Here is a 144,179-nt window from a genome sequence, read left to right as displayed (position 1 = left end):
AGACATCTATCTATATAATTATTGTGCATTATGTAGTCATTACGCCTATAGTAGAAAACTTTCCATTTACAGAAAAACTAGAGCCAATTGACAAATTTCATTGTTATATTTGAACTCAGAATGTGAAATTCATTAAGAAATGGATCCTTTTGTTTCCAAAACTGGCAAAAAATAAAAATTTGTTGAACAGTGTAATCGGGTGCAGCTCTTCATGGTAGCCAATTAACTTCTAACTTCAAAAAAGGGAAGGAAAGTGAGAAAGTGAGCGCTCTCACATCAGCAGCCAATGCACCCAAGGTAATCACAGCAAAACCTTCAAAGATAAATAAAAAATAAAAAAGTGCGGCGCTAATAAATATGTGATAAGATCTGTAGGCCCATATATGTCTCAGATAATCTAAAACACACTAATATATAGCATAAAACAGAAATAATGAACACTACTATCAAAAATTGTAAAAGATAATGTCCAGGCGAATAAACGCAGGGTCTTGCATAGAAGCTAATAAGCCCAGGATCAAACGGTAAAATTGCGCACTCACCGGACGTGCTAAATAAAAGCGCATATGTAGTATACTCTCTGGAGATCACTCATCAGCAGCTACAGTGGGTAACCATCCGGGAGCAGATGATCTTGATGAAATGGACAGCTTCCAGATCCAGAAATCCCCTGTAGACTAGGTAAGTAGTGGACGAGGAACTCCCTCCGGTGGCCAAAGTAGGTAAGATGTCCTAAAAATTATTAGCTCCAGGTAGGAGCCAAAAAACATCTCATAGTGTAGTAAGTAGACACCTCACAGTGTGGTAAGTAAAAAACAAGAACATTTATTCCCAAAAATTCATAATAATAATAATAATACTAAAACTGGGCAGAAACACTGAACCAGTGAATGATAAAAAAGTGTAGTGTGACTGACCAAAAGTAATATGGCCGCCGAGCCTCCTCGTGGCTCCGGGCGGCTAAGATGTCACGCTCTGCTGGCTCCTCCTAAGGCCTTTCGTGCTCCAGCACATCATCAGAGGGGAGGCCACCCCTATAGTAATATGACCACGAGGAGGCCCGGCGGCCATATTACTTTTGGTCAGTCACGCTACACTTTTTTATCATTCACTGGTTCAGTGTTTCTGCCCAGTTTTATTATTATTATGAATTTTTGGGAATAAATGTTCTTGTTTTTTACTTACCACACTGTGAGGTGTCTACTTACTACACTATGAGATGTTTTTTGGCTCCTACCTGGAGCTAATAATTTTTAGGACATCTTACCTACTTTGGCCACCGGAGGGAGTTCCTCGTCCACTACTTACCTAGTCTACAGGGGATTTCTGGATCTGGAAGCTGTCCATTTCATCAAGATCATCTGCTCCCGGATGGTTACCCACTGTAGCTGCTGATGAGTGATCTCCAGAGATTATACTACATATGCGCTTTTATTTAGCGCGTCCGGTGAGTGCGCAATTTTACCGTTTGATCCTGGGCTTATTAGCTTCTATGCAAGACCCTGCGTTTATTCGCCTGGACATTATCTTTTACAATTTTTGATAGTAGTGTTCATTATTTCTGTTTTATGCTATATATTAGTGTGTTTTAGATTATCTGAGACATATATGGGCCTACAGATCTTATCACATATTTATTAGCGCCGCACTTTTTTATTTTTTATTTAACTTCTAACTTCAATTTGTTCAATTAAGCTTTGACAATAAAACCTGGAAGATGATTGGTTTCTATGCAGAGCTGCCAGAACTAGATTTTGCACTCTACAGTTTTAGTAAGTTTCCCACTGTATCTGCATGTTCTAGTAGTGTGACACTAACTTGAACATTTGCTCTGGGCTATATTGTTAGAGGTAGACAGTTATTTACAACATTAGGAAAGCTAGGAAATATAGGTGCCAGAGCAGGCCTAGATTTATTCAGACTATCCATAGTTGCAAATGGATAGCCAATTTAATTGATGCAGTAATTAAGCCAGCAAGGGCAATATTGAGATGAAAGGATGAGATAGGAGCATAGTCATAAGTTGTATGTTGCCAAAATACACTGCTCAAAAAAATTAAAGGAATACTTTTTAATCAGAGTATAGCATCAAGTCAATTAAACTCCTAGGCTATTGATCTGGTTAGTTAATGAAATTAAAAAACAGGTGCACTAGATGGGCAACAATGAGACAACCCCCAAAACAGGAATGGTTTTACAGGTGGAGGCCACTGACAGTTTTTTCCTATTCATCTTTTCAGTTTTTTACTTGTTTTGCATTTGGCTAGGATCAGTGTCACTACTGGTAGCATGAGACAATACCTGGACCCTACAGAGGTTGCACAGGCAGTCCAGCTCCTCCCGGATGGCACATCAATATGTGCCATTGCCAGAAGGTTTGCTGTGTCTCCCAGCACAGTCTCAATAACATGGAGGAGATTCCAGGAGACAGGCAGTTACTCTAGGAGAGTGGACAGGGACATAGAAGGTCCTTAACTCATCAGCAGGACCAGTATCTGCTCTTTTGTGCAAGGAGGAACAGAATATGTACTGTCAGAGCCCTACAAAATTACCTCCATCAGGCCACTGGTGTGAATGTCTCTGACCAAACAATCAGAAACAGACTTCATGAGGGTGGCCTGAGGGTCCTACATCCTCTAGTGGGCCCTGTGCTCACTGCCCAGCACCATAGAGTTCGATTTGCATTTGCCACTGAGCACCAGAATTGGTGGGTCTGCCACTGGCACCCTGTGCTTTTCACAGAAGAGAGCAGGTTCACCCTGAGCACATGTAACAGACGTGAAAATGTCTGGAGAAGCCATGAAGAACGTTCTGCTGCCTGTAACATCGTTTAGAATGACCATTTTGGTGGTAGGCCAGCGATGGTCCTGGGAGGCATATCCATGGAGGGACACACAGACCTCTACAGGCTAGACAATGGCACCTTGACTGCCATTAGGTGGGATGATATCCTTGGACCCATTGTCAGACCCTACGCTGGTGCAGTGGGTCCTGGGTTCCTCCTGGTGCACGACAATGCCCGGCCTCATGTGGCGAGAGTATGCAGGCAGTTCCTGGAGGATGAAGGAATTGATACCTTTAAATGGCCCTCACGCTCAACTGATCTAAATCCAATAGAACACCTCTGGGATATCATGTTTCAGTCCATCTGACGCTGTCAGGTTGCACCTCAGACTGTCCAGGAGCTCAGTGATGCCCTGGTCCAGATCTGGGAGGAATTATCCCAGGACACCATCTGTCGTCTCCTTAGGAGCATGCCTCGACGTTGTCAAGCATGCATACAAGCACGTGGGGGCCATACAAACTACTGAGTACCATTTTTAGTTGCTGCAATGAAGTTCCAGTAAAATGGACTCGCCTGCTGCATAATTTTTTCACTTTGATTTTTGGGGTGTCTTTGAATTCAGTCCTCTGTAGGTTGATCATTTTCATTTCCATCAAACGATGGGGCATCCTTACATTTCTTACACATTGCCCATACCATATCAGTATAAATATCCATATATGATATTTTTCCCCATTGAGATCTGATGTGTTTTCAAAGTGTTCCTTTAATTTTGAGCAGTGTACAATGTGTATATTGAAGCTGAGCATTAAAGCCTAAGTATAGTCAAGGTCAGAAGTCACAGCAAGGCCAATGAAGGTGGATTGGTCCGTGATAAATTGAAGACCAAGCTTTTCTGGCACTTTTTGTTTACATGTAAATTCAGTATTTTTTGCTAGAAAATTATGTAACCCCCCCAAGCATTAAATCTTTTTTTTAAAGCAGAGGCGCTAGAGAATAAAAAAGGTGGGTATTACAACTTTTTATGGCATACAGTATTTGCGCAGTAGTTTTTCAAATGCTATTTTTCTTAAAATAATACACGTTAATAAATTGTAATGCACAAAAACACAATATAATACCCAAGTGATTGGTAAAATATAAAAGATGGTGTTACGCCGAGTAAATAGATACCAAACATGTCACATTTTAAAACTGAGCACCCCCATGCAACGGCAACAAGCTACGTAAATTTTATTATCCATGGGCAATGCTTTAAAAGCCTTTACAGGTTACCAAATTAGATTTACGCAGGAGGTCTGGTGCTAGAATTACTGCCCTTGATCTGATGTTTGTGGTGATACCTCACATGTGTGGTGCGATTGCTGTTTACATACTGATGTGGGACTGACACATGAGTTCGCTTTTGCAAGTGATCACTTGGGGGGAACGGGGGCACTTTTTTTTTTGTATTTGATCACTTTTATTGTTATCACAGGGAATGTAAATATCCCCTGTGATAGCAATATGCAGTGACAGGTCCTCTATTAGACCTCAGATACCTCCTCTGCCCTTCAAAGCTTCGGATCATACCAAGATCGTTATGATCCAATGATTTTGACAAACCACTAAGGGTTTGTTTACATCCAGCAAAACTGAAAGTGATGAAATGCTCATCACTTCCGTTTTCGTAGACCATAGAGATGATTGGAGCTGTTCTAGTCTGCAATCAGCTTTATGGTCACCTTGTGGAACTGCCGGCTGTATACTTTGGTCTCCCAGTGGGACGTGAGAGCCTGAGAAATCCGTGAAAGGTGGTGGTGGTGGGCGTATGTCCCCTCCCACTGCTTGTAAAAGCAATCCAGTGGATAATTAACTGCTAGGATTGATTTTACAAGAAAGCCGACCACTGGCTGAAAAAAACGAATTCGGGATATTGCCTGCAGCTGCAGGCATCATCCTGGTATAACCACTCATAGTCCAGAGGTGTACCAATACGTCGCTCGTCCCTAAGTGGTTAATACAGTATCTTATGTTCAAGTTCAATGACATTTTCTGCTATGGGTTGTTACACTAAAACTAAGGGCAAACCTTTCTTTTGTTTTAATTTTGGTTAGAGTGGAAATAGATTAGAACACCTGTGAGGTTTGTATTGCTGTCTGTGTTTACGTTAGGAAGATTCACCCTCTTTATTTGTCCTAGAAATCTTTTATCACCGAAAATGCCAATTTTTTGGGTTTTACCAGAACAGGAATATAGGAGAAATATTCCAATGGGAATACTAATTCTGGAGACCCTGGAGACATCCACAGGTTTCCCTCACTTTGCAGGGATTTCCCCCTCACTTCCTGTTGTGGCTATGGGACATTAACCCCAATTCATGATGAAGGCAGGGGCAGACTGACAACTCATGGGGCCCCCGGGCAATAGGGGATCATGAGGCCCCTGAGTCCATGCCCAAACTCAAAAAAGCCTATGAAAAAGGTACCGGGGCATCTCATGGGGCCCCTTAATGACCCGGGGCCCTCGGGCACTGCCCGAGTTTCCAAATGGTCAGTCCGCCCCTGGATGAAGGTAAAACAAATCTTAACACCTGAACACAGTTTTGCAACTTTGACATGCATACAAACTGTACATATCACAACAAATTAATATATCCAGGTGATTGATACCTTGTTTTCTTATACTAAATTAAAAGATGTTTTTTTTTAAACTTACCTAAAAAACACTGACTATGACCTTTCACCCTTTGACTCTATACATAACATTTGACCCTAACCTTGACCCTAGTCCTGACACTGACCTACAGTAGACCAAAACTTGATCTATCTTGAGCTGTATGGAGGACCCGGCTGATTTAGGTCATGTGTTTTGGTTATGCCCTCGGATCCAAATCTTCTGCTCAGAGGTTACCCAGTTTACACCTGTACTGACTACCACACCAATCCCTGCATGTATTGATATTTGTCTCTTGGTTTTGGTTTCTCCTCTGGAATTTAATCGGGCGATCAAGACCCTCCTTGGCTTATTGTTATTTTATTCTAGAAAGGCTATAGCATTGAAAAGGAGGTTTGTCAAGGCCGCAACCTAATTTTTTGGAAATCTCTGGTTAATGCCACCCTGACCTTCTATAAGGCTACCTACCGTTCCTGAGAGTGCCCTTGAAAGTTTCACAGCTTGTGGGATGTCTGGGTCGATTCTCCTTTCATTATTGAGAAGTACCGTAAGTGAAGTCTACATACCCATGTTTGAGCAGTTTTATTTTAACAATTATTGGGATGTTTCTGCTACTGGTGGAGTGATGGCTGGGATGGCTGTGTCTACCTTGACTTTTTCTCCCACACACACCCAGTGGGATAGCTGAAGACAATTTTTTTTGTTTTGTTTTGTTGTGTTGTTTTTCCTCTACTTTTATATTATGTGCCAAGCAATTACCACAGTCCTTTGTTTTCTAATGCATACTCTTGAGCCAGGGAATGCCCAACAGTTCTGTTTTGTATGTACTTTATTTTATATAATGCAAAAAACACTCCCTCAGGCAGGCCATAGATGATGTGATTTTCTTTCCTGCAACGCTCCCATGGAGCTATTGTGTTCTGCTGGAGGAAGAGAGGGACAGGGGAAAGAGCCATCCCTGTTGCTAATAATCACACGTAAACATCTAAACATCCGACAGGCTGACAGCAATTGAATTGGGTACAATCAGCCTGCCCATAGATGGTTCAAATCAAATCATCTAAGTCTGTCTTTATACAAAATGAAAAAAGATAGTGTTGCCTTTGGTTCTATTTTAACCACTTGCCGACCGCAGATAGCCGAATGATGGCTTCACTGCGGCCGGCCAGTTCTGGGAGGGTGTCATATGACGTTCTTCCAGAACGCGCCCTACCGCGTGCCCCCTGGGGACACAGCTGATTACGTGATGTGGTAAGCGGTCAATCACAGCCGCCTTTTACCACGTGATCACCCGTGTCCAATGACACAGCAGATCACCGGTAAATGCAGTTGCCGGTTATCGGCTGCACTTTCCTCACGCTGTCACAGCTTGAGGAAAGTACTGCTAATAACAGGCAATTGTCAGAAGAGGGATCGGCACCGATCATCAGGGCACTGATGATCAGTGCCCAGCAGTGCCACCCACCAGTGCAGCTCATCTGTGCCCAGCAGTGCCGCCCATCTGTGGCCAGCAGTGCTGCCCACCTGTGCCCAGCAGTGCCACCCATCAGTGCTGTCCATCAGTGCCCATCAGTGCCACCAGTAAGTGCCCAGCAGTGCTGCCAGTCAGTGCCTCCAATCAGTGCTGCCTATAAGTGCCCATCAGTGCTGCCTATCAGTGCCCATCATTGATGCATATCCGTGCTGCCTATCATTGCCCATCATTGTTGCATATCAGTGCCAGCTTATCAGTGCCGCCTATCAGTACCACCTCATCAGTGCCACCTATCAGTACCCATCAGTGCTGCCTATCAGTGCCCGTCAGTGCAATCTCATCAATGCACATCAGTGAAGGAGAAAAATTACCTGTTTGCAAAATTTTATAATAGAAACAAAGAAAAACTTTTTTTTTTCAAAATTTTTGCTCTTTTTTTGTTTATAGCGCAACAAATAAAACACCCAGCGGTGAGTAAATACCACCAAAAAGCTTTATTTGTGTGAAAAAAATTATAAAAATTTCATATGGGTGCAGTGTTGCATGACCGCGCAATTGTCAAAGTGCGACAGCACTGAAAGCTGAAAATTGGCCTGGGCAGGGAGGGGGTATAAGTGCCTGGTAAGCAAATGGTTAAACAAAAAACGAAAAGCGCTGCATCTGCAAGTGAATCAACATTTAAGGAATTCATGTTGGGCAAGGCATTTAACATTCAAGATGATCCAATTGTTGGCTCTGATCATTATTGCAGCCTTGTAATATTTTTTATCTATGAAAAACATGAGACATGTTTATGTCTTCTCTTATCTCAACATGATACAGCAAATACATTTATAAATTAAATTTTGTGTAATATTGCATACAGTATTTATTTGGTATAGAAATACATTATTTTGAGCCTACATGAAGCCCTCGTATGTTGAGAGTCATGCATACCTCATTTTGAGTTGTGAGAATCAGGAAAAAGAAATAAACAATATCAAAATTAGGTCTGTGCTTGGAAAAAAAAACATAATAGCAATAAAACCATAATAAGTAAAATGGAAGGGCTGCATTGGACAATTGTTCTTTTTTAGCCATCAGCATTGAAGGTTTAAAGTAAATCTGCCTAAATGGTCAGCAAGCCCAGCTGTAATGTAAATAGGTGATTTAAAATAACAGGGAAATTGTGTGAGATTGCACATGCTTTGACTGCTGAATAAATCATTATATCCAGCAGCGCCTGCACAGGAGGATAGTGGATTTTCTGAGAGCTTGTGGGTCGAAGAAAGGTGAACTCTTAGAACTTTGTTCAGTTTTTATGAATAACGCATCTTTCTCTGTGTTCTGATGATCTCTTTTAATGGTCCCCTGCAGAAAATAAAATGTATGACATTCAAGATTCACTAGTGGTTCAAAACTGAATTTGCAACCCAATGAACAATGAAATGTTGGGTTGTACAGAATTTTTCCTTGGACTTGATGTTATCTGGACCTCATAAGCGATAGAGCAAGCCTTCTCCTAGGCTTGGATATGTCTAAAATATGGTCATAGCAAGAAAAAGATCTCCAGATCACTTACACACTTAAAGTAGTTATAAAGCCTTAAAGTGTTCATAAACCCAGGACCCTGCATTCACTATATCTGGTCTCCCCGGACCCTGCATTCACTATATCTGGTCTCCCCGGACCCTGCATTCACTATATCTGGTCTCCCCGGACCCTGCATTCACTATATCTTGTCTCTCCGGACCCAGCATTCACTATATCTGGTCTCCCCAGACCCTGCATTCACTATATCTGGTCTCCCTGGGCCCTACATTCACTATATCTGGTCTCCCCGGGCCCTGCATTCACTATATCTTGTCTCTCCGGACCCAGCATTCACTATATCTGGTCTCCCCGGACCCTGCATTCACTATATCCGGTCTCCCCGAACCCTGCATTCACTATATCTGGTCTCCCCGGACCCTGCATTCACTATATCCGGTCTCCCTGGACCCTGCTTTCACTATATCTGGTCTCCCCGAACCCTGCATTCACTATATCTGGTCTCCCCGGACCCTGCATTCACTATATCTTGTCTAAACAGAAGAAATGCAGCGCTCTTAAAAATGATATTAGAAATAATAATAGACACAGTCCAGTAAAACAACAGTGTTCCTTGTTTCCCAGTGTAAATGGTAGAATTTTGCACTAACCAGAACGCGCATGGGTAATGCGCATATGTGTATATATCCTGAAGATCCTTTCTCCACTGAAGGCTGGTCAGGTATATGGCTTGGAAGAATGAAGATCCTGCGCCCTCATGTGGTGGGAAATGATCCAGCAGGTCAGAGCAATGACGATCCAGATGAGCCTCCACAAGGAACTGGCACAGGAATCCCAAGGGCTGCAAGGATGGAAAAGCTCCTCACAGGAGACACAGGGGAGCACTCATAGTGTAGTAATTTAAAACTTTATTTGAAAGCAGCATAGGTGCAGAATACAGGAGAATAGCCAAGTATGGGCAAACACACTGACCCTATTGGATGTCAAAATGGCCGCCGGGCCTCCTCGTGGCACCGGCGGCTTGATGTCAACGGCGTCCTAGGGTCCCACCTGACGCGTTTCGTGCGCACGCACTTCCTCAGAGGTGGAACATAGGGCTGCCGTGACCGTTCGATCGTACTTAAATATCGTATTCCGCGCATGCGCACTGATGCGGCGCCATCTTGCCGAAGTCCGTGCGTCCGCAAAACCCAAGTGCGCATGCGCGGGTGCCATTTCACCGTGGGCCAGGAGAGAACGGGAATCACTGAAGAGTGGCTCCATATAAGCGGAGCTCGGCTGTCCGAGATAGGCTCACAGCGCATGCGCGAATGCCATCATCCCGTGTATACACAGTGCAATCCCACTGGCGCAGGGAAAAGTGAATCTCTGATAGTAAATGGCTACAGAACCCGGTGTTGAAACACAGAGAAGTAATGAATGAAAAACCCCACCCAAGGGCATCCCATACAAAATGATACATGTAAAGAAAGAATAATATAAAAACCAGATCAAAATAAACAGAGAGCTGGTGACAGTGCTGCTATGATAAAAGGCCATTAACTCCATATGCCCCAAACAAATGAAGCGGGGTTAATGGTTAATGTTAAACCGATTGTGAATCAATCGTAATGTCATGCCCCCACCGTAGGGAAAATTACCTATAAATAAAATTAAGGACACCACGGTGGAATGGCAAAATAGTACTAAAATAACGCATGGGAATTGGTCAACAGAGATGCGAAAAAATTTGGTATGTCCATTTATTACAACATTCTCTGCCCAATATAGATCCATTAAACATATAATTACTAAGAACTGGGGGATTTTGAAGGCTGATACCACCCTTGCTAAGATACTTCCGGAGAAACCCGAGGTCATCTTCCGTAAATCGTCCACCTTGCGGGATAAAATAGCCCCTAATGTTGTTACCATGCCTAAATCACCTCCCACTCTGTTTAACTATACGGGCTTCTACCCATGCAACAATTGCATCGCCTGTAAATGTAATGGTATGAGGAAAAGAAAGATAGACACCTATACCTCCAACCAAACTAAGAGATCGTATAACATCGATAAATTTATTTGCTGTAATAGCAGATTTGTTGTGTATTTACTGGAATGCCCCTGTCTCAAGCAATACATTGGTAGGACAACCAGGCGCCTTAGGGACCGCCTTCGAGAACATGTTAACAACATCAAGAAGGGATTTAAGGAACACTCATTGTCCCTTCACTATAGGAAACATCATCACAGAGACCCTACCAGCTTGAGATTTGTGGGCATTGACATTGTGACTCCACATTGGAGAGGAACTTGTAAAACTAGGGCCGTCTCACAATTAGAGACTAAACACATTTTTGAATTAGATACTTTATATCCTGCAGGTTTGAATATCGAACTGGATGTCAATTGTTTCATTGACAACAGTTAATTCTGCGGTGCTGGACTAACAGTTTGTGGATTTGTCCATTACCTTTCGATATTAGACACATTGCTATCCATTTTCTATTGCCAATTCACACATTCAGGCCAAGTAAGCGGACCAGTTTACATCATGCCTTAGGCCCCTTTTGCGCATTGACATAGGATTACTCATTAATCCCGTCATCCTTTACATGCGCTGGTACAATTTGCATTCTGACCCTCAATAGTTCTTTTTATTGTGCTGGTGCCAACTGCACTTCGTTTTTTATTTAATTTTATCTACTTTTTACTTATCATTTGTCATTCCATAATTTTGGGATTCTATCTTGCACGTTTTATGTATGTTATTATGTCATATATGGGTCTTGATCGCATCTCTGTTGACCAATTCCCATGCGTTATTTTAGTACTATTTTGCCATTCCACCGTGGTGTCCTTAATTTTATTTATAGGTAATTTTCCCTACGGTGGGGGCATGACATTACGATTGATTCACAATCGGTTTAACATTAACCATTAACCCCGCTTCATTTGTTTGGGGCATATGGAGTTAATGGCCTTTTATCATAGCAGCACTGTCACCAGCTCTCTGTTTATTTTGATCTGGTTTTTATATTATTCTTTCTTTACATGTATCATTTTGTATGGGATGCCCTTGGGTGGGGTTTTTCATTCATTACTTCTCTGTGTTTCAACACCGGGTTCTGTAGCCATTTACTATCAGAGATTCACTTTTCCCTGCGCCAGTGGGATTGCACTGTGTATACACGGGATGATGGCATTCGCGCATGCGCTGTGAGCCTATCTCGGACAGCCGAGCTCCGCTTATATGGAGCCGCTCTTCAGTGATTCCCGTTCTCTCCTGGCCCACGGTGAAATGGCACCCGCGCATGCGCACTTGGGTTTTGCGGACGCACGGACTTCGGCAAGATGGCGCCGCATCAGTGCGCATGCGCGGAATACGATATTTAAGTACGATCGAACGGTCACGGCAGCCCTATGTTCCACCTCTGAGGAAGTGCGTGCGCACGAAACGCGTCAGGTGGGACCCTAGGACGCCGTTGACATCAAGCCGCCGGTGCCACGAGGAGGCCCGGCGGCCATTTTGACATTCAATAGGGTCAGTGTGTTTGCCCATACTTGGCTATTCTCCTGTATTCTGCACCTATGCTGCTTTCAAATAAAGTTTTAAATTACTACACTATGAGTGCTCCCCTGTGTCTCCTGTGAGGAGCTTTTCCATCCTTGCAGCCCTTGGGATTCCTGTGCCAGTTCCTTGTGGAGGCTCATCTGGATCGTCATTGCTCTGACCTGCTGGATCATTTCCCACCACATGAGGGCGCAGGATCTTCATTCTTCCAAGCCATATACCTGACCAGCCTTCAGTGGAGAAAGGATCTTCAGGATATATACACATATGCGCATTACCCATGCGCGTTCTGGTTAGTGCAAAATTCTACCATTTACACTGGGAAACAAGGAACACTGTTGTTTTACTGGACTGTGTCTATTATTATTTCTAATATCATTTTTAAGAGCGCTGCATTTCTTCTGTTTATGTATTTTGGGACTTTTTATGTTTTTTCCTATATGTTCAGCTGCTTGCATTATTTATGAGCGCTTACTGTTTATCACCATTATTTCCACTATATCTTGTCTGTCCGGACCCTGCATTCACTATATCTTGTCTCTCTGGACCCAGCATTCACTATATCTGGTCTCCCCAGACCCTGCATTCACTATATCTGGTCTCCCTGGGCCCTGCATTCACTATATCTGGTCTCCCCAGGCCCTGCATTCACTATATCTTGTCTCTCCGGGCCCAGCATTCACTATATCTGGTCTCCCCGGACCCTGCATTCACTATATCCGGTCTCCCCGAACCCTGCATTCACTATATCTGGTCTCCCCGGACCCTGCATTCACTATATCCGGTCTCCCTGGACCCTGCTTTCACTATATCTGGTCTCCCCGGACCCTGCATTCACTATATCTGGTCTCCCCGGACCCTGCATTCACTATATCTGGTCTCCCAGGACCCTGCATTCACTATATCTGATCTCCCCGGACCCTGCATTCACTATATCTGGTCTCCCCGGACCCTGCAGTCACTATATCCGGTCTCCCAGGACCCTGCATTCACTATATCTGGTCTCCCCAGACCCTGCAGTCACTATATCCGGTCTCCTCAGACCCTGCATTCGCTATATCCGGTCTCCCCGGACCCTGCATTCACTATATTTGGTCTCCCAGGACCCTGCGTTCACTATATCTGGTCTCCCCAGACCCTGCGTTCACTATATCTGGTTTCCCCGGGCCCTGCATTCACTATATCTGGTTTCCCCGGACCCTGCGTTCCCTATATCTGGCCTCCCCGAACCCTGCATTCACTATGTTTGGTCTCCCAGGACTCTGCATTCACTATATCTGGTCTCCCCGCACCCTGCATTCACTATATTTGGTCTCCCACAGTACACACAACATGGAAATGCAATTATTTTAGTAAATATTAACTGCTACATACCTTTTCTCATCAGCAGTTAGAGCAGTCTTGTGTCTTTTATCAGTGTTCAGCAGAGCACTGGTTGAAGTTTGTATGAGGAGCTTTCATTCTCCCCCGATTGTCCTATGAGGCTGCAGGACCCCTGACCTTCTGTCTGGACAAAAGCAAAAGGAAACTGTACATGTGTGGGACTTTCAATATATCTTTGGTGGTCATTCAATGCACAATTGAATACAATTTATAAAAATATACATTTTATTCCAATACATTAAAAATATGGAGGCATCAGTGAAAACCATTGGCTCCTGCTGCTGTTAATCAAATTTTTGTGAGGAGGGTGAAGGGGGTGGTGCCAAGCCACACTGTGTGTATCAAAAGACGCACACAGCCCAGCTTGGGATCGAGCCTGACTGTCTGCACCCCTAGCAGGTGGCTTGCTAGAATGCTAGGAGGGAAGATGCAGAATAGGAGGAGGGGACAGTGCTAGCGGGGACCCCAGTAGAGGAGGATTTGAGCTGCTCTGTGCAAATTGATTGCACAGAGCAGGTAAGTATAACATGTTTGATATAAAACAAAAAAATTCAATAACTTAATGATTATTTTTTTCTAAATTCTGTTCAGTCGTTTAAGACTTAAAACAGTATTCAACCCAAAAGCAAACATTCATTATATTGCAGCTTACCAATTCTTAGATGTGATGGCTGCATTAGTTTTCTTCTTAGACTTTCTTTCTCCTCCTTTTATCCGGTGATCCAGCCAGTAAGTCTGTTGTTTTTCAAAAGAACAAAAGACGTGCAGTCGCAGGGATGAGGCATGCCATTTAGCACTGCAGGGGTACTTACAATGATCAGCTTTTATTTATTTATGGAAAACCTTTATCCCAAAAGGAAAAAAAAACTGTTGCTGTAACTGATATTATAATGTTAGCTGGAGTTTGGCTTCAATATTTCAGTGTACTTAAATCTGCTAGTACATCAAACATTCCCCTCCCTCTAGACTGACAATGCCGCTGTCCAAAGGTGACCCTTGTGCTCCTTCATCCAGAGTGGGGGGGCACGCTAATACAGGAGGTGTGTTACTGGCCAGATCATCAGGTGAACACAGAAGGAAAAAAAAAAGACTTAAAACAGAAAAATAATGCAACCACCAAATCTAATGATTGGTTAGCTGCGATATATAACTTTTGTGGCTTTGGTTTTAATACTGCTTTATGGAAGAAGATCTGTTCATGGCTCTAGCCTTCTTCTGTTTCCAAGCATTTTGTGTACTACCTACTTTATTATTATTATACAGGATTTGTAGCTATTATTATTATACAGGATTTGTAGCTATTATTATTATTATTATACAGGATTTGTAGCTATTATTATTATTATTATTATACAGGATTTGTAGCTGTTATTATTATTATTATTATTATTATTATACAGGATTTGTAGCTATTATTATTATTATAATACAGGATTTGTAGCTATTATTATTATTATTATTATACAGGATTTGTAGCTATTATTATTATTATTATACAGGATTTGTAGCTATTATTATTATTATACAGGATTTGTAGCTATTATTATTATTATTATTATACAGGATTTGTAGCTGTTATTATTATTATTATTATTATTATTATACAGGATTTGTAGCTATTATTATTATTATTATAATACAGGATTTGTAGCTATTATTATTATTATACAGGATTTGTAGCTATTATTATTATTATACAGGATTTATATAGCGCCAACAGTTTGCTCAGCACTTTACAATATAACGGGAGACAATACAGCAACAATACAGTTCAATACAAGAGGGAAAGGAGGGCCTGATCCTTGGAGCTTACAGTCTTCTGTCTCTATGTGCTCACTTTAGTGTCCTGCAGCTGTGATCAGGTTCGCAGTACCAATATACCTGCAGGTCAAGGCAGAGGCATCCCTAGGATTGGTGTTACCCGGTGTGGTAACATGTGGTGTCACCCCTCCAGATAGGAAGGAGCGGTTTCGGTGTAGCGGTAAAATAAGTATGCTGACCCGTGAAGATATATATCCCCTGAAGCAACTGCGCATGTGCTGGTTTCAGGCCGAAGAAGCTGATCTCCGACTTTAGCACAGAGCTGCCACAGTTAACCCCTTATAGGCTGCAAACCACTGAAGCTGATCCCATGGATCACTATGGGTTGCAAGATCAGTTAACCCCGTATAGGTTCAACCTATACAGGGTTAACTGATCTTGCAAACCATAGTGATCCGCGGGATCAGCTTCAGCGGTTTGCAGCCTGTAAGGGGTTAACTGTGGCAGCTCTGTGTTAAAGTCAGAGATCGACGATCTGCTTCTTCGGCCTGAAACCGGCACATGCGCAGTTGCTTCAGGGGATACATATCTTCATGATCAGGGATACTCAATTTACCGCTACACCGGGGGGCAGCTGTCACTGTACCGGGAATCCAGGATCACCCCAATAACTGGCCAGGACCTTCACAGAGCCCAGAGGCTCTGCTGGCATCCTGCTCCTGCACCCCCTGCGATGATGTCACCCGGTGGGGCCCGCACCCCCCTAGAGACTCCACTGGGTCTAGGGCTTATGTAGATTGGCAAGTGCAACATTTTTTTTTTGGGCGCATTCAGTTCATCTTTGAAAGTTGAGTTCTAAACTGCTTATTGACTTGCTTCTGGCCTCCGGCTGCAATAGCATTTTTTCTGATTGGTCTGAAGGTTAAAGGGGATCTGATGCCACCTAATATCTATGTACATTGTTTCTAAGCCGGTATAGACATGACTAAGAATACCAGCAACATTAAAGTGTATCTAAGTTAGGATTAGCAGATTTCAAAAATTAAAGTGGTTGTAAAGCTTAGACATGAAATATGAACAAAGCATTTCCCTCTATAGTGTGTACTTGTCTCAATCCAGAGCACTAAGTGTCATTTCTGTCCACTGTCTAGTTCCTCTGCTAAAAGCACTTCTGATGAGTTTTCATGACACCAAGAGAAAAATGGTAATGGATGGGGGACAGCCTGTGATTGACAGCCTCGGCTCTGTTCCTGTGTGCTGTGTGAAGGGGGTGTGTCCCTTCCCTCCAATCAGCTCTCAAAGCTCTCCTCACTGATGTAACTTCAGCTCCCCGCCCCCTGCTTTTTAGAACTAATGGATGCTGTGTAAATTTTGCACTTTGAATGGATGTAGAGGAAAGCTGGCTGCAGATAAACAGGTACCTGGTGGGTGTGGAGGTTGATGCCATACCCTGGTGTGATTTGTACTTGGTGTATCCTGTGTTAGTGATCTTTTATAATCTGGAGATCCTTGTTATCCGGTATGGGGATTCATATATCTATGTCCGAGGTGGTTTGGTACTAAAATATATGGAACCGTGGCATTTCATTTTCACATAAGATTCTACACTTGCCCCTTAGTGGAACCCTGAAATATTCTTTTGGAGGTGGACTTTCATTTTCACACAATGTGATTTATATTAGCCCTTTACTTTTTGGGTGCGGACTTTCATTTCTATTATATTATAGTCTGATTTAACGGATATGTTTTTTTTTCCACTATTGGTGGTTTTATTTATAGATGTTGATATTATTTACATCACTTTATTGTTTGTTTTCACTGTGATTTTTATGGTCAGAGGTTTTGCACTTTCTTTTTGTTTATTATTTTGTTTTTAACTGTATCCAGAACATAGTGTGCAGCATTATCCTCTAAATAGAGAGAAAACAGGTGGCGCACACACCTAGTGCATTATCCAAGGTTTATTGTAGGAGTGAAAGACTAATAAAAACATACTCACAGACGAAGCATGTATCTAAAAAGCATAGAAAAATGACAATGGCCACAACGGCAGGCAAGGTGTTCTCACTGTCAGTGCGATCAAATGGTTGACGCGTTTCAGGGACAAATCCCTTTCCTCAGAGCCATTTCCCCACAGGCATAAAGCACACTCCCACACCATCCCACTCAGGCATCAACAGCATGGCTCTTACTTTCCATTCATCATACATCAGCATCAGAGGTTGGCCATCAGCTCTGAGGAAAGGGATTCGTCCCCGAAACGCGTCAGCCATTTGACCGCACTGACAGTGAGAACACCTTGCCTGCCGTTGTGGCCATTGTCATTTTTCTATGCTTTTTAGATACATGCCTCGTCTGTGAGTATGTTTTTATTATTCTTTCACTCCAACAATAAACCTTGGATAATGCACTAGGTGTGTGCGCCACCTGTTTTCTCTCTATCCAGTGGCTAATTTCCCCATCTGAGGAGGGCTGCACCCCTGAAGCATTTCCTTTGGTTGTCACTGTCCTGGTACCCTTGGCTTCCATTTTGGCTGTGCATATCCTGAGGCGCTGGAGAGTACATACAATATCCGGTTTGAGCATTATCCTCTAGCATCGAACGCATAATTATTTAGTGGTTTATTTATTTTTCTTGCAGTAAAAAAACTGACAGGAGTTCCAAATTCTCCTTACACTTTATCCATAATGAAAAATATGTTTTGACGCGTAATACATTTTTAGAGACTATGTGTGCATTTTAACCACTTGCCCTCCAGAGGATTTACCCCCCCCCCTTCCTGACCAGGCCATTTTATGCAATACAGCACTCCGTTACTGTAACTGACAATTGCACAGTCATGCAATGCTGTACATAAATTCAATTTATTACGTTTTTTTCCCACAGATAGAGCTTTCTTTCAGTGGTATTTGATCACCTCTGCATTTTGTATTTTTTGCACTTTAAACAAAAAAAGACTGACAGTTTTGAAAAAAAAAAACCTATATTTTTTGACTATTTTCTATAAAACATATCCAGTATAAAAAATTAAAAAAATCAAATCTCTTCATAAATTTAGGCCAAAATGTATTCTGCTATGTGTCTTTGCTACAAAAAAAAATCCCAATACATGTACATTAATTGTTTTATGTGAAAGTCATAGCATCTACAAATGGCGATATAGATAATGTTTTTTTTTATATACTAATAATAGTGACGATCAGCGATTTATAACGGGACTGCAGGACTACGGCAGACATTCTGACACTGGGTGGGAACTGACATCCCCAGTGACACTAATACAGTGATCAGTGCTAATAAACCGCACTGACACTGTACTAATGGCACTGGGCAGGAAGTTGTTAACATCTGGGGCAATCAAAGGGTTAACTGTGTGCTGAGTGTGTTTTACATAATGTGCTGTGTGTGTTGCTACCAGGGGCAGACTGACAATTCATGGGGCCCCTGTGTCCTTGCCCACACTCAAAAAAGCCTATAAAAAAAGGTACCAGGGGCATTTCATGGGGCCCCCTACTGACCCCAGGCCCTCGGGCAGTGCCCGAGTGCTCGAATGGTCAGTCCGCCCCTGGTTCCTACAGAGACATGACTCTTTGTATTTCTCTGTTGTGCAGAGAAATACAAAGCAGCATGTCCTTGCTGACAGGAGAGAGACCTGTGTTGTTTACACACAGGTCTCTCCCCTGTCAATTTTACCTGACGATCGCCAAGTGTTGGCCGGAAATCGCCAGCCAGGACACGGTGACTGACATCTCCAGCCGCCAGTAGCAGTGTGGGTAGGGTGGTGCGCGTGCATGAGCCCCCTACCCAGAAATGCAAATCACGTGTATATATGTGATTTTGAGCAGCCCTGCCGCCCTGTAGCAGTACTTCTACTATAGGGCGGAGGGCAAGCCATAGATGGCTTCTTGTACAATGTCTGAGAGTCATGGTCAAGTTGTGATAAATACAGCCAGAGTCTAGAAAAATAAAAATAGGTGTGAATCTTTATTTTTAGCTTTAGATGAACAGATGATGTTCAGGTAAATATGAAATGTATTTTCATAAAACATGACATTCTTTTATTTCTTCTGTAGCATCATCTTCTTCCTGTAGATTTATTTTTATTTTTTTTAAACATTGCTGGAGCAAATTTAAATTTCTGCGAGTTTTGACATTGTTCTATATAAGTCACTGCTTCTGAAAATAATGTTTTTAAATGAATTCTCTGAAGAATTAGTAGGCTCTGTTCAGAGTTAGGGAAGAGCGCCGTTCAATCAAACTCATTCTGCAAATTTTCACAGATAATAAGACTTAAGTGCCATATTGTTTGTGGGTCTACATTATGACAGTTTGTTCAACTGGTATTCTTGGCAGGATAGACCGATGCCCCCATGTCATCTGTTGCTGAGATATTGCATTTTCCTGGATGTATTTAAACCCACAGATTTCAACATTATGATTTAGGAAAAGAACATTTTTCATACAGAAGATTCAGATAAAATAATAGATATATTGTATTTTTCTACTGCATAATGCAATATAAGACAATGAAGCTTGCATTTTCTGCAAACTGGGACTAATCTGAATACATTTAATATCTATTAAAAGCAGGGAGGTTATTGTATGTATTGAGTAGGTCCTCTTTTGAAGCGCAACTCCAGCCAAAACATTTGTTTTATTCTTGGCTAGAGCAGGGAAAGGTTAGAACCTTTATTGGGTTTTAAGTGCTGTTTTGTCTGGTTCTAAAAGCTGTCCATCAATCACCTGTACAGAAAGTAAGGAGAATTCTCCCTAATGGGGACACAGACATTAAACAAATCCTGACAGAGGATCTAAATCTTCCTTTACTTCCCCAGAAAATGTTTTTGGCTGCCTGTGTCCTCCTTGGGGACATTTGCTCTGTGCTTGCATCGGTGGCATCAGATTCACCTAACAGTTGTACTACAAGAATCGGATGAACAGGAGCTATAGGGGACATAAGGCATCGATCAAAATGTGCAACTCGTCCCCAGTGTCAGAACCAGGGGCGGACTGACAACTCATGGGGTCCCTGGGCAATAGGAGATCATGCTGCCCCTGTGTCCTTGCCCAAATTCAAAAAAGCCTATGAAAAAGGTACCAGGGGCATCTCATGGGGCCCCCTACTGACCCCGGGCCCTCGGGCAGTGCCCGAGTTTCCAAATGGTCAGTCCGCCCCTGGTCAGAACTTCCCCTCATCACATAGCCTGCCCGTCACCCACTTCACCCCCCCTTCCCTTCAACCTACCTCCCCCCCAATTTAGCCACTCCTCATAAAGCCTCCATGCCACCCACTTCACACCACTTTACAGAAAATCCCCGCAATCCACCTCACCCACTCCTCATAGGGCCACCCTGACAACTGACTCACGTTCTCTTAAAGAACTCCCGCCATCTATCTCACCCCATCTTTACAAAGTCTCCCCTTCACTTACCTTACCCCCCCAACACTCACCTCATCCCCCCTTACAAAGTTACTGCCATCCACCTCTAATTCTACACAGACCCTTCCCACCAAATACCTTATCCCCTCTACAGAGGATCCCTCCACACACCTCACCCAACCCTCAAAGACTTTTCACCCACATCAACCAAAACTCACAAACCCTCCCTGCCTCTCTGAACAGAGCCTTCCTTCCACCCACCTCACCACCCTTTACACGGCCTCCTTGCCAGTAACCTCACCCCCCTTCAAAGACCCCTCCCACCACCCAATTATTTACTCACCATTTACCACCATGCACCTCATCCTCCTCCTCCTCCTCAAAAAACCTCAATACCACCTGCCTCCTAATCTCAGGGACTCCCTGTTTCTCACAGCATGTTCTGACCACCTTCTTTTTTGGCCAGTTTATACCCTTTCCTCTGTACCAACTTTTCTCTAAGTACAACATGCATTCTTCCCTATACACCTCACTACTTGGCCACAGCACATCACATCACATCACTGCCCCTTCATATCAATTGACCCACTTCTTACCCACCTCATCTCCCTAATTGCTTAGTAGCAGCTAATCCCTCACTCTGTAAAGATCCTTCCCATGGTCGCACACTGGTGTCTGGTTTTAGTTCACAATGACATGCGCTCCCCTACAAATCCCCCTACCTTCTTCTCTTGCCTTCTTCTTATCAGCCAATCACATGGCAGCAACTCAATGTATTTAGGCATCTAGACGTGGTGAAGACAACTTGCAGAAGTTCAAAACAAGCATCAGAATGGTGAAGAAAGGGGATATAAGTAATTTTGAACATGACATGGTTGCTGGTGCCAGATGGGCTGGTCTGATTATTTCAAAAACTGCTGATCTAATGGAAGTTTCTTGCACAACCATCTCTAGGGTTTACAGAGAATGGACTGAAAATAGAAAATATCCAGTGAGTGGCAGTTGTATGGATGAAAATGCCTTGCTGATGTCAGAGGTGAGAGGAGAATGCACAGAATGGTTTGAGATGATAGAAAGGCAACAGTAACTCATGTCAATACGGACCAAAATCTCTGAGGAATGTTTCCAACACCTTGTTGAATCTGTCCCACTAAGAACTAAGGCAGTTCTGAATGCAAAAGGGGTTCAACTTGGTACTAGCAAGGTGTACTTAGGGGCCGGTGAGTGTACAATGTGCCTGCAAGGAGGATTCCTCCATCCCCCTTGATTGTGTGGATAGAGGAATCTGTTCATTTTCTTTTTCGTTCAGCTCACCGGCTGAACAAAAAAAATTAATCATCTATGGCCAGTGTTATTTGACCTTTTCCAGAAAAAGGTCTATGCAGACAAAGGGCCCCAGCAGATATTAAAAACCAATGCAGATTTTTCAAATGTTCATTCATTTTATTGTAATACTTGTAGACCATTTGGCCTCCTTTTGCCGGAAACCTGACCAAAAAAACTCCCATTTAGCAATACCCATGTTCAGGGGTGGACTGGCAACTCTTGGGGCCCCCGGGCAATAGGGGATCATGGGGCCCCTGTGCCCTCGCCCACATTCAAACCACACCCAAAAAAGCCTATGAAAGGTACCAGGGGCATCTCATGAGGCCCCCTACTGACCCCGGGCCCTCAGGCAGTGCCCAAGTTCCCAAATGGTCAGTCCTCCCCTGCCATGTTCTGCCTTGTTGCTAGGATGCAAAACCTTTTAGTTTTCACTCCTTTCAATGCTGGGTTTTCTCCTACCAACAAGCCAGGGCATGGTGATGACTATCTGGAAGTTTTTTGGCCAGGCTTCTGGGGGGAAGCAGGGACCCAAAGGGTCCACAGCTATGACAGCAAAACTAATGAGCATTTTACAAAGCTGTACAGTTTTATAAAATCTGTTGGGGCCCCTTAACTGCAAAAGCTATTTTCTGGAAAAGGAGAATTTTTAAAGTGATCCTTTAAAGAGCAACATTAAGATCAAGAAAGAATGTATTTGGTTCCAATAAGTGATGCAGATGAGACATGTCCAGAAGATGTGGATCATATCTGTTGGGATAGAATAGCATTTGTGGCATTCAGGCAAATTTAGGATTCCCGTTTTATGGAGCCTGTATTGAGTGTAGTAAAGATAGCGGATAAAGTAGAATTGGGAAACCATATCTTGTGCAATTATTACAGTATAGTGCCTGGACATCGTCACATTCATCCCTGGTAATAGAATCTCCCTTGACCAATGCTACAATGAGTTTTTAAAGCAGCTTTGTGTCTGCTTTTGTATAAAATGTACAATGTGGACACGTGCTTTAATGTCATGGTCATCCTAAGTACCCTTTCAAGGGTATTGTGGATCTAGAAGCAATAACCTGAACTGTGTTCGAATTGTGTGCCTAGATTGGAGACATACTATATTTCTCTTGCCAATAGGGCAGGTAAACAAATGTAATATTTGACCAGCTCTACTTTATAATGGTAGTCAAAACCTTTGGTTTTCCATTTGCTAGGTGGAGAGTTAACCCACCCAACAGTACTTTTTCTTTCCATTATCTTAAAAATACTTAAGAACATCTATTATATGTTTAAAACTGCCTTATTATATTATACAGATGTATTAGAAAAAATCTGTAAATCTCTAGGGAATAATTCACTTTTGCTATGTCAGAACATCTTTATTTGTGCTGTATTTAATAGGTTCCTCACATGGAATGCGCATTGACAATAGATCACATGGGATGTATGTAGTTTCCATAGCAATGAATGATTCCTACAAGCCTAGAGCATTGCGGAAAGTTCAAAGGCGCTTTTAAAATGTTTACCATTATGAAGTGTTGTAGTGTAGGATTACTGTAACACATACATGGTCATTCTTTATCTTATTTGAGCTGCTTTGAATGGGAGCAGAAATACATTTGCAGTGGTTTGTATGGAGGCATCTGTTCTCATCAGGCTTCTATAGGCTTTCAATGGGCACAATGGATGCCATTACTGTTATAGAGAAGTCCAACACAGAGGCTGAAGTAGAGTGCAAAAAAGTAATTCAGCTGTCAATACTCCTTAACCAGGCTGTAACAATATTTGAAAATAATTCTGGATTACTTAGTTGTCTATGTGGCGGGGGCAAAGTCTAAAAAGTGTACATTTTGGCGACTCCTTGTAAGCTGCATTGATTCCCAAACTTTCACCAGTGCTGGAATTTTGTAGCAAATCCCTTCTCCCCATCTGCTAGATTACATTTCTGCACTTACTGTAGTACATACACTCACCAGCCACTTTATTAGGTGCACCTTGCTAGTACTGGGTTGGACCCCCTTTTGCCTTCAAAATTTTCTAATTTTTCGTGGCATAGATTAGGCAAGACTTCCATATGTGTCTTGCAAGCTGCAGATGTCTTGCAAGTCATACCTTAAGTCGGAATACCATCCGACTTTGAAATCGTGCCACTTCACTAGAAGTCACACGATTTCAAAGTCGGATCGGTGTGACTGGGGTGTAAAACAGAATTCTAGGTATGGCAATACCTAGAAATGACCAGCGCGGACCAGTGTAAGTATGTATAAACCATACCTGTGGGATTTCCTCCCCCCCCCCAGAGCTGGAAATCACCTTCACAGACACCGTTACTACTGTCAATAACTAAATAGCTTCCATCTCTTGTGCTGAGCGGCTACCCTTTGCCTTTTCTTTGCAGATAACCCTTTACATTTTCTCAATAAATGCAAAGGGGTTGATTTTTGCTAAAACTGGAGATTTCTAAATCTTTTGCAGCTGTGCACAGTCACCAATCATCTACTAACTACAGCAGATGATTAGTGATGATTGGTTTCTATACACAGCTGCACCAGATTTTGCACTTTCCAGTTTTAGGAAATCGACCTCAGCGGATTCTCTGATTGGACGAGGTGGAGAGGTGGGGCAGTGATGTTAAAATCATAGAATACTTTGAATTCACTAAGAAATTGCAAAATGTTTTCTGAATGGTGCCCATGTTGACTGGGCAACCTCCTGTATCCAGTAAGCTGCAGGTCAGCCACTCGGCCATGCATGGAACCTAGAAAGCAATGGAAATAGCTGTAGTAGCACTGCTTACTACAGTCAGGGGCGTATTTACCACAAGGCAAACAAGGCATTTGCCTAGGGTGGCATTTTTCAGGGGGGCAGCACCGTCCCTGGAAGAAGGGACAAAAGAAGGGACACATGAGGCTTGGGGACCAGATAGGATCTGAGAGAGGCTGCGGGCTGCTTGACTCTCATTCCTGGGGATGTCCAAAGCTGTGAAGGTGAGTGTCTTTCTCTCTCTCGCTGGGAAGAGAGTGGCCGGTGTATGGGGGCAATGGTAGTGGAAGGTTCTCTTGGGTGGGGGGGGGGCAGGGGTGTTGGTGGTCAATGTCAGGCTCTCTCTGGGGTGGGGGAGAATTTTGTGCTGCCTAGGGCAGCACAAAACCTAACTACACCATGACTACAGTGATTTCCAACTTTCAGGAGGATCCCACAAGAATCTCACATATGTACTTATCCACGCTGGACCAATGTAATTATGTAAAAACTGCCATACCTAAACTTCACCGTTAAGCTGGCAATACACAGTTTGATGACCATTTGCAAAGGTCATTCAGCTGAGCATTCGGTGTGCTCATTATTGACGATTTACATTTGACTGCAACATATTTTCCTTCCAAAAATTGTAGTATTTGATTTTTGATCCTTTACGGTAATAAACAAATAAACAGGACCAGATTTCCTAATAGACACTGTAGGCATGTGCCTACAGGTGCCCTTCCTAGAAGGGTGCCCATCTGCAGGGCCACCATCAGGGTGGGACAACCCATACACATGTTTGTGGTTCCGGCTGGGCATCCCAAGGAAACAAGCAGAGGGTTGCCAACGGTTCGTCCAGTGGGGGGTGGCCAGAGCGCACAACTAGTGTTGTCATGGTGCTGCTTGGTGCCTTTTACAAATAACAAGGGAGGACTGGAGGGGGTGTGATCAAGCACAGTATAAGAGCATCTACTTCACTTTCCCAGTGTACCAGTGTATGGGCAGCTTTAGATGCCACAGGAAGTGATACCTAGAAATGGACATTGTCAGTCATTATAGGGCATTTATAAGCAGATGCTAGTCATATCAGAAGTGGGCTTAAAGTAGTTGTAAACCTCTGAAATGAAAAATGTACAAAGCAGGGGCGGACTGACCATTTTGAAACTTGGGCACTGCCCGAGGGCCCGGGGGTCAGTAGAGGGCCCCATGAGATTCCCCTGGTACCTTTTTCATAGGCTTTTTTGAGTTTGGGGAAGGACACAGGGGCCCCATGATCCTCTATTGCCGGGGGGCCCCATGAGTTGTCAGTCCGCCCCTGGTACAAAGCATATCCAGACTCTGGATGAATTAGACATGCCCACAAAAAGTCATTATTGTACACAGGGCATGTGTAATATGTGCAGTCTTTCTGCCCTGCTGCCAGGACCTTCCCTGTCACAGTACTCAGCAATTCAGTTCTGATTAATTATCAAAGAGTACACAGAGAAAGTTCTGAGAGCTGGAATTGTCAAACTAAAAGCAGTCTGGCAATGATTATCAACAACATTGCTCAAAAGAAACAATTTTTCATTTTGTTTCTTTCTGTTTATTCATCTACAGATCAAAGGGATGAACTTTGATCTGCAGATGAAGTCAGTTAACCTGACAAGTAAAAAAAAAAGTTTTTTTTTATTTTTAAATTAAATGTTCCTCTGTTAAACCCCTTATTAACCCTTAGTTTACTCTCATCAGCCCTAATTAATTCTATATTCTCCTTATCCATTCAATTACTATTTTCCTTCTTTTTTTTGTTAGTTTCTATTGTATTAACTAATAATATTTAAACTTTTTTGTTGTTTTGTTCTTTAATATTTTTACACCTGTAACACATTTTTACAAATTTCACATTTAAAAAAAACACAAAATTGAACCCCCCCACAAAACCCACTTTATTTAATTTGTAAATAATTGTGCAATGCTTTGTACCTGAATCATAATTTTAGTGTCAGTTAAAAAAAAGGACAAATTAAAGAATAAAATCTGTGTTTTGTTACATTTAATTGCTTAAGGATTGCGGAAAAAAAATTTTTGCAAGACAATATTGACAAAAAGAAAGCCTTGTTTTTTTTATATTACCTACAGATAAGCTGATAATAAATCTGACCTGTAGGTAAAATTAATATCTTCTAAATGTGTGCCGTTTAGGAGATATTCTCTGTCCTAAAGCCAGTACATGTGCTCTGAAGGAATGGCATATTTGTGCCGTGGCCTGGGTCTCCAGCATGCATGCGCTGGAGTGATGTCATCACGTCCCGGCCTCCCAGATGGCTGGAGATCACGAACCCAGAAGAAGGATCTGGTGAAGATGGAAGCCTCTACAGTGGTGACAGCGTGCCGCTAGAGGGCTTTGTTTTAAGGTAACACATTATGATATTACCTTGCAGGGGACTTTATTTTTTTACTTTCTTGTGGTTTACTTACCGTTTTAAAAAAAACAATATATGTATTACAATTTTATCTTAAGTAATGACAAAGTTATCAACGAATAAACAGGCCCATACCAGAATTGTAAAAATCGCTCTGGTCCATAGGGGGTGAACAGGTGGGAGCAGGGGCGGACTGACAACTCATGGGGCCTCCGGGCAATAGGCGATCATGGGGCCCCTGTGTCCTTGCCCAAACTCAAAAAAGGCTATGAAAAAGGTACCAGGGGAATCTCATGGGGCTCCCTACTGACCACGGGCCCTCGGGCAGTGCCCGAGTTTGCAAATGGTCAGTCCGCCCCTGGGTGGGAGCCAAAGTGGACATCTTTCTATTGTGTTTTGTTTCCTCAATCCAAAGCACACAGTATGTTTCCTCTTGATCTCTCCGATATCTGTGTGACTCATTTCTGACAGTCTAACTCACAGGGGTCAAACTGGCGGCCCTCCAGCTGTTGCCAAACTACAAGTCCCATGAGGCATTGCAAGACTGACAGTTACAAGCATGACTTCCAAAGGCAGAGGCATGATGGAACTTGTAGTTTTGCAACAGCTGGAGGGCTACCAGTTTGACACCCCTGGTCTAACTCAACACCACAGAATCTTGGATGACAGCCCCCCCCAGCACACAGCAGGTGATTGACAGCTTGTGTTGTGCATGTTTCCCATTTATCCTGTGTAGAGGTGGGGTGAGGTGTGTCCATTCCCTCCACTCAGGTCTGAGGTTACACTGATCTCTACTCACTATCCTGGACAGTGTGTGATATCAGATCCCCACCCCCTGCCTGCTGTAGCTGAGAAAAATCCTTTGAATTGTATGTATTATCTGACTCTGTACCGCCCTATTGCAGAAATACTGCTATGTATATATATGTAATTTTGCAGTTCCAGTTTGGGAACTATTTGTGGCCTCAGCTGTCAATCACCAGGTGATTCCCCGCTGGCACCCAGCGATCACAGAGTATTACCGACGGGGGGAGAGATCTGTGTATAAACAACACAGATCTCTCCCCTCTCAGCTCCTGCACACTGCTTTGTAAGGCTCTGCATAGCAGAGCCATACAAAAAAGTGTGCTTACAGTGTAAAGCACACACACAGCACATAGTAAAACAGCACACAGTTAACCCTTTGATCGCCCCACATGTTAACCCTTTCCTGCCCAGTGCTATTAGTGCTTTTTATTAGCACTGATCACTGTGTTGGTGTCACTGGGGATGTCAGTTCCCCCCAGTGTCAGAATGCCCACTGCAGTCCCGCTATAAGTCGCTGATCGCTGCCATTACTAATAAAAGAATAAATAAATAAAATTCTAGTACATATACCACCATTTGTAAACACTATAACGTTCACGTAAACCAATTAATTTACACATATTGGGACTTGTCGCAGAATACATTTTGGCCTAAATTTATGATGAAATTTGATTTTTTTTAAAAAAAATTTCTGGACATGTTTAATAGCAAAAAGTCAAAATATTGTTTTTTTTGCTCAAAATTGTTGGTCTTTTTTTTGTTTAAAGCACAAAAACAAAAAAAATGCACAGGTGATCAAATACCAAAAGAAAGCTCTATTTGTTGGAAAAAAAGAATGTAAATTTAATTTGGGTGCAGCATTGCATGACTGAGAAATTGTCAGTTAAATTAGCGCATATTGCAAAAAATGGCCTGGTCAGGAAGGAGGGTAAATCCTCTGGAGGGCAACACTGTAGAGAAGAGAGGGCTGCAGATAAACAGCTACAACTTATATAGGAGGATTTATTTATTCTCTGTGTATCATTTGAGTCTAGTCAGTGGTTTTGTGTAAGGATTTACAACCACTTTAATTCTTCATGAAATGTGGGAATGTTGACTATTAATATACAGCATGGAAGGCATTCTGTGAGGAAAAATTTTTTTTTGCATGTCCTCTGGAGCAGGGTCAATATCAAAATGTATTCATTAAGACCTGTCCTGCCCTGCTGTATTAACTATATTTTTCTGCAGTCTATAAATACAGATCAATGAGCAAGGCCATGACTCATGAGCTGTTATTCTCGGTGTCGCTTTAATAAATGCCCTCCTCAGGGTTACATATGATAAATATAGTTTCCAGTACAGGAAAATGAAGGCATTTAATAGTTATGATTGCGGCTGTTATCTGAACATTACATACATTAATCTGACTGCCATGTTACATGATATCTCTGACGCTGCTGAAAACACAGGCTATTAAATGTAGGGACATCTGTCCACGTCCAGATTTGTGAGGCTGCGTCTCATTATAATAACATCTCCTTCAGCGATCCCGTCTAATTATGATAACTTAAGCAATTGCTGGCATTCACCGATAATGAATATGGGGTTTCAAATAAATTGCTGACTTTCAGGGAAAGTTTATCCCCAGTCATATCTGATGAACGGTTTTGTGCCTCTAGGAGCAGTAAGTACAGTATGGCAGCATTGTGTTTATACACTAACATGATAGGATCTGTATATGTCATTTCATCTGTCTGTGCTCCGGGAACCAGCAATTAGGCCACACAATTCACATTACTGTGGATTCACAAGGCTATATAGGTACTATTTACTACTCCATACCGCTACTAATGCAATAATATGAGTTAAAGTGATACTAAACCCAGGACCCTGCATTCACTGAATCTGGTCTCCCCGGACCCTGCATTCACTGAATCTGGTCTCCCCGGACCCTGCATTCACTGAATCTGGTCTCCCCGGACCCTGCATTCACTATATCTGGTCTCCCAGGATCCTGCATTCACTATATCTGGTCTCCCCGGACCCTGCATTCACTATATCTGGTCTCCCCGGACCCTGCATTCACTATATCTGGTCTCCCAGGACCCTGCATTCATTATATCTGATCTCCCCGGACCCTGCATTCACTATATCTGGTCTCCCCGGACCCTGTATTCACTATATCTGGTCTCCCCGGATCCTGCATTCACTATATCTGGTCTCCCAGGACCCTGCATTCATTATATCTGTCTCCCCGGACCCTGCATTCACTATATCTGGTCTCCCCAGACCTGCATTCACTATATCTGGTCTCTCCGGACCCTGCATTCATTATATCTGGTCTCCCCGGACCCTGCATTCACTATATCTGGTCTCCCAGGACCCTGCATTCACTATATCTGGTCTCCCCAGACCCTGCATTCCCTATATCTGGTCTCCCCGGACCCTGCATTCCCTATATCTGGTCTCCCCGGACCCTGCATTCACTGAATCTGGTCTCCCCGGATCCTGCATTCACTATATCTGGTCTCCCAGGACCCTGCATTCCCTATATCTGGTCTCCCCGGACCCTGCATTCCCTATATCTGGTCTCCCCGGACCCTGCATTCACTATATCTGGTCTCCCCGGACCCTGCATTCACTATATCTGGTCTCCCAGGACCCTGCAGTCCCTATATCTGGTCTCCCAGTACCCTGCATTCACTATATCTGGTCTCCCCGGATCCTGCATTCACTATATCTGGTCTCCCCGGACCCTGCATTCACTATATCTGGTCTTCCCGGACTCTGCATTCTCTATATCTGGTCTCCCCGGACCCTGCATTCACTATATCTGGTCTCCCCGGACCCTGCATTCACTATATCTGGTCTCCCCGGACGCTGCATTCACTATATCTGGTCTCCCCGGACCCTGCATTCACTATATCTGGTCTCCCCGGACCCTGCATTACTTGCTTACTTCTTTAATACCTTAAAGCAGGGGTGGGCAACTGTGGCCCTCCAGCTGTTGCAGAACTACAAGTCCCATGAGGCATTGCAAAACTGACAGTTACAAGCATGACTCCCAAAGGCAGAGGCATGATGGGACTTGTAGTTCACCAACAGCTGGAGGGCCACAGTTGCCCACCCCTGCCTTAAAGCGTTACCATACCGAGGAGCCTGCATTCACTATATCTGGTCTCCCACAGTACACAGAACATGGAAATGCAAATATTTTAATAAATATAAACTGGTAAATACTCTTTCTCATCAGCAGTATATAGCAGTCCTGTGACTTTATTAGTGTCTAGCAGAGCACTGGTTAAATTTTCATTCTCCCTTGATTGTCATATGAGGCTGCATGACCCCTGACCCTCTGTCTGGACAGTGCTGATTGGCCCTGTGCTGATTACATTCACTCTCCCAAGAAACAAACCTTTCTAGCAATACACACCAAACTGAGCATGTGCAGCTTGCCCCCAAGGCTCTGTTCTATCAGCAGATGGATTGCAGACAGAAGGAGGGGAGGATCAGAGAAGACAAGATTAAACAGTCTTTTTACACAATGCAGAGAATGAACTCCTTCGGCTCCACAGTGAGTATGAAAAGCATGTTTTACTGGATATACATTTTACTGCTGTGGGTTTAGAGACACTTTAAAGTAGTTGTAATCATCAGATATGAAATATGAACAAAGCATATCCCTCTATAGTGTGTACTTGTCTCATTTAAGAGTGCTAAGTGTCATTTCTGTCTGCTGCCTCATTTCTCTGCTATCAGCATGAATTACTTCTGATACGTTTTCCTGACACCAAGAGGAAAATGTTGACAGGGGAGGGACCTCCAGCAGATGGACAGCCTTAGCTCTGTTCCTGTGAGCTGTGTGGAGGGGGGGGTGTCTCTTCCCTCCAATCAGCTATAAGAGTTCTCCTCACTGAGCTCTGCAGATTTTTTTCCGCTCTCCGCCCTCTGTTTTCTGAATTCTCAGACAAGCTTTATAAATTCTGGTCTTTGAATGGGTGTAGAAAATAGAAGACTACAGACAGACAGGTGGAACTTATGTAGGAGGATATGTTTCATCTCTGTGTATCATCTGAGGTCAGTCACTTCACTGGGTATATGGAAGGGGTTTACAACCACTGTAAGCTAGGCAACTTAGGCTGGTTCACACCTATGCAGGTTGTGTTTGACCCATTTATGCATTGTGGTTTGCGTTGCATTTTGTGCCTGCTTTTTTGCCACGTTTTTTATGTGTTTTGCATTTTTTTTTTTTTTTACATTTTTCTTGTTGCTAGGCAGATTTAAAATGCAAAACACATAAATGCATCAAAAATGCATCAAAAATGTATCAAAGTTCCATACCGGGCCTCTTGGCTCACCAGCAGAAGTTGGCTTTCTATTTGTTTTTGTCGGCCACTAGAACAATTGCTCAGGCCTGGAAGAGCCCGTTTGTCCCTCTTCAGGGGGTGTGGGACCGTATGACCACTATGATGCTCAATGAACAGATGTTGAGTATTTGTAATGACTCCCAATGGAAATTCTTGAAAATATGGGTGCCGTGGTTGCAATATGCCTTTCCCACGCTCCTCCCAGCTAGTCTGGGGATGTGATGTTGCTCGGGTATTGGTGTTCTCGGACCCCTGCTCTTGGCCTTGTTATCTTTTTCCTTTTGTACTCCTGTTTCCTTTTCTTTTTCTGTTTGATTTTGGTGTGGCAGTGGATAGCTGCCTTTAGTTTGAGTTACTGTTGGTGTTATACCAATGTTTTTGTCATTTATGTGCCATTGATAGCCCGTGCGTGGGCGCACCTTTTGCTCTGTTGGTGTCAGAGCACTGTTTTTTAATTTTTTTTTATGTGCAATTGATAGCCCCTGCATGGGCGTGTTTTATTGCTCCTGTCTTAAACTGTTTATAAATTAATAAAAACATTGAAATATAAAAATGTATCAAAAATGTTGCAAAACGCACTGCATGCTTTTCTGCAGCATTTCCATTGAAGTCTATAGAACCAAAAACGCAACTTTTTGCATTCAAAAAAGTCCATGACCCTTTCCAAAAAATTGCAAACTATGTGATAACTATTGACCCTATTGAGATGTGAACCTGTCCAATAGGAAATCATGTGAACCTGACCCATAGGAAATCATGGTAAATGGACTGTACTGCATTTCTGCAAAATGCAAAATGCTGCGTAAAACGCTTAGGTGTGTAGCTAGGGTAAGGGTACCACTTAAACTCCAATCTTTCTTTATGAACCAAAAAAATTGCTAAACCAGTGTGTGTTGGCAGCAAACTGTTGGCTCCATGGTGTGGTAGGATATAGTATGATTAACTAGCTATTTACTTGATAATAAGCACCCTCTCTACGAACCCAATTTGATTTCATTAGGCATGCTCCGTTGGTAATAGTCCTCATTAGATTGATATATATTTAGTGGTAGGTAAAATATACCTGTCATCATAGAGCTTACTGTACGTACAATAAAATGGAGGTATTGCTTATGTTTTAATATATGCTTTTTTATTGCCCCTTGATGATACATTATCTAACACAGGGAAGGCCCATTTGTATTCACTTCATGCCTCATTTAAGGCTCTGGATGCCAATTAGTAGTTAATGGAAATGTAAGCCTGGAGAAAAAAAATTATTGAAAACAAAATCCATGTTAATTATAATGAGGTATGTGTCCTCCCTACATTCCAAAACAAAAAAGTTGTAAACACTTTAATCATACACTTGACATGGTTTTTCATATCCACAATTAAGCATTTTATTGTTACTGCCTGACTTTTAACCAGGACCTATGGAGGCCATCCTGTAACACCATTAGATATTTGGTTCCATTTATACGCAAGGCAAGGAATTACAGTTGTAAACTTCTGGGTGGTCAATAGCACAGCATGTGGGTTCAAATACAGTGGTTCTGGTAAATGCCAAAGGGCCCAACCTATATTTCTGGGTCATGGGTCAGTCGGTTTTTTAAGAATGTCCAATTGTTGTTGAATTAACTACTTGCCTATTGGGCCAATTTCGGACAAGTCTCACATCAATGTAAAAATCTGAATTTTTTTGCTGCAAAATTACTAAGAACCCCCAAACATTATACACTGCTCAAAAACATTAAAGGAACACTATGAAAACACATCAGATCACAATCGGGGAAAAATCTCCTGCTGGATCTTTATACTGATATGGACTGGGTAATGTGTTAGGAATGTAAGGATGCCCCATCGTTTGATGGAAATGAAAATTATCAACCTACAGAGGACTGAATTCAAAGACACCCCGAAAATCAAAGTGAAAAAATGATGCTGCAGGCTAGTCAATTGTGCTGAAATTTCATTGCAGCAACTCAAAATGGTACTCAGTAGTTTGTATGGCCCCCATGTGCTTGTAAGCATGCCTGACAATGTTGGGGCATGGTCCTAATGAGACAACGGATTGTGTCCTGGGGTATTTCCTCCCAGATCTGGACCAGGGCATCACTGAGCTCCTGGGCAGCCTGAGGTGCAACCTGGCTGCGTTGGATGGACCAAAACATGATATCCCAGAGGTGTTCTATTGGATTTAGGTCAGGCGAGCGTGGGGGCCATTCAATGGTATCAATTCCTTCATCCTATAGGAACTGTCTGCATACTCTCGTCACATGATGTCGGGCATTGTCGTGCACCCAGAGGAACCCAGGACCCACTGCACCAGCGTAGGGTCTGACAATGGGTCCAAGGATTTCATCCCAATACCTAATGGCAGTCAAGGTGCCATTATCTAGCCTGTAGAGGTCCTTCCATGGATATGCCTCCACAGACCATCACTGACCCACCACCAAAACAGTCATTCTGAACGATGTTACAGGCACTATAACATTCTCCACGGCTTCTCTAGACCCTTTCACATCTGTCACATGTGCTCAGGGTGAACCTGCTCTCATCTGTGTAAAGCACAGGGTGCCAGTGGCGGATCTGTCAATTCTGGTGTTCAATGGCAAATGCTAATCGAGCTCTATGGTGCCGGGCAGTGAGCACAGGGCCCACTAGAGGATGTTGGGCCCTCAGGTCACCCTCATAAAGCCTGTTTCTGATTGTTTGGTCAGAGACATTCACACCAGTGGCCTGCTGGAGGTCATTTCGGTAGGGCTCTGGCAGTGCTCATCCTGTTCCTCCTTGCACAAAGGAGCAGATACTGGTCCTGATGGGTTAAGGACTTTCTACGGCCGTGTCCAGCTCTCCTAGAGTAACTGCCTGTCTTCTGGAATCTCCTCCATGCTCTTCAGACTGTGCTGGGAGACACAGCAAACCTTTGGGCAATGGCACGTATTGATGTGCCATCCTGGAGGAGTTGGACTACCTGTGCCACCTCTGTAGGTTCCAGGTATCGCCTCATGCGACCAATAGTGACACTGACTCTAGCCAAATGCAAAACTAGTGAAAAACAGTCAGAAAAGATGAGTAGGGAAAAAATGGTCAGTGCCCTCCACCTGGAAAACCATTCCTATTTTTGGGGTCGTCTCAGTGTTGCCCATTTAGTGCACCTGTTGTTAATTTCATTAACACCAAAGAAGCTGAAACTGATTAACAACCCCCTCTGCTCCTTAACTGATCAGATCAATATCCCAGGAGTTTAACTGACTTGATGCTATATTCTGAATAAAAAGTGTTCCTCTAATTTTTTTGAGCAGTGTATATATAAATTTTAGCTGGAGCCCTAAAGAATAAAATGATGGGTGTTGCAATTTTTTAATCAGTTTTAATGTGCAAAAACAGAATATAATACCCAATTTTTTGTAAAAGATGATGTTACACATAGTAAATAGATATCCAATATGTTACGCTTTAACCATTTGACGCCCGGCCAATAGCCGTATGGCGTCCGGAAAAATGCACTAGCTTTCTGGGAGGCCGCCATATGGTGTACTCCCACACATGCGCAGTTCGCGCGCTTGAAGAGCCGCGCAGCGGTGCGATCTGTCACCGGCCGTGTACCTCGGACACGTCTGATGACAGGTCTGAGTATCGACCCCGTTGCCGGTACCATGTGACCTGCTGTGACCAATCACAGCAGGTCACATGACAGTTGTATACAATGGATGGCTTCATTCATGCCATACATTGTATACTAGTGTCTAGCTGTGAACGGTCACAGCTAATCACATGCACATGTCATGTGATTAGCTGTGGCCAAATCACAGCTAAGCACAAAAAAAAATAAAAATCCCTGAATGAATCGATGTCATTCAGGTAAATGCTTGTTTATAGCAAAGTAATTCTTTGCTATAAGCAAAATGTGTAAAAAAAAATATATATATTGATCACTTCCCCAAAGTAGTACAATGTTGCTATGGTAACATTGTACTACTTTGGACATATGAAAAAAAATCTTAAAAAAAATAATAATAAATTTAAAATAATTAAAAAAAAATATATATATATTTTTTTCACACTGTCACCAGTCAGTGTCCCTGATCACCGCCATGCCAGTTATATGATGACGCTGTACTGCCCTGGTGACAGTATGTAAAAAAAAAATTGTGAAACTAATTTTTTTTCATTTTATGAAAAATTATGACAAAAAAAATACAACTTCAAACAACTCGCCATTCCTCTTATGAAGTACGTCGGACTGTCTACTTTACAAAAAGGTCTCATTTGGGGGATATCTGTACTGTTCTGACATTTGGGGGATATCTGTACTATTCTGACATTCTTGGACCTCAAGAAATTAGATTGGCCGCCAGTACTTCAGGATTGATCAATATTCAGATCTATACCATAGTTTGTGAACTCTATAACTTTCCTACAAACTAAATAATACATCCTAATTTGGGTTATTTTCACCAAAGACATGTAGCAGAATACATCTCGGCCTAAATTTATGAAGAACAATTATTTATTTGTAAACTTTTATAACAGAAACAAAGAAAAACTTGGTTTTTTTTCAACATTTTTGGTCTTTTTTTGTTAATTTAGCAAAAAATAAAAACCCCGGCAGTGATTAAATACCACCAAAAGAAAGCTCTAGTTGTGTGAAGAAAATGATAAAATTTTAGTTTGGGTACAGTGTTGTATGACCGCGCAATTGTCATTCAAAGTGTGAGAGCGCTGAAACCTGAAAAATGGCCTGGGCAGGAAGGTGTAAAATTGCCTGGTATTGAATTGGTTAAAATTGTGTACACCCATGGGACGACACCAAACTACATTATTTGCAAACATCTTTGCTGGTTACCAGTTTAGAGTTACACCGGAGGTCTGTTAGAATTATTGCTCTTGCTCTGATGTTCATGACGATATCTCACAAGTGTGGTGCAATCACGGTTTAAGTATCTGTTCGCACTTGCACATAAGCGAAGGGACAGGGGCGCTTTAAATTAATTTTTTATTATTTATTTTATTTAAAAAAAATTTTACACTTTCTCTTTAATTACTTTTTATCAACTTTATTACTATCACAAGGAATGAACAACATCCCTTGTGACAGCATGGGCTGTGACAGGGTCCTCTTTATGGAGAGATCTGGGGTGTATTAGACCCCAGATCTCTCCTCTGGCCTCCAATCCAATTCAGCCATTCAGACACAGATCAGTCTGTTCAGTTGATTTCCTGGCCGCTAACGAAATCCTCCTCACTTCTGGTCACAGAGGCAGTAGTCACATCTCCTTAACCACTTGACCTCCAGAGGATTTACCCCCCTTAATGACCAGGCCTCTTTTTGCTACTCGGCGCTGCACTAATTCAACTGATAATTGCGCGGTCATGCAATGCTGCACCCAAACTAAATTTATGTCCTTTTTTTCACACAAATAGAGCTTTCTTTCAGTGGTATTTGATCACCTGTGAGCTTTTTATTTTTCACGCTATAAACAAAAAAAGGCCAAACATTTTGAAGAAAAACAATATTTTTTACTTTCAGCTATAAAAAATATATAGTAAACTCAAATATATTCTTCTACATGTTTTTGGTAAAAAAAATCCCAATAAGTGTATATTGATTGCTTTGTGTGGAAGTTATAGCGTCTACAAACTATGGTATAAATACTGCAATTTACGCCATTTTTCTGCTATACAGCGCTGCGCTAGTTTAACGGACAATTGCACGGTCATGCAATACGGTACATAAATGAAATTTACATCCTTTTTTTCCCCACAAATTGAGCTTTCTTTTGGTGGTATTTGATTGCCTGTGCGGTTTTTATTTTTTGCGCTATAAAAAAAAAGGCTGACAATTTTGAGGAAAAAAAACAATATTTTGGACTTTTTGCTATAAAACATGTCCAGTAAAAACAATGCAAAAATCAAATTTAGTCATAAATTTCTGCCAAAATGCATTCTGCGACATGTCTTTGCTAAAAAAAAAAACCCAATACGTGTAAATTAATTGGTTTACGTGAAAGTTATAGCGTTTACAAATGGCGGGAAAGATACTGGGATTTTTAGTTTTTTTTTATACTAATAATGGGGGCGATCAGCGACTTATGGCGGCGATCAGGGACTTATGGCAGCGACCAGCGACTTATGGCAGGACTGTGGTGGACATTCTGACATTAGGGGGTACTGACTTGGGGCTTATGGCGGGAAAGATACTGGGATTTTTAGTTTTTTTTTATACTAATAATGGGGGCATCAAAGATGCACTGCATCTTTACGGTACATAAATGAAATTTACATCCTTTTTTTCCCCACAAATTGAGCTTTCTTTTGGTGGTATTTGATTGCCTGTGCGGTTTTTATTTTTTGCGCTATAAAAAAAAAGGCTGACAATTTTGAGGAAAAAAAACAATATTTTGGACTTTTTGCTATAAAACATGTCCAGTAAAAACAATGCAAAAATCAAATTTAGTCATAAATTTCTGCCAAAATGCATTCTGCGACATGTCTTTGCTAAAAAAAAAAACCCAATACGTGTAAATTAATTGGTTTACGTGAAAGTTATAGCGTTTACAAATGGCGGGAAAGATACTGGGATTTTTAGTTTTTTTTTATACTAATAATGGGGGCGATCAGCGACTTATGGCGGCGATCAGGGACTTATGGCAGCGACCAGCGACTTATGGCAGGACTGTGGTGGACATTCTGACATTAGGGGGTACTGACTTGGGGTCACTGACGTCCCCAAAAACACTAATAGAGTGATCAGTGCAAAAAAAAAAAACACTGACACTGTACTAATGGCACTGGGGAGGAAGGGGTTAACTTTACTTTGCAGGGAAGGGTTATAGGAGTGAGGGGAGTGTTTTACTAGGGGGCGGGGTGGTGTACTGGGCGGGACAAGGCTGATCGAGAAAGAGAAACTGTTCTTTCTCGATCAGCTCATCCTCGAGCTGACAGGGAAGTGACAGACAGCACAGCTACTGCAGGTGTGCTGTCTGTCACTGTTTGTCGCCGATCGCCAGGAGATAGCCACTAAGGACCGGCTGTGACCCGGCGACTCCCATCTGTGGCGGTGATCGGCGGGACAGATAGGGCGGCGGCACGCCTCGCGTGCGCCCCCTAGCTGTTTACAAAACACACGTTTTAAAACGTGGTTTTGCCTGCCAGTGCCGCCCTGTCGCCGTATATCTACAGTGGCTGGGCGGCAAGTGGTTAAAAGCCCATTCCCAGCTGTAACATTTGAGATGCCGGCATCATCCCAGTATAACCATTCCCTCCCAGGACTTCATATGATGTTCAGCCGGGGGAAGAATTAAAGTATGACTAAAGCCAAAACTTTTTTATTTAGATATGGATAGAGTAGTGAGTGTATAGAACCACTGTCAGGTTTTTGTTGCTGTTTGTGTTCTTATTAGAAAGATTCATTCTCTCTAACTGTACTGATAACCAATGTCAGGGGGAATAAAAGTGAGGGCAGATCCAAAATGTTGAGTGGCCACCAAAACATAAAATCGGATATACTGTATCTTCCAATGGGGACACATGACAACTGTCTAAGGCACCATTTACATATATGCATTTTGCGTTTGATGCTGTTTCCAGTGCTTTTTGCAGTTTATTTTGCGTTTTTCTACACACATTTTTGCTACATTTGTTTTGTGTTGTGTTCAGCTTTTTTTTTGTTAAAGTAGATCTTTTTTTTTGGTGCTGAACAGAATAAAAATGCAAAGTGCAAAACGTGTCAAAAACGCGGCAAAAATACATTACTATGCATTTCAGCAGCTTCTCCATAGAACTCTATTGTAGCAAAAATGCTGCTGTTTGCTTTTAAAAAAGTCCCCGACCCTTTCCAAAAATGCAGCAGCTCAAAAAAGAATAAATATGTATGTGTTCCATAGGAAACCATGTTAAATGGACTGTAGTGTGTTTCTGCAAAAAGCACTAAACACGCATTGGTGTAAACGGAGCTTTAGGCTAGGTTCACACCTATGCAGTTTACACTTGATTCATTTCTGCAGTGCATTTTGCGTTTTTGCACGTGTTTGTGATGCTTTTTGTATTTTCTTTCTTGTTGCAAGGCAGATTAAAATTAAAAATGCATCAAAGATGCACTGCATGCTTTTCTGCAGCGTCTCCATTGAAGTCTATAGAACTAAAAATGCAACGTTTTGCATTTAAAAAAGTCCCTGTCTCTTTCCAAAAAAATACACCGGTAGGAAAACGTGGAGATGTGAACCTGTCCCATAGGAAATAATGTTAAATGGGCTACTGTGCATTTCCGCAAAACGCTGCGGAAAACACATAGGTGTGAACCTGGGGTAAAGGGGAAATGTTTAGTCTACAGGACATGAAGTGAAGGGAAGTCTCCTCAATGAGACACAGATGACACAAACCGGAAGACTAAATATTGCCGATGGCTTTATTCTTTCCCTACTGTATCTAAAAGTGAAAAAGAAGTTTTGGATTTGGAAATACTTTAGGATTGTATTGCAAAAAGACACGTGCAAATAGTTTTGAAATAAATTGAAATTCAGACAAAATTTTTGTTATTTGGATGTATCTAAATTCCTGAATCACAATAGTAATGAATTTCAACAAATTGGAAATAAATTACAATGAAACGAAATATCGGAATTCAATTTTGAAAATGAATTCAAATTTAAAAAGGAAACATATAGCAATAAATACAGTGAGGTATAAAAGTAAAATAAGATGATTCCTACTTAGGCTGCTTTATAGAATAGAATAAGGCTCCTTTCACACAGGCAGTTAGATTTCAGCTTCTAGCCTCAGTTAAAAGAACTTATTTACCGCAGCTAAATGCAGACAATGCATGCCTATGGCTCCGTTCACACACTGCGTTTAGCAACGTTTTCATAACATACAGTTTTAATGCGTTTAGGAAAAATAAAGTTGACAGCATCCAGGAGCAATGTATCGCAGCTATCTGTACATAAACACAGTTATTCGTAGTACAAAGAAAAAATAAGTTAACAGGCAAGAATTTACTACCGCAGCTAAACACAATCTCATGAAAACGCAAGGAATCGCAGATAAACACAATGTACAAACGCGAGTGATCTCTGTACTAGGAGTGCTGGAATTTCAGAAAAAACACGCGTTTACAAGTGGTAGAACAACCGTCCATATGAAAGAGGCCTAGAATAGAATAGAATAGAGTAATAAAGAATAGAACATAAAATAATAGAACAGAACAAAATAAAATAGAATATAAAAGAATAAAAAAAGAATAGAATAGAGTAGTATAGAAGAGAATAGGATATAATAAAATAGATCAAAAATAGCTGTCTCCTGAATTGAATTGCTGCTGTCAATCACAGCCAGTGAGCCAATGAGGAGAGAGTGGGGGCGGGGCCGAGCCACAATGTCACAGGAGTGTGGCTGCTCAAGTGCACCAATAGCAAGAGGCTTGCTATTGGGGGCACTCAGCAGGAGCCAGAACCGCCAGCAGGGGGGACCCAAAAAGAAGAGGATCGAGGCTGCTCTGTGCAAACCCATTATCTAGAGCAGGTAAGTATAACATTTTTTTTTTTTTTTTTTTTTATTACAGCCTTTGGAATCACTTTATCTTTTAAAATGAAAGATAGAAGCTGATTGGTTGTCATGCACAGTAGACATGTGAATGCCAGAAATTTTCATTTTGTTTCAGATGCATTCGTTAATGGAAGATTTTAGCTTTGTCATATTTGTTATGTTGAACGATTAATTTTCTGAATTCGTTGGTCCAGGTGCATACACAATTTTTTTCAGTTTTTCCAGAAGATTGCTATTTATTCGAATTGGATGGATTTGAATCAGAAGGATTCAATATTTTTGAATGTTACTCCAACCCATCAAGAGAAATGGCATGAACTGATTGGACAATATTGACTGGCCTCATGTACATCCACTTTTAAGCAGAACTTCACTCAAAAGGGTAAGTTCTGCTTGTTTGTATCCTCCCCCCCCTCCACTGCCACATTTGGCACTTTTTGGCGGGAGGGGGTACCTGGATTTGACTGATACCCACTCCTACTTCGGCTCAGATGCACAGTGGCGATCTGAGATGGAAGTTCGGCATTTCTTCCTTCTCCTGCAGTCTTCTGGGACACTTTACATTCCACAAAGTTGGGAGCATGAAATTGTCCAAAATGTCTTGGTATGCTGACGCTTTAAGAGTTCCCTTCACTGGAACTAAGAGGACAAGCCCAACCTCTGAAAAACAACCCACACCATAATCCCCCCTCCACCAAACTTTACACTTGGCACAATGCAGTCAGGCAAGCATCGTTCTCCTGGCAATGGCCAAACGCAGACACGTCCTTTGTATTGCCAGACAAAGAAGCATGATGGGTTTGGAGGTGTTTAGCTATTGACTCTGCAGACAGTTGGGGACTTCTGAGCACTGTGCGCTGCAGCATGCGCTGACCCCGCTCTGTCATGTGACGTGGCCTACCACTTGGTGGCTGAGTTGATGTTGTTCCCAGTTGCTTCCACTTTGTTATAATCTCACTAACAGTTGACAGTGGAATATTTAGTAGCAAGGAAATGTCACGGATGGACTTATTGCACAGGTGGCAACCTATCACGGTACCACGCTTAAATTCATTGAGCTCCTGAGAGCGACCCATTCTTTCACAAATGTTTGTAGAAGCAATCTGCATGCCTAGGTGCTTGCTTGTATACACCTGTGGCCATGGAGGAGATTGTAACACCTGAATCCAATGATTTGAAGGGCTGGCCCAATACTTTTGGCAGTATATAGTGTAGCTATGAGTATATCAACATACCAATGCATTTCTGTAGTCACATATGAGCATTACATTGAGTTCTCAAAGGGCTGCTTTGTCTCATTTTACTCTGTATCAATATATTATAGCAAAAAGCAAGCCAACCTCTACACATTCTTCACCTGGTCTACTTTACTCTACTACAGTTGGAAATTATTTAAATACCTAAACATAATTGCTTCACTGAGCTCCATCGCACAGATATGTGTGGGCTGTTGTGTTATGCCAGAGCAGTGTCTTCACGAAACTAATGCTGCCAGTTCATTCATTTACTTTTCCCACTTATGCAGTGTATAATGACGTGTTTGGATACTCTAAGAATATTAATGAGGACTTGCTAGATTTGTAGGTGTAAAATCTAACTGCGAAATTAAATCTGCGATCCCCAAGAGCTGGGAGAGGTCATGTTCCTTTACTAATTGAGACAAAACTGAATTTTCAATGGCTGTCAGCATTCACTGGCACAATTCTTAGTGTTTAACCGTGTGGATCATTTCAGAACATCAGGAGCCACTGTGTAGTCATCAAGATGAATGACAACTAGTCAGACTCATAGAGGTTTGTCTTCAGTTCATTTTAACCTGTTCCCTTCTAGGAGGACCGGCACTGCAGATATGAAAGTATAGAGAAACAATGGATTTTAATTGAAAGAAGAAGGTGCTGCAACATGCATAAAGAAAGGTTTGGCTTTTCACATGGGATTCAGTTTTAGGTTAGGCCAGGATATCTCAAGCAAGGTTCCGTGGAACCCTATGGTTCCTCCAAAGGTTGCTAGGGGTTCCTTGAGAAATTACAAATTTTTACTTCTCAGATAAGTTCCCATTTACACCAATTAGCTTTTTATCTGTAAGGGGTAATTCTTCCCAATGACCACAAGCGTACGCATCATTCTTCCCACTGACCATCACACTAACGTATCATGAGTTACAGATATAGTAATTTTTAGCAGGGCTTCCCTGAGACTGGAAAGTTATTTCAAGGGTTCCTCTGTTTTGAAAAGGTTGAGAAAGTCTGGATTAGGATATGAATCCATTTAACGTATGTTGTAAGGGTATCACTCCCTCTATGTTCCTTTCCTCATTGGGTGCCAAGTTTGAGTCACATGGAAGGTCTACCCCCAGAGTGGGCTCTTCTGCGCTACACTAGGCACCTAGGATGGATCACTTGCTTTGCACATGGGGTACCTTTACTTGTGCCGTATCCATCTGTCAGTGTAACTCAACCGTAAGGCAGACCTCTAACTTTAGAGATAGATACACTATGTACACTTGAACAATAAACTGTCCCCCAGTTAACTCTCTTGTCCCCGTGTCATTGTACACCTGCACTGTCACAGTTGCACTTTGAAGGGACACGCTGAGCCGATTCCCACTCCACCTGTCCAGCATATCTCCAATCACCTCCATGTGTGCTCTGCATTAACTCTTCCTCTTCTGTACCTGTGCACAGGCCAGGAACCCCTGTAGTGCTGATCTGCTCCTGTTGCTGTTGGAGATGGATTGCTCATAGTATGTACTGGTAACCACTCACTCTTTGCTAGAGGATTTACTACCTGTCACAGGTACATGTGTAGCCCTGTTTTGGGGGGGGGTTATGTGAAATGGCCCACACCAAACAAGCTATGGCGCTAACCTGTATATGAGTAGGCAATCCTGAGCCTTCGCTATATGGAAGAGGGGGTTGTGATAATACAAATGGCAGTGCCTCCACCTAGAATAGGGATCCTGCAATTGAGGAGACTCACCCCTTTCTAGGAATGTAACAGGTAGACAACTTAAAGTAACTATACATAGCAGTATTAATGCACCCAGCTTATATTTCTAACATGAAAAGCTTATATTTCTAACATGAAAACATGTCACCACACCTGTATGAGATTAATGCAAAGTTTATATAAAGCAGCCACATAAAACAGGATGCATAAGAATAACATTCAGGAATTACAATTTACCATAAATTGGGAGGTTGCAGTTATACCCGGGTATATGTGCATGTGGTATACAGAATACCTCCAACCATGGGTTATAGTGCAGTTCGGTTGCAGGGGCCCCTGGAGAGGTGAGAGTCAATAAGATGCACGCTTCCACTTCAGATGCTGCGATGGCGTCCAAGTAACACGTTCTATGCGGATGATTGCACTGCTTGTCTGACGATCAGTGATGCATCACCTAAAAGGATAAAATGCCCTATCTCTCCTTACTCTTAGTCCCTATCCCTAAACTGGGCTGTCACCGCAACCGGGCCTCTATCTGTCTAAGTGGCCGTCGGATGCCTAACCTACCTCTAGCCTAATCTATCCAACACTCCCTATGCTAATCCTAGCTAAAGGGAGATCCAGACCAATAAGGGTGCTATGGCTTTAAGCAAAGAGGCTGCAAAGATACACTGCAATTAACAGAAAGTTCACCTGACAGTCTTATGCAGGTGAAAACACTGATCTATATATATATATATAGACAACTACAAGGATTCTGCAGTGTGTAAATAGAATAATGATAATGAACCACAAATCTCTCTCTTACAGAGATATTAGGGTTCCAATACAGAAGTTGAAATATAACAGAGGCAGACCTAATCTGCTTCAGTAACAACTATATAGATAGCAGCCTTGTTAATCTGGATCATTACTCACAGAATCACCATACAGTTCTCCCCAGATACACAGCACATGGCAGGCTGGCACCCTCTGCCTGATACTTCCTGGAAAAACAAACTATATAACATCCTGGGGTTTCTTGACCTCCTTGTAGGGGCAGGAAGCACACCTAGGGACTTGTCTGTAATGAGACCTCTATGGTAGTGGCTGTATATGAATGTAAACAAACCACAACTAGTGTATAAAATAACAGTTCCCTACACATGCATCACAAAAGGTTGCTTGCAAGATCTCCATTACCATTGGTGATCATTTGCTGTCCCACTGTCTTCATACCCCTGTATGCTATCTGACCCAAGTTGTAGACTAAGTGCAGAATGTGCCGGTTACTATATTTACACCTATTTATTAACTTCAGACCAGGCAAAGGCAAAGTTTCAAAGCTTTACTGAAAGTTCAGAACATTACAACTTCAAACAAAGTGCACAGTCTTCTCCTTATGTCCCAAATCCCTAACTCAGGCTTGTGGGTGCCCCAGAGTACCTGCACAGGCAAGAGTCCATGTCTGGTTGAATCCATGTTGACGGAATCTATAGTTGGCATCTTCAGGGAAAACTACAGATTTCTGCAGTCCCCCTACATTGGAGAAGGTTCCTGAAGCCAGGCGATTATCTGCAGTCACTTTGAATTCGGCATGACGGACAGGAATTGGGCAAGAGCTGCGAGCAGGTCTAGATTTGAGACATGAGAGCCCTGTTCGTTTTTATATCTATAGTGGGTTGGGCCCAAAAAATCCTGCCCAAACAAAGACCTGGGAAACGGCAGCACAATGATAACTCAATACTTCCCTGTGGGGGCAGCATCTAAACTAACTAGTAGTAGGTAACTTGCCTACACACTGGTTTGTGTGGTCAGCACTAATAGGGCCTGTCTACATGCCACCATTGACGGTTGCAGGGCAGTTGCAGTATGGTACCATTCATTTGAGTAGGTTGTGTTTGGTGGCAGTACCACCTGTTGAACATGACAGGGGTTATAATTTTTGCCACAGCCATAAAGCATCACTGTCGTAGCATGTATAGAACCCCCCCCCAGCTGCTGTGTTAGGTTTAAGTGGTTTTAAACCTATATACAATATACATCATTAACATAACATATAAAATTGTATCTTTGTATCTACTCTCTTTCATTCATCTGCCGATCAAAAGGATAAACTTTAGTCTGCAGATGATGTCAGTTAAAGCAACCTGACAAGTAAATAGACATGTGCATTCCATCTTGTTACGATTTGTTTTTTTGGATGAAAATTTCATTTTCAGAGATTTGGATGTATACGAATTTCCAAATGGACATAGTAACGACTGTCAATTTATCCAAAATTATTTATAACAAAATTAACAAATGCGTTTGTCTCATTTGTTTTATTCGGATGACGTCACATAATGTGAAAATAGTTTGTGCCCATGGTGAAATTAATTCAGTGTTCAAGTTAGTTTGGTAATTTGGATTCAGATAACAAATCCAGTGCCAGCTTTGCCAAAACAAACTATTTAAAGGGACATTAAAAATGTAGTTAGGCAGGGCGTGGCCGAGATGTTATCGGGATCAGATGTGCACTGCTGGAACTCCGATCCTGTCTTTTCTTTACCTACTTCCAGCTTACTCATTTCACTCCTAGGCTTGGCGGACTTCTCCTGCATCACTACCCCCTGCCATGTCACCCGGGAAACCCCACTCCACCCATGATGGGCTGACTCTTTCCCACTCCTCTCCCTCAGCAGTGGCTATCTTGGCCACGAGTTCTGTTCCCTGCCAGCAAACAGACTCCATCGGTAGCTGCAGTTGAGACTTCTCTCCCCAGCGCTGAGATCCTGGTGGCGATTACCACCTGTAAAGAGATGCTGATGGACAAAATTGACTTCCTGGCATTGGAAATCAGTCTCATCCGTCATGATCTAGATGACTTTCGGTCGCGCGTCTCCGAGGTGGAGGGTCGGGTTGCTGTGGTGGAGGATATGCTTTGTTCCAATTCCCATGAGCTGCGGGCTCTGCAGATCCAGGTAAAAGCACTCCAAGAGCGGACTATGGACACCATACCTGGCTTAGGAGCAATCATATCTGCATCTTGGGCCTTCCTGAGAGGGCTGAGGGGGCAAAACCAGCTGATTTTGCAGAAAATCTATTGGCATCCCTGTTTGGCCTAACCAATATGCTGCCCACCTTCATGGTAGAATGGGCCCATAGGGTCCCACCACCACCCGGGTCCCCCCCATGCCCGTTTCTTCTACGCCTCCTGCATTATGGGGATCGAGATAGAATCCTTGCTGCAGTCCGCACTACACCAGACTTGCTATGTGAAAATGCTAAGCTTCTGTTTTTTCCAGATTATTCTCAAGAGATCCAGCAATGCCGCAAATCCTTTTCTGATTTCTGCCGGAGACTTCGAGAGAAAGGTATCCTTTTCAGTCTTCTTTATCCCAGCAGGCTGAGGATTTCTGATGGGGACCGGGCTCGCTTCTTCGAGACGCCTGAGGCACCATGGAATAGTTGGATGCTCACTAGGCCTGGGACCTTACCTGTTGATAATGATCCCTTTGAATCCACGGATGTCAGTTAAATGCCTCTTCTTCCCTTCCTCCCATTTTGTTTTCCTCCAGATGTGCCATGGGGTACTGGAACTTCCCCCTTCCTCTTCCTCCTGATGAAGATCTGCTCCTTTGGAGTCACCAAGTCCCCCTGTCTCTCATTTTTATTATGATCCACACGTGCATTATCCGGTTACATACTGGAGCTTCAGACCATGTCTAACCAAACTCTACATTTTTTTTTTACGGTTGCTGTCACCGCCCCTCTGCTTCCCCCCCCCTTCTTTTTTTCCACCTCTCTTATTCTTCTTTTTTTTTATCTTTCCCTAGATATTCTTTTTTGTTACACCCCCCACCAGCAGTTCCCCGCAGAGGGGAACCTTTTTTGTTTTGTTTTTTTAGTATTGGGACATTTGGACATAGTATTGCACTATTGTCTGCACTTTTTGTTCAGTGCCTTTGCTCAGTTTTAAGAGGGGATGCAGATAGAGGGCAGGGTATGCACTTCGGTGCTTGTTGGGTATTGTTTTGTTTGTCTGTTTTAATTGTTTTGGTTCGCTGTTGTCCCTGGCCGCGGTGGAAGTTGCTGCTTTTGAGTCGCCCTCTCTGGTTATCTGGTCTCCTGTCAGTTCTTTACATCTATTCTGTACATGTCAACCACTTCTAACGAGATTTCCTTTACGGTTCTCTAGTGGAATGTCCATGGTTTAAATTCCAAATTTAAGCGGGCTCTCCTCTTTCAATACCTCCAAACTCATACTCCCCATATTATACTTCTCAAGGAGACGCATCTCATAGGCAGCAAGCTCCTTGCTTTGAAAAAGCCATGGATTCTGAAAGCCTTCCATGCTACTTACTCCACGTATGCTAGAGGTGTATCAATCCTGGTTAGTAAATCCTTACCATGTGTGATAGAGTCCATTTATACTGACCCACAAGGGAAATACGTTTACCTGGTTTTCCCACTCTGGGGTCAGCGATATGTGGTTGCTTCAGTATATATTCCCCCACCTTTCTCTTCTATGATGTTATGCTCACTTCTGGAGAGGATTACCCCACATTGCCCAACCAAATTGTTAATTATGGGAGACTTCAATGCCATCTTAGCACCTGACATAGATCAACCTACTCCTCCAAAATTCTTCTGATTAGAATTGCTTAACTGGGCCCAGGTAGTGGGGGTGGTGGAGGTTTGTTGTTAGTTGCATCATACCACTCGTTCATTTTCTTGCTACTCTGTGTCTTACAAAATTTCCTCCCAAACTGACCTGGCTTTTGCTAATCCTGCATTATTGGCGGATGTTCTTTCTGCTTCTTACCTACCTAGCAGGCTGTCTGACCATTGTCTTCTGGCCCTGAGACTCCACTCCCCCCCTTCTAGTACCGCATCCCTTTGGCAACTGGGACCCCACTGGATCTCCCATCCATTGGTTACAACTGTTATTCTGCCATTACTGAATTAATTTTGTTATAATAATGTTGGGTCATCCTCTCCAGACGTCACTTGAGACTCCTTTAAGGCATACACCCGAGGACAATACATTTCCTCAGTTGCTGCGATCCATAAAGTTCATGCATCTGCCTACCGTACTCTTCAGGAGTCGGTGGAGGACTGCTCTGCCAAATATGCTGCAGATCCTACTACACCTAACTTTGATCTCCTGGCCATGGCCAAGAGAGCACTACACCTGCATATGGAGGAAGTTACCAGATTGCAGCTTCTTAATAGTAAGCAAAGAGTTTTTGAACAGGGTGACAGTAATGGACGGCTCCTTGTTAACGCATCATGATCAGCCACTTACAATAATTTCTCAGCTTCAGACCTCCTCGGGGGGGGGGAATGGTTTCCTCCTTATCAGACATTCTAGACACCTTTCGACAATTTTACAGTAGTCTTTATAAATTAAACTATAGGAATGCGGTAAAACATAAAAAATCCCCCAATAAAGTGTGCATAAATCAATATAAGATAAATCAGGACATTTCAAACTAAACCACAAAAATTAATTGTGAATAAACCATTAAGTGTCCAAAATTCAATATGTGAAAGTCCAAACACTTTTGAAAAAATCCCACAGGATAAATTGAAACCACCGTGTGCAATCCACCACCAAATAAAGTTGGGTAACTCACCAGAACTACATGCTGATCAATTCATGGACCAGCATAAGCGCTATTGCTCTGGGAGCGATGAATAATCCAATTCCAGGTATTGGGTGCAATATTCTGCAGTATTGAATCCCTTAAGATGTAAAAAAACCCCACTCTGTACTATGGATTGTTTCCAGGCAATAATGGAAAAGCTCTCCGCAACCATTCTCTCCTAGATGAATATGCGATTCTTCATAGGCATTGGGACCATGTTCAAAGGCAAAGAAAAGGCATAATAGTGCAGCGTGTTTAAAACCAAAGCATATTTTAATGTACTAACACACTTACAGACAAGGTGTCTAGACCGACACCAGCATCAAAGGCATAGGCATAAATCACTAGCACCGCTCACCGCGGATCCCCTCCGACAAACACAGGAGGAGTGTCACAACGTCAGCATCCAGTCGCCCTACGCGTTTCGTCACCACGACGTCCTCACAGGGCGGTCAGACCAACCCTAGATATACCGCACGCACTCTGCATCGTGGCATTGACTTAACCACTCACAGTGGTGTGGAATAACCTACACATCACTTGATACATGACATAATTAACAAAGTATCCAGTATATGTAACTGTGTACTCTGATAAGTCTAAATATTATCATACATGAGTAAGTCTTCCTTAAAAATACAATACAAAAAAGTAACAAATATATTTCTAAACAGCGCAAAGTCAATTTAAAGGGCCATACTCATATTAAAGAACTACTCTACTCCCAAAAAACATTTTATAATAAAATAGAAAAACAACACATTAAGTTATCAAAAATCAGCACAATGTCTATTTGGAAAGCCCCATCCATATCAAAGACACTCTACTTCAAAAAATATTAAAATAAATATAAATATGTCTAAAAACAAAAATCTGCATAAAGCTAAAATATAACATCGTCTGGTCTATATACCACCAACATCTTTATAATGGGGACAAGCTATTTATGCATCATAAATGCTACAAAGGAAGAGAGAAAAAACTTAGCAAAATACTCAATCCTTATTCCCCAAATATATCGAACCAAAAATCAAAAAATGTGTCTACATCTTTATATAAAAACAGGCTATTAATATACCATAAATGCTACAAAAACCAAGGAAATGAACCCTGCAATATACTCAACCTTTATTCCCCAAAGGGAGACCTACTGGATATAGGAATTAAATTCCCTAAAACCGAAAGGTTTGAATATAGACATCGACTTAACCTGTTTTTTGATGAATTTGTAGGTTTTGGTTCAATATATTTGGGGAATAAAGGTTGAGTATATTGCAGGGTTCATTTCCTTGGTTTTTTATTTATATTTATATTTTTTTTAATTTTTTTTTAGCTGGAAAAACGACAGGTAGATTTATAAGAGGTGTTCAACCCTACAGGGGGAAAAATGGGATGTATCTTGAAGAAAATTTTAAGTGTTTAAAACATTTATTAGAAAAACAGATTAGGATTTGGTGGGATGTTAACACATTGGAATTATATTTAAAAGAAAAAATCACACCAAGGAGACTTGGATTAATGATAAAGATGATGGATTAAATGATAAATAAATAATGAAGGAGTGGTTTGGATTTTTTAACCACCGTGAAAGTAAGCTGTTAGAACTAATTATTAAAAGGAGACAAGTAAAACTTAAAAAACTGGAAATTAAAATCAAAGATTTAAAGGAAGTAATGTTACCATTTAGAGACACTACGGAATACAATGAAGGATCAAAAACAGTTCAGGAGTATATTATGAAAATTGAAACAGATACTAAAAATAAGAAAGTTAAAAAATATAATAGAGATATGGATGACTATAAAAACAATAAGGTGTATAAATGGCAGGATAATTTGAACACTATGGATGAGGATTCCAGACAATCCACACCAGAAAAAACATTGTGCAATGATGTTGTATCCTCAGACAAAGTAAAAGTTCCCAATGCACCCGTAAAAAAACACACTGTTCAATTTAATCAGGAACATCTTAATACCCTTGAAACAAGGAATCCTACTCAGAGGCCTTATTATGAAGAACATGGAAGGTCTCACAGGGGGAATTTTAACCACAGGAGGTCTGGTGGATATAGGGGTAAGTGGTATAGAAGGAGAAACTACCAAGGGAATTTTTACAACAGAGAGGGGTTTCAGGACCCCAACAGGGGTTGGGACCCAGAGATGAGGAATTACAGTCCCAAATTCAGGGATTGGATAGATCAAGATATGTATGGGATGCAACAAAGAAATGGAAAAGATATAGAGGAAAGAGAGGGGGCAAACGAAAAGAAAAGGAAAAGAAGCCCATAGGCAATGGTATTTTTAATTTGAGTAATGTCTCTTTAACAGAGAGTGAATTAAAAGCATTGGATTTGGGGTTGAAATATATCCCAAGGACTAATGCTAACAAATTTGACATTTTTATTGACATACAAAAATTTGTGAGGAAGTTGAATATAAAAACTTTTTTTGAATTAAATAAAGATAAAAGTGAGGGACATAAAGGAACATCGTCTGGTAATTTTGAACATAGTAATTTAAGGAATTTGTCTACTTTTAATCCCAAAAACAAAGGAAATGAATTTTTGGAAGTTTTTTAAAAAAATGGTTGAGACTGACATTAAAAATATGGATTTAAAGAGTAAATATCAAACCTCTCATGATGTGATACGGGGCATTAAAGAATTGGAAAAAAGGAAGGACATTGTTATTAGAGGGGCTGACAAGGGAGGCAGTATTGTGATTTTAAATAAAAAAGATTATGAAATAGAGATGGATAGGTTACTGAACATTAAAGATCCATATAAACTCTTGACATCGAATCCTACTAGAAAATTAAAAAATCGTTTGAAATATTTGATCAATAAAGGCAAAGAATTAGGAGTTTTGAATGAAAAAGAGATGAGATATTTATATATTAAAAATCCAAAAATTCCTACCATATATTATTTGCCCAAATTACATAAAGACAAAAAGAAGCCCCCGGGGAGACCCATTGTGAGCGGGATTGATTCCATTTTTGCCCGTTTAGGGGAATATATAGATTCATTTTTACAACCAATAGTAAGAAATAATCGTTCCTTTTTAAGGGACAGTGGGGAATTAATTAATATCTTGAGATCTATAGATGGTATTAAGAATTGTTTTCTGGTCACAATAGATGTCGAATCCCTGTATACTAGTATTAATCAAGACGATGGAATTGGAGCAGTCAAATGGGCACTAAAACATAAATCTAAGATTAAAGCGACCCAAAGAAGATTTATCGTTGAATTATTAGAGTTCGCTATGTCGAATAATTTTTTCTGGTATGATAATACTTTCTTTCAGCAATGCAGGGGTGTTGCGATGGGAGCTAAATATGCCCCTAGTGTGATGGACAAATGGGAGGAAGAGTACATTTTTGACAAATGGCCAGCAATAGTCTTATACAGGTGCTACATAGATGATATCGTAATGATTTGGAGAGGTTCAATAGAAGATCTTAATAGATTTTCAAATAGTATTAATGAGAATCAATATGGTTTAAGATTTACGGTAATGAGTGGGTTTGAAAGTGTGAACTTTTTAGACTTGACAAACATGAGGCCATATTTTTACTAAGTCTTTTTTCAAAGACATTGATAAAAACAGTTACATCCCGACATCTAGTGGACACCATCCAAGATGGTTATTTAATACCCCTAGAAGTCAATTTACAAGAATTAAAAGAAATTGTAGTTTACAAAAAGATTTTTTTGATCAAACTGAATTATTGATAGACAGATTTGTTGACAAGGGTTATAAGAGATCTTTTTTGGTCGCTGAAAGAGAAGTTATTGATAAAAGAGATAGAGATAGTCTTTTATCTAACAGAAAGATGAAAAATGAAAGAACGGATGTGTCCTTTATTACTAACTTTAATAATCAGTATAAGAATATAAAGGGAATTGTTAAAAAATATTGGCCAATATTACTTAGAGATGAGAAATTAAAAATAATTATTCCCCATAAACCGAATTTCATCTATAGGAAAAATAGATCGTTGAGAACAAAAATAGTCCATAATGTATTAGACCCACCAAAGGAGATAAACTTTTTTTCTGATCTTCATGGCTTTTTCCATTGCAATAAATGCAAAGCATGTAAGACCACCAACAAATCTTCAGGTATAAAGAAAAGAAAGAAGTTTGTTTCTAATATAACCAATAAGGAATATAAAATTGACTCTTTTATTTCTTGTAATTCGTCATATGTGGTTTATATTTTGGAGTGCCCGTGCCACCTCCAGTATGAGGGAAGAACAGGGAGACAATTAAAAACTAGGATTGGTGAGCATTTGAATAATATCAAAAAAGGTTATGACAAACACGGTGTGTCTAGGCACTTCAAATTAAAACATAATAGTGACCCAAAATTAGCAACCTTTTATGGGATTGAAAAGGTAAAAAAACATTGGAGAGGTACAGATATGATTAAGGAGATATCCAAAAGGGAGACCTACTGCATATAGGGATTAAATTCCCTAAAACTGAAAGGTTTGAATATAGACATCGACTTAAACTGTTTTTTGACGAATGTTTAGGTTTTGGTTCAATATATTTGGGGAATAAAGGTTGAGTATATTGCAGGGTTCATTTCCTTGGTTTTTGTAGCATTTATGGTATATTAATAGCCTGTTTTTATATAAAGATGTAGACACATTTTTTGATTTTTGGTTCGATATATTTAGGGAATAAGGATTGAGTATTTTGCTAAGTTTTTTCTCTCTTCCTTTGTAGCATTTATGATGCATATATAGCTTGTCCTCATTATAAAGATGTTGGTGGTGTATAGACCAGACGATGTTATATTTTAGTTTTATGCAGATTTTTGTTTTTAGACATATTTATATTTATTTTTATATTTTTTGGAGTAGAGTGTCTTTGATATGGATGGGGCTTTCCAAATAGACATTGTGCTGCTTTTGATAATTTAATGTGTTGTTTTTTTAATTTTATTATAACATTTTTTTTGGGAGTAGAATAGTTTAATATAAATACTTTAATATGAGCATGGCCCTTTAAATTGACTTTGTGCTGTTTAGAAATATATTTGTTACTTTTTTGTATTGTATTTTTAAGGAAGACTTACTCATGTATGATATTTAGACTTATCAGAGTACACAGTTACATATACTGGATACTTTGTTAATTATGTCATGTATCAAGTGATATGTGGGTTATTCCACACCACTGTGAGTGGTTAAGTCAATGCCGCGATGCAGAGTGCGTGCGGTATATCTAGGGTTGGTCTGACGTCTGCATCCAGACCGCCCTGTGAGGACGTTGTGGTGACGAAACACGTAGGGCATGGCCAACTGGATGCTGACGTTGTGACACTCCTCCTGTGTTTGTCGGAGGGGATCCACAGTGAGCGGTGCTAGTGATTTATGCCTAGACACCTTGTCTGTAAGTATGTTACTACATTAAAATATGCTTTGGTTTTAAACACACTGCACTATTATGCCTTTTCTTTGCCTATGAACATGGCCCCAATGCCTATGGAGAATCGCATATCCATCTAGCAGAGAGTGGTTGCGGAGAGCTTTTCCATTATTGTCTGGAATCAATCCATAGTACAGAGTGGCATTTTTTTTACATCTTAAGGGATTCAATACTGCAGAATATTGCACCCAATACCTGGAATTGGACTATTCACCGCTCCCAAAGCAATAGCGCTTATGCTGGTCCATGAATTGATCAGCATGTAGTTCTGGTGAGTTACCCAACTTTATTTGGTGGTGGATTGCACACGGTGGTTTCAATTTATCCTGTGGGATTTGTTCAAAAGTGTTTGGACTTTCACATATTGAATTTTGGACACTTAATGGTTTATTCACAATTAATTTTTGTGGTTTAGTTTGAAATGTCCTGATTTAACTTATATTGATTTATGCACTCTTTATTGGGGGATTTTTTATGTTTTAACGCATTCCTATAGTTTAATTTATTTAGACCAAGATTATATATATATTTTTTGGGGGTTTGGAGTTGCTGCTATAATAATTAAAGGTGTGGCGCTTTTCTAAATTATATTCTACAGTACTCTTTATGCCTGCAAACTGCCCTCCGTTTTTCGGGCTTCTGAGCTGTCTATCTTGTTGCATCAATTGGCGTTGGGATGGCTCTCAGATGTGGAGCGCGAGACCTTGGTGAGGCCCATAACTCCTGAGGAGGTCTCTACTGCTATTCATTCATTTCCCTCTGAGATGGCCCCTGGCCCAGATGGTCTCCCCATTGAGTTCTATAAGACTCACAGTGATCTGCTTGCCTCTTTGTACACACATAGTTTGTCTATGGGAAAGTTGCCTTCCTCTATGGATCATGCTCATGTAGTGTTAATTCATAAGACCCCTAAGGATCCCACTTCCTGTGCCTCCTACAGGCCCATCGCTCTACTCAATACCGATTTTAAGATCCTAACCAAGCTTCTATCCTTAAGATTGCAATCGATATTACCTACCATTATTGTACCAGATCAGACCAGGTTTATGCCTCATAGAGCTACTGACATTAATATACGTAGATTGTTCACGAATATTCACGCAGTGCATGATATTATGGGCACTAGAGTTGGGCCTCTTTGGATTTTGAAAACGCCTTTGATACTATAGAATGGTCATTCTTGGGAGGTACTTCGTAGAATGGGGTTTCCTCTAATTTTCATTGCATGGCTTAAGACCCTCTATGCCCACCCCACTGCGGTGGCCCGTCTGAATTGTGGCCTGTTGGCCCCTTTTTCCCTAACTAGAGGCACCCAGCAGGGTTGCCCTCTCTCTCCGACTCTCTATGCTATTGCGGTGGAACCCATTGCGGAGGCTCTCTGTACCTTCCCCGATATTAGGGGCTTCCGTGTTCGCGGGTTGGAAGAGAAGGTGGCCTTATACGCTGATGACCTTCTACTGTTTTTGAATCACAAAGAGAAAAAGCATGCAGCGCTAGAATCTTGAGATTACCTCATAATACAATATGACAAACTCAATGGAGATAAACGCAGCTAGCATATAAGTACTGGTATTTACAACCCATACTGAAACACACTCTTAATCAAACTAAGGTGTACATGGTGACATGGGTGTCAAAGTCAATACATCAATGGAGTAACATAAGGAAATCTGTGACTTTTGTGGTAGGTAGTGTGGCTGTGGAATGCACTAACCAGATAGCGCATTTGATAGCGCATTGGAGTAAAATGACCTACTCCTGGTCACTGGATAGGGAACTCTGCCGGAGTGTTGGTAGTCTCTGCCACAATCACCAGAAACATCTGTATCGATAAACGTTCATCCGATATGTTGTGGAATCCTTTCTGACAGCAACCTCCAGGGGGTGCAGTGCACGCTCATAAGACAGGAGTCACCTTGAAGGCTCAGAAATAAACCCAAAAAGAGAGGCCTCCGATAGTGTAGTAACTTTTATTAAGGGGTGTAAAAACAAACGAAGCACTTACATGATATATTCACAATTCCAGGTAGGTACAAGAATGGCCGCCCGTATCAAGGTGTGGACCATGTGGACAGTGGTGGTAAGTCAAAGTGGTGGGCCATCGCTGGCTGGGGCTCTCCATGTTTTGAACACGTTTGCCCCTGTCTTGGGTCTCCGGGTCAATTGGGCAAAATCTTTGTTGTTTCCCATTGACCCTCAGACTCCTGGTGAGGCCCTTCCCACTACCCAACTGCAGTGGGTGAAGAGTTTCCGATATCTGGGGGTCGTAATCTCTCATCAGGCCTCGGACTTTCTTTCCTTAAACTTAGCTCCGGTAGTGCAAGATCTTAAATTGAAGCTGAAGGCATTGGCATCCTTACCTCTATCTCTCCTTGGGCATATCAACCTTATTAAAATGAAAATCCTGCCGAAATTCACTTACTTATTTCAACACTCTCTGCAAGGAATCCCCAAATCTTTTTTTTACCCATCTTAACCAACTATTTTCCTCCTTCCTCTGGGGTCCAAATACTCCCAGGTATAAGCTTTCTACCTTCATGTGGCCCCAGGCTCAAGGCGGTTTTGCATTTCTGGACTGTTACAAATATTTCTTGGCCACCCAACTGGTAATGACAGCCTGGTGGCTGACCCCTGACTCTTCTAATCCAATGGTGTTGGAGGCTGTGGTTCTGTGTTCGCTGGAGGCTCTGAGGTTTCTTTTACATCTTTTACATAGGGGACCCCAGGCCTCTTATCTGTTGACACCCTCCGTGATTACCACCCTACAGGCTTGGCGGGCGGGTTTGACCTGTGAACATTATCCCGAGCTAGCTGTCTCTCCGAATGCCCCATTATGGCTTAATCCTAACCTGCCCCATATATTCATTACCCGAGCCCCACGCCTGGACCAAATTTCGTATCAAATTAATCTCACACATTGTCACCGGATCCACTCTTTCTCCTCTGTCTACCCTTTCTACTACTTATAATGTTCCTGCCTCCTGTTTATTCTGATATTTACAGCTTTCTCATGACTTTCATGCTCAATTCCCTTATTCTACCCTTCGGCTAACTCAATCGGCCATGGAAGAGGTTTTGTTGTCTGATTGTTCAGTAAAACCTACTTCCCATCTGTACTCACACCTGTTATGGGTTTCCCTACCTGCTCTGGGCGGTCTGCGAGAGAGGTGGTTGCGGGATGTCCCGGAATTGGATGATGACGACTGGGATGATATTTGGGATTTGCCTTTTTGCTCTCTTGTCTTTGTGCCGGACCCTTTGATCAAGTTACCCCATATAGGCTTCATAAAATGAGTTCATCACACTCCCCTGAATGTTGGCATTGTGGGGGCTCACCAGGAGATTTTGCCCATGTGTTTTGGCATTGTGCAGAGTTGTCTGATTTCTGGAAGGAGGTAATGTCCTTGTGCAATAAGTTGACCTTTGTCCTCATACAACCTTCTATGGCGGTATGTTTGTTAGGCCTGGTTAGTGATCTCCTGCCCACTGTGGCTGAACATACTCTGCCTATTATTGTTCTACGCTAGAAAGTCCATCACTCTGAGCTGGAAGAAACCTGCTTTCCCATCTATTATATTATGGAAGTGGATAATTAATGCTAATTTACCACTTTATAAGGATACTTATATGCACAGAGGATGCTCCAAAAAATATGATATAGTATGGTCCAAATGGCTGGCCGAACCCTCCACTGCCTTTGACATGCCGTAACCTGAGTAATATTGTAGTTTCATGCTATCTCTTTCTTTTCTACTGATCCTTGGGACATGGTATTGGCTATAATATGCACTAGTATGGGACACTTAATATTTACACATTTATCTTTCAGTTGGTAATGACGACCAAGTGGCCATGTCTGAGTTTCTTTCAATGCAGCATTGTTGTAATTTTTGGATGTGTGATTGATCTTCTCCACCCCTGCGAGGGTAGGACACATGTGAACCAATGTTCTATGTTCTAAAATATATGGTTTTTTATGTGTTAAAAAATTAATAAAAAGATATTTAAAAAAAAAAAGTTAGGCTTTAGGTAATGACATAGTGATGGGGGAATAAAGAGGTCCAGAAATAAACAACATGCTCTGGTCCATAGGGGGTGTACAGGTTGGAGCAGGGAAGTGGTTAAAAAGTGTTTGCTGAACACTTTTGTAGGTATCTTACTCTTTATAACTAACTTACCACATGCTTGCTTTGTGCGCTTTAGTAAGGAAGAGCTAGACTTGGTACATGATAGGGCATTGCCTGTAAAGTATCATCACTAGCCTATAATTGTTGTAACCACTATCCCCTGCTGTACTCTGCCCCAATGTCCTTCAGACCCCTACCTTAACACCTTGTGGTTTCTCTGATTCCTGTCTGGTGGCTCCATCACATCTCCTCCAGTGGTGGTGGATCTTTCCTACTGTCTCCTCTCACATGGCATGGTGTCCGTTCCTTCTGGGACTTCTGTGCCCCATTTACTAGTCTTTTTGGAGTCCTGTGACTCCCCAGAGCTATTTTTGCTGTGGTAACTTGTTTTTTCATAGAAATCAGTTTCATGCAGTTCTGTTCCACTTATAATATAAAAGCCTTAATCCAGTGAAATATTTTACTATGGTTGTCTCTGATCTCCAGCTGTGCAGGATCTGTAGTACAATTTACATCCTTTCATTAGACGCCATTTTCTGTGCCGACTGGAAACTTGAATGTTTGTTTATCTGAGTAAAATCATTTGTACAAACAATTTCTCATGGACTAATGTCTCCAAAAGAATTGATCTGTAGAGCTAGTGTTTATTGTTCTCTGGCAATTTTTTCTTTTTTTTTTTGCATGCTTGTTCTTCCATTGTAGGATAAGCAAACAACTGTACATCATACACAATACATACTGTACACTCACTAGCCACTTTGTTAAGTATACCTGTTCAATTGCTTGTGTAGCACTACCCCCTTAGGAATTGCTGCAGTTTTGGGTCCCCCTATAGTCCTGTACAGCCAGGCAACACATATGTTCACACAAACTTGTATTCAGGAGTCAGTAACCAGACCTTGAGCTTGTTTTTTGGATTTTATTAGGGAGGGTTTCAACTTGGATAGGGTAAGGGGTGTATGGGATGCCCAATGGAACTGAGAAACCAAGGACAACTTCCTGAACTATGTGTAAGTGGTTATAGCAAACAGTCTCTTTCGGAGAGCTAGCCAAAATCTCCTGTAGTACCACCTCAGACGCCAGATGCTCCTCTATCTGGCTGCCTGGAGGAATCCCTGAGCAGGGGATCCAGTACCTGCCACTTTAAAAGAAGACCGTCTCGGGTAGTTGCTAAACTGGTTTCCCATCAGAGTGCTCCTTCCCCTATCTGGCCCAGGGGGTGCAGGGTTACTTGTTTGGTCCTCTTCCTATGCAGCAGGTGGGTCGGTGGCTGCTACCAGGCCTTCTAGCTGTGCCGCTCCTTCTCTGCTACACAGGTGGTCCTCTCTCAGGGGGCCAGTGAAAGTCAGTTTTCCTGCCTGGAGGTTATCCCCTTCCCATCTAGGCCCACTCCCATGCTCCTGCTCTACAGCCTTCACATCTTCTTCCACCTGAACTCTCCTCCTACTGAGCAGACTGTCAGAAGATCAACCTCAGAAGAATGGGAACATCTGCCAACACTCAGTATGGCCACGCTAACGTGCGCAAAAATGCACGCAGCTGTTGTGTGCGGGTGCTCGGGCACGCGCCGGTGCACTAGTTGCTGGATGATTGTCAGCCCCTGTTACCTTCTGCTTCTGTGTTGCTTGACTTCTGGATTCCTGTTGCTGAATCGGATTGCCTCTGGACTTGTCTTGGCTCTTCTCCTGGCTCTGACCCTGGCTTGTTACATGGACTCTTCTACTGCCTGCCTCCTGTGTATGACCCCTGGCTTGCTCTACCGACTCTGCTGCTGCTTGATTACCCGTGTATGATCTCGGCTTATCCCTCTGACCTCGTTCCTGCATGATCTCTGGTGTTTGACCCTCGGCCTGCTTTTGACCTTGCTTCAGGTTCCTGCTCCTGATTGATCACCTGTGCATGACCTCTAGCCTGGTTCCTACCTTGCTTCCAGCCTTCTCCTTAGTTCTACCTGCTACATCTGGAGAATATACACCTGCTGCCGAGTTCTGCCTGCTACGTCTGGAAAACATCTGCCCATTGCCAAGTTCTGCCTGCCACGTCTGGAGAACTTCAGCTCTGCAGCCACGTCTGTTGATCCTGCCATTCCCAGGTGATCATCATCCCAACCCACGCTTCTCTGGGCTGAGCACCTCATGTTCCTGCCTTCAGGGGTGTTCCGCACTTAGCTGCAAGGGGAGCCCTATCAGCACTCTGACCTCTGACCAGGTACGTGACAAAGGCTCTGTCACTTTTAAGGGTTGTCCTGGCCCCTTGCCAAGCCTCCTGTTGGGAATTTATTCATTTCAGGTACTTATATAGCGCCATCAGTTTACGCAGCGCTTTACATATAAATTACATTCACATCAGTCCCTAACCCTCAAGGGCTGTACAATCTAAGGAATTGGCCAGGATCCCTCAAAACTGCAGATCAGCCACTCCTCAGACCCACGCACTGCTTATAGATCTTTCTCCAAAGCCCTAGAACGGGGGGATTCCAGAGCGCTGGTCTGCAGAGCCTTTCAGCTCTGACCTGAATTTGACTCTCTGACTATTGTACAGGCTGCTACTCAGCCTCTGAGTAACAATTAGGACTCTAGCTCCCCCTAGCTGACTAGGAGGGTGCTACACTTAGTAACACAAAGTGCTAATCAGCCAATCACATGGCAGCAACTAAGTGCATTAAGCATGTAGATGTGATTAAAAGGACTTGCTGAAGTTCAAAGCAAGCATCAGAATGGGGAAGAAAGGAGATTTAAGTGACTTTGAACATGGCATGGATGTTGATGCCAGGTGCGCTGGTCTGAGTATTTAAACTTCTGATCTACTGGGATTTTCACACACAACCATCTCTAGGGTTTACAGAGAATGATCCGAAAAAGTGAAAATATCCAGTGAGAGGCAGTTGTGTGGATGAAAATGCCTTGTTGAGGTCAGAGGTTAGAGGAGAATGGGCAGACTGTTTCCTGTGGCATACAGATGGTAGAGCCAGAATTTGGCGGAAACAACATGAAAGCATGGATCCATCTTCCATGTGTGAAGGAATACATGGGCTCTGAGGAAGAGGTACAACCTCGAAACTCGTCAGCAGCCAGCTATCCAGGGGTTCACAGTCCTCCACTAGACCACCTTCAGGGGTCTCTGGACCACATTTCATCCTTTGCGACATGCTTTCCATTTGTTCTGATTTTATTTCTCTTGTGAGTATTTTACTATTTATAAATAAATCTCATTTTTAAAGGTAATGCACTAGACCTGTATGCCCTCTTTTTATTTCTTATATGAAGGAATACATGGGCATAGGGAGACCAATCAGCCATGACACAATGCCTTTAACCGCTTACCCGCCAGAGTATAGCAGATATACTGCTGCACGGCAGTACGGGTGCACAAAATCCTGCATATATATGTGATTTTGCATTTCCGGGTAGGGGCCACACACGAGCCACGCGCACTCCCTACCCGCGCCACCATTCGCGGCCTCGGATGTCAATCATTGGGTCCCGGCTGGTGATTACACGCCGGTGCCTGGTGATTGCCGACAATCACAGATGGGAAGGAAGACTGTTTTGTTTATAGTCTTCCTCCCTGTCAGCTTGGGCACACTGCTCTGGGTGGCTGTGCACAGTACAGCCATCCCGATCAGTGTTTTTACAGTGAAACACTCCCCCCCGCCCCCTAGTAAAACACTCCCTACACACAGTTAACCCTTTGATCGCCCTCACATTAACCCCTTCCTGACCCATGTCATTAGTACAGTGTCAGTGTTGTTTTTTTTAGCACTGATCACTGTATTGGTGTCACTGGGGATGTCAGTGATACCAAGTTAGTTCCCCCCCAGTGTCAGAATGCCTGCTGCAGTCCTGCAGTCCCACTAAAAGTTGCTGAACGCCCCCATTACTAGTGGGGGAAAAAAAAAATCCCAGTATCTATACCGCCATTTGTAAACACTATTACTTTCACGTAATCCAATTAATTTACACGTATTGGGATTTTTTTTTTAGCAAAGACATGGAGCAGAATACATTTTGGCCTAAATTTATGACGAAATTTGATTTTTAAATTTTTTTTACTGGACATGTTTAATAGGAAAAGTCCACAATATTGTTTTTTTCTCAAAATTGGCGGTATTTTTTTGATTATAGCGCAAAAAATAAAAAACGCACAGTTGATCAAATACCACCGAAAGAAAGCTCAATTTCTGGGGAAAAGGACGTAAAGTTCATCTGGGTGCGGCGTTGCATGACCGCGCAATTTGTCAGTTAAAGTAAAGCAGCGCTGTAATGCAAAAAATGGCCCAGTCAGGAAGGGGGTAAATCCTCTGCAGGGCAAGTGGCTAAAGGAGAAATATAGCGGAAGGTCTTTTGGCTACAATTCTATGATTCCTTGTGCAATACTTCCTGTCAGTCCTAGGAAAAACCACACAAGTTTCCACAGTAACAAGTATAAACATCATCCGGTATATAAACCTTGAACATGGCGCCATGACTCTTACTCCTTCACGTCACGTGACCTGTGACAAAACAGGAACTGCGGCTTTTGATACGGTTGACCATCCCCTCCTCCTCAAAAAACTGCACTCTCTTGGCCTCAGAGACTCTGCTCTCTCCTGGTTCTCCTCCTACCTATCGCAGTGCTCCTTCAGTGTTACCTATAATGCTGCCTCCTCCTCTTCACTCCCTCTTTCCCTCTGTTGGGGTCCCTCAAGGTTCTGTCCTTGGACCCCTTCTCTTCTCCATCTACACCTCCTCCCTTGGTCACTTGATAAACTCCCATGGCTTTAAGTACCATCTCTATCCTGATGACACACAAATCTATCTTTCTACCCCTCACCTCACCCCTTCAGTCTCCTCTCACATTACGAACCTACTAAGTGACATATCGGCATGGATGTCACTCCACTTCCTCAAACTCAATCTTTCCAAAACTGAGCTCCTAGTATTCCCCGCAGCCTGCGCCCCCTCCCCTGACTTCTCCATCAAGATCAATAACACAACCATCAGTCCCTCCCCTCATGCCAGGGTACTAGGTGTAATCCTAGACTCCCATCTGTCCTTTCAGCCCCAAATCCAATCACTGTCCAAGTCTTGTAGACTTCACCTCCGCAACATCTCCAAGATACGCCCGTTCCTAACCTGGTAATTCTATTCATTAATGTGCCTCCGATATTTTCTCAAGACAAATCACTGAATCCCAGCAGCCTTCCACTCCCCTCCCCTGAGGGGAAGGCTGCTGGGAATCAGCGATTTGTCTTGAGAAAATATTGGAGGCACATTAATGAATAGAATTACTAGGACATATGGAACATCCACAATCCAGCAATCCCGGGAAAACCGGTGTCCTTAAAATTGATTCGAAGGGAAGAACACCCAGTTCCTTAGAAGGAAGACAACTTAATTCCTGACCATATACGGATGACATCTGATATTTTGATATAAGGCGCATTTTATATGCGCGTCCGGTGAGTGTGCATTATCTACTAAGTCACCGCAGAGACACCGGCTGTATTTAACACAGGAGCACAAGAGTCACTTTATGAACTGTCTTTTATTTATTCATTTATGATTGTCATTTTATATTGATTTAGCAGATTTTATACCCATGTTTTTACTTAGTTTTTAGCGCTGCCCCCTTATTTACATTAAAAAATGAACCAGAATGCATCAAAAACGCACCGGAACGTGTCAAAAACACATCAAAAATACACATGCAGAAATGCATCCAAAAAGCATCTGGACTGTGTTTCTATAGTGTGAACTGGTCCTTAAGGCAGATTTAGTAACACTAAGGGGGTTATCTATAGAAGGGAGCAGATACCACCATTTGCTGGACACCACAATACCTTGAATTACCCCAAATGCGTTTGTGTCCTGCTGGGATAGAAACTCCATTGTCAGGTCAGCAGAACTTGCTATTTTTGGGCTCTGGAAGAATTTCTTTGAAAGAGCATCAACCTTGCATCGGAGTGAACATAAATTATTTGCAGACTGGGAAAACCTTACAGTTATGTTTGGGAGAGGTCTCAATAGATGAGAAAAGGAAATCTTTGCTGGAGCAGAGAATTCATGTTGGAGAACATTCAGACATAAAGGTCAGACAAAGGTAAAACAAATATGTCGTAAAAGGAACTGCTTTTCCTGAAAACTGTTTTTTTTAAAGCCGAACTCCAGGCAAACAGCTAAATATACAGAGGAAATATGGGGTCGGTCAAAAAAGTGGAAACACTACATGATCTGCAGGTGTGAAAGTGACAACATATTTGGTGGTGAAAGTGATGTAACATTCTTTTACTTCGGCTGTGTGATGAGACACCTAGCTAACAGGTGGGAAGCCTCACTTTCATCAATCACTGGGGGCGCTCAGGAATGTATTTAGAATTTTTGCTGGCCTAGGCAACATACAAAAATCTGTCGCCCACCAGCTCCCCCACCTGTGACCCCCGCCCCCCTCGCACTCCACTGCAAACCCCACCCCCACCTGGAGAGAAGAAGAAAGATTCACCATCACAGACACTCCTTTCCCGAAGTCTCACACCCACTCCCATGGCTCCCCTCACTCTGCTCTGCCACCCAGCTCCGGGGCCCAGGAGAACCAGCATCCCTTCTTCCAGGGGGAGGGGGTGGGGATGGCACCGCCCCCCTGAAAAATGCTGCCCAAGGCAACTGCCTTGTTTGTTTGCAGCAAATACATCCCTGTGTGCACTGCTAGTAATACAGAGTCATGTCAGAGATTACTGAGCTTCAAAGAAGGCAGATTGTTGGTGCCGGGAAAACAGCGTCTGATAAGCAAAAAGTGCAGTCGACATGGTGAACTGACCGAAAGAAACAAACAAAAGGACATTGCGCATGACTAGTGTAGAAGAGATGTGCTAGTTAAGACCCCTACACCTCGATATATCCTTAAATATACCAATAAAGAAGACCAAAATGCGGTTGGAGTAAAATGAACATCACGGCCTTTTATTAACAATTCAACTTCAGTAACACAAAAAACAATCCTTAAAACAGAAACATACCGGAGAAGTTGTTGGTCCTTGAAGGCATCAAACAAAAAACTGATATTCCCCTGCGGAACCTTAACCACATTATTAATACTAGGCATCCAGCCGCAACACACCATCTGCAGTGCAGAACCTCCACCTTCCGGTTAAACCTCTGTTAATCGGAATGCACCCGGCACACCATACCACCGATGGGTCCCAACCATTCACTTTAGCTTTATCGTATGTGCCGCCTCCAAAGACCAACAACCGCCCCCGGAACAAACTGAACTGAAAACACCCAAACAAACCTCAAGGGAGGGAGGGAGTTAAGCTTGCTCCACCGCTGCCACTCCTGCACTGGATTGTCCGACCCCCACCCCCCCAAGGTGTCGAAGACCCCACCTCTCACACTCATCACCAATCAGGTAAACTGCATATTTACTAATTCCCACCTTTACTTAACCCTTCGTTGTCTTTCCTACCCCCCCTTCACCTAGTCATGTCTGTCCTCCGCTATTTTCTCTTTCTTTTTTTGCTACGGGCACCTCTGGATTGTAATCCGGAACTGCTGCAAAAGTGACTGCAGAGCTCAATCTCAGTCTCGTGAAGACTGAGAACTCTTTGAAAACACAGAACTCTGCATGTGATTGAACACAGCCAATCAGCTGATTTCAAACAAAATCATTGGCTGAATTCAGTTGCCAAACTCGTACAGTGTCCAATCACAGTGCGGCTCGACAGGGGGCATACAAATGCACGTCCCACCGTGGCGCGGTTCCTGTGCGAATCACATGCGATGTTCCGCACCGCAGAAGTGTGAACCCAGGTTTAGTCCAGAGATTTTTACAGCAACACTACTGCCACATACAAATATAAACACCTCAGGGGCGCCTACACACTAAAATGTTGATTACGATACACATGTTATATATCGCCGTACACACCGAGCTGACACAGTCTGGGAGGTACACTGACACTGGCATCAATAGTGACACTAATATAGTGATCAGTGCTAATACTGTACACTGTCACTGTACTAATGACACTGGCAGGGAAGGGGTTAACATCTAGGCTGCTTTTACTTTCTTATATGGCTGCTTTTTCTCCCTGCTTTGCAGGGAGAAGAAACAGCCAAATCACTGTTCCCTGTACACAAACACAGAACTCTGAGTGTGATTGGTCTCAGCCAATCAACTTGACGTCAGCTAAAATCATTGGCTGAAATCAATTGCCAAACTTGCGCTGTGTCCAATCACAGCACGGGCCAAAGGGGGTGCAGATGCATGAGCCCCAAACCTGCCCAGAAGAAGGCCGGTCACATTTATATACATGGTTATGCCTGCTCCTTCTGCCCGCTTGCAGTATATATATTGTGAACAATCAGAAGATGGTTAATGTTTCACTTTAAAGAGGAGCTCCAGTCAAAATGCAAAAAAAAAATCAAAGTCAGCAGCTACAAAAACTGTAGCTGCTGACTTTTATAAAACAGCCACTTACCTGTTCCGTGATCCAGTGTTGTCCTCCCCGCAGCCGGCCGACCTCTCTCTTCGGCACCAGCATCTTAAGTGTGGGTACCACTGCAGCTTGTGAGTGGTTCCATTGTCTTCTGGGACCTGTCATGTGTCCCAGAAGACTACGGGGGTTGGACAACTTCTGATTCCGATCCCCTAGGTGATCACAATGGAGGTGGGTGCGGGTACCTGTCAAAATTGGGTACTTGCTCTCATCCTACCCAAAGGTGCCAATCCTTAACAGGGAGTGGGGGACGAGACCTTTAAAGTGGAACTTTCCCTTTTGGGTGGAGCTCTGCTTTATGAATAATAAAAGTTGCAGCTGACCAGTCCTTAAATGTGGTGGCTGCATGAATTCACTTTTTGTTAGAGGTACTTATATGGCATAGTCAATTTGCGCTTTTTCACATATGTATATTGTACATTCACATCAGTCCCTAACCCTCAAGGGGTGTACAATCTAAGGTCCATAACTCACATTCATACATACACATACTAGGGCCAATTAGAAAGGAGCCAATTAACCTACCATCATGTCTTTGGAGTGTGGAAGGAAACCGGAGTACCTGGAGGAAACCCACGCAGGCACAGGGAGAACATGCCAACTCCAGGCAGGTGGTTCTATGGTTGGGATTCAAACCAACGACCAGGGGCGGACTGACCATTTGGAAACTCGGGCACTGCCCGAGGGCCCGGGGTCAGTAGGGGGCCCCATGAGATGCCCCTGGTACCTTTTTCATAGGCTTTTTTGAGTTTGGGCAAGGACACAGGGGCCCCATGATCCCCTATTGCCCGGGGGCCCCCATGAGTTGTCAGTCCGCCCCTGCCGACCAGTGAAGTGGTGGAAGTGCTAACCATTTAGCCACTGTGCTAAGGCTTTAACTCTTTATTTCCCCTTATTTCCCCTTAAACTCTTTATTTCCCCTTTATTTTCACCTAACGATTCAGCCCCCTTTTTAGTCTTAGGCTTAGTTCACACTAGCTTTGAAAGCATGTTTTTAACGCTTGTAGAAAGCCCATACTAAAGCTCATTAACGCCTGTCTAACGCTATAGGGGTGTTTTTGAAGAGTTCGAAATTTAGTCGAGTGTGAACAAGCCCTTAGGGTAGGGGTGTCAAACTGGCGGCCCTCCAGCTCTTGCGAAACTACAAGTCCCATCATGCCTCTGCCTTTTGGGAGTCATGCTTGTAACTGTCAGCCTTGCAATGCCTCATGGGACTTGTAGTTTGGCAACAGCTGAAGGGCCACCAGTTTGACACCCGTGAGCAGGGGCGGACTGACAACTCATGGGGCCCCCGGGCAATAGGGGATCATGGGGCCCCTGTGTCCTTGCCCAAACTCAAAAAAGCCTATGAAAAAGGTACTAGGAGCATCTCATGGGGCCCCCTACTGACCCCGGGCCCTCGGGCACTGGCTGAGTTTCCAAATGCTCAGTCCGCCCCTGCCCATGAGTTAGGATGTCTACACTCTGGATGGAAGAGCAATAGACACACCCCTGGATAGTAACATTGTCAGTCTGGGGAGAGGGTAGTGTTAGATGGACTAGCACATTTAAAAGTACTTGACTAACAAATTAAAGCCGGATCCCAACTAACACTTTATAAGCAGTTATAGCAACAGATTTCCTTTCTGGATCCTGGGTTCACATACATGCGGTGCGGTACATCGCATGTGATTCGCACAGGAACTGCACCGCATTCTTGTACAAAGCACATGCAAATTGTGTGCGGTGCGATTGGAGCCATACATTTTGTATGGCTCTAATCGTACCGCATCCGCACCAAAAAGGTGAACGATTCTTTTTTTGGTCCACACTAGAATCGGATCGCATGGGTATTCACACCTATGCAATCCGATTCTGCACATCACACCGATTTCAGGGTGTCGTTAACTTAACATACACACTCGCGGCGGTTTGCATGAATGGGGTGCGATTCTGATGCAGTGCGGAATTTGCACAGAAAACAATTCTCCCCCCTTTTTTTATCTCCTTTTTTCTTTTTCTTTTTCCAGCTCACTTTTGACCCCTCCTCATGCCTCATACGGAACCCCCAAATGGTCATTGGGAACAGTGCTCCCTCTCAGTTGTACTTAGATCCTATCTTTCCTTGTACCACAGTGTCCCTTCATGTTTTTATATGGTTCCTCACAGGGGCGGACTGACAACTCATGGGGCCCCTGGGCAATAGGGGATCATGGGGCCCCTGTGTCCTTGCCCAAACTCAAAAAAGCCTATGAAAAAGGTACCAGGGGCATCTCATGGGGCCCCCTACTGACCCCAGGCCCTCGGGCAGTGCCCGAGTTTCCAAATGGTCAGTCCTCCCCTGGTTCCTCATAACAAGATTTTCATGCAATAATCCTTCTTCCCCGTAGGACAATATGTTTTTCTATATTCATTTATGCCTGTATATGTTCATGGACTGTCCTACGCTTGTTTCTTTTTCATGTTTCTGAAATTAATAACAAGTTTGAACAAGAAAAGCTGATCATTGTAAGCACTCCTGTCAGTGGTCAATGGTTTGTCTCAGCCCTCTAACTGCTATTTTTGCTGGACAGCTTGGTCTGTTAAGAAGGTTAAAAAAAGAACAAGCTTACTTTCCAGATCCCCATTTCATAATTAAAGGAAACAAGCCTAAAAAAGAAAACTAATGCATCCACCATACCTAAGGAGCTGCAATAAATTCCTTTTTTTTGAAATACCGCTTTAAATGCAAGCGTTGAAGAAAGAACTGTGAAATGTTCTCCCTTGTCTTCTCGATTGCTGTCTTAAACCATTAAACATAAATATGGAAATGTGGGATTTCATGGCAGTTAAGAAGCAATTGATACACCTAATCTGCTGGGTTTAACACATCAGGGGTTCTAATTCCTACTTCTTATGCAATATTGAACATATGGATCCCATAAAACCTGCTCTTCACTGCTGACACCACCTTGTTCTGCTGAGAAGAACATTCACATTTATGGGGCAACAACAAAACCTGAAAGCCGGTATTATTACTTCCTACAGTCGCCCGGTCTGACGTTGTGAATGGTAATACTTGCCGAGGCTCGGCTAATCCGAGTACTTGGTTACATGTATTTACCAGAGAAAAGCAGATTGTATTTCTTTGTGTCAAATAAACAGGCGGTGTGTTCTAATCTGGCTAAAGCAATGAGCTTAAGTGCGGTGTGGGGGCATCTGTTCTTTGCCATTTCATGTCCACTCTGCTTTTGCCTTTCCTTTGCTCACATATTCGTGTAAGAAGCTTTACTGGCAGATCGAGAAATCCAGGGGGAGCTGTGCTCCAACAAATGATCATTCGCTGGTCATGCCGCTGTGCCGCTGCGAGCTGTATGAAATAGCAACTAAAGATTAACCGTTCCTGCAACTGAAATGCCTCTGCTTGGGGGAAAAATTGTAAAAACATATTGATACACATAGATATTAAAGGATGCACTGACTTTACGTTGTGCTCTTTAACTGCGTCGCGTCCTGAGCGATTTTTTTACACACATGTAAAATCGGCATTTTTTTTGCTAGAAAATTACTTAACCTCCCTAGCGGTATGATTATTTCAGATTTTTTGTGCTGAAAGCAGTACCATTATTTTGCATGGAAATACCGTATTTTCCGGCGTATAAGATGACCCCCTACTTTTCCTGTTAAAATATAGGGTTTGAGCTATACTCGCTGTATAAGACTACCCCTCTTCCAACGCACACCAAATAAAAATGAAAAAACATCAGATTTGATTTTAATATGGTATGCTATTTCAGTATGGTATTCCAATGATGGGGTGCTATTCCTCCCACTGACACCAATGATGGGGCACGATTCCTCCCACTGACACCAATGATAGGGCACTATTTCATCCACTGACACCAATGATGGGGCACTATTCCTCCCACTGATACCAATGATGGTGCCCCATCATTAGTGTCAGTGTGTGAGGAATAGTGTCCCATCATTAGTGTCAGTGGGAGGAATAGTGCCCCATCATTAGTCAGTGGGAGGAATAGTGCCCCATCATTGGTGTCAGTGGGAACAATCGTGCCCCATCATTGGTGTCAGTCGGAGGAATAGTGTCCCATCATTAGTGTCAGTGGGAGGAATAGCACCCCATCATTGGTATCAGTGGGAGGAATAGTGCCCCATCATTGGTATCAGTGGGGAGAATAGTGCCCCATCGTTGGTATCAGTGGGAGGAATAGTGCCCCATTGTTGGTGTCAGTGGGGAGGAGGAATAGTGCCCCATCGTTGGTGTCAGTGGGGAGGAGGAATAGTGCCCCATCGTTGGTGTCAGTGGGGAGGAGGAATAGTGCCCCATCGTTGGTGTCAGTGGGGAGGAGGAATAGTGCCCCATCGTTGGTGTCAGTGGGGAGGAGGAATAGTGCCCCATCCTTGGTGTTAGTGGGGGAGGAATAGTCCCCATCATTGGTATCAGTGGGGAGAATAGTGCCCCATCATTGGTGTCAGTGGGGAGGAGGAATAGTGCCCCATCCTTGGTGTCAGTGGGGGAGGAATAGTGCCCCATCATTGGTATCAGGGGGAGGAATAGTGCCCCATCATTGGTATCAGTGGGGAGAATAGTGCCCCATCATTGGTGTCAGTGGGGAGGAGGAATAGTGCCCCATCCTTGGTGTCAGTGGGGGAGGAATAGTGCCCCATCATTGGTATCAGGGGGAGGAATAGTGCCCCATCATTGGTATCAGTGGGGAGAATAGTGCCCCATCATTGGTGTCAGTGGGGAAGAGGAATAGTGCCCCATCCTTGGTGTCAGTGGGGGAGGAATAGTGCCCCATCATTGTTGTCAGTGGGGAGGAGGAATAGTGCCCCATCGTTAGTGTCAGTGGGGGAGAGGAGCGGCTGCTCCTTCTTTCAGGTCGGCCGCTCGATTTTCGCAGGGCCGCTCGGCTCCGCCTCCTCGCCGGTGATTGGTCGCCTGTGTGCCTTTCCAGTGCTGGTGCCCAATCACCGGTGAGGAGGCGGAGCCGAGCGGCCGAACTGAAAGAAGAAGCAGCCGTGCTTCCTGGACCGGATCGTCGTGGGACCGGAGCCAGGTAAGGTACAGCAGCCCCTCTGCCCACCCCTGTACTTAGTGTCCGTTGGAGGAGGAGGGGGGGCGGCGCCGCGCAGCCCCTCGAAAAAGTGCTGCCCTGACACCGACTCGCTGTATACCGGCGTATAAGACGACCCCCGACTTTTCAGAAGATTTTAATGGGTTGAAAAGTCGTCTTATACGAGGAGGCAGTATCTGGACCCTACAGAGGTTGCACAGGCAATCCAACTCCTCCAGGATGGCACATCCATATGTGTCATTGCCAAAAGGTTTGCTGTGTCTCCCAGCACAGTCTCAAGAGCATGGAGGAGATTCCAGGAGACAGGCACCTACTCTAGGAGAGCTGGACAGGTCCTTAACCCATCAGCAGGACTGGTATCTGCTCCTTTGTGCAAGGAGGAACAGGATGAGTACTGCAAGAGCCCTACAATATGACTTCCAGCAGGCCACTGGTGTGAATGTCACTGACCAAACAATCAGAAACAGACTTCATGATTCCAGGAGACAGGCACCTACTCTAGGAGAGCTGGACAGGTCCTTAACCCATCAGCAGGACTGGTATCTGCTCCTTTGTGCAAGGAGGAACAGGATGAGTACTGCAAGAGCCCTACAATATGACTTCCAGCAGGCCACTGGTGTGAATGTCACTGACCAAACAATCAGAAACAGACTTCATGAGGGCGGCCCAATGTCCTCTAATGGGCTCTGTGCTCGCTGCCCGGCACCATAAAGCTTGATTGGCATTTCAAAAAAATGGCCGCTGCCCAAGTCTATAACTGGCCTTCACAGCAAGGAGCATATGGAAGGGCGACACATGTCAAACAACAAAAGAGAAAAATTCTCAGCTCAACTTGCCAAACATCCTGCAAACAAACCAAATTAATCTGTCTAACAGTATGCTTTAAAAACAGGGGTTTGGTTAGCACACATTTACAAATACATGCGTAAGCTACAGAGCCACGTCATGTCACCCTGATATTCTGTAGTTCCTAACTCTACAATTTTTGAGAGCCCCCATAGTAGAGGCACATGTACTTAATGGATAGACCAAGGGCAGGTGGACCTGAGGGAGCCCACCCTTCTTTAAAGGTACAGGAGTGCACTGGACACCCAGCATGTAGCACAATGGCAGCTAAGGTGTCCAGTGCACCCCCTCACCAACAATTCAACAGTACAAAAAATGGCCGCTGCCCCAGTCTATAACTGGCCTTCCATGTGCTCCTTGCTGTGAAGACCAGTTATAGACTGGGGCAGCAGCCATTGTTTGTACTGTTGAATTGTTGGTGAGGGGGTGCACTGGACACTCTGGCTGCCATTGTGCTGTATGCTGGGTGTCCAGTGCACTCCTGTACCTTTAAGAAAGGGTGGGCTCCCTCAGGTCCACCTGCCCTTGGTCTAGCCATTAAATACATGTGCCTCTACTATGGGGACTCTCAAAATTTGTAGAGTTAGGAACTATAGAATGTCAGGGTGCCGAGGCTCTGTAGCTTACGCATGTATTTGCAAATTTGTGCAAACTAAACCCCTGTTTTTAGGTTAATTTGGTTTGTTTGCAGGCTGGTTGGCAAGTTGAGCTGGGAACTTTTCTCTTTTCTTGATTGGCATTTGCCATTGGATACCAGAATTGGCAGGTCTGCCACTGGCACCCTGTGCTTTTCACAGATGAGAGCAGGTTCACCCTGAGCACATGTGACAGACGTGAAAGAGTCTGGAGAAGCCATGGACAATGTTATGCTGCCTGTAACATCGTTCAGCATGACTGTTTGGTGGTGGGTCAGTGATGGTCTGGGGAGGCATATCCATGGAGGGATGCACAGACCTCTACAGGCTAGACAATGGCCCCCTGACTGCCATTAGATATCGGGATGAAATCCTTGGACCCATTGTCAGACCCTACACTGATGCAGTGGGTCCTGGGTTCCTCCTGGTGCACAACAATGCCCGGCCTCATGTGGCGAGAGTATGCAGGCAGTTCCTGGAGGATGAAGAAATTAATACCATTGACTGGCCCCCACATTCTCCTGACCTATATCCAACAGAACACCTCTGGGATATCATGTTTTGGTCCATCTGATGCCGCCAGGTTGCACCTCAGACTACCCAGGAGCTCAGTGATGCCCTGGTCCAGATCTGGGAGGAAATACCCCAGGACACCATCCATCATCTCATCAGGAGCATGCCCCAACATTGTCAGTCATGCATACAAGCACGTGGGGGCCATACAAACTACTGAGGACCATTTTGAGTTGCTGCAATGATATTTCAGCAAAATGGACTCGCCTGCTGCATCATTTTTTCACTTTGATTTTCGGGGTGTCTTTGAATTCAGTCCTCTGTAGGTTGATAATTTTCATTTCCATCAAACGATGGGACATCCTTACGTTCCTAACACATTACCCCGTCCATGTCAGTATTGATATCCAGCATGAGATTTTTCCCTGATTGTGATCTGATGTGTTTTCAAAGTGTTCCTTTAATTTTTTTGAGCAGGGTATATTTGTTTTTCACACTCTGTTAAAATTGGCATTTTTTTGTTAGAAAATCACTTAAAGCGGAACTAAACTCACCATGGGCTCTGCTCCTCACCTGGCTGCTGACATCTTTGGGCAGCGGGCTTCTGGGTCTCGATCATCGGCTGCTGTCATTGGCTGGGCGGGGATGACATCACTGTAGAGGGGCGGATAGGCAGGTAAGTAACTTTAATGCAGAAGAGACAAAGCATATCTCTTCTGCATTGAAATTCCTGCATGTTCACCATTTTGTTTTCTTACCTAAGTTCCACTGTAGCCTCCCTAGCGGTCTGGTTATGTCAGTATTTCTGTGCTCAAAGCGGTACATTTTTTTGCATGGAAATATGTAGTTTTTTTTATTGTAGGCCTGTAATTTTTAGGAATAAGTCACTGAAATCTGTCCGAACAAGAGTCTAGTAAACATCCCGGGTAGGATAAAACTTGAAACACAAAATCATAAATTATAATTTAATAAATAATCATAAAAAATAATAATATAATAATAATACATTTAATTCAATAATATAATCAAACCAAAAACACTGAAATTTGAAATAGAGCGCCAAGTTCGCACATCACTAAGCAAAGTCGCAAAATCGTTTTCAGTGTCTGATGACAAATTTCTCCACGAATCATTATCACTCAATTCTGCAAGTGGTTCTGATTTACTATCGCTGTTCTCTAGCCAGTCTAAAACCAATTTTGACATAAAGGGACGCTTTTTGGACACCATGGACGTTTCTCAGTTTCCAGGCAGAAAGAACAGTAAAAATGCAGGCAGGGCGCAGGACAAAGCACTCGGGACAAAATGTATGTGAAATGGTTTGATACAGTAATGCTATACTATGTGATCTTAGTGTATTAGTGAATGTCACTTTTTGACATTTTTTAATTTCCTGCCGTTCCGTCCCCCCGTACGTCCTGATGTTGCAGGGAACGGAACCCGGAAGACAGATGCCGGAATCGGCCAGAGGACATTGCCAGGGACACTGCAGGGGGGACATCGCAGGAGCGCCGGACAAGGTAAGTGAAGAAGAGATCCCGGAGCAACGCTGCAAGGTAAGCCCGAATGTAGCTCGGGGTTACCGCTTGTGGTGCTGAAACTTTACCCCGAGCTACACTCGAGAATACGTCCAGGGAGGTTAAAGAGTATGTTACACCAACATTTCATTGCCCTGATATGTGCCTGCTGTACCATGTACTTGTATGATAAAGTCTCCTGTTCTCTTTGTATTGCTTACTTTGTGGAAATCCCTGGTGTTCCTGCCAGTCCTTCTGCTTTCGTACTAAAACTGACCAAACTAAGCAGGGAAGCACAGCGTGGTCAGTTCTATAGCTGTGGTGGGAACTAAGCCTTCTCCCCTCCAATGATCAGACCTGTCACCCTGACAACCCCCCCCCCCCCCGCACAGCCATTCCCTGGGAAGATCAGTGTACTGCTGTTTCTCCTCCCCCAGAGCTCTATGAATCTGAAAACAGAGGGAATGTGATCACTTATAAAAAAGGGAAAAAGGCATTTATAATTTTTTTTTTTACTTACATTTTTTGCCTTTCATTTCTATTTTAAACTAATTTGGTTGTTTTACAAGGTGAGGGTTTAGAATCACTTTTAAAGGATAAGTTCACCTTTCAGACAAAAATAATAAATGCATTTTTTTTGCAGGTAAAAAAATGTGCATCTATTATTTTTGTCTACAAGAGCCTGGGAAGCATTGCAGCAGTGATCAGTAGATCGCTGGTGCCATGTAGATCTCCTGCAGACCTGTCAGAATATTTGCTTGCTGTACGGGATGTACAGGATGTACGAGGTGTATGGCCAAGCAGATATTCTGACAGGAAGCTTCAATGAACTACCACGACACTCCACAGCACCATGGTAGTTCATTGAAAACTACAAGCCGACAGCTGCTAAGGCCACTAACTTGCAGCTCATTCATTCATGGAAGTCTGTGAATGAATGATGCCACCCGCGCCGCTGTTTTCAAATTTGACAGTACGGGGCATATTATCTGTCATAGGGAGGGGGTGCGGCGGGCTATGGCTATGGGAACATGTTACATGTTCCACCCTATAAACAGGTGGAACATGTAACATGTTCCCAAAGGTGGACTTATCCTTTAACCTTCCCCCCCAAAAAGTTTATGAAAGCGGAGGCTCTGCAGAATAAAATATTGGCATTTGTAATTTTTTTTAAGCTGCACAATATTTGTGCAAATGTTTATCAAATATGTATTTAATCCCTTCATGACCAAGATAAAAACAAACCATAAGGGCCCATTCACAATAGAAACTGCATCTAAATTGCGCTGGAACTATTTCAGCCCATTCATTTTTAAAAGGGTTGAAATCACACTGCACCAAAACTAATGCATGCACTAGTTTTGGAAACGCACTGCAGTCAGATTGCATGGCACTTTTATACTATGCAATCTGATGTTGGCAAACACACTGCATTTGCCACTTGTGTTTGCGTGTCGGTAACTTTGCAGTGACATCAGCTGCAGATTGCAGGGGCAGTGCGATTTGGATGTGGTGCGGGAAAGAACGCGGAACATGGGTTTCCTATACTGTGTTCTAGTATGAACTGGCCCTAATGCCCCAATTTTGCAACTTTGACGTGTGTTAGTAAAAATGTGCATATCATCACAACGACTTAGAGTTTCTTTGTGCATTATACCTTCTTTTTTTTAGGACACATTGGCTTGTCATTTGGTGGTAAATGGTAATGGATATCTACTGATTTTGTTTTATTATCAAAGGAAAACTGGCTTAACATAGTAAAAAAATGGTTCCATTATCATGTCTCACCACCAAAAAAAGCAAAAACATAAATTCTACTACTTCTGATGATTGTGGTAATACCACATATATAAGCTGTCACGGAGTGCCTGCTCCTCTTCTGCCACCCCCCCCCCAGCTTCCCCCCCCCCCCCCCCGGTGCCTGTGTCTCCCTTGTGTCCCCTCACCCTCTTCTCATCCTGTCGCAGCCTTTGAAGTTAGGCTGCACAGGATGAGAAGTGGCACCTCCCCCCCCCTTGCCTCTTGTCACCTCCTCACATCCTGACGCAGCCTTTGAAGAAAGGCTGCGCAGGATGGGGGAAAGTGACCCAACCTGTCTCCGCGCACCCCCCGGCAGGCGCAGCGCGGGCACGAGGCTTCCTGCTCTCTGCGCCTGCCAGAGACAAAGATCGCGCTCCCAAAAGCGCGGCCAGAGTCAGGGGGCGTGTCTCATTTCCCCAGCAACCTGATGCTGGGCCGTTGCCGGGGCAACCGGGAAGTGTCCTCTGCCGGCTTAAGAAGGCCGGCGCGGGACCCAGGTGGGTGTGTGTGCTCGTTCCCCGCTCGGGACAAGGTGCTGTGCGGGGTATGATCTGAGGTCAGACCCCACAGCCGAGACCCTGCCGAGTCCCTGCGAGCCTGTTGTGTCCCTGGCAAGCTGACCGCCCTGTTGGTCCCCTGCTCTTGAGAGAAGTGCTGTGTGGGGTCTGAGGTGAGGTCAGACCCCACAGCCAGGACCCCCGCTGAGTCCCTGTAGGCCTGCTGGTTGTCCCTGGAAAGCTGACTGCTGTGAGGGTCCCTGTCCGCTGACTGCTGCTGTCCCTGTAAAGCTGACCGCTGTGAGGGTCTCTGTCTGCTGATCGCTGTTGTCCCTGGAAAGCTGACTATTGTGAGGGTCCCTGTCTGCTGACTGCTGCTGTCCCTGGAAAGCTAACTGCTGTGAGGGTCCCTGTCCGCTGACCGCTGCTGTCCCTGGAAAGCTGACCGCTGTGAGGGTCCCTGTCTACTGACTGCTGCCGTCCCTGAAACCGTGAGTGTTCCTGCACATTGTCTGCTGGTTGCCCCTGGAAACTACCTGCCGTGAGTGCCCCTACAAGCCGCATGCAGAAGAGTGTGGAACTGTCTCTATTGTGCACCCTATTGCCCTTGCCCAGACAGCCTTAGTGTGTGCCCATATCACCCCTGCCTGGACTGTGAGCCTGCTGTTGTCCCTAGAGAGCTGTGTGGGGGCTGTGCTGAGGTCAGACCCCACAGCCAAGATCCCGCTGAATCCCCGTGAGCCTGCTGTTGTCCCTAGAGAGCTGTGTGAGGGCTGTTCTGAGGTCACACCCCACAGCCAGGGCCCCGCTGAGTCCCCGTGAGCCTGCTACTGGGAGTGTCCCTAGAAGCCGCCTACTGCTGAGTGTCTGCAAGCCGCTTACTGTGAGTGTCCCCAGAAGCCGCCTACTGCTGAGTTTCTGCAAGCCGCTTACCGCGAGTGTCCCTAGAAGCCACCTGCTGCTGAGTGTCTGTAAGCCGCTTACCGTGAGTGTCCCTAGAAGTCGCCTGCTGCAGAGTGTTCGCAAGCCGCTTACCGTGAGTGGTCCTAGAAGAGTGCCCTGGACTGCCCCTATTGTATGCCCAGATTACCCTTGCCTGAACTGTCCTTATTGTGTGCTCGGATTACCATTACCTGAACTGCCCCATTGCGTGCCCGGATTATAGCTACCTGGACTGCCCCCCTGAGTGCTTGGGCCATCGCTACCCGAAGCACCCTATCGTGGGCCGGATTACAATTATTTTGGGCTCCTCCCCTCTCTTCCCCTTTTTGGGTACCTGGACGCTACCTTCCTACCCTGATTGAGTGCCTTCCATAGTTCAATAAAGCTTTGTGTGTTTAGCATCTTGTTTGTGTGTTCTGTCCTGCCTACACTTCCATCACATGAGCGCTATTTGTTCTTTGTACCCATAGTAGAGGCGAGGGTTTTTTTTTACCTCCTCCTATCAAACTATTACAACTCCCACCTGAGGACCCCTCAGAGGATCCAGGATTGGGACCCCCATGGCGATGAGAAAGACAAACTTCATTCTGCAAGGAGATTGGGATTTTTTTTCCACCTGTGCTCTCAGAAGGTTGCGTGTTTCCGCCCGACTGGGCTACTGTAACCTGACAGATGTAAGTCATTTTTCCTCTTCTCTCCCTATCTAAATCATTAATGCTTTGCAGGTAATAACTATACTTGATACATACTACACTATAAGGGCTCAACAGCTTCTCCTCTTATTTGTCCAGTGGATACCTTGGGCCTTTCTATGGGTCTTCAATCTGCCTTTTTGGTCTGACCCCTTGGATCTCCGTGAACCACCACCATCAGAATCCCATCTACAACTCCAATTCCCAAAAAGTTGGGACACTGTGTAAAATCTACATTAAAACACAATGCAACAACATGTTTCTATTCACAATAGAAAATAAAAAATCTATCAAATGTTTAAATTGAGAAAATGTATCATTTTAAGAAAAAAATAAAGTCATTTTGAAATTGATGGCACCAACATGTCTCAAAAAAGTTGGGACATCGCAACAAAAAGCTCTAGATGTAAAAACTACAATAACTTTTTTTCTCATTTTGTTTTCCTCTTCCGTCTACCTTTGGAGTTTTGAGGCAGTATTCAACAAAAGAACTGTAGAGGAAGGGGGAACAGGAGAAGTTGAAGGGACTTTGTATAGTTCAGTATGTTCCTCACTGTAATTACTTGATTAGTCTAAATGTTGTAAAAACGGAAAAAACAGCATCCTCAGTAGATATGTACTGTACATATCACCTAATATTTGTTTCTACCTCAAGTTTATACAGATTTCTGGGAAAATTGTGAGCCAATTGTATGTGTATTAAGATACATTTTTGGGCATGCTGAGTTCACAAGTTGTGTACAGAATTCCCCTGGAAGTCTGTTGCCATTGGAGTTGGGAAAGGGAACATCTAAACCACTGGAGTCAATGGGAATGGCAAAATTAGGGTGGTGTTTGGTGATTTATAAGAGTGTAATGGGCTTTTAAAGGCTCCTGAGGGTTGTGGAAGCCCTCTTTTAATTATCCTGGATTTGTTTTTGTGCCCCTCATTAGCCTTGTTATTTTACTTAAAGTGATTCTAAAGGTTCATTTTTTAATAATAAGAATAATTATGTCATATTTAGCTTCTCTGTGTGGTTGCTTTGCACAGAGCATCCCCAATCCTTCACTTCTGTTGGCTCTTGCTGGGTCTCCTGACTCCTCCTTCTTGCTATGAGGGCACTGGTGCAGGCTCAATCCCAAGGCGGGATGTGTGCATCTATTCACACACACAGCAGGGCACACCCTGCCCCCACTCCTCACTGGATTGATTGACAGCAGCAGGAGTTGACTCCAGTGAGCAGAGAGAGAGCTTCTGCTCTTGGGCACATCGGGAGCTGGATTGAGATTGGGCTCAGGTCAGTATTTTAGGGCAGCTGGAGGAGGAGGAAGCTGATCACAGAACTTTTTTTTTTACCTTAATGCAGAGAATGCATTAAGGAAGGTTATCAAACTCAATTTTATCTAGGGCCGAATCGCCATTATGGTTGCTCTCAAAGGGCTGCTGTGTGTCTGTGAAATTAGATGTCCAGAGCACCCCACCCCCCCTTACATCAGATGTCAAGAGCCCCCCCCCACCATCGGAAGTCAAGAATTCCCCACCCTCCCTTACATCACAACGCACCCCCCCTTAGCTTGTGCTGCTGCCGGAAAAAAAGCTGAGGGCGGAGCTGGAAGGCAGAAAGTTCAGGGTCTGGGGGAGGACCAGAGAAGGGCTGGAGTCAGCTGTGGGAGTTTGCCGAATGCTGAGACCAGGGAAGTACAGAGGAGGGGATGCTGCAGTGGCACAGAGAAGCACAGGATCTGGCAGAGGAGTTCTGTCCTCCTCTCTGCTACCAAGGTGGAAGTAGAGAAGAGGGGAGTGCCGCAGCTGCAGGAGAGGTGCCACATGAAATGGCTTGGCAGACCGGATTCAGCTTTGTGTTTGACACGTGCATTAGGGTGAAAAAAACTTCTGCCTTCACAACTACTTTTTTCACAGGAAAAAAAATAACAGCCAGAAAAGGAAGTTAAACCAGGAGGAAGTTAAAGTGACAGTGCACAAATAATAATAAATACGCAAAAAGAGAAAAAAGCAAAAATACAAACGTCACAAAGGGGTTGATTGACTAAAACTGGACGGTGCAAATCTGGTGCAGTTGTGTGTAAAAACCAATCAGCTTCCAAGTTTTATTGTCAAAGCCTAATTAAACAAGTTGAAGTTGGAAGCTGATTGGCTAAAGGGGTGTATTTATGAAACAAATAGACAATATGCAATAAAGTGAGCGCTACTAATAAAATACTCAAGCAAGCAGCTAATAGCACTAAAGATGATCACAACCGCCTTCGGTATAAATAAAATATGCAAAGTGCAGCGCTTTATAACAAAATATGAAGTTCGACCTCAAAAGTTCGATCAGAAATCGATCTATACACACACATAAATGTTCATAGAATCGAGCGAACGATTAGTGAACACAGCTTATATCGGATCCGGGAAATGGCAAAAATGCGCACTCACCGACCGCACATAGGAAATGCGCGTTTTGTATGTCCAATCAAATGGATGTCGATATCCCACCGTGAGAGATGTCCTCAATCGATCTGCTGGTTTACGAGGCCTCCTTAGTTTGAAATTGGATCAGTCACGGCACACGTTCCTTCCAGGTGCAGAGATGTCCTCAATCGATCTGCTGGGCTTACGAGGCCTCCTTAGTTTGAAATTGGATCAGTCACGGCACACGTTCCTTCCAGGTGCAGGTATCCCTCCTCTGGATCCAGAGGATATTGCTTGCGCTGTACAGTAGCAAGGGGGAAAGAACATGAGACAAGACAGAAACAATACAATACACGAGGGGTTCGAGGGCCCTGCTCTTTCGAGCTGACACTCTAGGAGGCTATCATGCACTATTATCCCTATTCACACATTTTAACTGCAGTGAATAGAGCCAGAGAACATTCCATTTTGCCCCATTCGCATGGAACAGTATTACATACAGTTTCAATAGAACAGCTATGCACATTTTTTTATAAATATATTCCTAAATGAAATAGACTCAACTACCCAGAATAAATCCCCAAAAAATATGCCTCATCTAACTAAAGAAAAAAGTAGATTTATTAAAGCAAATTTCATTGAATAAGTGAACCTAGGAGTCCCCATTCAGGTGAAATGTTGCAAATGGCATAATGGAGCAATTTTACTTTTTCACAAAATCACTCCCTCGTCCCTAGTTACCTTCCTTCAAAAGGAGAGAAATGTAAAAATTTCAACTGCATTCCAAAAGAGAGGAATGCACATCCTAGCACCCTCACAAAGAGTATACTGTATACTTAAACAGTAGTTGAGTCCTAGGTGTGTGTGTATTTGCTATACAGTATTGTATTTTTTTTAACAAGAATCTCGATGCTAAGAACAAATTTCTCTGCAAATTAATGATAGGTACTTTTTTCTACAGCTACGTGGACAATTGCCAAAGCCCTGTTGACTCTTCCGCTGAGTTTTAACCAAGTTAAGACAGATTTAGATTGGAGTTTATTGATTAAAACACTGGATTTTTCGGCTTTCCTTGGCTCACTATGTATAGCCTAGGTAGAGTACAGCAATGAAGTAAATCTAATGTATACCTCTATGAAAATTTAATGAAAGCGGGGGATACTTACTAAAACTGGAGGAATCAGAATCTGGTGCAGCTGTGCATGGTAGCCATTCAGCTTCTAACTTCAGCTTGTTCAAATACGTTTTGAGAATAAAACCTGGAAGCTGACTGGTTTCTATGCAGAGCTGCACTAGATTTTGCAATCTCCAGTTTTAGGAAATAACCCCCATGGTCTCCTCTGTTGTGGGAGATTTTTCTGTTATAAACATGGATCGGGAGGCTTAAAAAGCACACACCTAATACTACATTTTCCAAGCTAGAACCAGGGGCGAACTGACCACTCATGGGGCCTGCAGGCAATAGGGGATCATGGGGCCCTATGTCATTGCTCAAACTCAAAAAAGCCTATAAAAAAGGTACCAGGGGCATCTCATGGGGCCCCCTACTGACCCCAGGCCCTCGGGCAGTGCCCGAGTTTCCAAATGGTCAGTCCACCCCGGATAGAACCCAACAGAAAGTAGCCACTTGTGGACCAGCAATGTACCGGTACATTGCTGGATTTTCAGTGGTTATACCAGGATGCTGCCTGCAGCTGCACACATCATCCCAGTACTGTTTTTTTTTATCCACCAATCGTCTTTCTTTTAAAAGCAATCCTAGTGGCTAATTAGCTGTTGGATTGCTTTTAGAAGCGCCAGGAGGGCGCTCACCACCTTTGGCAGCTCTCCTCGGCTCTCCCATCCCACTGGGAGATCCGAATCTACAGTCAGCAGTTAACCATAGATCTGAATGGGGACTGCAATGGCCCTGGTAATCTCTATGATCTATGAAGCCAGAAGCAACAAGCATTTAGTCCCTTCCAGTTTAAACAAAACATTAGTGGTATGATCTTAGTATGATCCAGAGCTTTTACAGACAGAAGAGAGATCTGGGGTCTAACAGACCTAGTGAGCTAGGAGTTTCAAAACGTGTTGAGGAAATCATGGAATAACCCAGCTAGTCATTGAGTTTTATAATACTGTTGTTGCAATTATGATTATTTCTTGCAAATGAGTATCTGATGGAAGTAATCCAACTGTTTGTATTAATTTACGTCCTGTGTTTGTATCACTCATGTTTTTTTTTTAAATTTTGGTAGACGTTTAATAAAATACTAATGTTTTTTCAAAAAACTTTTGACTTTATGACAAACCTTGTTAAAGTCCTTTGATCATCGTATATTTGTATTTGTATCGTATATCATTTGTATATTCTGTAATATAAGGGATGATGGTGTGCCATCCTATGCACCAGACCATATAATTTGTTTTGCAGGCAAGGGTAATCCCTCTTATATCCACATATCTACAAGACCCTTTTAGGTGGAGGCGCTGTAGCTTGAAGAACAGCAAGACACAAACTATAAAAATCCCACTTAGTTGAGGCTCAAGATCTCTTGTTAGCCCTGAGGAAGAAGGGATCTTTAGGCCCCTGAAGCACATTGGCTGTCCATTGTCATTTCCATGGTCACTTATGAACAATGTAACTAATAAATTTTGGACTATGGACTAATAGATCATTTTTGACTCTTGCATCGTTTGCACTTTTTCTGATGCAGCTGTGTATAAAATACTCAATTTGGGTGACCTGTATTGCTGAAAGGCCCCACCTTAGTGGAGAGCCACCAAACCCAAGATATTTAACTCCACTAAGGACTTCATTTTTACTGGTAGAGGATGGGCAGTCTCGCTCCCACCTTATCATGAAAGTACACGTGGCTTATTACCTGTTAGCCAAGTTCAACCAAAGTGAGGAGGGCAGGTTTTAAAATGGCAACTCAAATACTGTAGATGTGATCATCAAAGAAAATGCATATTTTTACTTTTGCGTGACTGTACCCCCATTGGGTATATGGCAGTTACATGCTTGCTTAGGCAATTTCATTCGTTTTTGTTCTGCTTCAGTTTTAAAAGGGTAAGTTCACCTTTTGACAAAAAATAGTAAATGCACTTTACTTTGCAGGTAAAAAAAAATTAATTTATTATTTTTTGTTTCAGAAGCCTGTAAAGCATTGCACCAACGATCAGCAGATTACTGGGCCATGCCGATCTCCTGCAGACCCGTCAGTGTATCTGCTTGCCCATATGGGATGTTCGACCAAGCAGATATACTGACAGAAAGAATCAATGAACTACCACAGCGCTCCACAGTGTCACAGTAGTTCACTGAAAACTACAAGCCGACAGCCACAAAGGCTGTTGGGACTTGTAGTTCATTCATTCACAAAACACCATAATTGAATGACATGGCCAATTGGACAGAGCCATGTCATTCAATGTCATTAATCACAGGCAGTTTTTCTTGGTGTCAGGAAAACTTATCAGAAGTGACTCATGCAGATAGCAGAGGAACAAGGCAGCAGATAGAAGTGACACTTAAAGCTCTGGACTGAGACCCGTACACACTATAGAGAGATATGCTTTGTTCATTTCATGTCTGAGGTTTACAACCATTTTTAATCAAGTGCTGTAAGAGTTTGGTCCTGGCGCCAACCAAATGAATCGTAGCTAACCCGTAAAACATTTATTTGTCAAGAAAAAGGGAAAAGCAAATAAATTTTTGTCATGATTCTGGAAAAATCGACAATCAGGCTCTTAGTTACAAACAGGGAAATCATTTATCTGTCAAGAAATATAGAAAAGTCAATACATTTTGTCATAATTCTGAGTGAATCGACAGGCAGACACTAGTATATCAGAGCTCACAGTTCTAGTAAGGTTCATTAAATGGTAGTTATATGACTTTTGAGTCTAACAGCATTGTTGAAATTCACCACCTTGAAATATTACTTGAATAAATGGGTATATTCTTACTATACCGAGAGGCTCAACTTTTTAATTAGGATAAATATAAAAATGTAGTCATGAATATGCAAATTGACTACCTGTGATTTTTGCACTTAATTTATTGGATGCACTGTTCTATTAATGTGGTCCTATAGCAGGAAATGACGTTTTTCTGTGCGCGCCTGGAAAACAAACATGCCTTTACACACAATGCAATCCCATCATGCAGTAACCCATTCCCTATCAAAAAGTAGAGACTTGCCCTCAGTGGTGGGAAGCCAATTTGTAAATTGTTATCCCCACTGAACGAATGAAGCTTTTGCTCATGGGAAAAAAGAGAACCCTTATCTGTGGTTGGTCATGTAAACTTAATAAAAATGGTATGGCTGCCACAATTCCTTCATTTGTCCCCAATATGGATATAACCAAAACTTTTTATAAAAATGAATGCTATTTTTAGAGATCTGATTTGGAAAAAGAATGAATCCAGCATTAAACTCGAGTTATCATAATACTCTAAAAGTGCAGGTGGCTTAACTGTTCCCAATCCTTGGGTATATTTTATTGTTGCTCAGCTACAGCATTTAGCTGGATGGGATCATATGCAGGCTTTTTTTTCAGTGGGAACATGGGGGAACGTAGTTCCGGTAACTCCAGCACTGAATGTATGTAATGGCAAGGGGTGCTGGATGGTCTATTGATGCTGGCTGCTATGAGATCTAATTTTGCAGGAGGGGATCTAATGTCGCTATGGGGTCTTATGTTTCTGGGAGAATTTTGTTGCTGAGTGGGGGTCAATTATTCCTGGCTGCTGGAGGGGCTATTGATGCTGGCTGCTGGGAGATCTGTTGTTGCTGCCAGGGGTCTGTTGTTGCTGGGGTGGATCTATTGATGATGGGGGGTCTATTGTTGCTGGCTGCAGAGGATCTCTTTTACTGCTTTTTTGTTATTAACAAATTCTATACAAATTACTTAGCACCATAAAATCATACTTTGTTCTGTATTCTCTAAAAGGAGCAGTTATGGGAGGTAGGTAAGGGGCAGAGACAAGGGGTGACTCAGAAGGGATCTGCACCTATTCTCTGAGAAAAAAAATCCTTGATCATACGAGTTGTTCCAGTTCCTATTTTAAGTCACTGCACTTACATTTCAAGGTAGGCGCCACTCCATGTACTTGAAGCATCTACTGGTAAGAGGTCACAATCTTTGCCACTCTCCTGATAAGAAAAGTATTGGATGCTGCCAAGATACTGTTAGGAGTTTTCTCTGTTATTAGGTATACTCCTATATGGCAGAACGGTCTGTTCCCAGAAATTTGTAAGTTTCAAGGCTTCCAGAGATGGGAAAAAGTGGGAGCCCATACTTTGTTCCATCTATATAGTAATGGGTCTTTGAAGTCTTCCACAAAATAAATGGAAGAATTTGCACTTAATCCTAAATGGTTTTATCAATTCCTTCATTTAGCTTGTGTTGGAGACTGTGCTGGACTGACTTGGTCACTGATCCTAAGTGGGTATTCTTGAGGGCAAAGAGAAGGGAATGCCTTCTAGTGTTTCTAGATTGTAAGCTCAAAAGAGCAGGGCCCTCGATCCCCTCATGTTTTGCATTGTATTGGTATTGTTCTGTCACATGTTCTGTCCCCCTTTGTAATGTACAGCACTGAGCGAACTATTGGCGCTTTATAAATACTGCATAATAATGATAGTGAATGGTGCCCAGTGTTGGATGGTGGTGGTGGGCCATCTTGGGGATTGGGCTGCTGCCTTTTCTGTGCCACCTTAAGGTTGTTTCCACATGTAAAAATAAATAAAGGAGCGCTTGGTGTCCAGAGAATGAAGGTATAATAAGGTCCATAGACATTCATTAAAAAGTAGCAACATGTACATCAGGCCAATGCATTTTGGGGGAATAGACTCCCCCTTCTTCAGGGCTGTTGCTTCATTCTATTTGGTGGGATCAATTCACATGAGTGACTATGTTGGATCAAGGTTTCTGTTGCTTTGTTCTATGTGGTGGGATCATTTTCCAAGAGTGGCTATGTTGGATCAAGGTCTCAGAAACCAGGATGGCAGGATGTTGGCTTTGGCTGTATAGACATGCAATACAAGCACAATCTAATTTGGTGTTTGTTTCTTTTTCCCATATGTGTGTAATTGGTAATATTGTAAGAGCATCATCTATGAAAATTTTGATCTCTCTCACATACAGTATGTGACACTTTTAAACACTTTTTATTGAAATTCCCATTTGCTGTAGAGCACATTGGGAGAGATATATAGGAAGTATCTCAGATGATATCTGGGATGATATTTTACAGTCGGTGCAGAAGATTTTGCTCTACCTTCTTATCGATTGACCCAGGTATTTATAATACATACGGTGTATAGAACTTCTGAGTTTCTCTACGCAATAGGGATAAGAGATAACTCATGTTGTAAAATATCATGTTGATGTTCTTTAGGACCCCTTATCCATCTCATGTGCTGATACCTTTAACTGAAGAGATGTTGGGTTGAGGTTGTAGGCACTTTGAATGCTTTATTTGAGGTTTATATTTCTGTGGAACCACTTACGTGTCTGTTAGGTTTAATGGACAACTCTTCTATGGATCATGATTTGATGCTTATCATCTCTAGAGCTTTATTTATAGCTCTTATACAGATTGCACTTAAGTGGACCTCACCTCGCCTCGCCAACCAACTCCATCTGAGTGGATAATGCATCTAAATAGATATATCCCTTATGAAAAGTATACTTACTACTTGAGAAACTCTTTGCATGAATTTAATATTAGATGGTTCCATTGCTTGAAGCATACATTTTCTCCCTTCTAGGTGCTTATAGGCTGATAACTATTTCTATTATTACTTTTTTTCCCCTTTTCTCTACTCTGGTTTACATAGTATAGGATAAGTTCACCTTTCATAACATGTTAGATGTCATACCCATATTCAGGGTTACGAAAGGACCCCTCCCCGTTCCCCCACTGTGACTTCAAATAAAGTGCCTGTCCCCCTCCCCCTCCGGCCACGTCACTCATTCACAGTATACAAGTTTCGATAGCCTTTGTGGATGTCAGTTTGTAGTTCTTAATGAACTACCACGGCGCTATTGAGGACTGTGGTACTTCATTGATTCTTCCTGTCAATGTAAAACTGCCTGCCTGTGCGAGGTACGAGCAGATAGATACACTGACAGGTCTGCAGAAGTCCTACATGGCACCCGTAATCTGCTAATCACTGGTACAATGCACCCAGGCTCCCAAAACAAAAAATAGTAAATGCACATTTTTACCCTGCAAAAAAAGTGCATTTATTATTTTTTGTTGAAAGGGAAACTTATCCTTTAAGTAGTATTGTGTTTTGTGTTTTATTTGTATTACACCCTGTGTGGTGATTTGTTTTTGTGGTATTAAATTATAAAAATGATTCTAAATAAAATATGATTAAAAAAAAGAATCCTAGCGTTATATTTTATATAGAGAATGTGTAAAACCAACATTTCAAATTCCTGATATGTGCCAGCTGTACCATGTACTTGTATGAAAAAGTATCTTGTTCTCTTTGTATTGCTTCCATTGTGTGAAACACCTGGTGTTCCTGCCAGTCCCTCTGCTTTCCTATTGAAAATGACTACACTAGGCATACAAGCACAGCATGGTCAGTTCTCTAGCAGTGCTAGAGGTTTGCTGTCCTCCATTAATCAGATTTGTCCTGACAGCTCACTCAGTAGGAAACCAGCTGTGAAGCCGCAAGGCTTCACTGCCAGTTTCCCTTAGTTAAGATGCCGGTGCCTGGACCCAAAGCCAATTGAAAAATCAGCTAAGGGGAGGACAACTGGACAGGTAAGCGTCCATATATCAAGGATTTTTATCTGCTGACTTTAATTTCTTTTCAAGGGAGACTGGTGCTCCTGTTTAATGTGCTGTTATGTTTGTGTAGAACCTTCTTAGTTAGGGGGATCTAGATCCTAATGGTAGTAGCAGCTTAGGTGTAATAGCCAGAGGGGTCCAATTGTGGTCAGGAATGAGAGGCTATGCAGGCCAGCCCCTCTGGAATTTCCCCCTGCTATGAGGCTTCTGGGAGAAGGCTTTGGAGGTCATTGGAGGGATCTGAGGAGTGGCTGGCTGCACTCTTGAGGGACCTCAGCCAATCCCCAACAGAAGGCTTGGCAAAGGGATGGGACTCCCTTAAACGTGTTGGAGTCTGCTCAGTAGCAGGAAAGTCGTGTGGAAAAAGGAGAGAGGAAGATGTGAGGCTGGAGGATGAAGGCTGCCAGGAGGCCTAGTGGGATGGGGCCTGCCTACAAGCCAGGAGTTGGAAAGGTGGAAAACTTGGAGCTCACTGGCCCCCTGAGCAAGGGCCAATTGTATGGCAGGGAAGGAGCAGCCCAGCTGATAGGCCTGGTAACAGCAACCAACCCACAAGCAGTACAGGAGAGGATCTGAGTGAGTACACCTTTACCCCCTGGGCGGAAGGAGCACTCTGGTGGGAAACCATATTAGCCCCCTACTAGTGACTGTTCACCTTTCTAAAAGGACAGGAGCCAAATCCCCTGCTCAGGAAAACCACCAGATTGCTGGGTGAAGAGGAGTTCATCTAGGGCCTGGGGTGGTACAAAAAAGGAGATGCTGGTTAACTCTCCAACAGAGACTGTGTTGTAAAAGAGAAGCTTCTGAATATTTTCCGGAAGTGTGTCCTCAGTTATCAGTTCCCATGGGTAGTATCCTATGCCCCCTTACTCTATTCCAGTTCAAATCCCCTCACTAACACAACCAAAGCTCAAGGATTGATTTTCTGACTCTGGATACAAGCTTGTGTGAAGAATGCGGATTGTCTGGCTGTACAGGACTACAGGGGGGCCCAATTCATCAGCAACCCCATAGGGGGTAGTGCTACATATGTATTTTAAATAAAGTGAGCAGTATGTAAAATGCTTGTAATATGGGCTTACCATTAAAATTGCTTAAAACTCCTGATCTGTTGCTTGCAATGTATTTATTTTGAATTATTTATATAGCACAGACAGTTTTATCGACAATATTTTATAGAGAACAATAAGACATTTTAAACAATCCTTACTCCTGGAGGGGAGCTTAAAGCCTAATGTCCTCACTTTCCTTCAAAAACATTAGGGTCTTATTTTTTATTTGTGGAAAGGAAATTGGAGAGCCCAGAAAAGTCCTCACAACTCAGAGAGAAAATGGTAGAGCAACATGTGAATTCTAATATGCTGATTATTTGGAGAGAATTTCATTTATCTATAGACTATCTATAGGATTGTATTCCCCTGAGTTAAAGACTTAATGACCCATGGACTAGGGCTTTTCTCTTATCATATATTTGTACATCAAGGAGATATTATTAGTATTTTATAGATGTCTGGGTTTAAAGGAAATCAATACTTTCCCCATCTTCTTTTTCTCTATTTTTTCTCTATTTATATATTATATTTTGTCTGATTCTTTCTGCTTGATGTATATGGGTAAATGTAAATAGCAGAACTATAATGTTTGGATTTAGATGGAAACTGAGAATAAATGCTTTTTTGGTGGTTATCTTGTCAATCTGGGAAAAAACTATTATATATTTTTTTCTGTTCTTCTAATATATAAAAAAGGAACATGCAAATTCCATGCAGATAGCTTTCTTGGTGGGAATGGAACTTATGCCATAAACAGCCTCAGCACCCTGTTAGATAAGTTCTAATTTAGATTTTGTTTGTGTTTTGACAGGTAAATTTAGTTGTCATACTGTAGACAGTGTGGCTGCAATTGTTGTAAAAGCATAAGTTGCACACTGTAGTCTGTGTTGCTGTGTTCTGATAGTTAGTTCTGCTAAGTCTGCTCAGCTGTGGCCAGCCTGAAATCTCCCTCTGTGTCCAAGAAGCTTGAGAAGTTTCTGGATAATAGGTGTGGAGCTCTGCAGCATGAATATTGATACAGCCCCAACCTATCCCAGAGAAACTGTCTCTGATGGCATGCTAGGTAACTATTTATACAGTGAGCACACAGAGTTCTGGGTCTTTTCTGTATAGGATTGTTCCAGCCTAGGAGAGGGCATGTTGCCCTCCCAGGCAACTACTCCCGTGTGGCCTCGGGTGGGCGACTTGAAGGCCTGAATGGTGAGACCTGCGTTCTGTTAAAGCAGACTAAGGGGCCATCTACTGAAGATCTGGTCTGGTATTATAGGGGAAGGCAACCATCTTCTCTTGGGCCTTGTGAGTACAGACACCCCTAAAGGATCTTAGAGACTGAGTGCTACTTAACCCCCTCTGCTGCTAGGGAGTCAGCTGTGGGTCTAACTAAAGGGTACATTGGATGGTTTTCCGAAGAGCTTTGTTAACTTAATTCTCTACCTAAAAGGACTCTGCTCAATTTACGATTACTACCACTACTACTACTACTGCTACCTTAAAGCTGAAGTCCAGACCCAGGACCAGTGGCAAGGACCCTGGGACCAATCGAAAGAGCCTCAGGATGGGGCCTGCAGGTTCTAGTTATGCCTCTGCCCATCATTCAGGGATAGGTGTGCTTGGTACAAACTTTGAGATAAGGGATTTGGTTCAGTTGATCATATGTCTTTTTTGAAGATCAAACAAGCTGGTATACTGTGTATGGTCAGCAGAAGAATGCTGTGAACAATTCCATTCTGTCTCTTAAAATCTCTCTTCTCTGTGTCAAGTAAAAGAAAAGCTTAGCTTGACTGTACTTTTGCTACATTTATTCACAGTGAAAAGAAAAGAACTCTAAATATTCCTGAGCAAGGGGCAAAGATTTACGCTGGGCTTGTCCTCTGAATAGGTCAACAAAATGCTACCATAACTGAAGCAAATTCTCCTCACTTACTGTAGGTCTTGTCATGACTTTGGAACATCTTGGCAGTGCTTTTTTTAAGAAATACTTGACATGATGTACACAAAGTTACTAGTTTACAAGTGAAAGTTGCTCTGGTATTGCCAATTACTTCTGAATCTTTGACTTTAGCCATTATTCAGATATGTTCTAGAGAAGGTCACTTGTTTAAGTCCTTGGGATTTTTGACAGCTCCTCAAATGAAGACCACTGCTGAATGTATTAATATACAGTGTTTTAATACCCTGAGAAAACGTTCTTCCCAACGTTCTTCTTTTCATGTCAGTTGTCCTAGTATTGATTCTCTCTCTCTTTTTTTTTTTTTTTTAGCTAGCAGACACATAATTCTTGGTATTATGGTTATGCGAGGCAAAAAAAATAAATACATATATATATATATATATATATATATATATATATATATATACAGTCAGGTCCATAAATATTGGGACATCGACACAATTCTAACATTTTTGGCTCTATACACCACCACAATGGATTTGAAATGAAATTAACAAGATGTGCTTTAAATGCAGACTGTTAGCTTTAATTTGAGAGTATTTACATCCAAATCAGGTGAACTGTGTAGGAATTACAACAGTTTGCATATGTGCCTCCCACTTGTTAAGGGACCAAAAGTAATGGGACAATTGGCTTCTCAGCTGTTCCATGGCCAGGTGTGTGTTATTCCCTCATTATCCCAATTACAATGAGCAGATAAAAGGTCCAGAGTTCATTTCAAGTGTGCTATTTGCATTTGGAATCTGTTGCTGTCAACTCTCAGGATGAGATCCAAAGAGCTGTCACTATCAGTGAAGCAAGCCATCATTAGGCTGAAAAAACAAAACAAACCCATCAGAGAGATAGCAAAAACATTAGGCGTGGCCAAAACAACTGTTTGGAACATTCTTAAAAAGAAGGAACGCACCGGTGAGCTCAGCAACACCAAAAGACCCGGAAGACCACGGAAAACAACTGTGGTGGATGACCTAAGAATTCTTTCCCTGGTGAAGAAAACATCCTTCACAACAGTTGGCCAGATCAAGAACACTCTCCAGGAGGTAGGTGTATGTGTGTCAAAGTCAACAATCAAGAGAAGACTTCACCAGAGTGAATACAGAGGGTTCACCACAAGATGTAAACCATTGGTGAGCCTCAAAAACAGGAAGGCCAGATTAGAGTTTGCCAAATGACATCTAAAAAAGCCTTCACAGTTCTGGAACAACATCCTATGGAGAGATGAGACCAAGATCTACTTGTACCAGAGTGATGGGAAGAGAAGAGTATGGAGAAGGAAAGGAACTGCTCATGATAAAAAGCATACCACCTCATCAGTGAAGCATGGTGGTGGTAGTGTCATGGCGTGGGCATGTATGGCTGCCAATGGAACTGGTTCTCTTGTATTTATTGATGATGTGACTGCTGACAAAAGCAGCAGGATGAATTCTGAAGTGTTTCGGGCAATATTATCTGCTCATATTCAGCCAAATGCTTCAGAACTCATTGGACGCCACTTCACAGTGCAGATGGACAATGACCCAAAGCATACTGCAAAAGCAACCAAAGAGTTTTTTAAGGGAAAGAAGTGGAATGTTATGCAATGGCCATGTTAATCACCTGACCTGAATCCGATTGAGCATTTGACTTGCTGAAGACAAAACTGAAGGGAAAATGCCCCAAGAACAAGCAGGAACTGAAGACAGTTGCAGTAGAGGCCCGGCAGAGCATCACCAGGGATGAAACCCAGCGTCTGGTGATGTCTATGCGTTCCAGACTTCAGGCTGTAATTGACTGCAAAGGATTTGCAACCAAGTATTAAAAAGTGAAAGTTTGATTTATGATTCTTTTTCTGTCCCATTACTTTTGGCCCCTTAACAAGTGGGAGGCACATATGCAAACTGTTGTAATTCCTACACCGTTCACCTGATTTGGATGTAAATATCCTCAAATTAAAGCTGACAATCTGCAGTTAAAGCACATCTTGTTCGTTTCATTTCAAATCCACTGTGGTGGTGTATAGAGTCAAAAATGTTAGAATTGTGTCGATGTCCCAATATTTATGGACCTGACTGTATATATATATAAATATACTGTATATGGGATTGGCAGCACCCAGAATCATGATACTATTGTCCATTGGTGTCACTGCCCCTCTGTGGATTATAGATTGCAAATGCACCCAGAGATAGGGAATAGGAATTTAAGCGCACACTACAGCCCTGGCTGCTTATGTTCTGTCAATGGAGCTCTCCCCTCCAGGATTGTAAACAGGTAAAAACATTTTGGGTTTTGTTCCCCCTTAACTACTTGAGCTCCGGAAGATTTTACCCCCTTCATGACCAGGCCATTTTTGCTACTTACCACTGCACTATTTTAATTGGAAATTGCATGGTCACGCATTGCTGTACCCAGATGAAATTTATATCTTTTCTATACACAAATAGAGCTTTATTTTGGAGGTATTTGATCACCACTGAGTTTTTTATTTTTTTATTATATAAATGGAAAAAAATCTAAAATTAAAAAAAACAAAAAAATTAAAAACAAAGAATATTTTCTGCTATAACACATACCCAATCAAAACATCTAATATCTTCATAAATGTAGGCCAAAATGTATTCTGTATTTGGTAAAAATCCCAAAAAGTGTATATTGATTGATTTGTGTGAAAGTTATAGCATGTACAAACTATGGTACATATACTGGAATGTGTGATATGTATGCTGTACCTACCAACAATAGATTTGAGGCTCTCTATAGTCTCCAGGATGAGAATATAGGTACTATAGATATGAGATCTTACCCTTCACAATCCCATAATAGTTACAACCAAGGGAGAGGCCCGCAAAAATGGAAAAACCATATTCAGAAAGGTTTTTTCTCTAGGCCCAATAATGGGGATCAATATGTGGGTCACAGACCCCATAAACAGTCCTGGTGGGGCCAAAATGAAGATTTAAGGAGTGGAGGGGGGCAGAACCACTCAGCTCCTTTTCGCTCCATTTCATTCTAACACCAGGAGAAATCATTTTTCTAACAACCCACAGTCTCATGGAGATGAGAAAGGTGGTTACCGACCTTCCTATCAAAGTCAGGAGGATAGGAGATCCTATTATGGACCTTCTATAGGTAATCATAGGGATAATTTTGGCCAATATGGAAATGGACCCCTAAAGGGGTACTATAACCCTCCAGGCTAGACCCCCTTATAATCAGGGAGGGATACAGGCCCCTTTTTAGGGGAGGGAACATCAAGAAAAAGAAGTTTCCATGTAGAGGAAGACGAGGGGGAAAGAGGGTTTGTAGATCCCAAGAAAAGGCGGACATAGATAGGAATGGTATCTTTAATCTCAGTAAAACTGTCTTATCCTCCAATGAGGTATCACTGATAAATAAGGGCTTGAAATTTGCACCCAAAGTTAAACTTAATAAGTTTCAGACATATGTAGATATTCACAAATTTATTAGACAGATGTCTTTAAAAAGATATTTCCTGACTAATCCCCCCACAGAGAGCAAATGAACTATTAGTGATATTAAATGTATAAATCTAAGGAATGCATCGTTGTTCAACCCTACTTTGGGCATGGTCATAAAAGACCTAGAATCCCTACACATTAAGAATCCTTGAAATCAGCATACTATTGATGCAGGAATAAAACGACTTTTAGATAGAAAGGATTTACTAATCTGTCCGGTGGATAAAGGAGGAAGGGTTGCAATTTTAGACTAAATTAATTATATGATAGAAGTGCATAAGATTCTAGATGATAGTGAAACCTATCGTCTGTTGCCCAAAGACTCAGTGGTTGGGTATAAATGAGAACTTAAGAACATTATTAAAAGGGGTTATAAGGAAGATATCATTAATAGAAAGGAGAAAGAATTTTTAGGCCCTTCAGCACCCCATTTACTGATTCTCTTCCAAAGATTCATAAAGATCTACAACACTCCCCTTGAAGACTGATAGTCAATGGGATCGGTTCTTTATGTTCAAAAGTAGGAGAGTATATAGATGTTTTTTTTCAGCCATTGGTACTTTCTACTCCTTTTCTTTAGGGATACGAAACAGGTCTTAAATGATGTTAAGAACATTATGGTTGAACCATCTATGTTTTTAGTAACAGCAGATGTATCTTCCTTATACAGTAATATAGGACACGCTGATGGGATGGAAGCTGTTGAATACTATCTGAATGAGTCTGAGGAAGATCCCTGCCACCAGTAAAGGTTCATATTAGATTAGATTTTGCTATGAACCATAATTATTTTTGGTTTGATTAGATGTTTTTCCTCCAGACTAGAGGAGTTGCCATGGGGGATAAGTTTCCCCCAAGCCTGGCAAATTTGTTCATGGCTAGATGGGAGGAAGACATCATCTATTCTAGGGAATGGCGGGAACTGTGTTTCTATCGGAGATACATTGATGATGTCTTCCTCCTCTGGCAAGGCAGTGATGAAGCGCTACACAGTTTTTTTGTGAATTTACATAATAACAATCTTAACATCAAATTAACATATATGTATGATCGTAAGGAAATTAATTTTCTTGACCTTACCCTTATTAATGATGGCACTAAGATTGTCACTAACTCTTTCTTTAAGTCTACAGACAGGAACAGCTACATCCCTGTAGATAGTTGTCACCATCCTCTCTGGCTTCCGTATATTCCTAAAGGCCAGTTCTTGATAATACAGAGAAATTGTGAAAACTTAGAAGATTTCGACTCCCAGGTTGAAACCCTTAGAGATAGATTTAGATAGAGATAGAAAGAAGATACAATCCATCAATGCTGGAGGCAGCCATATAGGAAGCAGCCAACATGGATAGATCATCTTTGCTGTTGGGTAAGAGTGAGAATTGGCCTAAAAAAATCTTTCCTTTCATCACTAGTTTCTCGGTCCAACATAGAGATATAGAAAGAATCTTTAAAAGGAACTGGAGAATCCTTAAAGAGAACCCAGTTCCATCAGGTTTTTTACCTGATAGGCCAGAAGTTATTTTCCAACGAGCGCCCCCTTTAAGACATAGGATATCCCCCAACATAGTGGATCCACCTTGAGAGATTATGTTTTTTTCTTTGTTAAAAGGATTTTTTCCTTGTAATAAATGCATGATCTGTAGATGTGATAACATTTGGAAGAAACAATTATATTAATTTTCTTCCTACTCTACTGGTAAAGAACACACTATTGACTCCTTGATCACATGCAATAGCAAATATGTGGTATATCTTTTAGAATGCTCTTGCAAAAATCAATATATAGGTAGAACCATTACGAAGCTGAGGGATCGCTTAAGGAAACATCTGTATAACATTAAGAAGGGAATTAAGGAACATTCCCTTTCTAAACATTATAGAGATCATCACCACAAAGATCTTTCTTGTTTAAATTTTGTGGCGATAGATCTTATTCATCCCCACTGGAAGGGTAACAATAAACGTAGGGCAGTATCTGTTTGAGACAAAATGGATTTATGAAATGCGCACTTTGATGTCAACTGTTTTATTGATAATAGTTGACATATATGCTTTTCCATCTGGCCAAGGAGGTTATTTTTTATTGTACTGGTTTTTGATTGCATTCTATGTAGATATCGTTATGATTTCCTATTTTCCATCATTTAGTATGAGGTATTCATTTGGAGGGTATTTAAGTAATTTTATTTGTGTTATTGATCTATTATGTTCATGATATCTTATTTTTATATTATTTATGTATGTCTTTTGTAACAACCTGACCTCATTACAACCTCACCGGATTATATCTTGATCAGGTCCTGTTATTTGTTCTTTGATCATTGCATTGATATTCATATTGTCTTGTTGATTCAGGTCAACATTGTATATTTAACCACTTGCCGTCTGGCCACTGTATATAAATGGCCAGGCGGTGGCAGTCCAGGGGTGGGTTGCCGTTCATAAATGGCGCCCGCCATTTTGGACTGTGCACGCTCCCTGGGAGCACGCAGCACCGCGATCCGGTGCCCGCTGTGTCCTTCAGACACACTGGAACACCGATCATTGTACAGTACCTCTATGCAAGGTCCCGATCATGAGATTACTGATTGGTCAGTCAATGATCACATGCAGAGTAGTAAGCAAGATGTCACTTCTGACATCCTTGCTTACTACGTGTGAAATCTGTGAATGATCACAGAGGTCACATGGTACAAGGCTATTCACAACAGCCTTGTACCTTGTGACAAGCTGTGACCAATCATAGCTCACACAGTAGTTCTCAATGGCTGCAAGAATGCAGCCAAAGAGAAGGAGAAATTATTGATTTTACAGCCTTTATGGGTGTAAAAGCAATCAGTGTAAAAAATTTTAAAATCTTCATCACCCCCCACAAGTAGTACAGTGTCACCATGGTGACACTGTACTGCTAGGGTGACAGTATGTAGAAAAAAAAAATAAATGTAAAAACATTTTTTTTAAATTATAATTTTTGGTTATAAACTAATTTGGGTTATTTTTTTTTTACTAAAAAGATAACTGAATAAATTTTGGGCAAGATTTATGATGAAATAATTATTTATTTGCAAAATTTTATAAGAAAAACACTTTTTTCTAAAATTTTTTGGACTTTTCATTTATATAGCAAAAAAAATAAAAATCCCAGTGGTGAATAAATACCACCAAAATAAAGCTTTATCTGTCTCAAAAAAAATTCTAAAAAATTCATATGGGTACAGTGTTGCATGACCGTGCAATTGTCATTCAAAGTGTGATAGCGCTGAAAGCTGAAAATTGGCCTGGACAGGAAGGGGGTAAAAGTGTCCGGTCTGGAAGTGGCTAATAAGCTTTAGTTCCGGTTTAAGAACTCTGGTCATGGGTTATCTAATTGAACCTTGATAATCCAAATCAAATAATATATTTCTTCTTATAGTTATATTTGTAACGATCATTCTTTGATATGGGATATGGATGTGATGATTGGTCTTCAAGAAAATGGCGCTCGCTCGTCCGTACGCCTTAAAAAAAATGGCGCCCGTTTGGCTGCGCGCCTGAGGGTTATTTAAGTCATGCACTGTGATGGCGTCAGTATGAGGCGGGTCCCTTTGAGAACATGCGTGTGCACGAAACGCATCAGTGAGGAGCCTACGTGCTGATGTCACACTACCGAGTCCATGCGGTGGTCCGGCAGCCATCTTTGTGAGTGTTTATTTTAGTTTTTATGCTCCACATAGTTGCTTTGTGATTTTAATGAAATACTACACTATATGCAGCTGTCTCTGTGCTCTGTTATGTGAGCTCTTTCCAAGGATGTGCCATATTTGGATCGATCATTGACTGGCGCAGGGGAGGTTAATTTGCAAGAATGCACATATAAGAGCCCATACTGTAGTGGATGTCATCTGGGGATTTCTCTATTTCCTGCAGTGGATGGATATATCTTTTGGAGGGATTTCTATACAGAGCCTGTTTATTTCTTGCTTGGTGAGTGCATAGTGGTGGAGGATTGTCACAAAAGTTACTTTACATCGTTGTTCACCATTGATTCACACAGCATTGTTGGACACTACAATATTGGACTTTATGATATTGAATGATATTCACACTTTTTTGTGTTTATTTAAAGGTACAGCTGCTTATAAACGGCCAGACCGGAGGTACATGTACATAAGATAGCTTGGCACTTCCCTAACGCGTATCGTGTAAGTACACATCATCAGAGGGGCTCCGGTCTGGCCGTTTATAAGCAGCTGTACCTTTTGCTAGTAAGTTCTTTTCTGATTGTCCAATTTTAAATAAACGTTATCACACTATTTGAGGCCTTTTTCCACGGGCTCTTTATTTCTGGGGAGCCTGTAAATCCAGAAGGTCCTGGGACTGTGCCTAACAAGAACACATCTGCAGTGACATCCCTGGATCCCTGATACAGCTTCTCCTGGAACCGATGACATCTAGTGGTCACCCTATAGATGACACCCACCTGATCCATTAACATAGTGGCTGGATATAGCTTCCATCCGGACAGATGACATCTAGTGGTCACCCTATAGATGACACCGCCTTGCTCCAGTGATACAGTGGCTGAGTACCAGGGACAGGTCTTAAATGTCCCATGCGCTTTAACATGCGCTATCTGGTTAGTGCATTACTTGGCTATTCTTTATCATTTCTGATATCTACTATCTCTGGCTCCTCACGCGTTGGAGACTGTATACGTATTTAGCACATCTGATGAACTGACGCCGTCATTTTGCCGATCCACATTCATATGGGATCTATCATATGTGTAATCATTGTTTTAAGTTAGCGCTGCACTTTCATATTTTACCATTCCCTCTCTGGATACTGGGTATCTGTAAATTAATCCTCCCCAGGGGAGTTAAAGCAGAGAGATCTCCATAGTGTAGTAAGATTAGTTTACTGAGCAAAAAGACATCCAGATAGTAACAGCAGGTATCCAGGTAAGATAACATTCAACTCTGTGTATTGGACCAACCATCCTGAAATAAAGATGGCCGCCAGAGCTCCACGTGACGTCACGGCGTTATTGCTCCTCCTAGGACACAGGAGGATACCTGCTTTTGACTGCACAAGCACCAAGTTGTAGATCAGCGGTTCTCAACCTGGGGGTCGCGACCCCTTTGGGGGTCGAACGACCATTTCCCAGGGGTCGCCTAAGACCATCGGAAAACACATATTTCCGATGGTCTTAGGAACCGAGACACCGCTGCTGTCTCCGGCGATGTGTGGGCGGGATGATACGCTGCTCCTGTCACCTGGCCACACCTCCGGGATCGCTCACCAGCTCCGCCTCCTCGCCGCTGATTGGCCACCGGAACTGTAGCTCAGGAGAGGCACACAGGCGGCCAATCACCGGCGAGGAGGTGGAGCTTGGAGAGGAGGAGCCGAGCGGCAGCGCGCGTACATCAAAGAAGACCGAGGGAGCTGCCGGAGCGAGTGAAGAGGAGAGCGGCCAGAGAAGGAAGACAGCTGACAGGTATGTGAGAGAGCGAGCCCAGGCTGGAGCAGGGGTCAGCAAAGTAAGTATCATTGGTGTCAGTGGGAGGAATAGTGCCCCATCATTTGTGTCACTAATACCAACGATGGGGCACTATTCCTCCCCCCACTGACACCAACGATGGGGCACTATTCCTCCACCCACTGACACCAACGATGGGGCACTATTCCTCCCCCAACTGACACCAACGATGGGGCACTATTCCTCCCCCCACTGACACCAACGATGTGGCACTATTCCTCCCCCCACTGACACCAACGATGGGGCACTATTCCTCCCCCCACTGACACCAACGATGGGGCACTATTCCTCCCCCCACTGACACCAACGATGGGGCACTATTCCTCCCCCCACTGACACCAACGATGGGGCACTATTCCTCCCCCCACTGACACCAACGATGGGGCACTATTCCTCCCCCCACTGACACCAACGATGGGGCACTATTCCTCCCCCCACTGACACCAACGATGAGGCACTATTCCTCCCCCCACTGACACCAATGATGGGGCACTATTTCCCTCCCCCTGACCCCAATGATGGGGCACTATTCTCCCCTCCACCACACTGACATCAATGATGGGGCACTATTCCTCCCACTGACACCAATGATGGGGCACTATTCCTCCCACTGACACCAATGATGTGGCACTATTCCTCCCACTGACACCAGTGATGGGGCACTACTCCCACTGACACCAGTGATGGGGCACTACTCCCCCCACTGACACCAGTGATGGGGCACTATTCCTCCCACTGACACCAATGATGGGGCACTACTCCCCCCACTGACACCAATGATGGGGCACTACTCCCCCCACTGACACCAATGATGGGGCACTATTCCTCCCACTGACACCAATGATGTGGCACTATTCCTCCCACTGACACCAGTGATGGAGCACTACTCCTCCCACTGACACCAGTGATGGGGCACTACTCCCCCCACTGACACCAATGATGGGGCACTACTCCCCCCACTGACACCAATGATGGGGCACTACTCCTCCCACTGACACCAATGATAGGGCACTATTCCTCCCACTGACACCAATGATGGGGCACTACTCCTCCCACTGACACCAATGATGGGGCACTATTCCTCCCACTGACACCAATGATGTGGCACTATTCCTCCCACTGACACCAGTGATGGAGCACTACTCCTCCCACTGACACCAGTGATGGGGCACTACTCCCCCCACTGACACCAGTGATGGAGCACTACTCCCCCCACTGACACCAATGATGGGGCACTACTCCCCCCACTGACACCAATGATGGGGCACTACTCCTCCCACTGACACCAATGATGGGGCACTATTCCTCCCACTGACACCAATGATGGGGCACTATTCCTCCCACTGACTCCAACGATGGGGCACTATTCCTCCCACTGACACCAACGATGGGGCACTATTCCTCCCACTGACCTCAACGATGGGGCACTATTCCTCCCACTGATACCAACGATGGGGCACTATTCCTCCCACTGACACCAACGATGGGGCACTATTCCTCCCACTGACACCAACGATGGGGCACTATTCCTCCCACTGACACCAACGATGGGGCACTATTCCTCCCACTGACACCAACGATGGGGCACTATTCCTCCCACTGACACCAACGATGGGGCACTATTCCTCCCACTGACACCAACGATGGGGCACTATTCCTCCCACTGACACCAACGATGGGGCACTATTCCTCCCACTGACACCAACGATGGGGCACTATTTCTCCCACTGACACCAGTGATGGGGCACTATTCCTCCCACTGACACCAGTGATGGGGCACTATTCATCCCACTGACATCAGTGATGGGGCACTATTCCTCCCACTGATACCAACGATGGGGCACTATTCCTCCCACTGATACCAACAATGGGGCACTATTCATCCCACTGACATCAGTGATGGGGCACTACTCCTTCCACTGACACCAATGACATGGCACTACTCCTCCCACTGCAAAATTACAGTTATGAAGTAGCAATGAAAATAATTTTATGGTTGGGGGTGACCACAACATGAGGAACTGTATTAAGGGGTCGCGGCATTAGAAAGGTTGAGAACCACTGTTCTAGATGAACACAGGATTCTCGCTCATATTAATAGTCACTCTATGAAATATTTTTAATACAGTGATTTTATTACAATAGTTTTGATATTTATATGTACCTATTTTCAGCGCTGCCACTTTAAACTCCTGCTCTACCTTCTGTCTTGCACAGCTGTACAGGTTCCTCTTCTATATTGAAATTGCTTACTCTGTTTTATTGCCCCATGTGAGCTTCACAAAACCTTTATTTAAAGCCTAACTCCTTGAAAATGAAAAATTAGACCCTTCCATGCCCCCCAAGCACCCTCCCCCCCTCAAACAACACACATACACTCGCTACAGGGGTTAAATTCTGGTGTAGTTTAATGGCAGAGGTTTAAAGTGATTGTCCACCTTTTAAAAAAAAACGAAAAAATTAACATGTCATATGTGCTTGCTTTGTATAATGGTTTTGCCCAGAGTCCCCATCCTCCTCTTCTCAGGTCCCCCATTGGCGCTCCTGGATCCCCCCTCTCCCACTGAGTGCCCCACATAAAGCTGCTTGCTATGGGGGCACTTTTGTAAGCTTGATCCCAAGCCAAGCTCTGTGTGTCCATTGACACAGAGAGCAGCTCAGCCCCCCCCCCCCCCCACACACACCTTCTCACTGGCTGTGATTGACAGCAATGGCTCCCGCTGCTGCCTATGAGCATGGAGATAGCCGAGAGGGCCGTTGCTCTGTGCACAGCACTGGTTCTAGATTGGGCTTGGGTAAGTATAAGGGTGGGCACTGCACTAAGAAGGATTTTGACCCTAATGCAGAGAATTAATTACTTTAAAAGAATCCTTTAGTCTTTAGAACCACTGTAACCACTTGCTAACTGCACTATAACGGAATGACAGCTACAGCTCGGTTGTCCAATTCATATGACCTCCTCCCAGAACGCGTTCTCCTGTGCATCCACAGTGGCGCGCACTTGTCGATCTCCGAGATCGCTGTGTCCTACGGACACAGCTGATCACGTGATGAGGTAAAAGGCCAATCACAGCGGCCTTTTACCATGTGATCAGCTGTGCCCAATGACACAGCAGATCACCAAGTAAATACAGTTGCCGGTTATCGGCAGCACTTTCCTCACGCTGTACCAGTGTGAGGAAAGTACTGCCTATAACCGGCAGCTGTCACAGAGGAGATCGGCACTGATCATCAGGGCATGGATGATCAGTGCCCTGCAGTGCCGCCCAGCAGTGTCACCCATCAGTGCCCAGCAGTGCTGCCCAGCATTTGCGCCCATCAGTGCCCAGCAGTGCCGCCAGTCAGTGCTGCCAGCGCAGTCAGTCAGCGTCGCCTATCAGTGCCCATCAGTGCCGCCTATCAGTGTCCATCAGTACCACCTATCAGTGACCATCATTGCTGCATATCAGTGCAGCATCATCAGTGCCTCCTCATCAATGCCCACCAGTGCGGCCTCATCAGTGCCCCCTCATCAGTGCAGCTTATCAATGCCCATCAGCGTTGCCTATCTGTGCCACCTCATCAGTGCCCATCAGTGCTGCCTATCAGTGCCCATCAGTGCTGCCTGGGTGGGGCGGGGTTTAGGGATCATGTGACCGCCGTGACGCGTCATCATGGTGGTCACATGATCGGGAAAGGTCCCGATCGAAAGAGCAGACTGGGACCTTTCCATGAGTACTGGACATGTGTGCTGGGAGCACATATGTTTTTTGTTAATAGCAGGCAAATGTGCGGCCGCTCAGCGTCTAAGCCCAGACGCTGGGAGGCCGCACATTTGTGTGCAGCCGGCGTGAAGAGGTTAAGGAGAAAAGACTTCCCTTACTCCTTGCCCTTCCCCCCAGCACTGCAATTGATCCTCCTCCTATGTTAGCTGTGACTGGCTTTGGTTGCACTCTAGTCTCCTAAATGTACAATACAGGATTAATGTCCCTGTACGTGATGACACTAAGGTTCTGCCCATAGACAGGAGTTCTGAGCAGGGGCGGACTGACCGTTTGGAAACTCGGGCACTGCCCGAGGGCCCGGGGTCAGTAGGGGGCCCCATGAGATGCCCCTGGTACTTTTTTCATAAACTTTTTAGAGTTTGGGCAAGGACACAGGGGCCCCATGAGTTGTCAGTCTGCCCCTTGTTCTGAGTGTAAAGCCAACCATACATGAGTCGAATTCCGAAATAATTTTTTTTTCGAAAATCTTTTCTAAGAACACAGCCAATTTTCGTGCAACCATCAAATTTGAGTGATCGGGCATGTTGCAAATATTTTGAAAAACTAACACATTTCTAATCAATGATGGGAGAAACGTGCAAGAAATATAAACAAAAAAGAAATGAGCATGAGCTGTGACCTGGAAAGAAAAGTAAATTCTTGGCCACGAAAATTATTTTCTGTAGCAACATCTGGAACTGAAAGCTTGGTTGGTCGATTTTCAAAATCAATGGTGGTACCATCACAAAGTTTCTGATTTTCTAATGAAAATTTGTTTGGAATTCGGCCCATGTATGGCCTGCATAAGAGGACAGCACTGAAGCCAAATGGAGCGGGGTGTAAGACATAACAAGCATTTAACCCTTGCAGTTTGGGGGTGTAGGTATTGCAAGGGGGGATTTTCGGAGCTGGGCCTTAAACAATGGAAATAAAGGGTAACTGTTGGTAATGTTAATGTTTGTCCCAACCTCTATCACTGTTAGCTGGACAGCTTTATCAGCATGTAAATGTAAATAAAAATGGAATTAATAGACTAAAAGCCATAATTATACGTATTAACGGCGTACAGTTATCAGAGTATAATTTTTCACAATAATGATCCTTTAATTTTTCTAACACATGCAGTAAATTGTCTTTCAAATGAGGGCACATTGCAGCTTATTCATAAATCACAGCAGTTGAAGCTGAAGTATTCATTAATAAATCCATAAGTGTGTCTGTTAAATGCAACTAGCACCTGAACATGACTTGTTATTATCTTCTTGATATCCCTTATGACTGGGGAGCCAATCAGGAGTGTTGCCTAAAAATGTGCTGACAAGGACCATGCTGATAAGAAGAAAGACCACAGTGAGCAGAAGGACAACCTCAAAACCCTGTTGCTGCTCTTTCACTATCCAGTCATCAGGCTGGGGATAGAGAAAGAACAACACTATATTCCTTCTACAGTCTATGCAAGTAAAAGAAAAAATAATGTCATCTGCCTGGCTGCCAGGCTGTGTGGCTGTGCTGTATGGCAGTGCTGTGTATATCTGGGAACTGGATAAATACAAATACTTGCGCTTTTTTTTTTACTTGAGCTCCAAAAGACCAGGCCATTTGTTTGCTATTCAACACTGTGCTATTTTAACTGGTAACTTTGCAGTCATGCAACAGTGTACCCAAATTAAATTTATATAATGTTTTTTTCACACAAATAGAGCTTTCTTTGATTGGTATTCAATAAAAAAAAAGATTATTTAGAAAAAAAAACAATATTTTTTACTTTCTGCTTATCCAATATCCAATACAAAAATTAAACAAAAATCTATTTTCTTCATAAATTTTGGCTGAAATGTCTCCTGCTACATGTCTTTGATAAAAAAAATAAAAAATAATCCCAATAAGTGTATATTAATTGGTTTGTGTGAAAGTTATAGCTCCTACAAACTATGGTATTTATACTGGATTTTTTTTTTGCTATACTAGTAAGGGAGGTAATAAGTGGCTTATAATGGGACTATGATAGTGCAGAAGGCAATCTGACACTAACTGACGCCAACTGGAAACTGAATTACTGCCACTGATTGATCCTATCCTGAGTGACTGCGCCTCTGCACACTGACCATAGGGGGTTGCTACCATGAAACTGCTGTAATTTCCAGAATGCCTTGCATTTTTTTCAATGAATATGAGACATTCCTTGATTGAAGTTAGAGATTGTGACTTAATAACCCTCCCTTCCACCTTGTCCAATCAGAGAGCGCCTTGTTTAAAAAAAAAAAAAAACAAGGCGTCTGTAAATGAAGGTGGCGCCAAGCAAGTAACCCCCTGTGGTCAGTGTTCAGAAGTGAAGCAGCTTGGCACAGGATCCTTGAGATTGTGTCAATCACTGCAGTACAGCCAACTACTACTATTATTATAATATAATACTATTATAATATTATATACTATTATAATAATATACTATTATTATTAATAAAATTATTATTATTATACAGGACTTATATAGCTCCAATAGTTTACACAGTACTTTACAATATAAAGGGGGACAGTACAATTACAATACATTTCAATACAGAAGGAATAGGAGAGCCTGGCTCATGGAGCCTACAATCTAAAGGGGGGGGGGGAGGTGGTACACAAGGTAATGGCTGCAGGAGAGGATCTGATGGAGGTGACTCAAGTACAGTTCTTAGGTGGAGGTGGGGTAGGCTTCAGAGACGTCGCTAGGGGGGGCAGGGGGGTACATATGTACCTGGGCACCAAGGTACAGGGGCAGCAAAATGAGGCTTACAACCAGGGGCGTATTAGCCGCGAGGCAAACAAGGCGTTTGCCTAGGGTGGTACTGTTTAGGGGGGTTGCACGTTGCCGCCGCCCCCTCTTCCAACGGAAGGAACACTTAGTACAGGGGTGGGCAGCAGGCTTCTGTGTCTTACCTGGCTCCATGTCCCAGTCTCACGACGATCCAGTCCAGAAGGCGCTGCTGGAGGAGGGGTAGAGATATCCGCAAGTCCGGTGTCTTATTTTCACTGGACGCGATGTGTGGGTGGGATGACATGCCGCCCCTGTCATCTGCCACACCCTTGGGATCACTGGACAGCCTATGGCAGCTTGTACCTCCCTCTGCAAGCTTCGCCTCCTCACCGGTGATTGGCCGCCAGAACTGTAGCTCATGAAAGGCACACAGGTGGCCAATCACCTGCGAGGAGGTGGAGCTTGGAGAGGAGGAGCCAAGCGGCAGTGCGAAGATCGAGTGAGGGAGTGTCCGGAGCAAGTGAAGAAGACAGCTGAACGGTAAGTGTGCCGTGCAGATGGTGCTGCTGCAACCAGGTATGCTGGCTGTGGATGGGAGAGGGAAGGAGCCTAGGCTGGAGCAGGGGTCAGCAAGGTAAGTGTCATTGGTGTCAGTGGGAGGAATAGTGCCCCATCATTGGTGTCACTGATGTGATTAAACAGGAAGGGGGGCTGGGGCGCCAATTTTATAGTTCGTCCCGGGCGCAAAATATCCTAGATATGCCTCTGGTAGGCTTCCCTGAATAAATGAGTTTTCAAGGATCACCTAAAGGTAGACAGGGTAGGAGCTAACCAGACCTACTGGGCAGGGAGTTCCAGAGGCTGGGAGAGGCTCTGGAGAAGTCCTGGAGGCGAGCGTTGGAGGTAAAAAGGGAACTAGACAGCAGGAGGTCTTGGGAGGGGCAGAGAGGACGGTTTGGAAGATATCTGCAGATGAGGTTGGAGATGTAGCTGGGGGTGATGTTGTGGATGGCTTTGTACATTGCGATTAGTATTTTGAATTTTATATGTTGGGCTAGTGGAAGCCAGTGAAGGGATTGGCAGAGAGTGGCAGCAGTCACGGATCGCTTAGTAAGGTGTATTAGTCTAGCAAAAGCATTCATAATAGACTGAAGGGGGGATAACCTGTGTAGGGGTAGGCCAGTGAGGAGGGAGTTGCAGTAGTCAAGGCAGGAAGTAACCAAGGAGGGGATACGTTTTTTTGTGGTGTGTTAGGAAGGCGAAGGCAAATTCTGGAAATGTTGCGGAGGTTAAGGCAGCAAGATATAGCAAGTGATTGGATGTGGAGGCTGAAGGAGAGGTCACAGTCTAGGAATACACCTAGCATCCCGGCATTTGTGGCGGAACCAATGGCTGGGCCTTTGATCTCAATGGTAAAGTCAAGGAGAGGGGATCAGAGAGGAGGTAATATTACAAGCTCAGTTTTAGACTACAGCGAACTACAGCAATTTGTGGTCCCTCTGCTATTTATTTATTTCAGGTACTTATATAGCGCTGTCAATTTACACAGCGCTTTACATATATATTGTACATTCACATCAGTCCCTAACCCTCAAGGGGCGTACAATCTAAGGTATGATTTATGCATGCTGATATTGGCCCAAGCTAGACAAATGTAAGTATACAATTAGGTCATATCTGAAGTTTAGATTGCAGGAAGGCTCAGGAAGAGATGTTTGGAATCAAAACTGAGGAGTAAAGTAATAGAAGCACAATGCACTATTTAAATAAAAATTTTCCTGGAGTTGGGCTTTAAAAAACAACCTAGAATGCAAGAAAAGGGTAACTGAAATAGAGAGCACTAGTCATCAGCATCATCCAATTATAGTCAGGGTAAGCCTAGCCAAGACATTCAAAAGAATTCTGTCTAAGTCAACAAGCATAAAGAGCAGATTGGAAATGAGAGCACAAAACAAGATCCGCTGTTCGGGAAAAGAAAATTCTGTCTTGTGCTAGGAATACTGTGGCTATCTCACTTAGTGCTTCTCTGCCACACGCCTCCCTCTCTTTCATGGTTTGTGCACACTAATAAATCTCACTGTCGTTTCATGATATGGTGTCACAGTACAGCAGCCATTCTCTTATCTGACAGCTGTAAAATATTAATCCCACTTGCTCCAGAAATAGTGTCATCTAGATGCAAAGTAGTAAGTCTTTATTATTATTTTATCCAAGCTGTTGAAAGCAGATGGTTCATTCTTGAGATAGTGGTAATGTGTCTGGTGGGGGGAACTGAAGCATGACGCCCCTACTTCATATCCGCTTGGGTTTTTTCTAGGTTGAACTGCATTCATACCTTGGAATGCACCAAAATCTGCAACTTCACCACACTCTAAAGCTAGAATTGATAGTAGCTATGCCACTCCAAACTAACCCTTTTTCCTGTACCCCCAGCTTCCAACAGGTGCACGCTTTGGAGCACATGTTGGTAGGTTCAGTGCAGTGTGGTAGCAGGAAACACACAGAGGCCCGTAGTGCATTCAACTGGAAACTTGCAGTCAATGCAGCAGAGAGTCAGCAGTGGTGGGCCCAAACTGAAGACAGTGCTTGCCAAGGAGGGGGGGGGGGTGTAGTCCAGCTTGGCTGGTTCAACCTTACTGAAATGTAGACATAGGCCTTGAGCTGTCCCTACTCCTCCAGAACCTCTCCCTGCCACTTTGCAAATGCACACCAAAACCTGGGGGCAGGGACTTAACCCTTTGAGGACCAAGGGACGTATTTGTCCCATGTTTTTAATTGCCTGTATCATCTGATTAAGAACTTAAAACTCTTTTTTTTTTTTGGTTTGAGTCAAAATATTAGTTCTTATCAACAAACCACAAATGGATCTAGCTTTTTGCCAATTATTTCATGAAATGGCTTAGTTACAGCAACTGAAGTGTACGAACTTTAAAAACAAAAAAATTGATTCTTTTGGAGCTCCAAAATCTTATGGTCCTCAAAGGGTTAAAAAGACTTTGCATGACCAAAGATGACAACCAGGGTAATCTAAATGCAGCATAGACCAAACGGAGCGCAGGGAACCAAGGAAGCCAAAGAGAAATCAAGTTTCCCTTGACTTCCGCTCCAGCTACAGCACTGCTCCAGACAAGTGCCACCTACAGTGAAGAAAATAGACTGCACCTGCCTACACTCATCTCCACTCAGCTGGGCCGTTTGTCAAGTAAAAATGAATGGGCTGCATACTGATACATGATGATGATGATGATGTCACTAATGTAAAACCAGCTTTAATATAATGAATAGAGGAAACACAGCATATAGTCTGGCATGTTCACCTCCTGATCCAATGCATTTCACCCAACAATAGCCTAACACTACCCCCTTAGGAGTCATTGAGTTATTTTTGGGTTCCCTGTCCTTCTGGACCCCAATCTTAACCACTTCCTGTCCGGACACTTTTACCCCTTCCTGTCCAGGGCAATTTTTAGCTTTCAGCGCTATCACACTTTGAATGACAATTGCGCGGTCATGCAATACTGTACCCATATGAATTTTTTACCATTTTTTTGAGACAGATAAAGCTTTATTTTGGTGGTATTTATTCACCGCTGGGATTTTCATTTTTTTTACTATGTAAATGAAAAAGTCCAAAAATTTTGAAAAAAAGTGTTTTTTTTAATAAAATTTTGCAAATAAATAATATTTCATCATAAATCTTGGCCAAAATTTATTCTGTTATTTTTTTAGTAAAAAAAAAAATCCAAATTAGTTTATAACCAAAAATTATAATTTTTAAACATTTTTTTTTTACATTTTATTTTTTTTTTTATATTATTATTTTTTATTTTTATATTTTTTTTTACATACTGTCACCCTAGCAGTACAGTGTCACCATGGTGACACTGTACTACTTGTGGGGGGTGATGAAGATTTTTTTTTTTACACTGATTGCTTTTATACCCATATAGGATGTAAAAGCAATCATTTCTCTTTCTCTCTGTCTGCATTCTTGCAGTCATTGAGAATTACTGAGTGAGCTGTGAGTGGTCACAGCTTATCACATGGTACAAGGCTGTTGTGAATAGCCTTGTACCATGTGACCTCTGTGATCATTCACAGATTTCACACAGAGTAAGCAATGATGTCACAAGTGACATCTTGCTTACTACTTTGCATGTGATCACTGATTCGCCAATCAGTGATCACATGATCGGGACCTCGTACAGAGGTCCTGTCCGACGATCGGTGTTTCACTGTGTCCGGAGGACACAGCGGGCACCGGATCGCGGTGGTGCGCGCTCCCAGGGAGCGCGCACAGCTAGAAAAGGCGGGTGCCATTTATGAACGGCAACCCGACCCTGGACTGCCACCGCCCTGCCGTTTATAAACAGCAGGCGGACGGCAAGAGGTTAAAGCCCAACCCCTGCTGACACCACTAGGTTCCTTTGACCAGAGTAAATAACACCAGAATGTAATCTCACACACAGATTAGAGAAAACTGATGCGGTTTATTTTAAACTTCAATGTAAACTTGGTTGAACAGTACAAACTGGTATTGATACTTGGAATGGCAATAATTGCTCTTAGCAACTCTAACCAAAGAGGTAACATATATAGCAGAAGTTCAATCAATGTTAGCAGGCCTGCTATCAGAAATTAACCCAATGCCTCTGACCTGAGGTGGTAGCAACCCCAGTGAGCAATAAGAGTAATAATGAGACTAGCTCGGCAGGGTTTAAATCTGAGATAGAAGAGCTCTTTGACGCTGGTAGTCAGTGCTGTGAGGTCTCTTTGGCACGCTCGCTGGGGCCCAGTCGGTGCACAAATTGCAGGAAGGTAGGTGATGTAGGTGATAATTCCTGACAGGATTTACACAAAGGGGAGGTAGAAGAAAGGACAAAGACTTTCCTTTTGAAGGATAATTGACTTGCGTGTTGTCTTCTTTAATGTACTGGGAAAAGAGCAGCTTTTAAGCGAATAAAGTGTTAAACTGGCAAATGGGCTTATTGGCAAAATGGGCAACTTCACTCTGGAATGGGGTGACCAATGGCAATGGAGGTAGACGTTCCTTTAGGAGAAAAGGCCAATGTTACTGATGTGATCTGGCCTTCAGAAGGCATGCACTGCAATCAGCTCTGATGATTTAACTGTACTGCAAATGTGTTCAACAATAGTGGCTATGGGAACTAGGCCGCAACACATGTTAATGAAATGCAAAGTCCATTGTGCATGTACAGTAGCAGGTATGAAGAGAATGTCAGTGTTCTCTTGCTTAATTTGTGTAGGTGACTTTCTCACCTGATTGGTGGCTTCCAGCAGATCCTCCGGTCTCTCTTTCTTGGCAGATGGGGGCTCCCGCAGGTTCCACGGCCTCACGCGCAGTGTTCCGTTTGGTCACTGCGCTCCGGGTTACCTGCTGGCAGACTGTCTCACTAAACTAGGTGGCAAGGTCAGCAGTCAGCTGCTCCTCTTTCTTCTTCTTTCTCTAACTCTGCGGCCTGGTCCGGTTTTCTGGCAGTCAGCAACACTGTCTCTCTACTTCCTCTCCCCAACTCTCTCCCTGCTCGCTTCCTGTCCAGTCTCCCAAGCTTCTGTATATATCTGCCGCCACTCACACACCAGCACTTCTGGGAAAGGTAGTCCTCTGGTACAGTGCTCTCCAGAAAAGTCCTGCCAATCAGCATACAAGATCCATGGGGCTGCTCTGCAGAATGAGAGTGTCACTGAATTTGCAGGACACTTGTCATCTTGTGTTGGTTTTAACATCCTGCAGCTGAAATTACAGCAAGGGGGTTACAATAGTCTTTGTCAAATTTATCATTACTGTCTGTGGAGATTCTGTAAGGTCTGGATGCAGACACTCCAGTGAGGGTGGATATCATGCAAGTGTAATGTTACCTACACAGATCTGTATAATGTGGCTTTAGAATGTCCCTAGCAGACCCGACGTAGAAGAGAGTCTGCATGCCCAACACTGATGGGAGAAATGAGATGAAAGTCACTCTGGATAAGTCAGTACTGGCAGCTGGCAGCAGGCATAATCTGTGGAGGAAGCAAAGGTCAGAAGAGGTGGCAGACAGTAGAAGAATCAGTTAAATGTAGCAAATGTTAGGACAGAAAGCAAAAGTATCAGTTAAAAATAGCAAAGGTTAGGACAGGCTTCAAGCTGTAGAGGTATTAAAGAGGAGCTCCACCCAAAAGGGGAAGTTCCGCTTTAAGCCTTTGTCCCCTGCTCCCTATTAAGCATTGGCACCTTTGGGGAGCTGGTACCCGAATTTAACAGGTACCTGCTCCCACTTCCGCTGCGATCGCCTAGGTGATTGGAAGCAGAAGTTCTCCCCCCCCCCCATCCCCGTAGTCTTCTGGGACACACGGTCCCATTAGACTACGGGGCCATTCACAAAGCTCGCACATGCGCAGTGGACACCTGGCTGTGAAGCCACAAGCTGTCACAGTCGGGTGCCCACTCTAAAGATGCCGGCGCCGGAGAGAGAAGATGGTGGTGAAACCAGCCATGGTGAGGACGCCACTGGACCGAGGGACAGGTAAGTGTCTGTATTTTAAAAGTCAGCAGCTACAGTTTTTGTAGCTGCTGACTTTTATTTATTTTTTTTCAGCTGGAACTCTGCTTTAAGTAAATGTAGCAAAGGTCAGGGCATGTGGCAGTCAGTAGAAGTATCCATTAAATTGGGGTACATACTATAAGAAAATCAAAGAAACAGTTGTCCGATTTTCCTTGATGGTGCGTAACATGATGTAACATGATGTAACAAACAATTATATTGATTTGTATGTAAATTCTTGAACGACAAAGGCAAATGTTCTTTCTTGTGAACGATTTCTTTGCTTCGGATCATGCGTGTTTTTAGCCATTGGATTATTTCTGTACAATTACTGTACACATTTTCTAAAAAATTTCTAGCTTGCACCTTAAATTTTTTGCATTTGAACAGTTGGAATCGGCTGTCGAAAGCATTATGGGTGTTTTTAGCCATTGGATTATTTCTGTACAATTAAATGTAGCAATGGTCAGGGTAGGCAGCAGACAGTAGAGGCATCCATTAAATGTAGCAACAGTCAGCTCAGGCAGCAAACAGTAGAGGTATCCATTAACCACTTGACCTCCAGAGGATTTACCCCCCTTAATGACCAGGCCTCTTTTTGCTACTTGGCGCTGCACTAATTCAACTGATAATTGTGCGGTCATACAATGCTGCAGCCAAACAACATTTATGTCCTTTTTTTCACACAAATAGAGCTTTCTTTCGGTGGTATTTGATCACATGTGCACTTTTTATTTTTCAAGCTATAAACAAAAAAAGGACAAAAATTTTGAAGAAAAACAATATTTTTTACTTTCAGCTATAAAAAATATATAGTAAACTCAAAGTTGGTTATAAATTTAGGCCAAAATGTATTCTGCTACATGTTTTTGGTAAAAAAAATCCCAATAAGTGTATATTGATTGCTTTGTGCGGAAGTTATAGCGTCTACAAACTATGGTATAGATACTGCAATTTACGCCATTTTTTTGCTATACAGCGCTGCGCTAGTTTAACGGACAATTGCGCGGTCATGCAATACGGTACATAAATGAAATTTACATCTTTTTTTTCTCCACAAATTGAGCTTTCTTTTGGTGGTATTTGATCACCTGTGCGGTTTTTATTTTTTGCGCTATAAATAAAAAAGCTGACAATTTTGAGGAAAAAAAACAATATTTTGGACTTTTTGCTATAAAACATGTCCAGTAAAAAAAAAATTTAAAAATCAAATTTAGTCTTAAATTTCTGCCAAAATGCATTCTGCGACATGTCTTTGCTAAAAAAAAACCCAATACGTGTAAATTAATTGGTTTACTTGAAAGTTATAGCGTTTACAAATGGCGGGAAAGATACTGGGATTTTTAGTTTTTTTTTATACTAATAAAGGCGGCGATCAGCGACTTATGGCGGTAATCAGTGACTTATGGCAGCGATCAGCGACTTATGGCGGGACTGCGGCGGACATTCTGACATTGGTGGGTACTGACTTGGGGTCACTGACATCCCCAGTGACACCAATACAGTGATCAGTGCAAAAAAAAAAAAACTGACACTGTACTAATGGCACTGGGGAGGAAGGAGTTAACTTTATTTTGCAGGGAAGGGTTATCTGTGTGAGGGGGAGTGTTTTACTAGGGGGTGGGGGGGTTTACTGGATGGGGACAGGCTGATCGGGAGAGAGAAACTCTTCTGTCCCGATCAGCTTGTCCTCGAGCTGTCAGGGAAGTGACAGAAAGCACAGCTACAGGCCGATCGCCGGGAGATAGCCAGTAAGGACCGGCTGTGACCCGGCGACTGACATCCACGGCTGTGATCGGCGGGACAGGTAGGGCGGCGGCGCGCCTCACGCGCGCCCCTTACCTGTTTACAAAACACACGTTTTAAAACGTGGTTTTGCCTGCCCGTGCCGCTCTGCCACGTACTTATACAGTGGCTGGGCGGCATGTGGTTAAATGTAGCAACAGTCAGCGCAGGCAGAAGATAGTAGAGGTATCCATTAATTGTAGCAACAGTCAGAACAAGCAGCAGACAGTAGAGACATCCATTAAATGTAGCAACAGTCAGCTCATGCAGCAAACAGTAGAGACATCCATTAAATGTAGCAACAGTCAGCTCATGCAGCAAACAGTAGAGGTATCCATTAAATGTTGCAATGGTCAGCGCAGGCAGCAGACAGTAGAGGTATCCATTTAAATGTAGCAATGGTCAGCGCAGGCAGCAGACAGTAGAGGTATCCATTAAATGTAGCATGCATTTGCCTAAGGCAGCATTGTTCAGGGGGGGCAGCATTGCCCCCCAGAAGAAGGGACGGAAGAAGGGACACATGCAGCATGAGGACCAGGTGGGATCCGGTAGAGGTTGTGGGCTGCTTGATGGTGTATGGAGAGCCCGACTCTCCTTCCCGGGGACGTCCGGAGATGTGAAGGGGAGTGTCTTTCTCTCTCACTGGGGGGGGGGGGGTGTTAGTGGAAAGCTCTCTCAGGTGGGCAGGGGTGTTGTTGGTCAATGTCAGGCTTTCTCTGTGAGGGGGCACCCAATTTTTGTGTTGCCTAGGGCAGCACGAAACCTAAATACACCACTGGGTATAAGGTTCTGTATATGGAGATTTTCTATTTACAGTATTCATTTTTTTTATTGGTTGAACTAGATGGACTTGTGTCTTTTTTAATCTAACTATGTAACAATATACACCAAGACTGCTCCTGTACCCATTTTAATTATTAGTGGACATAGAGGGTTAAATAATAATACAAGTCTCTTTAAAATGATTGACATTTGCTGGTAAAATTTCATTAGAGGCTTGGTGTCCCAGGGATACATTGCAGGTAAACGCAAAGTGTGAGTATATTAAATAAGCAGATTTGCTGCTTGAACTTGATGACAATGCACTCCAAATTACGGTAAAGCAAATCTTCCAGTTATAAAGCCTTAGGCTGAGTAAGCAATGTTACCAAAGTCCATCTCGGAAGTCTCGGTATCACATTGGTATTTACAGTACAGGACATCATTATTAACACTGCTTCTAACTGTGAAAGGCTGAGCCAAAGGCTTTGTTTACCAGTGAAGCCCACATTCATAATTTAAATGAATTAAAAATACTGCAAGACAAAATTATTTTAAAAGAAAATCAAAATGATTGTAATAAATACCTCTATTGCTTGTAGCCTGCCCTGATCTATGCTATGTTTCACAGATCATTTGTATGTCAAGGGGAAAAAAAAGGCATCTCTGCAATATATGCACATTTTCTCCATATTTTATGCCTTTAACTTGTTCGCTGCCAACAATGTATGTCATACAGTATGTCAGCAGTGGGGGGTTTGTAAATCTGACAGGCCAACCGTTGGTTGTCAGGTGGAAGTGATCCAGTGGTTGTACACAGGACTGGGGCAAGGGTTGGGCAGGAGGGGCAGCTGCCCTGGGGCACGGTGGTATCATGTGAGATAGGAGAGCACCACAAGAAGATAAAGGGCAGGGAATTTGTGTTGGGAGGGGTAGACAAGGGGTACGAATTCTTCTAGGAAGGGAAATTTAGAGAGGCATGCTAGGAGTGGTGCTTTGGGAGGATTTATGTTGGGGGGGGGATGATTTGTGCTAGGATGGAGGATTTGGGGGTGGGGGCTGTGCCAAGAAAAGGTGTTATGGTAGAGGGGGGGAAGTGATGTGTACTAGTAGGGATGCTTGGGGGATATTTGTGCTAGCAGGGGGAATTTGGGGGGGGGGGGGTGCTAGGATGGGGAATTGGGGGGAGGAGAATTTCTGCTACGTGGATTTGGAATGGGGGGAGAGGATTTGTGCTAGGATGGAGGATTTGGGAGGGGTGCTGGGAAAAGGTGATATGGTAGAGAGGGTAAGGGATGCGTACTAGTAGGATGATTGGGGGATATTTGTGCTAGGTGGGGAAATTGGGGAGGGGTGGGATTTGTGTTAGGATGGGGGATTGGGGGAGGGGAATTTTTGCTGTGGGGATTTTGAGTGGGGGGAGAGAATTTGTGCAAGGAGGGGTATTTTTATTTTGGGGTAGGGGGATTTGTGCTGAAGCATATGGGGAGAGAGAAGATTTGACCTGGGGGGATGGGGGACAGATTTGTACTGGGAGGAGGGGGAATTTATAATTTGGGGGTAAGCATGCAAATTAGTGCTTGTTTTTTTTTTTCTTTTTAGTGGGGGGGGGAATTTTTACTGACACATAATGCTCATCATACATCTTGGGGCAGTGTAATTTGTCATTTTCACACTGGGCTCTAGATGACCTTGTCCCGGCACTAGCTGTACATCTGCTGATCAGTGCATTTCCAATTGCCTCTCCGGGGATCAGGAAGGAATTTTTTCCCCTGCAGGAGCAAATTTGATCATGCTTTGGATCAACTGTGGGTGTAGGATTAAAACTTATGTTCTTTGTTTTTTTTTATGGTTGAACTGGATGTAATTTTGTCTTTTTTCAGCCAGACTAACTATGTAACTCCCATGTACCTCCTGTTTCCAGGGCTTGGCTGTCCCACCTGGGTGGAGCCTAGGGAGACAAGAGAAACTTCTGTTTGCTGATCTCTCCTAGCTAGAATGAACATGGGAGTGCTGTATATTATGTCACTTCTAGGTTCGGCTGCACTTTGCTGGCCATTGTGAATGGTGAGGAACCTAATGAAACACAATCTGTGATCCATTAGCTTCACTGGAAGGCAGGTGAGACATCAGAGGTCTAATAATTAAGTGAAAAAAGTTTAAAATTTTAAGTTACACCTAAGTACTTAACCATTTGCCGCCCGCCCTATGGCCGAATGGCGGCCGGCAAATGTCATCAGCGTTCCGGGTGGACGCCATATGGCATCCTCCCGCACATGCGCAGAGTGCGCTCCTGCAGAGTCGCGCAGCGGAGCAATCTGTCACCGGCCATGTACCTCGGACACAGCCGATGACAGATCTGAATATCAGCCCCCGTTGCCGGTACCGTGTGACCTGCTGTGACCAATCACTGCAGGTCACATGACAGTTGTATACAATGGATGGCTTCATCCATACCATCCATTGTATACTAAGCACAAAAAAAAACCCTGAATGAATCGGTCATTCAGGTAATTCTTTGCTATAAGCAAATTGTGTAAAAAAAAAATACTGATCACTTCCCAAAGTAGTACAATGTTACTATGGTAACATTGTACTACTTTGGTCATAGTGAAATATGAAAAAAAATCTTAAAAAAAAGAAAAAAATGTAATAAAAAAAAAAAAAGTTTTTTCATAATGTCACCAGGCAGTGTCCCTGATCACCGCCATGCCAGTTATATGATGATGCTGTACTGCACTGGTGACAATATGTAAAAAAAAAAATAGTGAAACAAATTTTTTTAATTTTTTAATTTTCCAAAAAATTATGACAAAAAAAATACAACTTCAAAAAACTCGCCATGCCTCTTATGAAGTACGTCGGACTGTCTACTTTGCAAAAAGGGGTCATTTGGGGGATATCTGTACTGTTCTGACATTCTTGGACCTCAAGAAATTAGATTGGCTGTCAGTACTTCAGGATTGATCAATATTCAGATCTATACCATAGTTTGTGAACTCTATAACTTTCCTACAAACTAAAAAATACATCTTAATTTGGGTTATTTTCACCAAAGACATGTAGCAGAATACATCTTGGCCTAAATTTATGAAGAACAATTATTTATTTGCAAACTTTTATAACAGCAACAAAGAAAAACGTGTGTTTTTTTCAAAACTTTTGGTCTTTTTTTGTTAATTTAGCAAAAAATAAAAACCCCAGCGGTGATTAAATACCACCAAAAGAAAGCTCTAGTTGTGTGAAGAAAATGATAAAATTTTAGTTTGGGTACAATGTTGTATGACCGCGCAATTGTCATTCAAAGTGTGAGAGCGCTGAAACCTGAAAACTGGCCTGGGCAGGAAGGTGTAAAATTGCCCGGTATTGAAATGGTTAAATCAATCTGTGCTGTGGCTCCTGGAAATTAAATGACGGTTTCTTCCTGCCCCGGCAGATTGATATAGAAAAAAAAACTGGAACTTTAACCTAATTGTCTGGAGCTGTGGCTTGGGGGATTTTTCTGCCTGATCCTGAGTAAATAATACCCTCTCTGTCCCTCTGTCCCTGCTGCTGAACTGGTGGGGCCTTTGGAACTTTTTTTTTAATCTTTGGGAGCCAAGGGCTGTGGGATTACTGTGCATGCACCCAAACATGTTTACATACACCCCTTTCTGCTCTCAGGGCCCCTGCTGAACTGAGGAGTCCAGGCCTAGTGCAGGAAGGCCAGCTCTACCCCTTCATCTGTCACCCTGATCAAGTACCCCCGGGCACACACAATCTTTACTAACCACCAGAAGCATTCCAAAACAAAGCCTAGATTCCAATGGGTAATTGAGCATACCCTTAAGCCAGCCATAGATGGATCAAAATTCAGCCAGTTCAACAGGAACCGGCCCAATTTTTATCCATCTATGGGCAGGCTAGTTGTACTGAAGTTGATCCATCAGTCGACTTCAGTACAACCAGCCTGTTGGATTTATTTTGTGTGATCACTGCTGGCGGTTATAGCCACTAGCAGTGATCATTGCATTATGCTGACGTTGAAGGCTCCCTGTTCTGGCAGAATACAATAGCTTCACAAGAGGGATTCTTCCATCAACACTAACTGTGTTGATGGTGGAATTAACCAATTTTGTTTCCTTCAGCCCATGGTTGAAGGGAAGAAAACTGTATATTGTATGGCCTGCCTAAAGCCTGATACACACCAGTAGTTGTTTTTTTACTCACCTCAGTGGGCTGAACAAAGAAAATAGAGGAGCTCACTTTACTATGTGATGTTAGTACAGCAATCTCCCTGCTGAGCTATTTTATTCTGACAGGGGGACTGCTCTCCAGCCAGAACACACCGGTCAGCATTCAGAGCTATTGGCTGCGAATGCTGATCTAAGGTTGGTCAGATGTAGGTTTTCCAGCATACCCGTTCAACAGAACTCGGCCATTAGGCTGGCTTTTGTTGGACAGGCTATTGTACAAATGGCCCAAATGTCAGCTGGTTTCTGTTGAACTGGACGATATTCGGCCAGAGTATACTGGGCTTTAGACTCCACTCACTACTAGGAGCATTCATTAGAATGCAGAAAGCTCATTGAGTCTGTATCTCAGGACCCAATACTAAAGGGGCATTCCAACTAAATAAAGACCAGCCTTTGTATTGAAGCTTGAGACTCCCATAATGTGATAATTAGAGCAAGTCATTAGAAATTACACTAATTCGAATAGTACATTAAATAATCTTTTTCTACGTATTCTAATGGTAATGAAAACAAACCACACAGATGAGCAGATCAATCTGCCAATTAATGAGCACTCCTCCATTTTCTGTCATCATTATCCTTGTTTGCTTGATGTAATCGTTATATGTGTACCAGTTACATCATGTAACCTCTCCAACACCCTGCCCGCCATTATGTCTATCAGTTCAGTATATCCACAGCTCTGTGTGCCTTGCAGTCATTTGCTATGAATAAGAAACCTGTCTGTGAGTATCTGGTTCTCAACCCACAGATTAATTGGTAATTTATACTAATTTGTAGCTAATAGCCAATTCCTATTTTTATCATTAATTGCAACTTTTGATGGTGTATACAGTATTGATTTTGTGCGCCTGTTAGTTTGCTCTCTTCAGTAACATCCATTCACCAGTAATACCTGTCCTGTAATGTAGGCTTCCACTGTGGAATCCAATTACAAAGCACTGAGTTATTTAGTAAATACAGCCAGACTTACTAATGAGCCCTCTTTAATTAAATTTCAAAGTTCCATTGATTAGATAAGTCCATGTGGGTTGCATAATTAACATAGGACTTTAATGCAAATTTGAATTGCTCTGCACCATATTATACCTTTTAATAGGCTAAAAATATTACAACAATTTTGTCTTTAATGTCCGCAAACCAAATCTAAGGAGGAAGACATATCTCTCTCATTCTTTTAGTATGAAAGGAAACATCACCTTCTCTCAAAGCAACATTTTGCTATCTAGATTATTATTAATAATGTTAGGGAGCCTGTAACCTGAGTGTGTGTGAAGTTTTAGAGCTCCTGCCATGGTAAAGCCTAAAGAAATCTCAATGTCCTTGCTGTAACACAGTGATGGTTAAAAGAAAAGTATAGGATTTTCTTTTTAAATCATACTTACCTAGGTGGATGCAGCATCAAATCAAAAGCAAAATAAAAGACAAGACAAGAAAAAAGAAAACCTCCAGTACTAAGAACAAAAAATGAAAGCAAGAGTGTATTGCACAAAGAGCTAGCAATCAAAATTAAAGTACGGTTTCCTGACTGACCCTAGTTTCTGCAGTTTGTCATCTTGTCCTATCCTTTCCTTACAGTAGCTTCCAATACATTGACACTATGGCTGCTCTGCCCCCTCCTACCTTTTATAGTGAGAGGGCTGGCTTATGCAAAATCCCCCTTATTGGTCATTCTAAGCCTGCGGGTCTTAATTCAAAAGCCATACAGTGCCTCATGGGCTTAAAAAAAACGTTCTTTGTAGCGAATTTGCACATAGATACACTGTGATGGTGATCCTTGTACCCGCAGGATTTGGTAGAAGCAAACCAGAACCTCACCACAAATAAGGCTCAGTTCACATTGCTATGACCCCAAAGTCGTACGACTTCCAGTGCAAGTTTGCACTGTGACTTCAATGCTACTTCAATGTGACTTTCTTGCAGGGCCTATCTGATCTGGGGGTGTAGTAAAAGAAACAGGGTGTATAATGTCAATTGTGTGACAGAGATGCATAGAACCAATTTTCCCTATTCACTCGGCATACTTCTGTAATAAGGGGTCACTACCCAGAAGTGACATCTGACAGGTAGTGCAGAGGTGGTGCAGGAATGTATTATCATGATTAAACAGAACCTGTGCCCCCTTACATCAGGTGTCCCCATCAGAGTGCCCCCTTACATCAATCATCCCCATCAGAGTGCCCTTTACATCATCTATCCCAATCAGAGTACCCCCTTACATCAACCATTCCCATCAGAGTGCCCCTTTACATCAACTAGACCCATCGGAGTGCCCCTTTACATCAACCGTCCCAATCAGAGTGCCCCTTTACATCAACCATCCCCTTCAGAGTGCCTCCTTACATCAACTGTCCCCATCAGAGAGCCTCCTTACATCAACCATCCCCATCAGAGTGCCCCTTTGCATCAACTATCCTCATCAGAATGCCCCTTTACATCAACCATGCCCTTCAGAGTGCCCCTTTACATCAACTATCCCCATCAGAGTGTCTCCTTACGTCAACCATCTCCATCAGAGTGCCCTTTACATCAACTATGCCCATCAGAGTGCCCCTTTACATCAACCGTCCCAATCAGAGTGCCCCTTTACATCAACCATCCCCTTCAGAGTGCCCCTTTACATCAACTATCCCCATCAGAGTAGACCCTTGACATCAATCATCTCCATCAGAGTGCCCCTTTACATCAACCATGCCCTTCAGAGTTCCCCTTTACATCAACTGTCCCCATCAGAGTGCCTCCTTACATCAACCATCCCCATCAGAGTGCCCCCTTACATCAACCATCTCCAGTAGAGTGCCCCTTTACATCAACTATCCTCATCAGAATGCCCCTTATCAACCATGCCCTTCAGAGTGCCCCTTTACATTAACTGTCCCCATCAGAGTGCATCCTTACATCAACCATCCCCATCAGAGTGCCCCCTTACATCAACCATCCCCATCAGCGTGCCTCCTTACATGAATTGTCCCCATCAAGTCTCATGGATCAGTTGGATGCACTCTCAGAGATCTGGGGGGGGGGGGGCAACTGAAATATGGGGGTGGAAACCCCCCCCCCTCCCAAGATGCGGGCCTGCTTTCATGCGAATTTGACCAACCATAATAATACATAGAGTGACACATATTATTGAACTTTCAAAACCCTGGCAGCCAAAGTCATAGACAAACAAACAACTTCCTTACAACTTTTGTGATTTTAACATTGCAGTCTATGGCACCCATGTTGCAAAGAAGATGCAGAATAGTAGTGCAAGAGCTATTTTTTTTTGTTACTGCGACTTGAGTCACAGCAATTAAGATGGCATCCATTGAATCAGCAGCAGTGTGAACCAGGGCTAATTGATACAAATTAATATACAACTTTATTTCTCAGGTATTACTAATAAAGGATCACCAATAAAATGATGCTATCCTTTCATTTTGGGCAGTTTGATATTCTTCTTGCAATGTGTCAATAAATCTATTCATCTGTTGGCTGTGTCTTTTTTGGGCAGCTGCCCATTTAAAAAAATATAATTTTTGGGTTGGCAACTCACCAGCAGAATTATGTATTCAGATTCTCAGTCTCTCTCATCAGTATGCTCTAGGTGTGCCAGTATCTAAGCACAAGCTCCCCAGAGTCCAGGTTTGGAGATGACTATACTTCGACTTCTGTGGAAAAGGAATGTAATTGGATCAGGTAAAAACAGACTTAATGTGGCATTGTCTCTTCTTTTGTTTGCTAGTATTTAATGAGTATTTCAAATCCTTTTGTGCAGGTGGAAGGTTGATGGGATACAATTGGATTTTCTTATGTTAAGTTAACCTTAGAGATCTCAGAGCAGATCAAGTTTCTCAAGCAAAGAAAAATGCATATGCCACTGACTCTTCTCTATAAAAGTGATTAGAATTATTGTAGGCTCATCATAATCATTTTAGAAAATATATCTCTGGAAAAAGAACATTTACACAGATTTCTAGGCAGTGTGAGATACTGATTGTTACAAAAAATAAAATGTTTTAAACTTTGCTACTCTGGTATACTGTACTTTTTCCATTATAACCGCTACAGCAAAAAGAAAAAAAGGCCTTAACAGTAAAAAGCTTGAATATTTCTGTAATGAAATAGGCCATCCAAGGCCATCTTAATGAATGGGCACATCTGGGCTTTGCCCTAGGGCCCCAGGTGCATGGGGGGGGGGCCTATAATCAGGCTCAGGACAAGGGGGGATAAGCGATTTGGCCACAGTTGTGCCGTTCCTCTTTGACAGGGGTAACTACAATGTCATTCCTGCCAGAATGAGCAGTGGCTGGCTTCTGCTGGAGAGAGGATTCAGCTTTCTTCTCCTTCCTGAGGGGCAAAAGAGAGTCCACTTAGACTGAGAACTCACTTCAGTCTCAGCATGAGAGAGGAAGGAGGACGGAGGAGCTTCCTCCTTCCTCTCTCATGCTGGTAGGAACAGCATTTTTGATATGTGAGCGGAAGGGGAGGCATAATTCTGATGTAAGGGGGCACTGTGATGGGGGAATCTGTTGTATGGGGACACTTTTATGGGGTAACCTTGTATGGGGACACTTTTATGGGGGAACCTGATGTAAGGGGGCACTGTTATGAGGACACCTGGCGTGTGGGGGAACCTGATATATATGGGCACTGTGATGGGGACATGGGGACACCTAATGCAGGCTGCTCTATCTCCATAGCAAACAGAGAAAAGTATAATAGCTGGCATCAGTCTAGTTTTTAGCTAGATATCACAGGTCCCTTTCTGTCTTGCAAAAATGTTTTCATGGCAGTAGTCATAAAGTTTTCAAGTTGTGTGGCTTCAGTACATTCAGACAAGTAATGGGTAGCAAATTGTGTTTGATCTATTCCAATGTTGGTAATAATAGATTATAATCACTGCTGCATTCATACAAGCTGTGATAGTAGCACGTGAAGCTCAGATAGATGGTTCTGCTGCCCTCCAACCGCACATATACCGGGAGTGGGGGCAAAGGTAATGTATATATGTTGCACATGTGGTGTTGATTCCTAGCTGAGTACCCTGAATTTCATAATCCCTTCAACAGGCCAGGAGTGTGCAGCCACTTCAGGTGGTAATACCCAGACATTTTTCGCCTTACTGAAGTGGCAACCAGGATGATGACAAAGAAGGGAATCAGAAACACAATTCCCTTATATTCCTGGTGTATCAGGGCCTGCTCTATCCTGACTCTATCCCTGTGAGACACCACCAGTCAGGAACATGGAGGGAAGGAGGGCTGGGGTGTGGGAATGAGGACAAGGCATAGGGCAGGCTTCCAGGGGTATGTTTCACTCCTACCAAACCTAGGAGTTGTATGTGGGTGGTGTGATATGGTTGTGAACACCATTGTCCTACATGATGCAGAAAACTCGGGTTCTTCTGTAATACATTTTTGGCAGTTGTTTCATTCAGTGCCTACACAAGGACCCTAGGATTTGCCCCACCAAGGAGACAGACCATTACTTGTTGTGACCCTTTTGGATCAAAGCTAAAAGTGCAAAATACTGGGAGCTCATTTTCCCATCACTGTTGCTGGCAGCAATGTCTGGCAGTGCCTAAACTAAAGGATCTTTGATTATATAGGGTCAAGGGTGGTTGCGAACATCCTAAAAATGGGCAATCCCCTTGACTCGAGGATGGACAACTGTCCTGACCTTGCACAGTTTGCAATCAAGTTGCTGAGCTGCTAGCCGTTCAGTGTGTTTTCAGAATAGGCATGTTTTGGTGTATTTAATGATTTGTCACTGTCAAAGTGTTACACCTAATATTTCTACAGTTGCTCCTCAGCTGCCAAATATTTGCATTTTTTTCTGCAGCGTCAATCCTGCATTGTTCTGTGACAGTAATGTTACTGCATCAGCTACTCAGTTGCCAGATTTAGAGTTTGCTGCAATCTAAATCATGCTATTTGTTTCCTTTTTGTTGGCTTATTCTAGTGCCCCATCAATGAAGAATATTCGTGGCTAATGTCTCTTTGAAATAGTGTACTCTAACAGCGATTTCATGATTAAAATCTGCCTGGTCTCTCCCCATTAAACTGCAGGCTTGTAAAAGTGCTGCTGTCTTTTTTTTCTGTGAAATAAATACACTGTGAAGTTGATTTGTTTTCAATAAAAAAAACTGGTTGCCACTCCCCCCCTCCACACACACACACTTCCATTCCATATGCAGCCTACCTAAAGTGCTTAAATACTGTTTGGTAAGTTCACCTTCAGTGAGATGTGTCCATTGTTCTGCTTTTATCTAACATTGGCTGAAATATTCCTCCTCTGATGTCCGTTCTAGCACGTCACCATATCCTTCTGCTGTTGTGGGGGTTAATAGAAACAAGGGACTGTGACAGACATTCATCAAGAGTGCCTGCCTTTTCCTTCCAGCTCCACCATTCATAGAAGCCATTACTACAGCTTCTATAAGCGAAACACAATCTAGGAATGAAGGGAGCAGACCTATCACTCATCTGCCTGTCCTTGAATCATAGATTGTGTTTAATTCATAGAAGCTGCACTGGCTGCTGTGAATGAAGCAGTGGGGTGGAAAGGGCAGGCATAGTCGGGCACTCTTGATGAAAGCCTGTGATAGCCGCTTAGTTCTGTTAACCCTCACTGTGGACTATGGGGGGGGGGGGGTCATCAAAGTATTAAGATTTTAGCAAAAGGAGGCCCACAAGAAATTACAGAAATACTACATATGATGTCTGTAGCATATATACATTTTCCTTATTTTCTATGGCATTCTGTATATTTACTTTATTTTGAGATGAAAAGCTCAATGCTGTTTGTGCCTTTCAAAATGCATCTTACTCCAACCGCTGACTATAGAGTTGTTACAATATTTATTGAATTTTAAGTACAATATGGCCTTTTTTCAAGTAAAATATTTATGTTCTCTTAACAATCTCTAAATTCTATTTCTCAATAAAACATGTTAATCTCTTCCTCTTTCATTGCGACATAGTAAAACCACTTACATGATGTGCAGCATGTCTGTGCAATATTTCTGGCTCTTGTTTCTGACATAATACACTGTAATTTTTATTTCTTGATAAAAACTTCCCTATCTTTTCCTCTTTAGTTTTGGTCAAGTAAAAATGTTTACATGGTGTGCAGCTTGTTGGTACAATATTTTGGGTTCTTGTCTCTCACATATAGCACAATTATTTTTATTCCATGATAAAAAAGCTTTATTTTTCTTTCTTATATTGCAGTCAAGAAAAAGTAAGTCTGTATAGTATTTTTGGCTGCTGTCTGAAATAATAGACACTCATAAATTTCTGGATGCAAAATTACTCCTCTTCCTTGGACATTGGTGTCCAATAAATCTGCTTATGTCCTCTTGAGACACTGTGCTTTATGTCTGCCTGTTGTCTCTGAAATCTCATCCCCAGAAATGTGGGGGTTGCAGTTTTGAAGTGTTTTTGTGCACTCTATCATTTACATACAAATGTTAAATTTCACAATAGAGAGTGGTACTGCACTTAAAGAAGATAGGCTATTGCAATGTTAGGAAGATGAGGGCTTTAGCTTTATTCTTGGTGTGCAAACCTACCAACAGCTTTTAGATCTGTTGTGTCTGCTACTTCCAATGATCAATTGTGGCATATTACTGCTAGGTTAAAATTCAGGTGGTACAGCAATATGTACCCAATAAAGACTTTTATTTATGAAGTTGAAATTTATGTGATGGGGGTGCTGCTGCTTTTGATGCAAAAGTAAAAAATGATTACAGGTACAATTTATGAGATACTAGAATATGGTGTCACTGATGATGTCTGGGAGAATCAATTGTTTTTAATGGCACATATACAGTAGCTTAAAAGGTATCTCCCAAGCATTTTTTCTTGGAGTCACGTAAAATGGAGGCTTTTTTTAGCATTGGTACTTGTTTACCATGGCAGTGGCCAGATCTCTGTGTCTTTTGTTTGACATTCCCTTGCCTTGAAAATGGTCAGAATTGATGTTCAGTATCCACCCCCATTGATTTCAAGAGGCAGGAGTTGAGGTTATATTGGTACCATGCACTATTATTCAAGAGTGAGCCTATAGTCATATCCATGGGGCAAAGTATGTCTGTCATGGGGCTTGAAAGGTGTCCCAGAGTGGAGTTTCAAGGTACGGTTAGAAGCACATGTGCAGGATTTGAGCTGCAGTGCTATGTTATGACCACCACGGGGTGAAGGCTCTGGATTGATCATTACGGTGTCTTCCTTAAAATTATTTTGTCAGATGTTGAACTTCATATGGGTTTGAGTAAACAGGCTCTGTTTTCTGCGTTGGGTGTGTATTTGATTAAACTCAAGTCAGCAAATTCCTATTTACTGCAATGGTGAAGTATGGATGGCAGTTCTGAGACTGTTTGTGGCTTGCCTTGTGCAAGCCACAAGACAAGGTCCTATGGAAATGTGTTTGCATTTCAGTAAAAACAGGTAAAAGCAGCAATGCATTGAGATGTATAATTCAGCAATTAAGGCCATGTAAAACAGCCCTAAAATAATTTCACAGAAAAGTAAAAAACATTTTCATAAGGTCCATGAGTCTTTCAACTGTTTATTAGCAAAACTCTTTCACAAGTTCAATAAGTAAACTTTCTTAAATATGTGTCAGATCATATGAAAAAAATGCCTTTCTCCATGGCTATGCCCAGTTTAAAAATATAACACCAAGAAAATGTATGTATATACACATAATACATCTGCTGGATTCCAATACTGGCTGTAACCGTGAATAACTAATCCCTAACAAAAAAACCTGATTCACAGGAACCACTTGAGAAGGTATCTGCATGTGCATTACACAGAGAGAGCATAGCAAATCTGTCTAGTGGAAAAATGAAAGCACTCTTGATACATTTAAAAGAACCAGAATTATTGTGACAGTATTCCTAGTGCTTTTTCAGGAGAAAGGAACAGAATTAGGAAAATGATTGCTTCATCCACAATCAAAAATAAATAAATAATAATAAAAAAATACTGTATATATATATATATATATATATATTTATATATATTTATATATACTATATCCTTTTAAACTGGGCATAGCCATGGATAAAGGCATTTTTTTGTATGATCTGACACATATTTAAGAAAGTTGAAGTTGAAAATGTTTTTTTTTTTACCTTTCAGTGAATTTTACAATCTTTTTAAATCTGCAGCTTTCATTACAATACTGTAATACCTGGTGTTTGGCATGAAGACTTGTGTAAGGCATTATCTACATACAGGGTGGCAATGCTCTGTCCCTGTCTCCCAATCGCTCTTCTGTCAGTTGCACTTTCACTGAACTCTACAAGTTGCTATGCTGATGCTCATCGTACAGGCATATTATTACATTGTCAACATCAGTAAGCCTACTCTATGGAATGACACGCAGCTCCCGCTTGAGCACATGCATGTAAGCAGGGAATGACTACAAAGAGCCTAAAGGAGATCTGATACAACATTGAGTGAAAAAATGTGAAAACAGTATTTTCTGAAGGAAAAAAACCACAGAGAGCTGTTTATGATGCACGGTGCTTTCACAAAATAAATATAATTGGTTGGATCTACTTTAACCACTTAAGGACCAGTCGTTGGTCAGCTTTCTTGTAAAAACAATCCTAACGGCTTATTATTGGATCTTACAAGAAGTGGGAGGGTACCTCCACCCCCTCCTGCCACCTTCCACAGCTTGCTTGGGCTCTCTCATCCCACCGAGGAAACCAAGAATGAAGCCAATGGCTCTGCCAGTTGACCATGGAGCTCATCAGGGACTGGAACAGCTCTGATCATCTCTATGGTCTAAAAAACTGGAAGTTATGAGCATTTCATCACTTCCAGTTTCACCAGATGTAAACAAACCCTTAGTGGTTTGAAAAAAACATCAATCATACCGATCTTGGTATGATCCAAAGCTTTTAAGGGCTGAGGAGAGATCTGGGGTCTCAATAAAGACTACCTGTCACTGCCTATTGCTATCAAAAGGGATATTTATATTCCCTGTGACAATAATAAAAGTGATACAACAATAAAAAATTAAAGGGACAGAGCAAAAAAAAAACCCAGCCTCTTCAGCACTCCCTCTTCCACCCAACTCCTCTACTAGCACGGCTCTCTCATATTTATGGGTTAGCCTTCCCACAATACCCGGGGCTCCAAACCTGGGATTGGCCAGACTCCCATAAACATGCAGATTTAGGTATTCTTCCCTTCCCCCACTGGCTTCTGGAAGCTTCCATGGTCCACCAGAACCAGGTGGAGGCGATAGAGTCCCAACCTGCTGAGTCACCCAGCCTGACCTGCAGCAACCTGACCTAATTACAGACTCACACATTTACCATGAGTCATACCATAATAAATACCATAATAAATTTTACCTACACTAACATTAGTAGCACACTAGAGGGTGCCACACAGTATTCAGGATATGATTTGCTTTTTTCAGTTATATACATTATTTCGCCACGTTTACATGGAATCCAAACTGCAGCAAAAAGGACAGTTGCAGGGTTAGGACAAACTACATAGCACTGGTGAAGGCGCTTATGGTCAGCTTTTATTTTAACCACTTGCCTACAGGGTACTTTTACCCCCTTCTTGCCCAGGCCAATTTTCAGCTTTCAGTGCTGTTGCACTTTGAATGACAATTGTGTGGTCATGTAACATTGTACCCATTTTTATAAAACAAATTTCACACAAATAAAGCTTTCTTTTGGTGGTATTTAATTGCCACTGGGGTTTTTATTTTTTGTACTATAAACAAAAAAATAGCAAAACATTCTTTGTTTCTATTATAAAATTTTGCAGACAGGTAATTTTTCTCCTTCACTGATATGCGATGATGAGGCTGCACTGATAGGCAGCACTGATGAGGTGGCACAGATAGGCAGCACTGATGGGCACTGATAGGCTGCAGTGATGAGCTGGCACTGATGATGCAGCACTGTTAGGCATTGATGAGGAGGCACTTATGATGCTGCACTGATATGCAGCAATGATGGGCACTGATAGGCGGCACTGATAGGCACTGACAGGCGTCACTGATGGGCACTGATAGACTGCACTGATGGGCACTGATAGGCGGCACTAACGGCACTGTTGGGTGGCACTGACTGGTGGCACTGACTGGCGGCATAAGACTGGCGGCACTGATGAGCAGCACTGCTGGGCAGCACTGCTAGGCACTGATGGGCAGGTGTCCTCTGTGACATTTGCTGGTTATCGGCAGTACTTTCCTCACGCTGTGACAGCTTCATGATCACAAAGCCAACAAAGCTGTTATGAATGCATCTTTTTTATAACAGTTCTGCTTCCTATGCCAGTGAGCTGTGATTTGCCCACAGCTATCACATAGTACCTGAGTCAATCACATCACCCTGTACCATGTGATTAGCTGTAGCCAATCACAGATCACTAGTAATCATAGCTGTCATGAATGTAACCTATGTAACTAATGTACTATGGTGACATTGAACTACTCTGATGAAATTATGTAAAAAAAATTGTCTAAAAACTAAACAAAATGTTAACAAATTAAAAAAAAAATTGAATACAAAATTATAAATTTTTTTTAGACTGTCACCAGTTAGTGTCCTTGATCACAGCACCACCAGCTATATGATGACACTGCACCGGTGACAGTATGTAAAATAAAATTGTGAAAAAAAACCCACATTTTATTAATTTCTTTATTTTCCAAAAAATTGGGACAAGAAATAACAACTTCAAAACACTTTCCATGTCTCTTACTAAATACCTCAGACTGTTTCATTTCCAAAAAGAGTCTTTTGGATGTATTTGTACTGCCCTGGCATTTTAAGGGCCTCAAATATATTTACCATAGTTTGTGGACACTTTCACACAAACCAATTAATATACACTTATTGGGATTTTTTTTACCAAAGACATGTAGCAAAATACATTTTGGCCTAAATTTATGAAGAAAATAATTTTTTTTATTTTTTTTATTAGTTATGTTTTATAACAGAAAATAGAAAATATTGTTTTTTTGTTCAAAATTTTCATTCTTTTTTCGATTATATAATAAAACATTAAAAACCCAGTGGTGGTCAAATACCACCAAAAGAAAGCTCTATTTTTGTAAAATAAATATATCATTTTCATTTGCATAAGGTGCTGCATGACAATGCAATTGCCAGTTAAAGTAGCGCAGTGCCGCATAGCAAAACATCGCCTGAACGTGAAGAGGATAAAGCCTTCTGTAGCTTAAGTGGTTAATACAGATCATGCCACCAATGGTAGCTGAACTTCAGATCCTGACACTTAAAACAACACCATATTACTTTCGAACCAACAGAAAGGTACTTTTCATGATCATTTATTCTGTCATGCTATTATTAATCACTCGGGTAGCTAGATCTCTATCTGTTCAACTCTGTCATGTTTTTTGCCTTATTCTGTTTGCTGCTTCAACTCAGATAACCTCATCGCTAACTCTTTTCCACATCTGAAAACTCCTATTTTAACAAATCCCATCCTTTTATTGCTAGATCTATAAAAGCAATGTAAGAACTAGTGTACACCAGTGTTTGTGTTTTTCATCAGTTTGTGAAGAAATGTTGAATGATCTATAATGCAGTGTGTGAATTATGGATCGGATTTTTTTGAGCGCTAACATGCAGCATCTTTTTTAACTCAACACAACTTAATGTGAACCAAACTTAAATGTGGCTCAAACGGATCTCCTACTGATTTCATACTGATATCAAATGTAAACTTTTTTCCTGAAAGCAGTAGAACCAGAGATTGTTAAAGTAGAAAAAGTATTTTAATGGGAATATATGGGACAACAGTGGTCATTATTAGAGGATTTTGGAAACCACTCAAACTGTGCACAAAATATAGCCACATACACAGTAGAATCCTCTAGGATCTAGGATAACAAGTTTCAGTTTCTGTGCCTCCCCCATGACGTCATCAAGCACATCAAGCACTGTGCCTCCCCCATGACGTCATCAAGCACAGAAACCAGAACTTGTTGCTATCTATGCCGGCTTGGTGATTATTGAATTGCATATATATGCCCTTTGTCTGTAAGTACATTCTTATGTCCTGTCACAGGTTTTTAAGTGGTTTTACATTAAACTGAGTGCTCTATCTACTTATCTTACATGTCTATACTATCTAGTGTGAGTTTATCATACACCTGAGGAGCGACATTGGCAACTATTATTTGGATCGACATGGAAAGTTAACATCCAGGTGCAGGGGCGGACTGACAACTCATGGGGCCCCCAGGCAATAGGGGAGGATCATGGGGCCCTCTGAGTAGAGCCTTCACCCCTTTTATTAGCTGCAAAGGGTGGAGGACAGAGCCGCGAACTTTGAACAGAGGGAATAATTAAATAAGTGGTATCAGGGGCGAACTGACAACTCATGGGGCCCCCGGGGCAATAGGGGATCATGGGGCCCCTGTGTCCTTGCCCAAACTCAAAAAAGCCTATGAAAAAGATACCAGAGGCATCTCATGGGGCCCCTACTAACCCTTGGCCCTCAGACAGTGCCCGAGTTTCCAAATGGTCACTCCGCTCCTGTCCAGGTGGAGCATATAGAGCATTTATGACCTGTTTCTGAATAAGGGGGTCTTTTAATCTAGTAATCCCGCATCTTATCTGTGGTGACAAGACTGATTGTTATTAAACTAGGAAAAACACCACCGACCTAATTTACTAAAGCAAATGAACATGAGAAAGTGTGCATGAACTCAGCATTCACAACCTGTAAACCTACCTAGCTGATAATATGCTGATCTTCCATGTGTACAGTGTGGTCCTAGTTTTTTTTTTTTGCACATAAAATATCCAACTACTGTAGCTTTTATACTATTTGTTACTATAAAGTCCACTACAGAGTAAGTGCGTCAATATTTTATTTGAAATCAAAAAGCAAATGAATGCAACTGGCTGGCCAAAAAGTAAAATGTACGTGGGCCAAGCTAAGCAGAATTTGAAAGAACCGATGCTTGAATATCTATGGATTTGTTTTTTGCATGTTCACTGAGGTTCTTTACAATTGTTTGCTTTGATGCATTTAACACAGTTTTATTCCTGCATGGCAGTGGTTGGATAGACCAAAAATAGCCACTGCTTGGATACTTTGGGATGACGGAGTGCACATTCTGTAGCAGACAACACTTATTAGTAAATTCTATGTATATAGCCTATAGGAGCCTTTCTCAACTGTATTCAACACAGAGGAACCGCTGAAATAACTTTCCGGTCTCAGGGAACCTCGGCTAAAAATGACAATATCTACAACTCATGATAGATTGATGTGATGGTCAGTGGGAAGAATTCTTACATTTGTGGTCATTGGGAAGAATTATCCCCTTACAGAGAGCCATAAAGATCAATGGAGTCAGTGGGAACTTATCTGAAAGGCAGAAATCACTAATTTCTCAAAGAACCCCTATCAACCTCTGAAGGAACCATAGAGTTACATGGAACCCTGGTTGAGAAACACTGCTCCATAATCTACATGAACATTTCCACATTTTAAAAGGACACATAATAAATTCTGCATGCAAGTAAACAATTTGTTGGTTTGCATGTAGGCAAATGCAGTTCCTTTCCTCTACTGCAGGTGGCATTCAACCATAGCCGTGTTGCAGAAGGAGAGGAAGTCAGGAGGAGACTGTTCTTCTATGGTTTCCTGGGTCATTGGGAATGTGATCTGGTTGGATGCTGCCACTCTACGTGACTCTGGCAGTCATTTTGGGTCATGCAGAGTCTATTTAAGACCCTTGCTTCCGGTTTTGGTGTGCATTGTTGCTAGTGGATAGGTTTGGGACAGGTCACCTGCCTGTCAGGGAAAGTGACCAGTGGTAGTTAGGGGTTGTTGAGGAGTATGGACAGGCTACTGACATGCCATCCTTCCTGGAATCCTCCTGCTTGGGCGAAGGCCAGTCAGGCCTTATTTCGCCTTCTTGGACAAATACTGTCAGACCCGCTCAGCTATACATTGCCCAGACATACTGTGAGTGTTCCCAGTCAGGTGCCTTCCCACTGGACTATTTGTATCATTGAATTTCATCTTCAATACAAGTTTTTTTATTGCAACCAGACTCTGTGTAATCACTGTCACCGCACCACACTGCACCCACCCAAATGCACATGACCAACGTGTCGGAGCATGACCATATTTTCTAATTTTCTAGTAAATCAGGCACAATGGTCACCTTTCCTAGAAATGCCAGCCTGGTGTACCAGGCATATGGACTAGTATGTCTGTGACAGGAGGTCTAGCAAGTCAAAGCAAGTGAAATCATGGCCCATGAGAGTAAGTATGTAAACGTAAACAAGGGATTACATTTCCATAAGGAAGGTTTGGTGTTGGGATTATTGGTTGGTGATGTTGGGAATGGCCTTAATGTGGAGCATTGCTTTTGTTGTTGAAAGCTTTAAAAGTAACAAGAGCCAATCTCCTGGTGTCGAAAGCCAAGGTATCATGGTATGTTTTTTGGCGGCCAATCTTCTAGCAGAGCAGAGACTAGAAAGTAGTCTGCAGTTCAGTAACTCTTATGGAGGCCCAGCTTGCCCTGAGAATGCTTATCTGAAAAAAAAAAAATCTAATGATTTAAAATGTGAAATTAATGTACATAATTTAAGTTGGATTGCAATGTAACTGTAATAATAAGAGAGTAATACTTGTCCCCTGCTATGTGCTCCAGGCAGCCATCTTGGGGAGGACAGCAATTGGATTCCTGTTGGATACTGAAGTACCTTGATATCTGGGAAGCCATATTGACTGAGGATTCCATAAATTATGGAATTCTGTGTCATTCAGGGTGCCTGCAGTGTGCATATAAGATAGAGACAGAGCTCCTGCTAGATAGGGAGAGAATAGCATTAGTGAGAGGTAACTGATGAGGCAGGTAAGAGTAAATTTTCCCTACAGGTTGTCTCATCTGCCAGATTCCTGGAACAGTGTCCCACTGGCAGCCAGATATCTGCAGTGACTTTTGGGGATCGCAGTGTTTTTTAGTAATACCACCACCCCTCCAAGGAAATGCTCCTCTGGCATCCTGTAATCTGTAAGTGTGTATCATAAAATAGCTGGAAAACAACCTCTTATAAACATTGCTTTATCTACCTGTACTGTATGGTTAATCAAGTGCCGTCAATTTGAGGCTGAGACCTAGCGACTTGATGATCGAGAGATCTAACAAGAAGTCAGTTTTGTTCTAGTCTGGCAAGATCTTCGAGAATCAACCCCACAGCTGTGGTCAATGTGTCCAGCCATCTAGTAGCCAGTCTCCCTCTTCAACTGGTTTCTTCGATCTTCCCAAACATCATTGCCTACTCCAATATCTCTCTGCTGACAGTGTGACTGATATTGGACAGTCGTAATGTCATCATTTGGACTTCTAGTGACATAATCAGTTTGATCTCTACCAAAATCTGTTAGTTCTTCGGGCTGTCAACAGCATGCATAAAATTCTTCTCTAGCACCAAAGCTCAAATGAGTCAATCGATTAATTTGAAGAACTGAATACTCTACAACACATGCGATACCTTTGCTATACCTGCCTTGTTAATTCTTATCCAATTTCTACAACATATAAACAGTGTTCAAATAAGTCTGTGTGGTGATTCCTCTCAATCTACAGTTATGGGCAGGGCCAACTCACCCATGCACACAGGGCATTTTCTCTCTCCCCTCTTTTTCCAGAGGAGAAGCAAATGGTCAGGAAAAGTCGGGGCTGCATATATGTGAATTGAATGAACCCTTCTGCATGCACATCTTGATTAACTCCTCCAATACCTGCGACTAGGTCCCTGAGGTCTCCGCCATGCGGGTTCGGTACCGGTTTTCTGGGGAATCCGCAGCTGGGAAGAGAAGCAGTGAACCACTCCCCTAGCTATACAGAGAACCCATCAACCCTGCCGGTACTGTACTCCTGTTGTCTGGCTGTCATGTCATTCACTTTTGTGCTTGTTGCCCTTAGCAGCATCATGTACTCCTCTTCATCCTATGTGTGTATAACAGGCCCTATTCTTTCAATACGCCATATACCACCATGCATCCCTTTGTAGTAACTTAAGACCAGGCTTTGAAACATTTACCGGCTTTACTGAAATACTGCAATGTTACAGTCCTTAGTGCACATAAGTCCCACTCTAACTAATCCCAGGGCGACCAGGCATACCTTTCCAGGCAATAGTCTATATCTGGATAGTCCTTTATAGGTAGGTTGCTGTGCTTGGTGCTTGCAGGCTGCTAGTTGTTACATCTTTTTTACTGGACTTATTGATCCTTTTCCCATGTGGTACCTTGCAGAGAGCCCTCTGAATAGAGCCCTCACCCCTTTTATTAGCTGCAAAGGGTGGAGGACAGAGCCGCGAACAGAGGGGATAATTCAATAAGTGGTATCCGGGCAGGACTGACAACTCATGGGGCCTCCGGGCAATAGGGGATCATGGGGCCCCTGTGTCCGTGCCCAAACTCAAAAAAGCCTATGAAAAAGGTACAAGGGGCATCTCATGGGGCCCCCTACTGACCCCAGGCCCTCGGACAGTGCCCGAGTTTCCAAATGGTCAGTCCGCCCCTGGTGGTATCTTACCGCATCTGAGTATGCAGTAAGATGCTGCACAACTACTAAACACATTCTTTATTGTTTCAGCTGTCAGTGGGCTTCCTTGCTGACATCTGAATGTAAAATGAATTGCTGGCATTGTCCTGTAATTAAAAAACAAATGAATGAGGTCCCTGCCCTATCCATACTAAGCCCTTCAGGTCTCGTAGATTTTGAGGGGAACCCCCACGCCAAATTTTTTTTAAAAATGGCATGGGTGTCCCCTCCAAAATCCATACCAGACCCTGATCCAAGCATGCAGCCTGGCAGATCAGGAAACCAGGGAGACGAGCGAGCGCCCACCTCCTGAACCATTTTAGGCCACATGCCCTTAACATGGAGAGGTGCTTTGGGACAGAGGGGGCTCCCCCCCAAAGCACCTTGTCCCCATGTTGATGGGGACAAGGACCTCCTCCTCACAACCATGACAAGGGGTCTGCGAGCCGGGGGGGGCTTATCAGAATATGGAATCCCCATTTAACAGAGGAGCCCCCAGATTCCCCCCCCCCAATGTGTATGAGTATGGGGTACATGGTACTGCTACCCATTCACAAAAAAAGGTGTAGTGTAAAAAAGACAGGAGACAGTCTTTGACAAGTCCTTTATTAAAAATACAAATTAAAAAAAAATTCCCCCGAAGTAGATCCAATGTCAATCACGATGCCTGCCGCCACCGCGAACCCAAAAAATAAATAAAAAAATAAACAAAAAAAGCGCTCCACTCTCGATGATAACTCCCGCCATTCTACAGCTGCTCTGGGATGACAGTTCTTAAATAGTGTGATGACGTTACAAGAGGGCAGGGTCACCCCTGTCCCCTTGTGATGCCCCTTTATGTGCTGTAATTGGCCATGGCATTGCACCTGACCTGTGGTAGGGTATATTACTTTACATAGTTACATAGTCTGGCTGAAAAAAGACAAAAGTCCATCCAGTTCAACCATAAAAAAAAAAGTTATAATCCTATACCCACAATTGATCCAGAGGAAGGCAAAAAAGCCCAACAAAGCAGGATACAATTTGCTCCTGCAGGGAACAAAATTCCTTCCTGATCCCCTGAGAGGCAATCGGATATTCCCTGGATCAACTTTACCAATACATGTTATATCCAGTTATATTCTTTGTATCTAAGAAAGAATCCAGGACTTTTTTTTAAAGCAATCTACTGAGCTGGCCAGATCCAACTCTTGAGGGAGTCTATTCCACATTTTCACAGCTCTTACTGTGAAGAAACCTTTCCGTGTTTGGAGATTACATTTCTTTTCCTCCAGATGTAAAGAATGCCCCCTTGTCCTCTGTGATGTCCTCAGGGTGAATAGCTCTACACCGAGTTCACTATATGAACCACTGATGTATTCATCCTCTTCATCCCATGTGTGTATAACAGGCCCTGTTCTTTCAATACGCCAATCACAATGCACTGTCAGGGCGCAGTGTATTGCAGGGTGTGGCGGGCGAGTAGCCCGCCGAACGCCTTTGCTATTTGTGTGTTTGCCGAATACATGAACGGCTTGTGTTTGAGTCAAACTAATGTTCGACTTGAACATACAGCCCATCTCTAATAAACAGCAACAAAATTAACACAGGAACCTTACAGTGCAATTAGAGCTTAAATTTTTTTACAGACACCCATAAACACCTGCTTCCATATTGATTAGGCCCCAACTAAAAACTACTAGAACTTTGTCAAGGTGCCAGTTTACCAGCAGATTCAGTCACTCAATCCACCATTTAGGCAATGGGACATTTACATTTAGCTGGCCATACACAATTATGCCTTATCTTGGAAGACCTGCTTGCTTTGTCTTCTTCCCATTGGAAGACCAACATATCCAGTCACTCAATCCACCATTTAGGCAATGGGACATTTCAATTTAGCTGGCCATACACAATTATGCCTTATCCTGGAAGACCTGCTTGCTTTGCCTTCTTCCCATTGGAAGACCAACGGATTCAGTCACTCAATCCACCATTTAGGCAATGGGACATTTACATTTAGCTGGCCATACACAATTATGCCTTGTCCTGGAAGACCTGCTTGCTTTGCCTTCTTCCCATTCAAAGACCAACAGATCCAGTCACTCAATCCACCATTTAGGCAATGGGACATTTACATTTAGCTGGCCATACACATTTATGCCTTATCCTGGAAGACCTGCTTGGTTGTCCTTCTTCCCATTCAAAACTGCAGTAGTTGTGAGCAGACTACCTTTTCAGTTGCATAGACTCTGTAACCTGAACTGCTTTACAAAACTTACTTGAAATTGGTAAAGCTTTGAAAAATACATCATGGAGCTTGGGAATGTTAGTTCATGGCTGTGAATAGGTGTAAAACCAGAAGAACACCTAGAAGTTTGAAATACATCCACAGCGACACACATATGTGACAATGATTATCTTTATACAAGATGAGCTAAAGAGAATTAATAAAGGTCAGGATACCTTTCAGAGAGCAGGAGTCATAAATCCTGCCAACCACCTCTGTAACCTACATGCACAAAAGAACAAGCAGTGGCTCAAGTCAACCTTTCTTTCTGCAAGCTTCTTGTGATTGAGGTGAAATGAGCATTTATGTGGCTGAATAGACCATAACGCTGTGTTAGTTCATGCATTAAATTACCTTTCTTTTCCTCACATCCTGTATTAACTGTTCTTCTGCCATGAACAAGGCAATTGCTAAATACAACGGAGTTACAGTGCAAGAATACTTGTCTGCCTGACAAGCCGTCCCTTCATGTTACAGTCTGTTTTTAGGGGAATGTGTTCATAGCTATACATAAAGTAAGTGTCATTCCTAGATGCAACTACAATCACCGACCGCTTTATTAGGTACACCTGTTCAATTGCTTGGTAACACAAATTACTAATCAGCCAATCACATTGCAGTAACTTAATGCATTTAGGCATCTAGATGTGGTGAAGAAGACTTGCAAGTTCAAACCAAGCATCAGAATTGGGAAGAAAGGGGATTTAAGTGATTTTGAACGTGGCATGGTTGTTGGTGCCAGACGAGATGGTCTGAACATTTCAAAAACTGCTGATCTACTGGATAATAGACAATGTATAATAGAAACCTCCTGCGCTCTAAAAGTGAATGTAGTTCGCTAAGGCTGCTAACACCTACACCTTATTACCTAGAAGTGAAAATGCTAAATAAATACAGAAAGATGGTGCAGCGCTCTTATTAACAAATATATAAATAAATAACATAATGTGTAAACAATACTAAAATAGTGATCACATCCCTTATGGGTTTTCCAAGTGAAAAAAACCCAGTGAATAGGTAATATAAACCAATGGGCTCCAACCGATCTATTGTGATCCAATTAAACACAATAAAGTGCTGAATGTTCCAAATCTCAATTACAATAAGTGAAAAAAACTCGACAATCAAACAGATAAATAAATAGTGAGGCACACATGTGATCCCAGCACTGGGGGGATAGCTATATAGATAATAGTGAAAAAAGTGCTCAGTGCTAAAAAAACTCCAAACAACATGTACAAATACAGAACTCACATACAAAACCTCAAAATGAATGATGATAATGGTGAAAAAATATAATCAGAAATGAACATATGAATCCCCTATACAAATGCAATATGAGTTGTACTAAACACAAGTCCAACAGAATTAATGTGACACCAGTGTTCCACAAAGGTAAAAAACAAGCAGGTGATCCTGTGCGTTGCAGCCTCTGGTGATGAATCCAAAAACAGCTAAATTGGCTCCTCACCTTCTTACCGTGACCCTAAAAGGGCCTATAGGCTTTTGGGATCACTCCTGGACCCTCCAAGAACGGATTCCTCTTAATAGAATCCTCCAATGTAGACAAA

This window comes from Staurois parvus, unplaced genomic scaffold (genome assembly GCF_062004578.1).
Source record: "Staurois parvus isolate SC_StPar_1 unplaced genomic scaffold, SC_StPar_1.0 ptg000432l, whole genome shotgun sequence".
Lineage (NCBI taxonomy): Eukaryota > Metazoa > Chordata > Amphibia > Anura > Ranidae > Staurois > Staurois parvus.
This window is presented reverse-complemented; position numbering follows the sequence as displayed.